Raw genomic sequence first — 144179 nt, forward strand, 5'->3', positions numbered from 1 at the left:
CCTTGAAGACATCTAGCCACAAATAATTAGACAGACAGATAGATAGGGCGGAATTCAATTGTTTTTTGCGGCCCGCATCTCCCGTCTAAAGTGACAGAAGATCACGGGCCGCTATGCAATTGTTCCAGATTTTCGTGCTGATCGCGCCCAAAGTGGTCGGGTTTAGCCGCATAAAGCAGCTAAACCCGACCAAAGTGCTGGGCGTGACCGCGAAAAGTGGTGTTTGGGCGCCCAAACATGTCACTTTTCGCACATTTCAGCTCTCATCCCCCAGGGGCTGCGAGCTGAAATGTAGCGCTGGCAGCTGATCGTGCCCGACAGGAGCAAGAATTGAATAGCTCCATCAGGTGCGATGGGGGCAGGAATCAATTGAATTCCGCCCATAGATAGATAGATAGATAGATAGATAGATAGATAGATAGATAGAGCTTACACAGGAGTTAGGATCACTACAGTAAAATCTACTACTCAGCCTATGATGGGGTACACACACACTGACTGACACAGACAGACACAGACAGACACACACATACCCCTATCACTAAAAAATAGGGATGTGCAGGCTCGGATAGGTTTGAATTTGCACGCCGAGTTCGAATTTTTCCCTCCAAAAAACAGGACTCAGAAAGAGGCAAAACGTCATCTTGGACGGACAAACATCATCATTCCTGGACAAAAGTCTCCCTAAAAATGTTGATAAGTTTGTTATTTAACTGGACAGTGTGGGGCACTTAATACTTTGCAAATGCCTTATAAGTATGCAAATAAAATACCTCACTAATGCAAACCTGTATTGTACACGGAATGGGAATGAAATGCCAGCGGTTGTTTAGCCGCCGGTTCAAATCCCGACAGCGGCTGCCCGACAGGATGAAGATCCCGACAGAGGCAGGTAAGTACCCTAACCTCCACTGCCCCCCCCCTAACCCTAACCCTCCCTCAGTGGTGCCTAGCCCTAACCTCACCCGTCATTCATCCCTGTATTGTGACCAACTCTGTCTCTCTCCTGATCCACGTGTTCAATAGCAAAATGTCCCTGAACTTTACATAGAGGGGGAGATTTATCAAGTCTTCTAAAGAGGACACTTAGAGATGTTACCCACATCCACTAATCATATTCTACTGTAGCTATAATTTATAGAATGTACCAAATAAATAATAACTACAATCTGATTAGTTGCTACCAGCAACACCTTCCCTTATCCTCTTTAGAAAGTTTGATAAATCTCCCTAAAAATGTTGATAAGTTTGTTATTTAACTGGACAGTGTGGGGCACTTAATATGTTGCAAAGTAAATTGAAAGGGCAATCATTTTTTAAATACATTTTGGGCCATAAAGGTTAGCCATGCAATAACATAAGGTTTAAAGTGTGAGGCACAATGCTGTTACACCTGTAATTACACAAGTATTTTACAGTCATCATGTGTAATGATCATAATATAACGATAGAGTAATGCAATACAGCACATCATTGTTATAACAATATTGTTTTTCCATATTAGTTATTTCTCATTCAGTATTTTTTTTCGTATAATACTTCATCTTTTCCAACTAATGCTGACTATTTGATAACATGCGATAATATTTATAGCCACTGGGGTCTTCCTCTTTTCGAGCCTCTGTCATTACATGTATTCAGCATGTGACACAATGTAGACACTAATTTGCCAGATGGTATCAGTCATCTGCACCTGTAGGTCTCTCTATACATACTTCTCCCATCTGATCATGAGTTTCACTTGTCACAATCAATCCTCAATTCAGTGCAAAAGTGTAATTGGTTGAATCATCTGTACAATATGTTCCAAGAGTTATATTTTATGTGTATGTGTCAGGTAGGGGGAGGTCTATTTATAACAACTTACAGGACCACTAGACCTAAAACATATAAAATATACATTCTAATAGCACTTACTAATAAATAAGCACATTTTTTAGAGCTGCAGATATTTGAGAAAAAGTAAGAGGTGCTACCACAAACTATTTAGTTTAGGGGTGTATAGACAATTTGTCTTTCACTTACTTTTTGTCACTTGCCAGGACCAATTAAAGGTGGAAAAAAGTCTGACTCTGGATTTCAGACTTTACATTACAAATAACTATTTATATAAGGTTGGTTAGACTTTTTATGTGCACTGTATAAATCTATATTATAAAATCGACTGCTGATAAATTGCATCATGTTGGAATTTGATTGGTGAAAACTCTGACCCTTCCCACCAGTGATGTTACTTCCAGAAAGATCCAGCATAGCACACAGACACATACAGAGTCACAGAGTCACACAGACACACACAGGAGGGTCTGACATACAAACAGTGTCACCCACATGTACATAGACACACATACACAGACATGCACAGAGTCGCACAGATATACAGTACACAGAGTCACACTATTACAGAGGCTCTGACAGACATATCAGTGGAGATTTATAACATTTTGGAGAGAGATACAGTGGAGAGAAATAAAGTACCAACCAATCAGCTTCTGTCATTTTACAGGCTGCACTAGAAAAATTAACTAGACGCTTATTGGTTGGTACTTTATCTCTCTGCAAGATTTGATAAATCTCCCCCCCAACTATCCTAATTTTGGCAGGAGAGAACCACTTTTCATGCACTTTCCTATTGGGGTGGCCTCAGGCCGCAGTGTCCCGTGGGGGTGCGGGGTGTGTTGGGAGGGACACTGTGTCACCGCTGCTCTGCATATCATGTGCATGACCTCCATTTAGTGCCAGGGAGAGGATTGGGGGCAGCTCAGTCGCTGCAAAAGTGCTGGACTCATCCCAAACGTGATAAGAAAAGCTGGGGGTGGTCACACCACCAAAATGCCATAACCCGGAGGTGTATCCTGGCATCAGGCCACGCCATCTTTCATGTACTGTCTGCCACTCTGAGTCTGAGGACAGAAGAAGCTCCACCACCTCATATTTGCCATGCTGTCTGCAAGGGGATGTAGTTATTATACAAACATGCTGCATCTGGGCTAAAGAAATCCTGGCACAGGAATTCCACTACCCGGCTAGAAGACCGGCTCAGGAACCCCGACAGTAGGTGAAATCCTGTTGCCGGAATACTGACAGCCAGGATGCTGAACGTAAGTATAACGGGGCTGGTTAGGACTTAGCCACGGGGGGGGGGAAGGGTTAGGTTTAGGTGTCACAGGGGGTTAGGGTTAGACTATGGGAGGAGGAGGTTAGGGTTAGGTACCCCTGGGAGTGGGTTAGGCACCACTGGGGGGTTAGGTTTAGGCAGTAAGAGGCGGGGTTAGGTTTAGGCACCAAGGGGAGAGGGTTAGGTTTAGGCACTAATGGGGAGGATTAGGATGGGGTGGGGGAAGGGTTAATGTTAGGATGTAAAAACAGAGGGTTAGGGGGAGAAGGGGGAAGGGTAAGTATACTTGCCTGACCCTTGTCGGAATCCTGAGCATTGGGATGCTGCTGTCGGTATTTTGACAGCAGGCATCTTGATTGCTGGGATTTCATACCCATTCCATTGTCACTACTCAGACTGCAACCCCTTCCTGTCTGACCTGCTTACAGCACCCCTAGCGGTAACTTAATTATCTTTAGGGGGAAAGCTGAAATAGAGTGGCCTAAGACATGTACTCTCTGTGCCCCCCACCTCTTAATCCGGCTCTTCAGTCTTCTACAGAGCATATGTTGGCCATTATTTGTCAGGGCATGTTGTGTTTGCAATAGCATTATCTCATAGATTCATGAGGACATTTAGAAATAATATATACATTTTCATTTTGTTTAATCATGGATCTCATTGCAGGGTATGCAGTCGGGAAGCCGGCGGACCTAATCCCGACAGCCGGCTTCCCGGCTGTCATATCCCTGCAAGGGCCCAAAGACAGGCGTCGATATGCCGACGCCTGTCGTTAGACATACGCCGGGAGACCGACGCCCGGCATCCCGATCGAAGGGACGCCGAGCGCGGATAGCCGCATGGGGGGAGGCTTAGGTTTAGGGTTCTTGGGGGGGGACTTAGGGTTAGGCACCCCCCCGGGAGGTTAGGTTTAGCCTAAGGGAATGGGGGGTTAGCGGTAGGCACCCCCGGGGGAGGTTAGGGTTAGTCACCCTCCCGGTGGACTTAGGTTTAGGCGGCGGGGAAGGGGGGGTTATCTTTAGGCACTTAGAGGGGGGATTAGGGTTAGACACTGGGGGGGACGGTTAGGGTTAGGCACTTGGGGGGGAGGTTTGGGTTAGGCACCCCTAAGGGAGGGTTAGGGTTAGGGGGCAGAAATAGGTTAGTCAATACTTACCTTAGGACGATTGGCATTTCCTCCTCATGATTCCAACCGTCGGGCATAGATCCGGCGGTAAATCATACCGATTCCCATTGCAGAAATAAGATGTAACAATTATATCACTGAGGATCACATCGATATGTTCCATAACATTATATGAAGAACAGCAAGATACAAATTACCATCCACAACATGTATTCTATGCCGGTGTCTTACAGTATGTTCAGCCCATCACTACACCTCATACTCAGATAGTGTACTGTACCCACCACTCACATACATCCGTGTACGCTAAAAATCTGTGTGACTGCATGTGGAAGACTATCCGACCCACTGTTCTTACATCCGTAGCAGGCGTCATAATTAATATCAGGACTAACATCTGCAACATGCTGGGCTTAACAGATCCGGGTGAAACAGAAGTCCCAGCTCCATCATCCGCACGCTTCGATCGAGCAAGAAAGCCGGCTTACACGTCATTGACACTCTCATGAGACAGAGGAGTTCATTGGTCATCGTCCAGTTACCATTTCACAGAACGTGTGGTTCATCACCAGAGTGGTCAATCCATACTCAGTAACGATCTCCTGATCTGACGCATGCGCAGAAACTGATTTCTTTCTTTGGCGTATGCGCAGTATGCTGAAATCTGCAAAGAAGTTACCTCAAATATATCTGCTGCATGTGTGAGATATGATGCAGGTTATATGATGCAGGTTATAGGCCTAAGCAAGATTGTTTTGTATTTTTCTATGGCATACTGTTTCCTTTGTCTTCATGTAATCTACATGGGAAATTTTAGCAAATGTTTTACAGCAGAAACAAAGAAATACGATATAGAACGTTAATCATTTCCAGCGTTATGTGTGTTGGCTGGGTGGTCGTACAGATGATTTTTACTCTTACTGCTATCATGTGGGTCAGTCTTAATCTTTTCCAAAGCCGTATTGAAAGCTGTGTCAGAAAAGGTTTTGCAATTAGTCGGAGAAGCACGCAATTCAGTTTCACTCTGCTGAACCCAATCTACGGGATTGACAGCGCTCCGCTAATAGATTCTTCCACTAGATAATTAGACCAGTGTAACGCAAGCCCAAAATGAATTAACATTTGCACTTGAGTATGAATATTCAATTCTGAAGTGTATTCTGTGGTGTCTGTGCTGTTTTCTGTGATTACTGGTGTCGCTTATTAAAGACTTGTAACGTTTATTGGTGCTGAATGACTCCAATTAAACATTTTATAAAGTTCCAGGGTCTCCAACAAAATGCTAAAGATAGTTAAATTGTATTTACCTGGTAGAGGCATAATCGAGCTCAGCAGAAGACAGGAAGTAATTACAGAACTGCTGGATGTATTTATAGCCAAATATATTACAGGAGAGATTGGGGTCTGGGTGTAACTAGCCTTCATATTCATGAAATATTTGTATTTAAAAGTTAGAAGATGCATCTCATATTCCAATTATAAAACAGAAACATTAGCTTATTGAAGCTTGAAGTATGAAGGGATAAGCTAATACAATTACAGGAGAATAACATGATGAGCAGTGCACAAAGATATTACTAATGTGATTTGTTTTTCAGCTAGCTTCTTAAAAACAATCAAATGCATGTCAGTGCAAGAGAGTACAGGGGAGAACAATGTGGCAGACTAGAGGGCCACCTTAAGCTAAATACCATAAATAATAATAATTATAATCATCATCACTACAAAATAATAAAATTATGATAATGATATTATTTTTAATAAGTATTAGATAATATTCAATAGATAATAATGATGATAATAATAATAGTAGTAATAGTAAATAGATAACAATATTTAATAGATAATTATAATAATAATAATAATCAACACAAAATTATATAAATAATGATACAAATATTATGAATAATAATTAGTAGATAATATTCAATAGATAGTAGTAATAATAATAATAATAGATAGATAATATTTAATAAATAATTGTTAATGATGATGATGATAATAATAACAATAATAATACTTTATTGACAATAAAATATAATTCAATTTTTTTCATTATAATTTTTATTTCAGAAAGGAACATCAAAAAGTGGCACAGAAACTATACACTTACTATTTAATCTCATTAAAATGTAATGGCTTGTCAATATAATGTTACAATTATCATAACTTGGTGATCCTATATTTGTACTGTGACTGGATGATATTTTATAATTATATTTTTATGTCTTTTTTATTCCTCTTACAATTAGATTACTTTTGAATTGTTATTTATTCTATTGTAATTCTTGTATGGCTCTGCATACACTTTATGGCGTACTATTAATAAATGATAATAACAATAATAAAATAATCATTTTTGTACATTGTATGACTGTTCCCACTTGTATAAATAACTATAAACAAATGGGTAATCACCATATTTATTTACTGGATATTTCAAAACATAATAGAAACCATGCAATAAAAGTATGTATACAGTCAGGTCCATAAATATTGGGACATTGACAGAATTTTCAAATTTTGGCCTCTATTCACCACCACAATGGCTTTGAAATGAAACAAACAAGATGTGCTTTAACTGCAGACTTTCAGATTTAATTTGAGGGTAATTACATCCAAGTCATGTGAACGTTGTAGGAATTACAATGGTTTCTATATGTGCCTCCCACTTTTTAAGGGGCCAAAAGTAATGGGACTATCAACTCAAAAGCTATTTCATGGACGGGTGTGGGCTATTCCCTCGTTATTTCATTATAAATTAAGCAGGTAAAAGGTCTGGACTTGATTCTAGGTGTGACATTTGCATTTGGAATCAGTTGCTGTCGACCCTCAATATGAGATCCCAAGAGCTGTCACTATCAGTGAAGCAAGCCATCATTAGGCTGAAAAATCAAAACAAACCCATCAGAGAGATAGTTAAAACATTAGGTGTGGCCAAATCAACTGTTTGGAACATTCTTAAAAAGAAAGAATGCACCGGAGAGCTCAGCAACACCAAAAGACCCGGAAGACCACGGAAAACAACTGTTGTGGTTGACAGAAGAATTATTTCCCTGGTGAAGAAAAACCCCTTCACAACAGTTGGCCAAATCAAGAACACTCTCCAGGAGGTAGGTGTATATGTGTCAAAGTCAACAATCAAGAGAAGACTTCACAAGAGTGAATATAGAGGGTTCACCACAAGATGTAAACCATTAGTGAGCCACAAAAACAGAAAGACCAGATTAGAGTTTGCCAAACAACATCTAAAAAAGCCATTACAATTCTGGAACAACATCCTATGGACAGATGAGACAAAGATCAACTTGTACCACAATGATGGGAAGAGAAGAGTATGGAGAAGGAAAGGAACTGCTCATGATCCAAAACATACCAACTCATCAGTGAAGCATGGTGGTGGTATTGTCATGGCGTGGGCATGTATGGCTGCCAATGGAACTGGTTCCCTTGTATTTATTGATGATGTGACTGCTGACAAAAGCAGCAGAATGAATTCTGAAGTGTTTTGGGCAATATTATATGCTCATATTCAGTCAAATGCTTCAGAACTCATTGGACGGCGCCTCACAGTGCAGATGGACAATGACCCGAAGCATACTGCAAAAGCAACTAAAGAGTTTTTTAAGGCTAAAAAGTGGAATGTTATGCAATGGCCAAGTCAATCCCCTGACCTGAATCTGACTGAGCATGCATTTCACTTGATGAAGACAAAACTGAAGGGAAAATGCCCCAAGAACAAGCAGGAACTGAAGACATTTGCAGTAGAGGCCTGGCAGAGCATCACCAGGGATGAAACCCAGCGTCTGGTGATGTCCATGCATTCCAGACTTCAGGCTGTAATTGCCTGCAAAGGATTTGCAACAAAGTATTAAAAAGTGAAAATTAGATTTAGGATTGTTTAGTTTGTCCCATTACTTTTGGCCCCTTAAAAAGTGGGAGGCACATATAGAAACTGTTGTAATTCCTACACCGTTCACCTGATTTGGATGTAATTACCCTCAAATGAAATCTGAAAGTCTGCAGTTAAAGCACATCTTCTTTGTTTCATTTCAAAGCCATTGTGGTGGTGAATAGAGGCCAAAATATGAAAATTCTATCAATGTCCCAATATTTATGGACCTGACTGTACATTTTCACTTTAAAAGTTAATTAACAAAATAAGGGTGATTTTATCTGGCTAAGTTCATGGAGATATTCTCTTTTTACGTGAATTAGAATGATAAAACTTAAAAATAAAAGTCACTCTGTAATTTGGATGGCACCATATACTGTTTCTATGCAGAAATGTAAGTATTACCTATTTGATAGCACCCAGTAATGGGAGAGGACTGTAATAACAAGCACTATTACAGGAGCAGAATTGTATTGTGGCCCAGATGCAGGCAGTCTTTCTCTGGACAACAGAAGGTTGGAATTTTGCCCATGGGACTGTGTTATACAGTATGCTGGAATTAGTGGTACCTTATATACTGAATGTGATACATTATATACTGGACAGTAGCATACATTATATTATGACATAAGGCTGCATTTTACACTCTACTAGACATTGGACTGCATAAGGGTAGCATTAAATACTGATCTTGGTGCATCACTATATATATGGAGATGTATTATATATTGTATTTGTCATGGTATTGTATTGTGTACTTGTTTTGCAGCTGTGTTATATGCTGTTTCTGGGGTTTCAATATATACTGGTTATCAGGTTGTATCATTGTAACACTTTAATTATGCATCCTGTGACACAAGTGAGGCCTACAGTATGTGTACATACAAATGATACTGTAGATGACTTTGGTGAATGTTGAGGGTCTCTAATTCTGGTTGATTTTTATAAAAATATTCAGAACTGCAGATATTTACTAAGCAAAGGATGTACATAAGGGATGTACATAAAGCCAAGGTTGGGGAAATTCTTTAGATTGTTATTGAATACTATGTCTCAACCAATAAGATGTACCTTAGAGGAGCAGGAAAGTGCTGGAACGCAATGAGACTGCGCTTGTACCGGGAGTGCTGATTTGTTGGTGGTTTATTTACTGGTTCTGCGAACTGTTAGTGTCCGTTTTTTCTCAGCATTGTGGCACCTTTATATCCTATTTATATGCGGGCCAGTTTGGTCAGACGGCTTGCTTTTATTTTAATAGGCCACGCCGTTTTGTACAGACACCGCAAGTAAGGTCACAACCGTCTGAGTCTAGAATGCACCCACAGATTTGGCGACCTTTCTGATTAATTGGTGGTGGTACATAAGGAGCATCAGGTAAGTGGTTGGACTCTGGTGACAGTTTGTTGGTGTGTATTATGGAAAGTATTGGTTGTCTTGACAAAGGTACTTGAGACCGAAATGTCATGTGACATAAGAGTTTTCAACATAAAACATAAAAACTTAATTTTTCTGTGGAACTAGTGAGTGCCCTCTATTTACTAATTCTACATATCTGGACCCAGGCTTAGGATTTCCCATTGTGGTGCACCCTTGCTACTGTCTATGTTTGAGATGAGAGTGCAGATACTTCTGTATATACAGTATACACACAGCAAAGAAGCCCCCCAAACCATTGACAGTACAAGTTTATAGTATACCATATACTACTGTACCTAATTCCCCGCCTACTTGCACCCCTGCAAAAAGTGTTCTATGGAAACATGCCCAAATTTAAAACATTCCCCAAAACTGCAACCCATTAATGGAAATAGGTGACTTCAACAGAATAACTCCTTCTCAAAATGATTGAATGAATAGAGAAGTTAGTTACCCTTTTGATTGCCAGCTGTTACTCAAATGAAAGATGAGAGAACATATGTTTGCCAATCAATGAAATGTTACTGAACCTTAATTGTTCCGGCTTTAATGCTGTTGTAAAATTTAATCAGTGTTAACGGTTATCTGTTCCTTTTAGACCATAATTTAGTAGTAGAAAAAAAAATGTCTTTTAATGTATTTTGTTTGAAATTACATTTTTTCTAGTTGTTTAATTTAGCCAATACAGCTATAAATATCTACAAAGCTCCACTACCTAAGAAAATGGTCTATTTATTTCAAGGTAAATTTATTTGCCTTGTTCCTAAGTTTATTTTTAAGATTTTTTTTTATTTTAATAAAGAAAGAGGAAATTGTCATTATGTAAACTGACCGATATTTGTATGCAAATTACATTTAGATTTACAGCCTGAACTCAATAACATTTGCTGTAGTATATTCAAGACTGTTCAATGTCTACTGTGTTTGTTAGTGATTAACAGCTTCACATTAATGTATACAAATTAATTAATTTGTACAGGGCTGACAGCATACATCAAAAAACAAAGAAACGCGTTTATGAATGTTTATTAATGTTTTAGCGCCTCCAATACATAAAATGTACAAACTCTTTCATCACTGTTAAGCTAAAAACAATTGAAGCTATTTCTAATAAACAAAACAGCATAAACCCACCATGATGTGTAATAATTAAGCAAATAAACATTAATACAAGTAAATTGAAGCCCTGCTGTTTCTTGTAACACTGCCTTCTACTACTTAAGGACAGCACATTTCAGGGGATGTAGTCGGCATCCCAGCAGTCGGGATGTCGGCGGTCAGAATCCTGGTGCCGGATTCCCGACAGTAGTCAGAATCCCGGCTCTAGAATCCTGATCACTGACATCCCGACGGTAAGTATTAGGATTAGGTTTAGGGTTAGGGCTAGGCGCTAGGGGGAGGGTTAGGGTTAGGATGTGGTGGGGGAAGGGTTAGTGTTAGGATGTAGAAACAGAGGTTTAGGGGGAGAAGGGGGGAGGGTAAGTATACTTACCTGACCCATGTCGGGATCCTGAGCATTGGGATACCGCTGTCAGTATAGTGACAGCTGGCATCCTGATTGCTGGGATTTCATACCCATTCCATCTGCGGAGGGATGGTTAGGTTTAGGCTGCTGGAGGGGAGGGTCAGGCTGCTGGATAGCAGGGTTCGGTTTAGGAGCCGGGTCAGGAGTAGGGTTAGATACTTACGTACAAGTGTCGGTATTTCCAAATATTTGGGATAGCGGCATTGGGATTCTGGCCCTCATTCAGAGGTGCTCGCAAGAAGCGAGCGCTCGTTCTGAATGAGGGCGACCGCTTCTATTTTTTAGTGCGGCCTCCTGTTCGCTAGTTAAGCTGTGGGTTACCACCCACAGCTTAGCGACCGACCAGGGTGATGGTCACAATGGTCAAGACCATCGCGATCATCGGGGCTTGCGACGAGACCCTAAGGTTGGGTCTCTGCAGCCGCAAGCCCCAGGGAGCTTCCTGCTCTGATCGAGCAGGAAGCACCCCACTGACATCACTGCTGATGTCAGTGCGGCCGACCACAAAACAGTAGGCGCCTCTGTTTGTGAAACCACCCCCCCGCCACGCCTACAAAACGGACCGAGCTGTCGATCGTCAACAGCCGGCCCTTTTGTAGTGAGCTCCGGAGCGAGAGAGTTCCTCAGACCAAAACATCGACCCGGTTGCGAGCGCGCAGCGCTTGCGACCGGTTCTGAATGAGGTCCTCTGAGCGCTGGTATTCTGTATGCCTGGATCCCGTATCCAACCCCATTTCAGAGCATACAGTCTTTAACACATTTAATTAAACATCACACATCCTGTTTTCTATTATAATAAGGGGACCATGGACCTGCTTTTAAGTCAAACACAAGTCCACATGCAGATGGATCCCGCGGATATCTGCAAACTCTGCATGCGGTGCAGAAAGCAATCGCAGGCTCCGCATCATGGGAACGCACATGGATGGTGATTAAAAAAGCAGAGGAGTCTAATTTGTCCGTTGACTGCTCACTTTTTCCATTAAATGGGCAGCACCTGGGCAGCGACCATGTGAATACGCAGAACCAATCCTACTGGTGGGAGCGTCAGGGGTGTGTATGCCAACGTCCGTACTAGTTTGTAGCGCATGGACGGAGACAGGACTGTTTCTGCCTGATTCTTTGCACACAGCATGGGGTGGGTGTAAGCCCTGATACTAATGATGACGTCTGTGGATGGAAAAATAGTGGGCAGCACAATAGGAGGCAATTGCTGCATAGGCGAATAAGCATGAGTATTGATGAGTTGAGAACTTAATTCAGTAATAATTAGGTCTATGTACTAAGCTATGGAGAGCGATAATATGGACGGAGATAAAGTGCCAACCAATCAGCTCCTAACTGTCATTTTCCAAACACAGCCTGTAAAGGGACAGGAGCTGATTGATTGGTACCTTAGCACTCTCCACTTTATCTCTCTCTAAGGCTTAGTACATAGACCCCTATATCTCATATAATTCATTTTGTTACAATACTGTGATGCTTATAGAATTTCACACAAAATAAAGTTTATGAGATGCAGTTAAATATTCTTTTCACCAACACTACTAATGTTCAGCATTCAAAATGTTATATCCTACCAGGAAAGTGGTTTATATATACTGACCTGATGTTTCACAGATTTCCCTGCAATGTTTGGTAGGTATAAACTATAAAGCTACCCATACATGGTGCGATTTGCACCTTGGGACGCGACGGCCGATACGATGGCCGACATTTTGAGGCGGTCCCAGTCCCCACACACGGAGCTATCTGCTGCCCAACCGCCCAATATGCCAATACCCCCCTCCCCCACCCGCATAGCGCTGCATGGGATTGTACATCGCATCCCCAGATCAAGTGAACATGCAGAAAGATCTGGAGGTGCAATGTACGACCCCACGGGAGCGCACACTGGCTGATAACATGCTCCGACATAGCAGCGATATCATACCGATCCTTCGGATCGGCTGCTATATCGCACTGTGCATGGGCACCTGAAGAGTTAAAATTATTAGAAGGTTAGCTTCAAGAAGGAAAAATAGATTTCTGTAATATATATAGCTTTCAGTACGATGCTGTTTGAAATTATAATAATTTCCTCAAATAATTGTAATTCTAATATCTACTATTTCCAAAGTCGTGTGTATTACACTTCGCAATTTCATCCACTTGCTGTGATTTGTTTTATTTTTTAAAAGTGGCAAGATTTTAGCTTGAATGTCTGTATTATTAAGCTACAACTGTTAGCAAATGCCCCCATCTCCCTTAGAGTAAATGCAATGCACATACTGTACAGTCAGTCAGTAAAAAAACAGGTGCCAGAAAGTCAGTCAGGTATTACTAGTTGCTAAGTAGCAGTCAGTTAGTCAGGCAGCCAATCAGAAGCTTTCAGAGTGCAGTCAACAATATTTTATTGTCTATAAGTAATTAGAGCATCTAATACCCGGGAATTTGGCCTGTCTCAGCCAAATTCCCAGGTAACCGTGTCTGTCTGAAAGGTACCTACTCGGGAACACGTTCCCGGGTAGCCGCCCCTTCAATCGACCAGGGTTTTTCCCAGGACTTAAGTCTCAGGAAATTACCCTGCTTCTGTCTGAATAGTGCTACCCGGGAATTTACTACTCCCGGGCAGCACCAAGCAGCTTTTACATGGAGTTGACAGCGCTGCTGCTCGCCAGCCGGCTGTGTACAGAGAACCCCAGCCGGACGGTGGGGACAACCGCCGGCGGTTCTCTGCCACAGCGGGCCGCCTGCCACGCCGGTCACTGTGTCAGCGACACAGGACCCCAGCCGGATGCCGGGGACACCCGCGCTGGAGACCGCCGACTGGTCCCAGCCATAGTGGGCCACCCGCACTCCCGCTGGACCACCAGGGAATTAAAAGAAATTTTTAAAAGATAATAATAAAAAAATCTGCATTATGACTGGCTGGCTTCCGGCAGCTGAATGATGACATCATCATCATCAGCCAGAGAGGGGATAGGCTAGGAGGAGCAGACGGCAGAGAAGAGTTAGGTAAGCAGAAAAACCCTGCTCTTGTCTGAAAGGGGTCTACCTGGGAATTTTCCGGGTAGACACTGTAGTGTGAAAGGGGGGTCTCGACCAAGTACCCGGGAATTTGCACAGGAGAAATTCCCGGGTCTGAGCAGGAAATTTCCCGGGTTGTATGTCTGAAAGGGGTATAACTTAGAAAAAGAATTAAACTAAAACTGATATTGAACTGAGGTATAGTGTGTTCCAGTTTTGGATCAGCTATGTGTGATACCCTTAAAGTGTTTACTGACCAATTCATAAATATATATGTATGTATTCAATTCAGTTTAATAATTTAATTCATTGCAAGGGAAATAAATATTTAAAAGACGTATAATTGATACATATTGTATACACAGTTAAAAAACTTATAATTAATATATGTAAATTAATTTTATAGTATAAGAACATGCTGTTTATTTCTATCCACAACCACAAAATTGGAGCAGACTGCCCACTCCAGACTTGTGGCCACACAGCAGGAACATCAGAAGTGTAGCCGCAGTGTAGGGGAGTATTAGCCCATAGAGGGCTAAGGGAATACAGGGGCTGGAGCGACGCGTGCGGCCGGTGGGAAGGAGCCCGGCGCGCCACCACTGATATATAAGGATGACTCGCGAGGGCTGTTGGGAGCGGTTGCCTGAGGTAAGCGAGCAGTGAGGGACCATGGCAGTGTTGCCAACTTTAAAATGACAAACACGCAACCGATGAGTGAAAAACAAGCCCAAAACAATCCAAAAAGTCCCCAAAGAAGCCCAACTTAATGTGGGGGTACATGGGTGGGGGTAATTTAATTAAAACCACAAACTTTATTGTTTTTTGTTCATTTTAGTAAAATACATATAACAATTATACAATCTGCTAAAAAGGCCAACCGAATGTAACAAAAACAAAAGTACTTTGACACTACAAAAAGGTTACCTACATAATAAAGACAATTCAATATATTAATAGCCCAAAATAAAGCAACCTAAAAAAGAACAAGCCCAAAAACAAGCGACAAGCAACTTGGGAAAAAAACAAGCAACTTAGGGAAAAAGAAAGCCCAATTCCGCTTGTTATTAGCGGACTTTCCAACTATGGACCAGGGTTGCCAGGAGAACGTCCAAAACCCAGAAGGAAGCAGCGTCAGCGGGGGCCGCCCCCAAGCCTTCCCCTTCAAAGTGACTGACAGCCGGGGGCTGGATAGGAGGAGAGAGCACTGTTCCTGGTACTGAATCTGAGGGACGGAGAGCAGGTTTGTTAGCTGTGTATCAGTTCCACTTCAGCACAACACATTACAGCTAAAGCAGGCTGTTATATTGCAAGGAACACTGGGCCTGATTCAGAGCCGGACACTCTGATAGAGCGCTCGCTCTGAATCAGGGTGTTTTTTTTTTTTTGTGCGGCCTCCTGGCAGCTCACTTAGCTGTGGGTCACCACCCACAGCTATTGCGAGCAGCCAGGTGATGGTCGCGATGGTCTCGACCATTGCGACCATCGGGGCTTGCGACGAGATCCTTGTGATAGGGCCACCCCTCCTGCCCGCCTCCAAATCGGGGCAAGCTGTGAATCAAAACCGACAGCTGCCCCGCTTTGGTGCGAGACCCGTAGCAACGGAGCGCCCGTCGCTAGCCGGGTCTCGCGCATGCGCATGTCGGAGCCGACTCCGGCGTGCGCATGCGCAGTGGCCAAACTTCGACCAGCTTGCGAGCGCATAGCGCTTGCGAGTGGGTCTGCATCAGGCCCACTATTCCAGTTAAAACTCACCCTCTCAATAAGGAAAGTAATTGACTCAGCTTATATTATACAGTGGCTGCTAGTTATTGCAATTTATTAATTCTCTGAGCCAGGGACGGCTCCAGGGGTCGGAGCACCCTGTGCACACCTAGTTAACAGCAGCTATAACTCACGTGCGGCTTCACAGCGCGTGACTGAAAATGGGGGCGTGGTCTAATTACATTGACCACGTCCCAAATGGCACTCCTGGAAATAACTTCAGGCTGGGGGTAAGTCCAGTACTCCGTCACTAGCTGGGCTTCTCCCAGCCCTCTCCAGGCACTGAATGAATGTCACGCACATGCGCGCAGCATACATTCAGCTACTCCGGGGTCCGGCACACCATTTTTTTGCTCATGGGCTGGCTGCTGGCACTGACAGGAAGGCTGTGGACCTCATTCAGAGTCGGTCGTTGCGGCCACACGGCCGTAGGGGAAAGGGGCCGAATATGCAAATGAAGCAATCACAAGTTGCGGTCCTAAGATGAGATCGTTAGCTGAACGACCGAGGGTAAGAAGCGGTCGTAAGACTAAATCACGCCCCCTTCTCGATCACAACACACGTCATCTCCTGGGATATAAGGATTAATCGCGGCCATCGGGAACCATCGGAGCTGGTCGTAGAGCTTAAGGTTGTCCATACCCTCTCTTAAACACTACGATCAAGTCAGTGTACAAACCTCCCATGTCACATCTGCCATGACACTACTTTGTTAATTATGCACTCCCATTAAACGCTGTTCGCATAATTAGGCACGCCTGCGTTCGGATCTCCACTCCCCCGTTTTCAAGCACCTTCCCCTGTTACCACCCACAAACGGTTCATTCTGTCACTCAAACTAATGACCTGACTGTGTTCAAGGAGAGAGAAATTTCTGATCGTAACAGCTAGTTTGCGCACGCGCATTGCGAACTTTACGCATGCACAGTTCAGCGAACATCGGCTGCGTATGACCTTGCGGCCGCAACGACCGACTCTGAATGAGGTCCTGTATGTGGTGGGGTGTGGCACGCCGGCACACACAGGCATGCCTGCCTGCCAGTGCCAGCAGCCAGCCCATGATGAGCGGTGACGTTGACCATCTCCGTCCATCTCCTCTGCACGGCCACCCTCGTCGGTCGACGACGTCTCCTCTCTGGGCCTCCGCGTCCACCCAATGCTCAGGTTGCAGACACGCTAGCGCTGAGCCCCATGCACTGGTCCGGTGGCCGCCCGTCTGCCCGCACTAGCACTGAAGCAGCAGCCAGTGCCCACTGCCCAGGCATCCACGTTGTCCACCACCGCTGCCATTGGAGACTGCGCGGGCAGGGATGGCATGTGACGTCACACCGGCCCACTCAGCTCAATCTTGGGAGGAGGGACTGGCAGCGGCTGATGGTGTTATAGGGCGGCCCGTGGGTGTGTCCAACGCAAAAGCACAGCAGCGAGGTGGATGGGCAGTCTGGTATGACAGCGCACAGCCAGACAGTGACAGGGCCCAGGTGGAACAAGCCTAGAGCCGGCCCTGCTCTCAGCCTTACTGTAGTTACACACAGGGCCGGCCAACCCGTTACGCTGACTATGCATGCGCATAGGGCGCCAGCGGGCAGAGGGCGCCGTGAATCTGCCGGGCCGCAGTTCCGTTTCCGGCATGGGTTCATCTCTCTACTGTCTGTAGCAAAACTAATGGGTGGTCCGGATGTGCACCGGACCACCCATTAGCCAGACTGCCGATCCGCAAACACCGCTAATTAATGTCCGCCCGGTCAGGAGTAGATTTACTGACTGGCGTGACCAGGAGGACTATAGCTTCTTTTTAACGCAGCTCCGCCTCCTCTGGCTGCGCAACGTGGTGTGGTGACATCACGCTGGTGCCGCTCGCCTGCTGCTGTGCCAGTGATGAGGAGCTGCACACTGATGCTCCTCCTATGATGCCTACATACAGTAGAAGTCAAGGTGAGTAGTGATCACTCACCTGTCAGGCTGCCCGTCACTGCCTTAGATCCTGGAGGACATTGCAGCCTTGCGGGAGGGGGTAAGGAGAAGGGGTGAGGGGGTGCACTATATAAAGTGTTTTGGTTTTATTACTCAGTTTAATGTTTTTTTCAACGTTTCCCGAAACGTTGCAGGACATAAGGGTCTGTCCGTTTTTGAATGAATGGTGATGAAAAGTCCAGTGAGTACCGCTGCTTCATTTTATATATATAAACTCCCAATAGCTTTTTTCCACTAAATATGTTAATGCCTTGTCTTTAAAAAGATATACTAACATGTGTGTGTATATATATATTGTGATAGGATCACTGGTAAAGTGGTCTGTGGCAGGTACATTTGTCCCAGATTCCTGTCTTTTGTGTTTTAACCCCCAGGAGAAAGTCTGCAGTGTAGCAGGCTTGAGTTTCGGCTTTTTGAAAAGCCGGTTTGGGACCTGGGGGTTGTGGGTGAGAGGAGAGGGAGGGCTCCACCCACGGCCACTCCAGGTTTTGGTTCTCGCAGCCTGGTAACAGGATTGTTAGTTTTCCACCTGAAAGTGGCCAATATAAGCCTAGTTTGTTTAGGGCTGATGGTCTCACCTGGGAGAGCAGGCAGGGAGTTTGCTCAGAGACACTTGGAAACCTAACCGTGAGTGTTGTGCTGTGCTTTTGTTGCTGGCGAGGGCATTAGGCCCTGCCAGGTTCTGGTAGTGAGGGAACTACCTGTGAAGTTAGTGCCCTGACAGGGCTAGGATTTATATTTATGTTTTCTTTATGTTTCTGACATTGTACAATAAAGACTGGCGCTGACCAGCTTGTACTTGCATCCACACTGGTGTGCTGCTTCCCTGCTGCTGTGTGTGTGTGTAAGGAAGGAGTCCTCTACCAGGAGAGGGACCCCCTAACTTAACTGTGTCACAATATGGTGGAGAATGCGGGCACCCACACACACTGAAGTTGCAGCAAGAGGAAAACTTTCCGTTTAAAAATTAAAGGGACAGACACCCAATTTGTGAGTGTGGAAATAACCCTGTGTCTTTGGAGTCCCATAGAGGAGGCGTCAGCCAATGCTCAGAGAGGCAAGGTTCAGCTTCCAACCTACACCCCAGGACAAAATGGAGGACATTATTAAGGCCTTGCTTCAAGCTACAGCAGCTCAGCAGGAGACAAACAAACTTCAGCAGGAATCTACCAGAGCTCAGCAGGAGACTAACAGACTTCAACAGGTCGCCATTGAGGAAACCCGCCAGGCCTTAGCGGAAAACAGCCAGGCCATAAGAGAGGTGGTACAGCACCTGGTCGCCCGGCCCAGAGATGTTAATACTGGTCCTCCCACCACCTCTCACTCCGTACGAGCCAGTCACTTCCTCCAAAAGATGACTTCAGGCGATGATGTGGAGGCCTATCTTGCCGCATTTGAAAGAACGGCCGAAAGGGAGAGTTGGCCCCAGGAGCAGTGGGCAAGTCTGGTGGCACCTTTTTTGTCTGGGGAGCCACAAAAAGCATATTTCGACTTATGCCTGGATGATGCCAAGGACTATAAAAAACTAAAACAGGAGATCCTAACTCGCTTGGGAGTCACCACCTTTGTTCGTGCCCAACGGGTCCACCGCTGGGAGTTCCATAAGGACAAGCCTCCACGTTCACAGATGCATGACCTCGTCCATCTGTCCTCAAAATGGCTACAGCCCGAGACGCTAACGGGACCACAGATCGTGGAAAGGGTCGTGATGGACCGGTACCTGCGATCATTACCTGTGACTCAGCGCAAGTGGGTGAGCCATGCAGACCCTAAGTCCGTGGACCAGTTGGTCGAGCTGGTGGAGAGGTACGTGGCGGCTGAGGAGCTGATGAGTATGCCCCACCGAGCCCCGATGGCGCACCGGCGAACTCCCAGAGACACTGGTAAGACTGTTCCAGGGGAGAAGGGTGCTGGGCGGTGGAATGTACCTAAGACTGAGGGTGTAGAACCTGGAGACAGGCCTGCCAGGCCATGAAGGTTCTTGCCCCGTAAACAACTAGACATTAATATGACTCGGTGTTTCTGATGTGGTGGCTTCAGCCATATTGCCGCTAATTGTGCACTTACAACTGAACCTATGCAATGTGATACTGCTCGTGTCTACCGCAGGGGGTCTTTCTTTGCACAGATAGCCTGTACGGCTGACCGGCAGGCTGAGACTGATAAGCACATGTGTGTACTCACTGTAGATGGCAACCGAGTAGAGGCACTGTTAGACTCTGGTAGCTTGGTGACACTTATAAAAGCTGAGCTGGTGAACCCCTTGAGGCATACAGGGAAAACTGTTGGTGTGACCTGCATACATGGGGATACTCGATATTATGTTATGGCCGAGGTGAACATCGAGACACCATTGGCTCTGCTATAGTTTCTGTGGGTTTGGTGCATGGTCTGGTGTACGATGCAATATTGGGGAGAGACTTTGCTCACTTCTGGAAGTTGTGGGAAAGCCGTTTTGTTCCAGAGGTGAACAACCCCGATCCATTTGAGAAGGTTGTCGATGTAGTGGAGGAGGGAGTTTCTTCTGAGTCAGAGTTATTCCCTTTTTCTACTATGGTTGGCGAACTAGAGAATGCGGAACGTGACTGTGGCCCGCCAACTGATGTGCCTCCCATTGAGGTGGGAAGTGTTGTTGGGCCAGGTGATCGTCTGCCTGATTTAGAGGTCAGAAGAGAGGTCTTTGCCGTCGAGCAGTTGAATGACCCTACTTTGGTAAAAGCCAGGGAGAATGTAAAAGTAGTTGATGGTAAACCCGTAGACCCTGATAGTCCTTTGTCCTATCCCCACATGGCAATGTGTCAGGATTTGTTATATCAGGTGACAAAGAAGGGGGAAGATATTGTGGAACAACTAATAGTTCCCAAAGCCTACAGAAGAACAGTGTTGGATCTGGCCCATGGTCATATAACGGCAGGCCATCTAGGGGTAGAGAAAACCACTGAGCGAATAATGCAGAGGTTTTTCTGGCCCGGGCTTCATAAAGAGGTATCTGACTTTTGCGCATCCTGCCCTGAGTGTCAGAATCATGCTCCCAGGACACATTTTAAGGGTCCACTAGTTCCATTGCCTATCATAGAGGTGCCGTTTGAAAGAATAGCGATAGATTTGGTTGGACCCTTAATGAAGTCTGCCAGGGGACACCAGTATATTCTGGTCATAATGGATTACGCTACCAGGTACCCGGAAGCGATCCCGTTGCGCAATACGTCAACCAAGACCATTGCCAGAGAGCTAGTTCATGTCTTTAGCAGGCTGGGTATACCTAAGGAGATACTAACTGACCAGGGTACACCGTTTATGTCCAAAGTCATGAAAGAGTTATGCCGCCTGTTCAAAATCGAACAGTTAAGAACTTCGGTTTATCACCCCCAAACCGATGGGCTGGTCGAGAGGTTTAACAAGACGTTAAAACATATGCTTAGGAAAGTGGTCGACAAGGATGGTAGGGATTGGGACTACTTATTGCCGTATTTATTGTTGGCCATAAGAGAAGTTCCCCAGTCCTCCACCGGGTTTTCACCCTTCGACTTGTTGTATGGGAGACACCCAAGGGGGTTACTAGATATTGCCAAAGAGACATGGGAGGGGCAGTCTAGTCCTTACAAAATGGCGATTGAGTATGTTTCTCAAATGCAGGAGAGAATTGCTGCCGTAGTGCCGATAGTGAGAGAGCACCTGGAACAGGCTCAACAGGCACAGCAGAGGGTATACAACCGCAATGCTCGGTTACGCAGCTTTGCTCCTGGGGACAGAGTGTTAGTATTGGTTCCCACTGTGGAAAATAAACTTTTGGCTAAATGGCAAGGGCCCTTTGAATCTTAGAAAGAGTGGGGCAGGTCAATTACAAAGTTTACCAGCCGGGGAAAAGAAAGCCGGAACAGATATACCATATAAATCTGTTAAAGCCCTGGAAAGATAGAACGGTACTGTCGGCCGTCCGAGACCCTCCAGTAAGTCCAGGGCCCTTAGTTCCCGAAGTGACAGTGGCAAAAACCCTGTCGGCAATTCAACAACAAGAGGTCAAGGAGTTTCTGATTAGAAATAGGGTGCTGTTCTCTGACGTACCTGGGAAAACCTCGGTCATTAAACATGACATCATCACTGACCCAGGGGTTAAACTTAATCTAAAGCCCTATAGGTTACCAGAAGCACAAAGAGAATCGGTGTCGAAAGAAATTAAAAATATGCTAGAGTTAGGGGTTATTGAAGAATCACATAGTGAATGGTCAAGTCCCATTGTGTTGATTCCAAAGCCCGACGGGAGTGTGCGTTTCTGCAATGACTTCCGAAAGTTGAACAGTGTTTCAAAATTCGATGCCTACCCTATGCCAAGAGTGGATGAACTGATTGAGAGACTAGGGACGGCAAGGTATTTAACCACTCTTGACCTAACCAAAGGGTATTGGCAAGTACCGTTAACCGAGAGCGCCAAACAAAAGACAGCTTTTTCAGCGCCAGAGGGCTTCTTTCAGTACAAGATGTTGCCCTTCGGGCTACATGGGGCACCTGCTACCTTCCAAGGAATGATGGACAGGATTCTAAGGCCCCATAGACGGTATGCGGCTGCTTATCTGGATGACGTGGTCGTTCATAGTCCTGATTGGCAGTCTCACTTACCCAGGGTGCAAGCAGTGTTGGACTCCATCTATAAGGCAGGTTTGACAGCCAACCCAAAAAAGTGTTGTCTAGGCATGGAGGAAGTAAAATATCTAGGATACACCAGAGGCCTGATAAAGCCTCAGCTCAATAATGTTGATGCCATACAAAACTGGTCACGGCCTCTGAATAAGAAGCAGGTGAGAGCCTTCTTGGGAATTACGGGGTACTACAGGAGGTTTATACCCAACTTTGCCACCATGGCAGTCCCACTGACTGACCTGACCAAAGGCAAACAAAAAGTCATGGTAGAATGGAGTCCTGAGGCAGAGAAAGCTTTTCAGGAGTTGAAAGTAGCGTTGTGTTCCCAACCAGTCCTGATGACTCCTAATTTTGAAAGGGAATTCATGGTACAAACCGATGCATCAGAAGTAGGTATAGGAGCGGTCCTGTCCCAGAACAAGGAGGGTGAGGAACACCCTATTTTATATCTTAGCAGAAAGTTGAATGTACATGAGAGAAACTATGCCACAGTGGAGAAGGAGGCATTGGCCATAAAGTGGGCGTTAGAGGCTCTCAGGTACTACTTGGTCGGAAGAAAGTTCAAATTGATCACTGACCATGCCCCTCTGAAGTGGATGTCTGAAAATAAGGACAGTAATGCGAGAATTACAAGATGGTTCTTGGCGTTACAAACTTTTAAATTTTCAGTGGAACACAGGCCAGGAAGCCAGCTGGCCAATGCTGACGCGTTGTCACGCGTTCATTGTTTGGGGGCTTCAGTTGTTCCGTCCCACAGGTCAAAACAAAGGGGGGGGATATGTGATAGGATCACTGGTAAAGTGGTCTGTGGCAGGTACATTTGTCCCAGATTCCTGTCTTTTGTGTTTTAAACCCCCAGGAGAAAGTCTGCAGTGTAGCAGGCTTGAGTTTCGGCTTTTTGAAAAGCCGGTTTGGGACCTGGGGGTTGTGGGTGAGAGGTGAGGGAGGGCTCCACCCACAGCCACTCCAGGTTTTGGTTCTCGCAGCCTGGTAACAGGATTGTTAGTTTTCCGCCTGAGAGTGGCCAATATAAGCCTAGTTTGTTTAGGGCTGATGGTCTCACCTGGGAGAGCAGGCAGGGAGTTTGCTCAGAGACACTTGGAAACCTAACCGTGAGTGTTGTGCTGTGCTTTTGTTGCTGGCGAGGGCATTAGGCCCTGCCAGGTTCTGGTAGTGAGGGAACTACCTGTGAAGTTAGTGCCCCGACAGAGCTAGGATTTATATTTATGTTTTCTTTATGTTTCTGACATTGTACAATAAAGACTGGCGCCGACCAGCTTGTACTTGCATCCACACTGGTGTGCTGCTTCCCTGCTGCTGTGTGTGTGTGTGTAAGGAAGGAGTCCTCTACCCAGGAGAGGGACCCCCTAACCTAACTGTGTCACGATATATATATATATATATATATATATATACATACATACACATGCATACACAGACACGCTCATTGCTATATCTTTTTAAAGACAGGGCATTAACATATTTAGTGGGGGAAAAAAGCTATTGGGAGTTTATAGAAATGTATGTGTATGCGAAATGTATGCGCTTAAATCTATTTTCGCTTACCAAAAAAATAAGGCTCTGGTTATACAATAAGGATCAGTATCTTCCCCTGAATCTCTCCCTCAAGAGAAATAGCGAGCAGGACTTAGAGGATACTTTAGCAGTTGCTGAATAGGGAACTGGACAGTAAGGAAGTCTCAGTTTTTCTTGTATATTGTGAGACTTTATACAGGACATAAGAGAAACCCCTATCTTGCCAGCTTGCCAGGAAGGAATCACATCCTATAATTTGCAGTAAAATAGAGTAGAGTTCAGCGAAACCCATCTCAGAAAAGGTTGATCTAGAGTCAGGAGATTGCACAGACTTTAGTCTAAATTAAAGGTGTTCAGGATCATCTTCAGGTGATTAAAGAACAATTCTCAGGCCCGGGCTTGCAGCGTTCAAGTGTCAACACGGGTGTCAGTGCAACATTTGCAGTTATCATCAGGTAGCAGGAAGACTATGGGCCGTATTCAATTAGTTTCGCACCCGCGGAAAAGTTTCACCTGCCCGACTTTTCGCCGACATCGCGTGTTTTGAATGTGGAAACTTATCGTGCTCGTCCCCGCTTTCCGCCGTATTCAATTCCAAAACGGGCAACAACGGCAAGCGGCGAATGCACAACAGGCGGAAAGTACTGTCAGACTTGGGAAAATCAGCTTTACCCCCCAAAAAAAGATGCACTAACATTGGGGATCAATGTAGAAGTGTTCCAATAGCCCTAATAAAACTATTTTGGGGTAATGAAGTTGTTTAAAATCCTTGTTATTAGCGTCCTTGCAAAAGTGGTGAAGAATGGCATTAAGCGGTATTTTTTGGTGAAAATAAGTAGTCTTGTCAAATTTGGGGTACTTGAAAATGGGTACTAGCATATTTTTATGTCTCTAAAGTTGTTTTAGAAAAGTGAAATTCCTCCATCATACAAGCACCTGCAAACCCAAAAACACTTGGCCCCTTCTTAGGGCACCCCCAGAAGCTTATTTCGATAGTTTTTGAAGTTGTACCCCCACTTTTGTAATTTTCACCCCAAATTTCAAAGGCATTTTTTGAGGTGTTCCTGGAATTTTATTTTTGTGGTGAATTGTCCATTGGGTGGGTGGGTGTGTACCAAGGGGTTTGAGTGGTTTCCCAACATCTGCACCCCAAAATATAGATTTTACATTTTTTTCAGCTACTATTCTGTGGAGAAAAAGTATCGCCTATATCAGTGCCTTGACTTATCGCATAGGTGAAAACAGAATAGAATTGAATACGGAGTAAATACAAAAGGCGAAAAATATTGCAAGAAAACATGCGAAAACGGCTTTTCACTTCTAGTTGAATACGGCCCATAGCATTAAACCTATCTTTAATTCAAACGTGCACCAACGACAGGGGTTACCTGGCTAGAGCTAAAGTGACCTAATAGGAATACAAGTTACTAATCACTAGTTTAGTAAAGTTTAAGGGAAATTCGCTATTGTTCATATATAATAAGTGGTGTATTGTTAACCCTTTTCCTTACAGCACAAGAACGAAGAGTTCCAGTTTAATAAACATTCTGCAGCGAATGTGTACGATGTTGTTATAACTGTTACTATTGCAATTGTTTGACACAAGGTCCCACACATACTGTACTTGTGCATTGTTTCTAGTTATTGCTTTTACCCGCAATTTATAGTAATTGAATAAACAAAAATCTGAAGAAGCCAGATTATTCCTTCTCTGAATCTGTGGGTACAACTAACCTTCGCCTCTCTGTCCGAAAAGACCCATGTGAACAACTCTGGGAAAACACTCAACACGGTGAGTGTGTTACATTTGGATGAGCTATGCTGATAGTAAGCTAAGGAGAAATTGACCATTTAAAGAGCAAAGTTGCATAGAATTTGGTCTTATATTTCTATTTTCAATACAGAAACATCTAATCAGAAGTGGCAACATAGTACTGCTGGTTTTATTATCATAATACTATTATTATCACCCCCACCCCTCAGGGCCTTCTCTTTCATTGGGCTTTCAGGGCAGTTGCCCAAGGGCCCGAAGCTTCAAGGGGCCATACAGCCCCCTGCAGCCATGGCCAGTGAGTAAATGTTTTTGTTTTTTAAAAAGCACTGTCCGCCAGCCCCCCCCATGATGAGAGACCCCCCCTTCCGTGACGAACGACCCCTTCTGGTACGCTGCCGAGTAGGGTGCCACATAGTGCAGGGCGCCATGGCTGCAACCATGCGGGCCACGGGCAGTCTGTGTCTCTGTGACACAGCTGCACCACGTGCGTGGTGCTGACTGGACAGGGTTCGGCCAGCTCTACACAGTGACAAACACACAGCTGCCGGTGCCGGCAGCTGTGTGTTTGTTTTGTATAGCGGCCAATGAGAGTCTGCCAGACTCTCATTGACTGCTGCGCCCACTGCCGGAGCCGAGCTGGAGCTCGCTCATGATGGGAGAGACGTCATGACGTCTCTCCCATAATGCAGAGTGGGCCGGCCCTGGAGGACGGACGGAGGAGTGGATGGCGACGGCAGGAGCAGGAGCGGGGATTCAGGTAAGTGTTTGTTTTTTATTATGTGTGTGTACCACTATTGGGAGCACTGCATAGGGAGGACTACTACTGGGGGCACTATATAAGGGGCTTACTACTGGGGGCACAAGGGGCACTGCATGGGGAAGACCACTACTGGGGGCACTGTATAAGAGGCACTGCATTTTTTTACCATAAATGGGTGGGTAGGGGCCCCAGTCCATTGCTTTGCCCAGGGCCCACACTGCTGTTAAGACAGCCCTGCCATCCCTACCACGTAACTTAAACCAGACTTCCAAGAGCTGCAAAAGATACATCTCCTAAGAAGGGTATCTGTGGATGAGTCCAAGGCTATATTTATTAAGCTGCCGCTTCTTGGTGGGTTAGAGGTGAAAAGTTAAAGAAGCATAAACAAACAGTGTAAGGAATGCCAGGCTTTAAATTGAATATTAGTGCCACTTTAAATTTTCATCTCTAACCCGCCGAGAAGTGGCGGCTTTTACTAATATTTCTCCAGGCCTCATCTGCAGGGAGTGTGTTATACTCACATTTAATCATCCTTACTGTACTCATCTGTAGTGTATTGTTTTGTAAGTCGCTTTTCTACAACTTGTTTATGTACTTTGTAAGGCGCTGCGGAACATTTGTGGCACCATATAAATAAATGATAATAATAATAATAATAATAATAATAATAATAATAATCTAATGCTGACCTGCCCTCATGCCACCTCTATAGGTGTTAGGGGCCACAAGTCTAAGATACACTCAAATGCAACAATTTTGTACACGTGTAGCATGGAAAAGTGTTTTTATACTCCCTTGGAATGGACTTCTGTCCATTTCCCCATATGTTTTGGTGTCTTAAAGTGTTTGCACATGTGCAGTGTAAGCCATGCTATGCGATTAGTTGGGCCCAACATTATGCAATGGAGAACACTAATTAAATTTTCTTGTCCATGGTTGGCCATCTGTAATGCTGGTATCTGTAGGGTTATGCTATATACCAAGTACACTGGGTAGTACAAGGAATCTATTGAATACATCTTGGTCTGATTGTGTAAGTAGCAAGAAGGACAGCTTATCAGGACTGTTCTATTCTACAGATATATTGGGCACAGCACACAGGCCTTTGTGGTAGGATTGATCTTTGTAGAATTGCTGCACAAACTATCTCTGCACACTCGTTTGCAAGATGTGTTACTGGTTTTGGGCAGGGCTGTTAGTAAGGTAAACTAAATTCTAGGCTATGGGCCTGATTCAGACCCACTCGCGAGCGGCTGTACGCTCGCAAGTGGGTCGATGGTCTGCACTGAGCATGCGCACGACGGAGGGAGCTCCGTCGTGCGCATGCGCCAGACACGACGAGCGAAGGACTTTCCTTCGCTCGTTGTGTCCGATCAAAGGGGGCGTGCTGTCAATGTTGATTGACAGCACGCCCCCTTTGGTGGGCGTGCCGGGGGCGTGCCTCCCTGACGGGGGCGTTCCCACGGGAACGCCTCCCGTCAGAAGCCGGCCCACTGACATCACTAGTGATGTCAGTGGGAGTGATTTTGGCTCTGATAGAGCCAAAATCACTCCGGAGCTTGCGGTTGAAAACCTCAACCGCAGGCTTCGGCTCGCATTTTCGATGGTCGCGATGGTCACGACCATCGCGGCCATCAAAATGCACGCTCGTATAGCCTGTGGGTGGTGACCCACAGCTATACGAGCGTCCAGGAGGACGCTCCATGAAAAAGGAGCCCGGCCCTCATGCAGAGCGTGCGCTCTGCTCAGAGCGTACGGCTCTGAATGAGGGCCTATGTTCACACTATCATCTGCATAGTGGGGGCCCATTCCCTTGTTTTTATTATTTGTCTTAAAGAGAGACCATGACTCTCATGGTCGATGTTACTGTTAGGCAAACCTAAGAGGCTGCCTAGGGTGCCAATAGTTAGTGAGCACCTAAACCACTCAGGGGGAGATGTATCAAACTTTCTAAAGATGACAGGTGGAGAAGCTGCTCATAGCAGCCAATCAGATTGTATTATTATTATTATTTTTCTTTTTTTATATGGCACCACAAGTGTTCCGCAGCACTTAATAAAGTACATAAACAAGTAAGTGAACAATACAAGGACATGGTTTATACACATTGCTGCATTAGCAATTAAAACACTCAAAATAAGCAGCAGGGTGTCAGCAGTTAAGTGTTAGGTGCCCTTGTGGGGAGAAAGTAGTAGAAAGTATAAGGAAAAGCACATGACAGAAGAGTGCCCTGCTCTTGAGAACTTACATTCTAAAGGGGAGGGGCAGATAAACAGGCGTGACACAGATATGTAGACTGGTAAACAGGGAGGAAAGAGCGTGAAGTGGATTAGGATGAGAGTTGGAAGACCTTGATGAAGTAGTGGGTCTTGAGAGCCCGTGTGAAGATTTGTAGAGAGGTGGAGAGTCTGATAGGGAGAGGGAGAGAGTTCCAGAGGTAAGGAGCAGCACGGGCAAAATCTTGGAGGCAGGAGTGGGAGGAAGTAATCAGTTGGCAGGAGAGATGGCATACATTTGTTGAGCAAAGTGGACGGGCGGGAGTGTGAAGGGAGATGAGGTCAGAGATGTAAATGGGAGAGGATTGGGTGAGGGCTTTGTAGGTGAGTGTAAAAACCTTGAATTGGCATCTGAAGGGGAGCCAGTGTAGTACTTGAAGGAGAGGGGAGGCAGAGGTAGATGAGCTGAGCAGCAGCATTGAGGACAGATTGTAATGGAGAGAGGTGGGAGTCTGGGAGGCCAGATAGGAGAAGGTTACAGCAGTCCAATCTGGAGATGACCAGTGAGTGGATGAGGGTTTTAGTAGCATCCAGGGTGAGAAAGGGTCTAATCTTGGAAATATTTTTAAGATGGAAATGGCAGGACTGCGAGGTGTTCTGACCGTGTGGTTTGAAGGAGAGGGAGGAGTCCAGAATATCTCCAAGACAGCGCACTTTGGGGCTAGAGGAGATACAGATGTGTCCACTCCACATATACCTTTCCTAATATCTAGCCGTATGGCCAAATTTGATATGCCTCTGAATATGCGATTTACCCACGCCATGTGATTTTTTTTTTAATTTGCTACTTTATATGAATACTTTTGCAGGAAAATAAAAATTGGGATCTATCCAATTGCTACTCGTCGTGGAGCGACTTAGCCATGCTGGCATCTCATGCCAAATGAAGCAAAAAAATTAAACATCTGTAATGATAATGAAATTATGGGAAGTGAGTTTATGCGAGAGGGTGGGAAGATGATCAGCTCAGTTTTAGACATGTTAAGCTTAAAAAAGCACTGGGACATCCAGAAAGAGATAGCAGAGAGACAGTTGGCGATATGGGTGAGGAGAGATGGGGGAGAGGTCAGGGGAGGAAAGGCAGATCTGAGTATCATCAGCATAGAGATGATACTGGAGGTCAAAAGAGTTGATGAGTTCACCTAAAGAGGACGTATAAAGGGAGAATAGGAGAGGTCCAAGAACAGAAACTTCGGGAATGCCTATTGTTAGTGAAAGTAGGGGGGGGGAGGGAGAGGTGTCATGAGAGGAGACAGAGAAGGAACGATCAGATAGATAGGACAGCAAGGAGAGAGCAGTGTCACGTAGACCAAGGGAGTGAAGGATTTGTAGCTAACATTTCATAGAATGCACTTCATAAATGATAGCTAGAAGCTGATTGGTTGCTATAGGTAACTTCTCTACTTGCTCTCATTTGAAGGTTTGATACATTTCCCCCTGAATGTGAGAAATACTGTTACTCATCCAGTGATTGTAATGCCCCCTCACTTCCTCCACATAGATCAGCTGCTGCAGAGATAAAGGATAAGCAGCCATTAGCTTCTTACATGTAGCTAGTGGGTACTGCTCCTTGATGTCTGCGAGGGGCTGGCAGTGTAGCACTTGGTTGTGATGTCACACTCCCATGGCGGGATGCAGGAATGTCAGAAATGCTGTCAAAGCCCCAGAAATGCAGTTTTGGGGTGTTTGACCACATTTTTAATATGCACCAAATCCCGGAATACGATTCATCCCGGGGCTTGGATGCGATGGGCAACGCTATCTTTAGATGGCGCTGCCCAATAGAAGCCTGTGGGGTTCTATTCGCAAAGCCCCCGTAGGAGGGATCCACTTGGAGCCCTCCCATCTCCCCTCATGGCACCACATCCTTCTGATCATGGGCAGAAGAATGCTAGAGTGACTTCTGGGTCATATACCCGAAAGTCTCTCACTCGCAAAGGACAGCTCTTACCGAGAGAGGTGTCCTTTGCATTTTTCTGCATGCATACCAGAGTAATTAACGCCGGCATGCACGTGATGAGTGGCGGGATACATCGCATGCAAATTGCGATGCATCATGCATCCTGACCCCAGTGTGAGGAACTCAGGATGCCACTTCTGCCTACTGCCTGCTAAGGTTAGGTGCAATGGGTATGAAGGTGCTGCTTCCAAGTTGGGGATTGGGTGCCAATTCCAAGTTGGGGTGACCTTGGGTGCCCACAAGGCTGGCACAGGCTTTGCTGATTTTTCCAGATATCACAGACTTCACTGCATCTCCATGCCTAATGCCATTACATTTTAAACTAAATAGTTTAGTATACTGGCTTTCAGAGACCACGCACCACCTGTTTCATGCAGCAGGGGGCACTCCCAACATAAAGTGTTTATTCAGAATACCAGGTACACTGAGCTATACTTTGCTCCATAAACGGTACCTAAAATCAAAATGTTTTCTAACCACATTGTTATGGACAGAATTTGACCATGTTAAATTATTATTTTTCTTTTAAATCTATGACATTATTTTTGGGCAGTATCCAGCAATTTATGCAGTTATGGTTCCAAAGTCAGTCATCATACAGGATAACTGTGCAGGAAAATAGAATTTTACTTATGGACTTCAGTTGGAACATTAGCAACAACAACCAGCTTTATTGGTTTGTCTCAGACTACTATACAGTAAAGATTCTCTTGCTGCTGAAATTATATTAAAACAAAACATCATCATCTTCAACTCACAATCAATATTTTACAAAGAATTGTTTATTTTTTTGCCCGAAATGTGGTTATTAATAATCGTCCTAACACAGATGTGGCGTATGAGAGGAAATTTGTCTCAGTGTGTTTGGGAGGGGGGGATATAACGTAGTCCTCCTGAATAGATCCAGTGTGAGAATGTATACGCAGAGTACATGGCGGTAACACACAGCATGCACTCCTTGATTTATAACTGAGCACCCCACTGAGAGGCTTTTTGGAACACTACACCGCCTTGTAATAATTGCACTTATATTTCCAGTAACATCTGCAGGATCTGGATGTTCATTCTGCAAATGGAATGATTAAAGGACACCTCTAGCAGCAGAATGGCAATCATGAGATTTAGCAGCTCACAGAAAAAAAATGTTTTCCCTTTTTTTTTTTTTATTTAATATCAAACGCTACTCTGGCAAATTGGGCATTGGATAATGTTCTGGACATCAATACTAAATTATTGAAGAGTTGAAAAATGACTTTATTATGGAACTGGCCTAATCAAAACCAACAGGAATTTATTTGTGGATGGAGCTGTTGCTTGGCTGATATTCATGAAACCCGTTGAGATCCCTTTAATTTTATGATTTTTTTTTTTTTTTAAACTTGTGCAATATATAGCATTAATCAATATGTTAGCTCTCAAGGTGTTACTGCTGGTGGGAAGCTATTACCCAGCTGTTGATGATTTTAAATAGTCTTTACGGTATAGTATCCCGAGTGGCAGATGGATGCGAAAAATACGGTTTTCTGTATATGGCTATAGATCACTCACAGATACTTGGCACAGATGCTATTAAAGACTGGCATTTCTAACACAGAAGCCGGTGTGATAAATGCAGAAAGGTTATCACCTGCCTATTAAATGCAGCCATAGGATTAAAGCTGGATGGTAAATGAGAAACAGTGAACCACAAATAAATTAGGTCTTTAATTGTTTTGGGAGGGAACCTTATAAACCACAAGGGTGTTGACCATTCAGCGAAACCTGTTCTGATTGTGTCAATTTTTTTAATGTCATTTCAGCATGATACCAACATTTCTCTGCTCTCTTTTGACAGGAAAGCAAGCTTTAAATGTATGCAGTGAGAATCGAGGAAGGGGGGGATGTGTCAAGCCCTGGAGAGAGATAAAGTAAGAAAGTGGCCTAAAGCAACCAATCAGCTTCTAACTGTCATTTATCTAGCATAGTTTATGAAATGACAGCTAGAAGCTGATTGGTTGCTTTGGGACACTTCTCTAATTTATCTCTCTCCAAGACTTGATTCATCTCTCCTTCAGAGTTGCACGCAAGTCCTCTCTACAGATGGATCTCGCAGTTTTTAGTTGTTACAAATGTGTGGACAGCCGTGCTGGGATCAAGTGTCTGATCCCAGCATCGGCACAGCTGCAGGAGCAGACAAAGGAGATGTGTCCCCTGCGGGACACATCCGTGGCCGGCGCTGGGACAGTGTATCTGCTCCCAGCACCGGTCAAGCGTCGTTCAGGACTTGGCTCTGGGTGCGGGCTTACTGCATTTCGCCACCCGGTAGCCATGAATCGGCGGCGGTTATTTGGCTCTGGCCATGAGCCAAACACGGCTCGCGGTCCAGCAGCCAATAGGAGGCTGACACGATGAGCCAATTGCATCTTGCCAAGTCATAGCCCCGCTGAGCGGGAAAAGGCAGTCCGGCGACGGAGGTGGAGGAAAGAAGACCTCCCAAAGAAGAAGCGTTGTGGCAACAGTTCTGGCAGCCACGGAAGAGGCCAGAAGACACCGTGATCAAGAGAGAAGATCGAAGGCGGCTGGAGGAAGAGGTGGCGCCGCTTTCCAGGACGGCAGAAGAAAGAAGCTTAGGACTGGGGAGGACTGTGGGGGTGGAAAGTAAAAGAGCTAACGAAGCTCCCCCCAGCAGCCATCATAAAAGGTAGGCCCTCTGTGAGGCCTACCATTAACCCCTACCCAGACCACCAGGTGTCGGGCACTAGGCCCGTGGGCATATAGGCGGGCACAAGGCCAGGGCTACATAGGGGGTATTAGGCCCAATAAAAGGTATTTGCCCACCCCAAATAGGTGTGAGTGACCTGGACATTAGGCCAGGTCACTAAAAGTGCCAATAATAGGCGGGTTACCTGAATATATAAAGTGGCCTGGGTATTAGGCCCAGGTCACTAAGTAAGCACCCCAGTTAGGCCTATAGGCCTGAGCTCTGTATAAAGTGGCCCTGGGCATTAGGTCCAGGCCACTACCTGAGACCACCATTAGGCAGGCGCATAGGCCTGAGCCATCATTTTGAAAAGGGACTAAGGGCATTAGGCCCAAGTCCCTTTGTGCCCTGTAGTAGGCAGTCTTAATAGCCTGAGCCACCGGTAAGACCCTGGGCATTAGGCCATTGAGAGTGGCTCTGGGTATTAGGCCCAGACCATTGGTATAGTAAGTAGGCAGCCCCACCATCAAAGTACCCAGTGGAGAGCTGTTAGGCTCCCACCAAAATGTAGTGTTTTCCCAGTCGACTAGAAGAGAAGCTGGCCATCTCTAGTTAGGCAGGTAGCAAACACTTAAGTTAAAACCCAAATCTATTTGTAGTGGTCCTCGGTCCGGTATGGCCTGTCGGTCGACGTGAGGAAGGACATGTTCTCACATCATCTCCTTCCTCCTAGGTAGTCGTATCCATGTACATTTTGTAATTCCAGGACCATCTGATCAACATATGGCCTGAAGTTGACAGGGTGTGACACAAGGTAAGATACGGAAGTACACCTGCACGGCAGCAGGCATCGCATCGCGCCCCTCTTACATTTGCGCCTGCATTTGTGACTTTGAGCAACTAGGGGACAGTTGCATGCATTTTGGCTGGATCTCCACTTACAGCTGTGACACTTGTGCTTAAATTTGTTTGTCATACAGGATTTGCTGCTAATAGACTGGGACAGGAATATGAAATGTGTGAGATGCACTTGTGTGTACTGGAAAGCAAGATGTGGCTGCTGGCGACTGAAGGCACTGGTGGAACAGCTGAAGTCTTTACAGAAACAGATGATAGGTACTTGAGACACATAGGTGCAGAGAGACTGGAACCAGTAGGAATCAGGTATCGGACTGGAATCGATTGTGCTGGTTATCGGATTGGAATCGATGATACAGGATATCGAACTGGAACCGATAGAATCAGGTTTCGAACTGGAGCCAATGATGCTGGTTATAGGATTGGAACCGATGATACAGGATATCGGACTGGAAAAGATGGAATCAAGTATCGACTGGAACCGATGGTGCTGGTTATCAGATTGTAATCGATGATACAGGATATCAGACTGGAACCGATGGTGTTGGTTATTGGATTGGAGCCGATGATGCAAAATATCAGACTGGAACCGATGGTGCTAGATATCAGATTGGAATTGGATTGCTGGAACACCGGAATGGAACCAGATTGCTGGAGCACCAGAATTGGACCGGATTGCTTGAACACAATTGAATGGGACCAGATTGCTGGAACACTGGAATGGGACCGGATTGCTGGAGCCAGTAGTGCAGTAAGATGGTAATAGTACTTGGAGTCAGGACTGCCGACAGCTCTGCCAGGCCCAGGTACAGGGAGGGGCGTGGCCCACCCGGGGAGGCCAGGCCCCCCTCTATAAAAACTTAACATGTTCGCGGCCACGCATGCCACACAGGGGGGAGCCTGTGTCTGGGTGTGGGGGCACAATCGCTCCCCCCTACATATAACGCAGGGAGAGAGAAAACTGACTGCTGCTGCAGCAGCTTCTCTACCTAGTCCAGGATGCAGCATGACAGCAGCGTGTGTGCTGGGCTGGGGAGAAAGCCAGCTGAGTTAGTCCTCTCTCTCCTAGACCGAACTAAAGTAGCAGCAGTGGCAGCGAGCTGCAGGACCTGGGCCCCTCCAACAGGCCTGGGTAACCCCCGCACCCGTGCTTGGAGTCTCTGGACAATGATAAGATCTGCAGGAGCTCACTGGAAAGCACACAGCTAGGCTGTGGCCAACATTGCACTGGCAGGTGCTGTGTGCAGGGAGAATCCCTATAAACCCCTGGGAAAGCAGGGATTTGCTGTAGGCATCAGGTGACAGCAAACTGGTCCCCTGTTGGACAGTCATCTGGCACAGACTGTCATGGCTGCGCCCAGCAGTCAGCTCTGGAGGGAATACTGCACATGGGAGTCAGTGAGTATGCCGGAAGCTGCAGGGAGGACAAGTGCCAAATTGAATCACAGGAGGTCTGCCACGGAACCGGAGCATGGAACGAGAAACCAGGTAAGTGACCCAGCGGCTGCAGCAAACAGTGAGGTTTGTGACAGCGGCTTAGTGGGTGTAACTGGGTGGCTTGGGAGCGTAGATGGCATTATGGGCAGGCAGAGATCCGCCTGGTGTCATAGGAATCTCTTGCAGCAAGGACAGGGCTGGTGCAAGTCTGCACTGATAGAGATGACGGCTACTTTCACAAAGGAAGGGGGTGGTGCAGTCACATAGATGCTGCCAACTCCTGAGTACAGGCAAATACTCATATTTATTTCCCAGCATGCAATGCTACCGAATTGTCTATAACTCTGAATCAGGCCCATTGTCTCACATAATAGATATGCTTCACAGCGCAATAATTATCTCCCAATCTATTCTGTTGTTATAATTTCAATGCCCAAATTGGCTACATGTTACCCTAGAGCCTCCAGTCTTGAGTTCAAATACACATGGGCACATCGGGGTTGGCTGCTGTCTGCATTCAAATGGTTTTAGTAGCCCTGACCACCTAATCACCTGCATGTCTGCATATAACCCATAGCTCTCAACTTTTGGGAAGTATGGACAGGGAAAAAGGGTTGTATCCTTGTTGCAAAGGCGTGGCCTGGTGACAAGGGGTGTGACCTTGCGGCCAATGCAGTACCTGTGAGCCATGCCCCCCCTTTTCATCATGCTAGGGCCATGCTCAGCATGGGATGCGATCAAAATGCAGACACCCAGGAAGCCGTCTGAGTAAATCCCGGCATCTAAATCCCGACGACCGTCCAGATCCCGACGCCGGAATTTAGACAGACGGCTTCCCAAACGAAGGTAAGCCAGGCACTGTTAGCGCTTAGCCGCAGGGGGGGAGGGGGGCCCTGCGGCTAAGCACTAACAGTGCCCGGCTTACCTTCATTTGGGAAGCCCAGCTTGCCTTTGTTTGGTTAAGTTTAGACACCCCCGGGAGGACTTAGGGTTAAGCACCACCCTGGGAGGGTTAGGTTTAGGGTGCGGGGAGGGGTGGTTAGGGTTAGGCACCCCCGGGGGAAGGTTAAGGTTAGGCACCACTAAGGGAAGGTTAGGGTTAGGGGGGGAGAGGGGAAGGTTAGGGTACTTACCAGTCCCAGTCGGGATCTTCAGCGTTCGGGCTTGCAGCGTTGATAATTAGTCAGACGGCTTCCCGGCCGTCAGCATTTCCTACCCAACCCGCTCAGCACCAGGTTTTACCAGCAAATATAACATGTACCCTGGATGTATCTGCAGGAGACAACAGCAGATATCTTTAATAGCTGCTGCTGTCCCCCATTTTTAATTGCAAAAGCAGCCTCCTTAGACACCTATAGTGTATATGAGTGTAATGCCCTGCAGTGGATATGGCTGAAATGTTCTGCAATCTACAGGTATATGGTTGTAATGTTCTGGCATTTATATGGGTGTAATGCTCTGCAATCTATAGGCATTCAGGACCTGATTCAGACCGCTCGCGAGCGCATAGCGCTCACAAGCGGGTCGATGGTGGCCCAGTGCGCACGCGCGGCGCGCCACGCACGTGTGCAAGCCCCGTAGCTAGTGAGAACTTCACTTGCTCCGGGGCTCACTACAAGACGGGGAGGCTGTCGATCGACAGCTCGCTCCGTTTTGTAGGCAGGGAGGGGGGGTGGTTGCACAACCCGAGGCGTTCCTGAAGGAACGCCTGCCATTTGTGGGCGGCCCTACTGACATCATTCGTGATGTCAGTCATGGACTTCCGGCTCTATTAGAGCCGGAAGTCCACTCGGCATTGCGAGTGCTGAGACCCTACCTTAGGGTCTCCTCGCAATGCCGATGGTCGCGATAATCGCGACCATCGCCAGGCCGCTTGCACAAGCTGTGGGTGGTCACCCACAGCTGTGCGAGAGGCCTGGAGGCCGAAACTTAAAAAAAAAAAAACGTCCTGATTCAGAGCAAGCGCACGCAAATAGCGTGCGCCTCTGAATCAGGGCCTCAGTCTCTTATATGTGGAAACATGTAAGCTGGTGAAGACTCTACCACCAGACTCTAGGGAGTACCAGCTGCTATGGAACTACAAGTCTGAGCATGCTTGGTCAGTCATTAAAGAATTACTGATGGTCTGTGACAGTCATAGAGCAATAAACATTTGTTTTATGCAGTAATATATTATAATGAGTAAATATTAAATTACATAAAAGGAGGGCACAATATTATATTTTGTAGGCGGGCCCCAGCACCAGCCTTGTCCCAGGCTATAAAAAATGGTCTTATCACCAGGATGATTGATAAATAGGTCCCTAAGTGCAGTGTCGGACTGGGGCGTGAAGGGCCCACCAGGGGAATGCAGTGATTGGGCCCATACTTAGGGGTGTGGCCAGCCTCCAAATTGGGTCTGGGCCCCTTAAAATATATAGATATGGTAAATATTGCTAGTGCATGCATAATAATGTACCAGACTAATAACAGCAATACATTGTAGAAAATACACCAAAGTCCTGTGCAATATAATACAAGTGCACAGTCTGGAACTTGATCCCTAGAGGAGGGGGTGGGCCCTCAGGCAGTGGGGCTCTCCGGGGGTTTCCCCTGTACCCCTGTGGGCCAGTCCGACCCTGCCTAAGTGTAAAATAGATGATTGTTGATTATTATGTTTGTTCTTCTAATATGTAAAACCCAGCTCTTTCTTTTTCATATGACTGTTGCTCACAGTATATGGGATATTGGGCCTGATACACTATCGCTATTGTGATCGCAGCTGCAATTACGCACGCAGACCCACTGCGAAAATATTCTAATGTTTGCAATCACAATGCTGTCGCAGGCCAACATAAGGACACCCACTTCCCCTTTCTCACTTCTGTAATACTTTGCAAGTCTGCGAAAACATCGGTACCAACAAGTAACATCGGGGCCTCACGCACAATTACACAAAGTCAGACCTTACTCAGAAAATGCTAACCTCGTCACACGCAGTGGGAGCTCAAGCTGCGTATATCATCGCACTGACATGCCTGTGTTTTGCTGAGTACCCCGTCAACACCCCCAAATGCTCACTTCCTGTCAATCACTCTGCGATGGGTCTGCGTGGTCTCTGCGATCGCAGTGATTTCTTCGAGCATGCGTTCTGCGATGCATACGCATGCGCAGTATGCAACAATCGGCGGTCTGCATGCGTAAATGCAGTTGCGATCAGTAATGAATCAGGCCCATAGATTGGACTGCAGAAATTTTGTACCTAATGAACTCTGGGCCTGATTCAGACCCGGCTCTGTTAGAGCTGAAAGCTGTCTGGGGCTTGCGTCCACGAGACCCTACCACAAGGGTCTCGTCGCAAGCCCGATGGTCGTGGTGGTCTTGACCATCGCGACCATCATCATGGCCGCTCGCTATAGCTGTGGGTGGTCACCCACAGCTATGCGAGCGGCCAGGAGGCCGTTCTAAAGAAAAAGAAAACGGCCCTGATTCAGAGCGTTCACACTGGAGCCGGGTCTGCAGTGACCCAGCTCTTCCGGCGTGGAAGTGGATGCTTGGAGATGACGTGATCTCCAAGCACCACTGAAACTGGCTAATTGGCCGGGATGCGGCGCGCTCTAGGTTATCGTGACCCAGATCGCTCCGTTTTGCACTGCAGGGTTTCATTGGTTATTCCTGTGTTAAACCCTGCAAGTTACCTGGATTGGATTGCCGGGTCACTCGACACGGAAATCTGACCCTGTCCCCTTTTATGCCAAGGAGCTACCCGGGTTAACCCTGCAATAACCCGGGTTTTAGCGCTGGTGTAAAAGGGTATTACTGAAAAACATTTTATAGTACATAAAGAAGTCCTATCTTAGGGAAGAGATCACATTGAATGAATACAGTGAATGAGTAATTTCCTTATTCCTTCCAGTGTAGCTGGTTTAGGACAGAAGATTAAAGGAGTTGATGTAATTAAATCGCTGTAGTTAATAAATCACGTAAGGCGTGCAGTATATTGTACAAGAGGAAGGAAGGTTAATTTTAAATCCCCTCCTTATTCCCATTGAAAGCAAGGTTAAACTGGGAACTGACAATAACAAATTAGTTAATTGTACTGCGTGAATCAATATCCAGCTGTGTGCTGCCCACTTGGCTACCAGATTCCATTTAAAGGAAATGTGATTTATTTTTGCAATAAGTTTTTGATGCAAAGTACTTTGAAATATTAACTATAAAATAATATTGATTTCAACAGGCATTAAATAATTTTGTTAGATCTAATAAAACTCACTTCTAAATTAAATGCATTTGGTTAATAACTTAAACTTACCGGAACAATGAAAGGGTTTGAAAACAATTTCTAAGATATTCCATAATGGTAATATGCAAATTAGAAAATGTAGAATAAGTAGTAAGAAAATAAAAAAGACCTCGCTGTAAATACTCTGAGGAGGCCATATCTGGTACAAGAAAAACAAAAATGAAAAAAAAAATTCAGTGATGGGCTACTAAAATGGTGCATTGACTATATAGTATAACAAACGATTACAAGAGATAATTTACTAAGGTGACAGGATAGAAACATCTAAAAATAATATTAGAGTTTAGGATTCTTTCAAACAAGATGATTTCTAGAACAAGAGGACATATTTGGAGGAAAGAAAACTGAAAGGCTACATAATGTTTTTTTTTTTTTTTACCAAAAAGGGCTAAATGTATTAGAGCTGTATCTAAATTTGGCTACACACTTATACAACCGTCAATCGTGCCAATGTTCAGGGCAATTTGCCTTCACCTTGGACATCACATGATCACAGGGCCTGATTCAGGTTGGTTCGCTAGCTGCGAAAATATGCTAATGAATGCAATCGCACGGCAACCGCAGCACTATACCAAGACGCCCATCACTTTATAAAGCCTGCCCGCTTCCAATGACAAGCATCAAGTCAGTGAAAACATCGGTACCATCGAGTAACAGCGGAACCATTCACACAGTTGTGGTTGACCTGACCCTACCTCAGAAACTGCTATACTTCCTGTGGCCATCTAGACTTCTGCCAGCGCATGCTATCGCAGAGGCTTAATTATGCACGCCCCTGTAGCGGCGTTTAAATGCCCAGGCATGCCTGCATTACTCTGACCACCCCCCCATCACCACCCTCAAACAGTTACTTCCTGTCAATCACTGTGTGAAGACTCTGCGTGCTCACTGCAAGCGCTTCCCGATCGCTGTGGCCGATTCGTGCACGTGTACTGCGTCATATACGCATGCTCAGAATGCAAACATCGGCTGGCTGCGTGCAAACGCAGCCTTGCGGACCAACCTTAATCAAGCCCACTGATCCATCCTTTATTAAATCCTTTATTAAAGTACACAGCCTTGCATGCAATATCATATGTTTGGCTGTGCAGCACAGCCAATCACATGATATTGCATGCGACCCTAGGAGCACGCAAATCGGGCATACACACTGCACGATATTTCCAATTTGTCATTCCAATTTGGCCAAATTTGGTTGATATCGTGCAGGTGTGTACCCAGCCTACAGGTGTGGGAGTGGTGCCACTGCCCATGGGGATGGCACCATCGCTGCTCCACCGCACCTGCATTTGGCTTGAATTGTGCCTGTAATGGCACCCTGCAGCTAGTAAAGCTGTAAAAGACGCTCTGGGCACTCACCTGGCAGCCTGTAGATCCAGCAGGACTGTTCTTAGGAGGCTCCAGGCAGTGCTCCTATTCCTGGTGTGAGTGGCTCTGTCCCCTCAGTGTGACATCCTGATGTCACATGTTCAGGAGGGGGCAGGGTCAGCACAGGGCGCAAAAAAATTCCCTTTACCACACTGGCAGAGCCGGCCCTAGCCCATTTGGTGCCCTAGGCAAAATTTTGACTGGTGCCCCCCAACAACTTCCCATACCGAGGTGAACAGCCCCTCAGGAAAAAAACAGGTGGCCCTTCTCAGTAGGAGCTGTCGACGTTTTAAAACCCATCTGTCTTTAATTCAGCACATGTCATGATGAAAAAACAAATGGGTCTTGAAACATTAACAGAACCTATGTGATTTGTGACAATATATCACTTTGTCACAACTACTGAGTGCTGCATGTTTTTTTCCTGAGGGGCTGGTCAGCTTGGTATAGGAATGTGTTTATTATCCTAGGGGACACCCTCGAGATTACCAGTAAATTTATCCAGAGTGCCGGGCTGAATGTATATATGTGTGTGTATATATATATATATATATATATATATATATATAAAATTAAATAAATAGGTACTACACAAAGTGCTACACCCACAGTTTTCTGAATGTCCAAAAAGTTTTAATTGAATGTCCTCCACAGGTACACTTTCCCAGAAAAACTGGTGGCAGCTAGATGTTCTCCAGAAGGACCATCATTGCGCTGTCCCGGGTATTTTTATGAAAAACAAAAAGTGAAAACATAGCGCCTCATAGTGTAATAATTTTGTTATTGTGGGTATTAAAAGAAAAAGTAATCAAATGCCCGTACCAGATGAGTTATATATTTGTGCATATAACCAAACACTCTCGGAACTCCGTATCAGGGTTCTTCCACTCTTCGAAGTCCAGCCTAGAGAGCGTAAGAGACGAAACGCGTTGAGGACGGGGTGACGTGTGACGCCAGCACTTTTTTCCAGCTGGGCAGTGGCCCTTAAGATAAGCAAATCTGAAAGATTTTTTAATGTAATTGTGATTTTATCCAGGGGTTTATTGTGAGGGGTATATGTAATAACATTTTGTTAATGCTACACTATGAGAGCATTTTTCTTTTTTCTATGTATTCCCTCTAAACTCTGAACATATGTGATATTGGTGCCAGTCAAAGAGTGGAAGAACCCTGATACGGAGTTCCGAGAGTGTTTGGTTATATGCACAAATATATAACTCATCTGATACGGGCATTTCATTACTTTTTCTTTTAATACCCACAATAACAAAATTATTACACTATGAGGCGCTATGTTTTCACTTTTTGTTTTTCATATATATATATATAATATATATATATATACTATATTTTTAGTAATTCCCACTGTAGTGCCCTTATAGTAATGCCCCCCTGTAGTGTCCTTATAGTAATGCCCCCTGTAGTGCCCTTATAGTAATGCCCCCTGTAGTGCCCTTATAGTAATGCCTCCTGTACTGCCCTTATAGTAATGCCACCTGTAGTGCCCTTATAGCTGCTGACATACACACACACACACAAAGGAAAAAACTTACCTTAAACCCACTCCTGTGTTCTCCGTCCTCTGGTCCGCCAGGCTGCTCCTCAGAACTATGGGAGAGACGTCATGACGTCTCTCCCATAATGCCCGTGGGGAGAGCTGGAAGCTGGAGTTCAGGGCCTGTCACAGGCTCCGATCACAGCACAGGCTGAGCACAGACTACTCAGCTCAGTGCACGATGCGGACTGTCTGTGCTAGGGGGGCGATCGCTCCAATCGCCCCCCCTTGATCCACCACTGCCTTCTGTAGACTGTCAGAATGAGCTTTTATGCAGAAGCTCATTCTGACTAAGGGTCGGGCGGATGCGGATCCCTGTCACATAACCGGCCTGGCCATCCGCTGCGCTGCCCGATCGGAGAGCTCCGATTGTGGCAGCGTGCTGGGGGAGGCAGCGGGTAGTTGCGCCGGCTCCAGGGTAGCAGCGGCAGGTGGCGGCGGCAGGGGGGGGGACAGGCAGAGCTCAGCCCTGGAATGCCCCCAGCATTCTGAGTCGCCCCTAGGCATTTGATTATAATACCTATGCCTAGGGCCGGCTCTGCACACTGGAATAAATGGACTTTCACTGGAATTACCTTTTTTTTGGGATTGGAGTAGCGGTAAGCGGTGTTAAGCAGTTGTAGCACACACATAAACAAACAAACACACACACACAAACACACCAATACAGTTGGTGAGGGTTCTGCACCAGTGTACTGTCTATGGCCGCATGGTGTCTTAGCCAAACACTAGTGTGCATGTACGTTGTTCGTTCTTTTCCCAATGGTACAGAATCTGTGGGATCCAGGCTTTTTAAATGTCATTGAGAAAATATTACTGATAAACTATATTCCCTGGCAGCTACAAGTATTAACATTGCTAACAGTTGCATGACTTGCAGAGCAGAGCAGGAACTGGATAATGGGCAGGTATATGTGATAGCTTTCGGCATCCCTGGCACATACAGATGACATTCTTATGAGACAGCATAGGTCACCAACACAACAAAGGGACCCACAATCCATATAATAAAGAGCACTGGTTGCTATCAAATCTCCATACATTTCTTAGCCTAAACCTTAGTAATTGTGAGGCTGTTAGCATCCATATTATTTGAAATCACTTTCATGGACTTGAAATTATTGACTTTAACTTTCTTCAGATTGTTGGAAACGATGTGTGTGCAAGTGTTGATATTGCAGAGTTATGTAGGCACACACCAGCGGATGACTCAAACTATGAACAGCCCAGTTACTTAACCAGTGGTGTTGGTCTAGTGACGTATAGTCACTGTTACATGTACACTAATGATGGAGTGGAATGGGGTCCTTTATAGCTCACCAGCCAGTGAGTGTATTCTGCAAATGGGTAGTAGGTGCAGGGGTGATGTAAAAGGTTTATGCAGGTTCACAATGGGGTCTCTCTGGACATCTGTCTTCCACTGTGACACTCTTACACAGTACTAAGATGGCTGCTAAGTACTAAGATGGCTGCAGTCACATGTGCAGGAGCACGTCAGGTTGGAGGACGGACCTCCTTGCAGATTCTGGGATTTAATTTCAGCTTTTCTATAAAGCCCTGCAAAATAAATTGGGTTAAACACATGAAAAGGCATCAACACATCACGTGACTTGATCCTTTTTACACTTGAGGTTTTTAAATCTTGCAAAGTCCATTCACAGAAATCAGACTTGGCTTCTGGATACCTTGAGGCTCACTGAATGTCAGGTGTTCAGATTCCTCATCATATCGCCTAGGTGGCTTGACAATACAGATGTATCCTTCTACATATTTGCCAATCGTGCTACAAACATGCACATGCATCGCACCATGTGATTACCCGCAGCAGCGTATGCTACGGTACGCTATGGTGTGCACTGCAATCACACCATGCAATCCTATGGAGTTGCGGGTGCGAACACAGTGCACATATCCACTCATGGGTGCACTCATGGGTGCACGCCTTGCACCATGCGTGGCGTGATTTGTCACGTGCGCAGCAAAGATGCAAGAGGACATATCTGTATTAGAGCTATATGCAGTATTTTCTCTTGTTAAACTTTCACTCTATCCAGTGACACATAATTGCTCTGTACATTAGCTTCCAACTTTTCTTCAATTTGTGTTGTTTCTTTAAAGATAACATCTCTGGATTTAACAATATTTCTGGTATTTGGATTCCACAACCTGTAACCTTTGCTCTCATGGCAATAGCCAAGCAGGATGCACTTTACTATCCAGCTTTCATCCCTTTCTCCTTTGGTATATGTGGAATATGCACCTAGGACATACTTCCAAAAGTTATGAGATGTCTTACACTTGGTTTTCTCTTGACCAGGCTTCAATATGTGTTATGTCCTTTAGTAGAAAAATAGCAGTGATTGGGGCTGAGTCACATATATTTATTTGTAAATAAATCCAATAGAAGTATATCTATATTACATACAATTGTGTAATAAATCACAGCGGAATTACATAGAGGTTTAATGCCAATATTCATACTTATAGTGAATATCAACATTTATACCATCGCGGCTTTTACAACTTCTATCAACAGTATATATATCAATGATAGTAGAACATCCGGGGTGTAATAGCCTTTTTAAATAATCTATATATTCCTTACAAAATGTGCTCTCATATACTAATACACGGCTCTTTTAATTCTTGGCCACTAATGTCTTTATTGTAGCACTATGATAAAAAAGTCAATATGCAGAGTGGAGATTAATTAGGACAGAGGTTTGCACTAAAATGATATACAGCCTGATGCTTTGTCTGCACTTCTAGAGTGTATACAATACAATGGTGACTGTGAGTGGAGTCCTGCTCACTTTGTGCGCTTACTGGTAAGCTGATCGTAGCTCTGTCACTGCTGTTTAGGGTTAATTGTCCCTGCCTCCAGTGCTTTCTCCTCTCCTGGCAATGTATTACCAGTGTGTTCTGGTCTGGAGTTTACCGAGAAGTATTCCTATGCTGGTTTTAGGCTTCCTTGTGCAGCAGGGTCGTGTCATGTAAAAGAAAATCCTTTGTAGTGGGGGAATCCTTGTTAGTAATCACTGTAGTATCTTCTTTCTAACGTGTTTCACCTGAGGGTAACTGTAGGAGAAAGGTTCTTGAGGTAAACTGCTTGGACATGGCCTCTGTCCAAAACTGCTTGTTAGGCCTGTCTCCTTTAGCATGCATCTTGATTTCTCTACTAGTCTACGTTTTGTTTGTTCACTGACACTATTTTGCTCAGGAGTATAGGCAATGGTCAATTGATGCTCTATTCCATATTTTTCTAAGAACTGTTCCACTTCTCTTTTGGAATATTCTCTACCATTATCACATCTCAGTACCTTGAGTCTGTATCCAGTTTGAACTTCTACAAGTCTCTTGTAATCTGCAAACTTTTAGCCACTTCAGATTTCTCTCTGATGAAGTACACGTGTCATCCTTGTGAAGTCATCTATAAATGTCACAAAGTATCTGTATCCACTCACAGACTTTGCTTCCACTGGACCACACACATCTGAATGTACTATTTTTAGTGTTATTGTAGCTCTGCTTGTTGATTTTGGAAACTGCTGACAACTTTGTTTCCCCACAATACAGCTTTCACATATAGTTTCTCTGTGCTAGTCGCCAACATTCCTATGACCATCCTGTTCTGTAGCTTCTGAACTCTGTCATATCCAAGATTACCAAACCTTCTATTTCAGAGTTCCAATGACTGCGACTCAGTTGTCATTATTGCATAACAGTTCTGTGTGCCAAGGATGTACAATTGCTGACATCTTGTGCTTGTAGTTGTTACTGTCCCTCTTCTGTTTCTTACAATGCACTTTGCTTTAGCAAACTCTGAGCCTCTGTGGCCTTTCTGTTCTAAGACACTGATGGCAATAGGATATCCCTAATCAAATTACTGGAAAAAGAGCTGAAGGAGGATATAAAAATTAGCAATTCTACCAACTATATTATAAATAAAGTTCTATATTTAGGGAATTAAGGGGATTATCAAGCGAAATTATCCCATATTGAAACAAAATATCATATTTAGTGATCTTTTACCCACCAATCCACAGATCATCTATAGAAAAAATAGATCGATAAAAAAAAGATTTTGGCACCAAGCCATTTGAAAGCTGAAAAAATAGATAAAACACAAGGAGGAGGTACAGATTGGTTAGTTCAGAGACTATCTGGTTTCTATAAATGTGGAAAATCCAGATGTAATATGTGTTCCCATGTAAACAGAAGGACTACTACAATTATGATACCCACACATAAAGAACATTACACCTTAAAAAACTTTATGAATTGTGAGACTTGCTATATTATATACGTACTTTCATGTGGCTGTGGACTGTACTGCGTGGGTCGTACCACTAGACCACTACATGTGCGATTCATGGAGCACAGATGCAATATTTTGAACCGTTATCAATATCACAGTGTGTCACGACATTATGGCCAGGATCACAATGGTAATCCAAGTTGCCTTTCAATTGTGGGGATCGAAACAATCCCATATACAGCGAGGGGAGGAGACAGATTTAACAAACTATGTAATCAAGAAGTATACTGGACCCTGCAGTTCAATTCACTACATCCTGTTGGACTTAATGAGACTATTGAATTAAACTCAGTATTATAATATGGAGATTCTGATATATACTCTCATGTAGTAATCTATAGAATCTGATATATATCATTATCCCCCAATAGAAAGGTTCTTATATAGTAATGGTACAACTATATGTTATGGATTATAGTTCATTAGTTATTCTAACTATAAATGTTACAAGAAATAGTTATGTTTGATAAAATGAACCAAAATAATTCTGATAATATGTTGCAACATGTGAATATTTTAAAGCCTGCACACACAGGCTTGGCCTGCCACTTTAGCCTGCATTTTAAGCATGCCATCTGAAGCATGGAGTCAGAACCGGAGTTCGAACTGGGTTTGGACTATTGACTACTTTCTAACCAAAATTTAAACAATCTCACGAACACACAGGAATGCTGCCACTCCACCTTCATTTACACTCCCCTGAGACTGGGTCATCTGCTGTCTCATGCTGCAGGCAAATCGAACTCCACAAACTGCTGGATGCAACAAACCCGCACACTCGAGCGAAGGAGACGCTGTGGCTTTTTGCAGATCACTCTATCATTTTTTAATTTCTGATTAAGTTTAGCATGGTTTTAACTTAAAATGCGGTCACCATTTATTCTTTTTATTTTTTCTCCACCTGGATGTTAGACTTCCGCTACTTGCACACCCTGCCAGATGTAACCTAGGCAGTGCGCCCCAGATGGCTGCCTCGGATGGTTCATTCTTGACAGAATGAACAAATACGTGGATGTATTCATTCAGTGCATTTCATATTTCAAATGTTTCAGTCACCCGTAGATCTCATCCCCGAACTGCAGCACTGTTTGCTGTATTTACTATTCCCTGTTTTGTAAAATGTACTTCCACCCTACTGTATGATATACTGGTGTGCTATACATCCACTGTATGATATACTGGTGTGCTATACCTCCACTGTATGATATACTGGTGTGCTATACCTCCACTGTATGCTATACTGGTGTGCTATACCTCCACTGTATGATATACTGGTGTGCTATACCTCCACTGTATGCTATACTGGTGTTCTTTACCTCCACTGTATGATATACTGGTGTGCTATACCTCCACTGTATGCTATACTGGTGTGCTATACATCCACTGTATGCTATACTGGTGTGCTATACCTCCACTGTATGCTATACTGGGGTGCTATACATCAACTGTATGCTATACTGGTGTGCTATACATCCACTGTATGCTATGCTGGTGTGCTATACATCCACTGTATGATATACTGGTGTGCTATACATCCACTGAAGTGCATCCTCCATGGGCAGGATGTACTTCATGTGGATCTATTCACACAGGGTATATCATGCTGCCACATATGTGTCAGTTTTCCCATATATGCCTTGGCTCCTTGTATGGCTTATCACCCACAGTGCAACCTTCGTAGTGCGCCCACCATGGCTGCCTCACCTGGTACACTCGTGGATGGGATGAAAAATACATGAACCTGACTATTATGCTGGGACCCTACTCCTAGCATCGGGACACTGCAACCACCCATTTTGTGTCATCTCTTCTAGGAGTAACCTATTCCATCCAGGGTAATCCTACGTTGTTCGACCAAGACGGCTGCTTCATGTGGTACCTTTGTGGGTGGAATATATAACCCATGGAAGTTATTTCCCAAAATGCCTGCACCAACCCTGCAATATGCTTATTGTGCTCTCTATGTTTCAGTTGATTTTAATTATCTCTGTGTGGTTTTCTATTTTTTGGCAACACCAAATCCTTGTAAAATGTACCATGTTTTCTGATGTCTGTAAAGCGACTTTGAATCTTATGGGAGAAAAGTGCTATATAAATAAAATTATTATTATTATTATTATTAATATGTATACGATGGATTACTATGAAAATAATTAACCAATTAAGGTGTATTTGGACACTGAAATGGATTGTTGTTCTAAAGCAGCTACTAAAAACTGGAGTAGTCAGCTCCAATAAAAGCTGAAACAACACTCATATAAAAGGTAGCAGCGCTGAAATTCTATTCATTAACAAACAATTGCACTTATAAATTGGTCACAATACACACAATTCATATTCAAATTATTTAATAATTAAGAATCATAAAATCTACATGAAAAATAACCAGATTAAGGAAAAGTATAGATATCAGCTGAAAAACAGAACTAAAAAGGTGGAGAATATGCACATGTAAAAAAGAAAAAATATAAAAAAATATGTTGGAATATTGCAGAAACGGTAAATTCAGTCCTGCTTATTTCCTAATTGTATCACTGGGTCATATTGAGACAATGTAGCTTGATAGACTAAAGCTCCTCTTGGAGTGGGGGCACAATCCACAGAGATGGTATTTCTCACAAATGTATCGCTGGAGGGTAATGTCCCATGGAGGTAGATTAAGTACAGAACGTCCTCACCAGTCTTGTGGTGCGTCTTTGAATGGAGCCTCATCCACCAGGAGGAGTATTTTTCCAGAAAGCATATGAATGGTCCCAATTGTAAATGCTGCAACATATGATCCAGTGTTAATTCAAGCAATTACACCATAGATCAGTCCTTGAAGTAATAGTGGGTGAACCAACTGACGTTTTTCACTGCTATCCTGTGCAGCTTTATCAAAGGTGACTGTCCATGTCCCTTGTCGTAATCATTACTCGTAGCCTCCAGGCAGGAAGTGATGTAACGCCATACGGTTCAACCACCGGAAGTCACTGGTGACCCGTAAACCAGGAAGCCGCGATGTCAATATGAAACTTAGCGGCGATCAGGTATTCTGAGAGATCATCACAAAAAAGTAAATAGACACTGATTCTAGTAAGAACACTCCTCCGTTCATTAATAAACATAATCATTAAATTAGGGCTATTACGTGCTGTAATCCCGTAATGTGAATGTCATGTGACTATCTCTGTGTCTGACTTACTGGAAACTCTGTTCCAATCTGACAGCAAGTAATACTCAAACTTACAGCTTTCTTTGAGAACACAATTATCTTTTATGGTAAGTCTGTCTCCGAGTCTATATAGAGAAATATATTACATGTTTTATGAATTGTTTTTAATGTTTGTATACACGAAAATGCACTTTAGTAATTACCTGAATCAGGTGCAATCAGCTGCCTATTAAGGAGGGTATTTAAACCCCAACAAGAGACATGGACAGTCACCTTTGATAAAGCTGCACAGGATAGCAGTGAAACGCGTCAGGAGGTTCACCCACTATTACCTCAAGGACTGATCTATGGTGTAATTGCTTGAATTAACACTGGATCGTATGTTGCAGCATTTACAATTGGGACCATTCATATGCTTTCGGGAAAAATACTTCTCCTGGTGGATGAGGCTCCACTCAAAGAAGCACCACAAGACTGGTGAGGACATTCTATACTTATTCTACCTCCATGGGACATTACCCTCCAGCGATACATTTGTGAGAAATACCATCTCTGTGGATTGTGCCCCCACTCCAAGAGGAGCTTTAGTTTATCAAGCTACATTGTCTCAATATGACCCAGTGATACAATTAGGAAACAAGCAGGACTGAATTTACCATTTCCGCAATATTCCAACATATTTTTATATATTTTTTTTTATATGTGCATATTCTCCACCTTTTTAGTTCTGAGGTTTTTCAGCTGATATCTATATTTTTCCTTAATCTGGTTAGTTTTCATTTAGATTTTATGATTCTTTATTATTAAATAATTTGAATTGTGTGTATTGTGACGATAGATTACTATGCATGATTGTAATTGTTTCAAATACTCATACCCTATAAAAACCCTGAAAGATTATGGATTTTTGAGTAGATATGGAGATATATATGTTGGCTCATTAACTTGTGATAGGCGAATATATGTAGAGATTAAGAAGCGTTTTTTCCCAAAAAATATAGAGTATCAAATATAATAACTTGTAGTAATACGCATTATTTTAATTTTTAATCATCATATGTCGTTTAACAACAATTATTACAAACAAATTACATAAAACTATAAATCACTATAATAATATTCTATGTACTCATTACAGATATTTATTAATATATACAGTAGATGGAGACTATACATGAGGACCGAGGTTTTCAACTATATTACTCTATTCCTCTGTAATAACGGATTGTATGAATAACTAATCATCCGTATCTTTATGGTTTCCATGCAACACTAGATATTATTATTAGGTCGTTTGATTGACTCCATAATACTGTGTGAATAACAGTTAGTCATGTGACCAGACTTTAATTATATATGGAAATACGAAACACTCAATTGACATGGATATATGTCAAACGATATCAGAAACATTGAGACTGATTAATACTCATGTTCCACAATATTACACTAACAATCACGATTCACGCTATCGGCTATTATACACAGAAATAAGATTCACACGGACTATTGTGTCGGTTGCTGAGCAACATTGGAAACAACGAAACAGTAATATGATTAGTCCCTTCTCGTCACATGTACGGAAACATGACACGCGATCGGACCAAAACCTACGTAGATACACCATGTAGGGAAAGTAAGGTATTTGATATTTTTTTTGTTAAAATTGCATTGATGTTTATATTCATGTATTTAGAGGGTTTTGAAATAGGATTGCCTTCAAACCAATAATGATTTTTCTGTAATTTTATGAGAAGCGAGTGTTAAATCAAAAATAAGTGATTAACACACCGGTGTTCCCTATTACCTTGAATAAGGAAGCATATAAGGAGCCTTTTAGAGACAGTACAGACATGCTTCTGATGAAGCTGGAGTCTTAATATCCAGCAAAACGCGTTAAGCCATTCTGATTGATGCTGCACTGACTTTGGGGTGTCCCTTATATTGGTGGATCTGGTGGACTGTGACTTCAATACACACACTGTTTGGAATTACTTCCTCCCTGATTGGACTCAGTATACAGCTACAAGTGGACCTATATATATTTTAACTTGCCGTTGCAGTGATCTGCTAATTGGACTGCTACCCTAAGGGACCTCCACTTGGTAAATATGTGCTGTGCTTGAATCCATAATACTCTCTATTGAAGTCCTATCAGGATATATCACTATTATTCCATCAGGAATCCCCCTAGCAGATGAAAGAATTGAAAGACTTATGTTTATGCTCCTGTGAAAGATTTTTCTTATCATATCAATATGTATGCAAATAAATATATAATATTTTATACATCCACTTCTCTATTTTTAGTATTGCACAAATGGTTTTTTAAAAGCGCTAGTTTATTTTATATTTATTTGTTCATATACATAGAGGCTGACTACCTCTGACCAGCTGCTAACTGAAAGTGCACTTAGGACCTGATTCAGACCCGCTCGCTAAGGCACGATCGCTTGCTCTGAGCGATTTTCGCCCATCTGCGCATGCGTACAATATGCATTGCGCATGCGCAAGCCATTCGTTGCGATCTGATTTTGGTTTCTCATAAGCCACTATCAGGTCGCTGCTTTGAGTGACAGACAGTGCCTTTTGTGGGTGGTAACAGGGGAAGGTGCCTGTGAACGGGGAAGTGGATGTGCAAATGCAGGCGTGGCAGGCCAACAAAATGCCATTTAAAGGGCTGCATAATTAGCAAAGTAGCGTCATTGTACACGACGGTATACGTTCAGGAAGCCAGCTGTCGCAATGCCGACAGCCGGCTTCACAACTACTTAATCCCGGTGAGGGTTAAATGACAGGCGTCTAAATTGAGATGCCTGTCATTTTACAGACGCCGGGAGACGGGCATCCCAATCGAAGTGATGCCGGGCACCGGGTGGGGGAAGCCGCGTGAGGAGGGTTTAGGTTAGGGGCTCCCGGGGGGGACTTAGAGTTAGGCAATCCCCGGGAGGTTAGGGTTAGGTTAGGGGGAGGGAGGGTTAGGGTTAGGCACCCACCCGGGGGACTTAGGTTTAGGCGACGGGGAAGGGGGGGTTTGGTTTAGGCACTTAGAGGGGGGATTAGGGTTGGGCACAGGGGGGGAGGTTAGGGTTAGGCACCCTAAAGGAGGGTTAGGGTTAGGGGGTAGAATTAGATTAGTTACTTTATACTTACCTTTAGGACGATTGGGATTTCCTCCTCTGTCGGGCTGACGTTGCCGGGATTTGAACCGAATCATACCGAATGTGTACACGTCACCTGCATGTATTTCAGCCAGCACTGATTTCTGTGCTTGCGGCAGGGTTAGGCAACCCCAAGGGTTGCGAGCAGCTCTGATGGCTCTCAATGGTCCCGATTAATCCTTCCTTTAGACACTTGCAAGTACATTTTGCCGTAGCATAGTGGGCATCCTTACGCGACGCAGTGTGAGCACTTCATTTAAATATCCGGCCCCTTTTTGCCAGCGAGCGACTGCAACTTGTGAGCGGGTCTGAATCAGGCCCTTAGTACCTTTTTTATATATACATGTTTTATCCTAGGTTTAAGTTATATGTAATGACTTTCTATCCAAATGAACCAGATCTTTATGCAAACTGCTCCTGGTGAGCAAGTTGTCAGCTCAAGTTGCAGAGTACACATTTACTCCTTCAGCTTCTCCTACACATGCTACAGATGTTGCCTGCTACATCATTTTGTGTTACGCATGGTGCAAGGTGTGTGCCCGCAAGCAGATATGCGCATTGCGTTTGCACCCGCGCCTCCATAGGATTGCATGGTGTGATTGCAGTGCACGCCATAGCATACCGTAGTGTATGCTGCTGCGGGTAATCACATGGCGCGATGCGTGTGCACGTTTGTAGCGCGATCGGCAAAGATGTAGCTGGACATATTTGTATTGCCCCAAAAAATCTTATGTTTTATAAGAGGTACGCTATTGATGAGTTAACAGTGCACATGTGAAAGCTGATTCTGACATCTGGTCAAGTTTAAAAGAAATGGCCAAATATATTGATATCTCTAAAAGTTACACTTTGTATTCATTTTAGTGGAGGATTAGTTTAAAGCAAATGTAGAAATTACATCTAAATTCAATGTCTGGGACTGATGACTGGCAGGCCTGGAGGCAACTAGAAGCGTGGCAGCTGGGAGCACCATGACCTCCAGAGTGAGCGACCTAACCAGGGGCGGATTGGGAAATTAAAGTGGCCCTGGAAAAAACTCTGTAAGAGGCCCTATGTGCGCGCACTGCAGGTGCGCCCAAAAAAGTGGATGGGGCTTAGTTGCAAGGGGTGTGCCCTAATGTAAAATGCCATGCTCGCAAGCCACTCTCCCCATTTTCTCGTGCTGGAGGCATGCCCAACGCTCCAGGAGCTGATAGCCATGCCCCCAGTCCTAAGCACAGCGAGCATGTGAATGAGCATTTTGTTACTTATATGATTTCTCTGCAGGGGAACCTCTGGACAAATTGATCCTTCCTGGACAGGCAGTGTATTCACTATTCATGCAGGAGATCACATGGTCCGGAAGTCACCTGTTTGCGTAGGAAAAAGGCCAATGTTATTAACAGAAGTTCTACCAGAATTAGGGGTGTGCACCGGCCACTTTTCGTTTTGTGTTTTGGATCTGTATTTTTTTTTAAAAAAGCATAAAAACAGCTAAAATCACAGAATTTGTGGGTTTTTCTGCTCCTATGCTATTATTAACCTCAATAACCTTAATTTCCACTCATTTCCAGTCTATTCCGAACACCTCACATCTCACAATAGTGTTTTTATGTCCAAAAGGTTGCACCGAGGCAGCTGGATTACTATGCTAAGCGACACGAGTGGGCGGCACAAACACGTGGACCATCTAGGAGTGACACTGCAGTGGCACACAGGATAGCAGTTTGAAAAACTAGGCCCCAAACAGAACATAATGCAAGGAAAAAAAAGAGGTGCAAGATGGAATTGTCCTTGGGCCCTCCCACCCACCCTTATGTTGCATAAACAGGACATGCACACTTTAACAAACCAATCATTTCAGCGCCAGGGTCTGCCACACGACTGTGGCTGAAATGATTGGTTCATTTGGGCCCCCACAAAACAAGCTGGCAATTAATCTGTCCCTGCACAAACTGGCTCTATGGAGGCAAGATGTCGTCTTCGTCCACCGATTCCTCACCCTCTTCAGTCTTGTGTACATCCTCATCCTCACAGAGTATTAATTCGTCCCCGCTGGAATCCACCACCACAGGTCCCTCTGTACGTTCTGGAGGCTGGTCTCCCTGGAAGAGTTGATAATTCATTTTTATGAACATCATCTCCACATTGTGTGGAAGCAACCTCCTACGCTTTTCGCGGACAAGGTTCCCGGCTGCACTAAACACTCTTTCAGAGTACACACTGGAGGGGGGACAACTCAGGTAAAATAGAGCCAGTTTGTACAGGGGCCTCCAAATTGCCTCTTTTTCCTGCCAGTACAGGTACGGACTGTCTGACATGCCTACTTGGATGCTGTCACCGATGTAATCCTCCACCATTTTGTCAATGGTGACAGTATCATAGGCAGTGACAGCAGACATGTCAGAAATTGTTGCTAGGTCCTTCAGTCCGGACTAGATGTCCAAACTTGGTCCTGCCTGCCCTGCATCACCGCCAGCGGGTTGCTTAGGATACCTAAGTTGTTTCCTGGCAGCCCCAGTTGCGGGAGAAAATGAAGAAGGAGCTGTTGACATGTCACGTTCCGCTTCAGCTGACAGTGTTTTCATCAGCAGGTCTTTGCACCTCTGCAGGCTTGTGTCGGCCGGAAAGAGAGACACCACATAGGCTTTAAACCTAGGATCGAGCACGGTGGCCAAAATGTAGTGGTCTGATTTCAACAGACTGACCACCCTGGAATCCTGCCAAAGCGAATAAAGGGCTTCATCCACAAGTCCCACATGCCGACCGGAATCGCTCCGTCTTAACTCCTCCTTCACTTTCTCCAGCTGCTTCTGCAAAAGCCTGATGAGGGGAATGACCTGACTCAAGCTGGCAGTGTCTGAACTGACTTCCTGTGTGGCAAGTTCGAAGGGCTGGAGAACCTTGCACAACACGGAAATCATTCTCCACTGTGCTTGAGTCAGGTGCATACCCCCTCCTTTGCCTATATCATAGGTGGATGTATAGGCTTGAATGGCCTTTTGCTGCTCCTCCATCCTCTGAAGCATATAGAGGGTTGAGTTCCACCGCGTCACAACCTCTTGCTTCAGAAGATAGCGGGACAAGTTCAAGAGTGTTTGCTGGCGCTCCAGTCTTCGGCAAGCAGTCGCTGAATGGCAAAAGTGGCCAGAAATTTTTCTGGCCACCCAAAGCGTCTCCTGCACGCCCCTGTCGCTTTTCAGAAAATTCTGCACCACCAAATTTATTGTGTGAGCAAAACGTGGGACGTGCTGGAATTTGCGCAGATGTAATGCCCGCACAATATTGGTGGCGTTGTCAGATATCACAAATCCCCAGGAGAGTCTAAGTGGGGTAAGCGATGATTTCCCTCAGTTTCCCTAAGAGGTTGTCGGCGGTGTGCCTCTTACTGAAACCGGTGATACACAACGTAGCCTGCCTTGGAACGAGCTGGCCTTTCTGAGATGCTGCTACTAGTGACGCTGCTGCTGTTGCTGCGTAAGGTGATACATCTACCCAGTGGATTGTCACAGTCATATAGTCCTTAGTCTGCCCTGTTCCACTTGTCCACATGTCCGTGGTTAAGTGGACATTGGGTACAACTGCATTTTTCAGGACACTGAGGACACTTTTTCTGGTGTTTCTGTACAGTCTCGGTATCGCCTGCCTGGTGAAGTGGAATCTAGACGGGATTTGGAACCGGGGACACACTACCTCCATCAATTGTCTAAATCCCACTGCACTAATGGCAGATACCGGACGCACGTCTAACACCAACATAGCAGTCAAGGCCTCAGTTATACGTTTTGCTTCAGGATGACTGCTGTCGTACTTCATCCTCCTCGCTAAGGACTGTTGGAGGGTCAATTGTTTAGTAAAAGTTGTGGTGTTCCTACTTCCTCCCTGGGATGATGAACGACTCCTAGCAGCAACAGCAGCAGCAGCAGCAGCAGTAGGCGTAGCAATGCAGGATCCTCCGGAGGAATCCCGGATAGGAGAGTCAGTCATGCCAGTGACATGGCCTGCAGGACTACTTCCGATCCTGACTAAGGAGGAAAATGACGAGGAGGGAGTTGACGGTGTGGTTTTGCAGGCGCTTGGATACAACAGGACAAATGTATTTAGGTGTCCCTGGACTGCTTACGGTCTTAGCCAAAGTTTCTGAACTTGACAGTAACTTTTTATGAACGCGCTGCAGGTGCCGTATAAGGGAGGATGTTCCTAGGTGGTTAATGTCCCTACCCCTACTTATTTCACCTTTACATATGGTACATATGGCAAGACAGTTGTTGTCCGGATTTGGATAGAAATATTGCCAGACCAAAGAGGTGGAATGTTTGGTCTTCTGCCCAGGCATTACTGTGATGGGCTTTTTCATCCCACGGACAACAACTGTCTCCCCCGCAGCCTGATTTAAACAAACCACATCACAGGGACACAGGCGCACGCTTGTCGCTGCTCCTTTGTTGATGCACGTGCAGCTACAGTGCACACAGTTCACAAAGACAGAAAAAAAATAAGAATTTTTTATTTTTTGTGGAGCGCACTTTGGGGGATACACCACCCTTTAACAGACAGATGCACGCTTGATGCTGTTGCTTTGAGGATGCACGTACAGTGTACACAATTCACAAACACAGAAGAAAATGTTTTATTTTTGTTGGAGTGCACTTTGGGGTTTACACCACCCTTTAACGGACAGACGCACGCTTGGCGCTGCTGCTTTAAGGATACACGTACAGTGCACACAATTCACAAACACAGAAGAAAATGCTTTATTTTTGTTGGAGTGTTCTTTGAGGGTTACACCACCCTTGAACGGACAGACGCACGCTTGGCGCTGCTGCTTTGAGGATGCACGTAAAGTGCACACAATTCACAAACACAGAAGAAAATGTTTTATTTTTGTTGGAGTGCACTTTGGGTATTACACCACCTTTTAACAGACAGACGCACGCTTGGCGCTGCTGCTTTGAGGATGCACGTACAGAGCACACAATTGACAAACACAGGAAAAAAAATTTTTTTTTGGAGTGCACTTTGGGGGTTACAGCACCCTTTAACGGATGAGCCAGCTGGCCCTTTACTTATGACACAGGCGCACGCTTGGCACTACTTTGTTGATGCACGTGCGGCTACAGCGCACACAATTCACAAACAGAAAAAAAAATATTTTTTTTTGCACTTGGGGGGAGTACTCCTGATGGATAGAGCACCCCCTGGAAAACACTACTGCACCTCTTTAGGACTGGGACACTGCAGAACACAGCTCAGCCAGCCCCTATAGACTTTGGTATGGACACAGCCCTTATGGACAACTGACTGCACAACGCAGCCCAGCCAGCCCCTATGGACAACAAACTGCACAACACAGCCCAGCCAGCCCCTTTGGAGGAGTGGACACAGGGCCTGATTCATACTTGGTCGCAAGCGCTGATCAACCGGGTCGATGGTGGCCCAGAGCGCATGCGCACGACGGAGCCGGCTCCAAAGTGCGCTTGAGCGAGACTCGGATAGCGACGGGCAAGCCGTCGCTCCGGGTCTCGCACCAAAGGGGGCGTGCTGTCAATGTTGAGTGACAGCACGCCCTCTTGAGTGGGCGGGCTGGGGGGGGGGCTGCCCAGACGGAGGCGTTCCCATGGGAACGCCTACCTTCTGGGGGCGGCCCCACTGACATCATAAGTAATATCAGTGGGAGAGCTTTCGGCTCTGTTTGAGCCGAAAGCTCTCTGGGGCTTGCGGCAATGAGACCCTACCACAAGTGTCTCGTCGCAAGCCCGATGGTCGCGATGGTCTTGACCATCACGACTATCTTCCTGGCCGCTCGCTATAGCTGTGGACCGGCCCTGATTCAGAGCGAGCGCTCTGTCAGAGCGACCGGCTCTGAATCAGGGCCACAGCCCCTATGGACAACAGCAGCACAGCACAACACAGCCAGCCCCTATGGACTTGGGAGGAGTGGACACAGCCCCTATGGACAACAGCAGCACAGCGCAGCACAGCACTACACTACACTACACTACACAGCCCAGCCAGCCCTAACTCCCACCCTCCCTCTTCACTGTCCACAGCCGAGTGAGAAAATGGCGCAGATGCGGGGACCTTTTATAGAATCCAAAACCCGCGAGACCCGGAAGGCGGGATGATGATGTTTTACCTCGATTTCAGATCCGAGTCAGGCGGGAAAAGTCGAGCCTGACTCGGATACGACTCGGATCGGGGGGGCTCGCGGGGGTTCGGATTTCGGAAATCCAAACCGCCCTCACCCCTTACCAGAATACATAGTAACAGAAGTTTTGGGGCAGGACAAAATGGGAGTCTTTCATATCAGACATATCGGGCCAAATGTAATAGGGTGAGAGTTTAGAAAATGTGAGAGTTTAGCAGTAAACTCTGACATTGGTTGAGTTTTATCTTCAAAATGGGAAAACATCTGAATGAGATTTTAAATTGTGAGAGTTTTTTAAGTCTAAAAAAACATGCAAGTTCGCTCTGTTACTTTGTTTTTGGACTCTATTACATTGGCAAAGTTTAAAAAGTGTCAGAAACTCTCACTTTTCTAAACTCTCACCCTATTACATTTGGCCCATCATATCTTAATAAAATATATAAACTTCTCTATTGTCAGATGACAGATGAACCATGCTAAATAATCTTAAACTCTAAACTTAACTAAAATAAAGACATGAGACCAAAAGTGCCGTTCAAAATTAATGGTCAGCTTTATTTTATTACAACAGAAGAATGGTGGCATAAGAAAAACGGCAGCATATTGCGAACCAGTTGACTTAGGCAAATGATGTTACAAATTGCGAGGGCCAATTATTCCAATGTCAAAGGCAAATGTGAAATTAGCTTGCAAGGGCCAACTATCCCTTTCTAGCAAGCGGGGAGGTATCCGACATCTATACCAATGCACTATTAAGGCCCCCTCGGGTGAGAGGCACCGCTGACCCCATTAGGGTGAAATCAGCCTAACCAATGCATTTAACGGGAGTACACCCCCCATACTGCAGCAAGCTGGCCGCCAAGTTGCCGTTCTTCCCCTGCACAGGGCCGCAACAGGGGGGGGCTAGAGGTGCACATGCACCGGGTGCCGGATTGCAGGGGGTGAAAAAATCTGACTTGAGGTGGCTTGGGGGCTGCAGATTCAGAAAACGGCCATTTTTTTTTCCTTACTGGCCCTCTAGTGTCTGTCTCCTCCTTGGCGGCGGCCATTTTGGGATGGCCGTTTTCAACAGTTTCTATGCGGACTAGTCATCCGCATGGACTGCTGAAAATGGCCATCCAAAAATGGCCGCCGCCTAGGAGGAGACAGATACTAGAGGTCCTACTGGACCTCTAGTGTCTGTTAGGCCAGCGCTGCCAGGAGAAGATGCTGAAAGCTGCATCTTCTCCCGTGAAATCCCCTGGCAACGAGCATAAACCCCCCTGGCAATGAGCATGAAACCCCATGGCAACGAGCATAAACCCCATGGCAACGAGCATGTAACCCCAGGCAATGAGCATGTAACCCCTGACAACGAACAGGTAATTTTAAAGTTATTAGAAGCCTTACTGTAGGGCATAAAATGGTGTCGGGCAAATATGTGACACTTTGGTAATAGGCATCACAGTGTGTGGCATAATGTGTAATGGGCTTTATGGTGAGTGGAATAATGTAAGTCACTATATCAGTGATGTCTGAGTAGTGCACTGCCTTATGGAGGAGCAAGGATAAACTCCAGGTACAGAAAGGGAGGGGGCGCAAAATTGCTGCCTTGCACCGGGTGACAGATATCCTAGTTTCGACCCTGCCCTACACGTCAATAAAGCTGACACAGATAAGACACAATAAGGGAAGGGAGGGTGGGAGATCAAATCAAAGAGGCAGGAATAATATACATCACTGACCTGAATCTCTATAGACTCCTCCCTAAAGATGATGCACACCAATCAAACTGCTACCCGTGCTGTCCCTCAAACTGCAAACACAAACCCCTAACTATTAACTCATTCCGTCCCTGACTTGAGGTTTATGAGCCTTCAGTTTTAAGGCAAAACTTCAGTTATCTTTTGCTCATTTGGTACAATTTGCTTCTCCCCAGCACCATCATCCTGCGCCTAACCTAGCGCCATTATTATGCGTCTCCCCAGCGCCATTATCCTGTGCCTCCCCAGCTATATTATCATCCCCCAGTGGCGTCCTCCTGCCCAAGCGCAGAATAGCCCCCCTTTCTCTCACGTCATGTTCCCTTAGCACAGAATATCCCCACTCCCCACAGACAGATCATCCCTTAGCAAACAATATCACTTTCCCCCACAGACAGATCATTTCCCCCTAGTGCAGCAGCCCCCCACCGACAGATCATCTCCCCCTAGTACAGCAGATCACTCCCCCACAGACAGATCATCTCCCCCTAGTACAGCAGATGATCCCCCCACAGACAGCTCATCTCCCCTTAGCACAAAATAGGGAATCGGTATGAAATTCCGATGGATGGGGTGCCGGCTGTCAGTACACTGACAGCGGCATCCCGATGGTTCAAATCCCGACAGGGGAATAGGGAGTACTCCCTAACCATTTTTTTTGTACCCTAATACAAACTCTCCCTACCCCGCACCATAACCCTCCCGGTAAGTGCCTAAACATAACCCTCCCCCTTAGTGCCTAACCCTCCCCCCTTAGAGCCTAACCATAAGCTCCCCCCGATGATGCCTGAACCTAACCCCCCTGCCTGGAGCCTAACCCTAACCTCCCCCCTCCCGCAGACTAACCATAAGTTCCCCCGTGGCACCAAAACCTAACTCTCCCCCGTGTAGTTGATACTTACCTTGTCCTGGTGTCCTTCTGATTGTCCAGTCATGTCGGGATTCTGACGCCAGTCTTCTGCTGGTGATCGGGATTCCGGTTCCGGATCTTCGGCAGCCGGCATCTCGATCGTTGGGACATTAACTACATCTCCAAAATTGCCCCCTCCCCCTCAGAAAGAACATGTCCCCTTAGTACAGAATAACACCCTCTCAGACAGACAGATCATCATTCTCCCCCCCCCCACACTAGTACAGAATATCCCCCTCCCCCCCATCCAGAGGCGGATTTAGACCTCATCGGGCCCTAAGCAACACATCACTTTGGGGCCCCACTCCCTCAACTGCATGCAATTTTAAACACAGACACTGTCATTATAACCTCCCACACACACTGCCATTATAGACACTCACACACAGTACCCCCATAGCCGCACACACACAGGACACCCATAGCTGCACACACAGGACACCAATAGCCGCACACACACAGGATACCCATTGCCGCACACACACAGCACACCCATAGCCACACACACACAGGGCCCACATAGCCTCACACACACAGGCCACCCATAGCCGCACACACAGGACCCACATAGCCGCACACACACAGAGCTCACATAGCCGCACACACACAGGGCTCACATAGCTGCACACACAGGGCCCCTATAGCCGCACACACACAGGGCCCACATAGCCGTACACACACAGGGCCCCCATAGCTGCACACACAGGGCCCCCATAGCTGCACACACACAGGGCTCACATAGCCTCACACACACAGAGCCCCCATCGCCACACACACAGGGCCCCCATAGCCGTACACACACAGGGCCCCCATAGCTGCACACACAGGGCCCCCATAGCCACACACACAGGGCCCCCATAGCAGGACACACACAGGGCCCACATAGCCATACACACACAGAGCCCACATAGCCGCACACACACAGGCAGGCCTGCTGAGAGCCGTGGCGGGCCCGGGTAATAGGGGGCATGGCCTATTCGCGGGAGGCATGGCCACGTCCCCTTCCCAGAAAAAAAAAGATATGCAGCGCCGCCTTGCGGCGCTGCGCGCTGGGGAGGGGGGCGCTCTATGCCCCCTCAGCCTTGCTCAAAGCCAGGGGGGGTGCGATCAGTGTGATGGTTCCACCCCACAGGCATAGGAGACTGCTGTGGCTGCTGCTCAGCAGCCACGAGCAGTCTCCACTGCAGCTCAGCACACGCTGTGTGCTGGGCTGCTGTGAGGGAGGGGGAGTGGTGCCGGACCCGGGCCCCCGCCGGGCCCCTCAGGAAGCCCGGGCCCGGGTAATCTGTACCCGCTCCCCCCCCCTCTCGGTGCCCCTGCACACAGGGCCCCCATAGCCGCACAAACACAGGGCCCCCATAGCCGTACACACACAGGACCCCCATAGCCGCACACACACAGGGCCCCCATAGCCGTACACACACAGGGCCCCCATAGCCGTACACACACAGGGCCCCATAGCCGCACACACACAGGGCCCCCATAGCCGCACACACACAGGGCCCCCATAGCCGTACACACACAGGGCCCCCATAGCCGTACACACACAGGGCCCCATAGCCGCACACACACAGGGCCCCCATAGCCGTACACACACAGGGCCCCCATAGCCGTACACACACAGGGCCCCATAGCCGCGCACACACAGGGCCCCCATAGCTGCACACACACAGGACCTCAATAGCCACACACACACAGGGCCCCCATAGCCACACACACACAGGGCCCCCATAGCCACACACACACTGTCCCCATAGCCGCATACACATACACACACACACAGTGCCCTTACTGACAGATACCACTTTCTGACAGAGATAAAGACAATTACTGACAGCCACTCCTTACTGACCACAGATGCAACTCACTGACACATACACACACACACCTTATGACACAGACAGTACTTACACCACTTACTCACACAGACACCACTTACTGAGACAGATTGACACAGACTTATTTATTATGCATTCACAAAGCATACATGCCTTCATAATATACAACAACCCCCCTGCGGCCCCCTCATTCCCCCCCTTGGCCTCCCCTTCACAAAGCACACACAGCCTTCGTGATATGATATACCCCCCCCTTCCCAACCAATGTGCTGACAGTCTGCCGGGGCTGGAACTATGTAAAATACCCCCCCAGCCCAGATTGTCTCTCTCCTGGCTTCCCCTCTAGTTGACAGTTGTACTAACCAGGTCCCTGAGTCTCCCAGGCAGCCAGCCTGGGACACAGGCACCACAGAGGAGGAGCAGGTCTGTGGCCGGCGGCGGCAAGTAAGTCATGGAGGAGGAGGGGAGGGCCACCCTGCCTGCCTGCCTGCCTCCTCTTCACTCTGTCTCCTCCCCAGACTGTGAAGTTACAGTTTAATATCACAGCCTGGGGAGGGGACAGAGTGGAGAGGAGGCAGGCAGGCAAGGTGGCCCTCCCCTCCTCCTCCGTGACTTACTTGCCGCCGCTGGCCATGGAACTGCTCCTCCTCTGTGGTGACTGTCTGGCGTATGATGATGCAGCACCTTCCATGCATGACAGGCAGCCGACGGGTTGCCTGTCATGCAAACATTGGGACAGGCTGTGACGTGATTCAGGGGGCGGGTTCACAGATCACATGCAACCCCACAGATCAATCGGCCCACCGGGATTTATCCCGAAGAAGATAATGACCAATCCGCCCCTGGACCTAACGTTTGGCTGCCCAAGGCAGCACTGGGCTCATCTTTCAAGTGGCCAGGGATGTGACCTGCAAACAGTGATGTGGTGGCCACATGATTTCCCATGTCATGCACGCTGTCCCGCTCAGTACACTGCAGTGCCAGTGAATGACTCACTCACTGAGTCACTGAGTTTGCTGTGTAATGTGTAGGGGTGTGCACCGGCCACTTTTCGTGTTTTGTGTTTTGGTTTTGGATCTGGATCTTTCTTCGTGTTTTGGATCTGGATTGGTTTTGCCAAAACCACCCTTCCGTGTTTTGGGTTCTGGGTTTTGTGTTTTGGATCTGTATTTTTTTGAAAAAAAGCATATAAAACAGCTAAAATCACAGAATTTGTAGGTTTTTCTGCTCCTATGCTATTATTAACCTCAATAACCTTAATTTACACTCATTTCCAGTCTATTCTGAACACCTCACACCTCACAATAGTGTTTTTATGTCCAAAAGGTTGCACCGAGGTAGCTGGATGACTATGCTAAGTGACACGAGTGGGCGGCACAAACACGTGACCCATCTAGGAGTGACACTGCAGTGGCAGACAGGATGGCAGTTAGAAAAACTAGGCCCCAAACTGTACATAATGCAAAGAAAAAAAAGAGGTGCAAGATGGAATTGTCCTTGGGCCCTCCCACCCACCCTTATGTTGTATAAACAGGACATGCACACTTTAACAAATCAATCATTTCAGCGCCAGGGTCTGCCACACAACTGTGGCTGAAATGATTGGTTCGTTTAGGCCCCCACAAAACAAGCTGGCAATTAATGTGTCCCTGCACAAACTGGCAAGATGTCATCCTCATCCTCCTCATCCACCGATTCCTCACCCTCTTCAGTGTGTACATCCTCATCCTCACAAAGTATTAACTCGTCCCCACTTGAATCCACCACCACAGGTCCCTCTGTACGTTCTGGAGGCTGGTCTCCCTGGAAGAGCTGATAATTCATTTTGATGAACATCATCTTCTCCACATTCTGTGGAAGCAACCTCCTACGCCTTTCGCTGACAAGGTTCCTGGCAGCACTAAACACTCTTTCGGAGTACACACTGGAGGGGGGGCAACTCAGGTAAAATAGAGCCAGTTTGTACAGGGGCCTCCAAATTGCCTCTTTTTCCTGCCAGTACAGGTATGGACTGTCTGACATGCCTACTTGGATGCTGTCACCGATGTAATCCTCCACCATTCTGTCAATGGTGACAGTATCATATGCAGTGACAGTAGACATGTCAGAAATTGTTGCCAGGTCCTTCAGTCCGGACCAGATGTCCAAACTTGGTCCTGCCTGCCCTGCATCACCGCCAGTGGGTTGCTTAGGGTACCTAAGTTTTTTCCTGGCAGCCCCAGTTGCGGGAGAAAATAAAGAAGGAGCCGTTGACGTGTCACGTTCCGCTTCAGCTGACAGTGTGTTCACCAGCAGGTCTTTGCACCTCTGCAGGCTTGTGTCGGCCGGAAAGAGAGACACCACATAGGCTTTAAACCTAGGATCGAGCACGGTGGCCAAAATGTAGTGGTCTGATTTCAACAGATTGACCACCCTGGAATCCTGACTCAAGCTGGCAGTGTCTGAACTGACTTCACGTGTGGCAAGTTCGAAGGGCTGGAGAACCTTGCACAACACGGAAATCATTCTCCACTGTGCTTGAGTCAGGTGCATACCCCCTCCTTTGCCTATGTCATAGGTGGATGTATAGGCTTGTATGGCCTTTTGCTGCTTCTCCATCCTCTGAAGCATATAGAGGGTTGAGTTCCACCGCGTCACAACCTCTTGCTTCAGGTGATGGCGGGGCAGGTTCAAGAGTGTTTGCTGGCGCTCCAGTCTTCGGCACGCAGTCGCTGAATGGCGAAAGTGGCCAGAAATTTTTCTGGCCACCCAAAGCGTCTCCTGCACGCCCCTGTCGCTTTTCAGAAAATTCTGCACCACCAAGTTTATTGTGTGAGCAAAACATGGGACGTGCTGGAATTTGCCCAGATGTAATGCCCGCACAATATTGGTGGCGTTGTCAGATATCACAAATCCCCAGGAGAGTCTAAGTGGGGTAAGCCACTGGGCGATGATTTCCCTCAGTTTCTCTAAGAGGTTGTCGGCGGTGTGCCTCTTACTGAAACCGGTGATACACAGCATAGCCTGCCTTGTAACGAGCTGGCGTTTCTGAGATGCTGCTACTGGTGACGCTGCTGCTGTTGCTGCGTAAGGTGATACATCTACCCAGTGGGCTGTCACAGTCATATAGTCCTTAGTCTGCCCTGTTCCACTTGTCCACATGTCCGTGGTTAAGTGGACATTGTGTACAACGGCATTTTTCAGGACACTGAGGACACTTTTTCTGACGTTTCTGTACAGTCTCGGTATCGCCTGCCTAGTGAAGTGGAATCTAGACGGGATTTGGAACCGGGAACACACTACCTCCATCAATAGTCTAAATCCCACTGCACTAATGGCGGATACCGGACGCACGTCTAACACCAACATAGCAGTCAAGGCCTCAGTTATACGTTTTGCTTCAGGATGACTGCTGTCGTACTTCATCCTCCTCGCTAAGGACTGTTGGAGGGTCAATTGTTTAGTAAAAGTAGTGGTGTTCTCACTTCCTCTCTGGGATGATGAACGACTCCCAGCAGCAGCAACAGCAGCAGCGGCAGCAGTAGGCGTAGCAATGCAGGATCCTCCGGAGGAATCCCGGATAGGAGAGTCAGTCATGCCAGTGACATGGCCTGCAGGACTACTTCCGATCCTGACTAAGGAGGAAATTGACGAGGAGGGAGTTGACGGTGTAGTTTTGCAGGCGCTTGGATACAACAGGACAACGGGATTTAGGTGTCCCTGGACTGCTTACGATCTTAGCCAAAGTTTCTGAACTTGACAGTAACTTTTTATGAACGCGCTGCAGGTGCCGTATAAGGGAGGATGTTCCTAGGTGGTTGACGTCCCTACCCCTACTTATTTCACCTTTACATATGGTACATATGGCAAGACAGTTGTTGTCCGTATTTGGATAGAAATATTGCCAGACCAAAGAGGTGGAATGTTTGGTCTTCTGCCCAGGCATGACCGTGATGGGCTTTTTCATCCCACGGACAACAGCTGTCTCCCCCGGAGCCTGATTTAAACAAACCACATCACCATCAGAATCCTCCTCGCCAACTTCCTCCTCAGTGCCAGCTACACCAGTATCCTCATCCTGTTGTACTTCAACAGTGACATCTTCAATTTGCATATCAGCAAGTGGACTGTGGGTGCTCCTTTCAGCACTTGCAGGGGGCGTGCAAATGGTGGAAAGAGCCACCTCTTCCCGTCCAGTGCTGGGAAGGTCAGGCATCGCAACCACCACCACACTTGGACTCTCCTTGGGGATTTGTGATATCTTCTTAGAAAGCACAGTTCTTCGCTGTGCTTTTGCCAGCTTAACTCTTTTGATTTTTTTAGTGGGAGGAGGGCTTCCATCGTCATGTGAAGCTGAACCACTAGTGATGAACATACTAGGGATTGACCTTAGCCGTTCCTTGCCACTCCGTGTCATAAATGGCATATTGGCAAGTTTACGTTTCTCTTCAGCTGATTTAAATGTCTTTTTCAAGGTCATTTTCCTGAACTTTGCCATTTGGGATTGTATGTGCCCTCTACTATGACATTGGGCATCGGCCTTGGCAGACGACGTTGATGGCATGTTATTGTCTATGTCATGACTAGTGGCAGCAGCTTCAGCACTAGGAGGAAGTGGTTCTTGATCTTTCACTATTTTATTTTTATCGGAGAAAGTTTGGTCCTCCATTTATGTTATATCAATTTGATATATATGTGCGGCTAAACACAGAAAATAATTTTTTTTTGGGTTTGGACTGGAGTGTACTTTCGGGGGTTCAGCACCCTTAACGGTCAAGCCAGCCGGCGCTTTACTTATGACACAGGCGCACGCTTGGCACTACTTTGTTGATGCACGTGCGGCTACAGCGCACACAATTCACAAACACAGAAAATAATTTTTTTTTTGGTTTGGACTGGAGTGTACTTTCGGGGGTTACAGCACCCTTTAACGGTCAAGCCAGCCGGCCCTTTACTTATGACACAGGTGCACGCTTGGCACTACTTTGTTGATGCACGTGCGGCTACTGCGCACACAATTCACAAACACAGAAAATAATTTTTTTTTGGTTTGGACTGGAGTGTACTTTGGGGGTTACAGCACCCTTTAACGGTCAAGCCAGCCGGCCCTTTACTTATGACACAGGCGCACGCTTGGCACTACTTTGTTGATGCACGTGCGGCTACTGCGCACACAATTCACAAACACAGAAAATAATTTTTTTTTGGTTTGGACTGGAGTGTACTTTCGGGGGTTACAGCACCCTTAACGGTCAAGCCAGCCGGCCCTTTACTTATGACACAGGCGCACGCTTGGCACTACTTTGTTGATGCACGTGCGGCTACTGCGCACACAATTCACAAACACAGAAAATAATTTTTTTTTTGGTTTGGACTAGAGTGTACTTTCGGGGGCTACAGCACCCTTTAACAGTCAAGCCAGCCGGCCCTTTACTTATGACACAGGCGCACGCTTGGCACTACTTTGTTGATGCACGTGCGGCTACTGCGCACACAATTCACAAACACAGAAAATAATTTTTTTTTTGGTTTGGACTGGAGTGTACTTTGGGGGTTACAGCACCCTTTAACGGTCAAGCCAGCCGGCCCTTTACTTATGACACAGGCGCACGCTTGGCACTTCTTTGTTGATGCACGTGCAGCTACTGCGCACACAATTCACAAACACAGAAAATAATTTTTTTTTTGGTTTGGACTGGAGTGTACTTTGGGGGTTACAGCACCCTTTAACGGTCCAGCCAGCCGGACCTTTACTTATGACACAGGCGCACGCTTGGCACTACTTTGTTGATGCACGTGCGGCTACAGCGCACACAATTCACAAACACAGAAAATAAATTTTTTTTTGGTTTGGACTGGAGTGTACTTTCGGGGGTTACAGCACCCTTTAACGGTCAAGCCAGCCGGCCCTTTACTTATGACACAGGCGCACGCTTGGCACTACTTTGTTGATGCACGTGCGGCTACTGCGCACACAATTCACAAACACAGAAAATAATTTTTTTTTTGGTTTGGACTGGAGTGTACTTTGGGGGTTACAGCACCCTTTAACGGTCAAGCCAGCCGGCCCTTTACTTATGACACAGGCGCACGCTTGGCACTACTTTGTTGATGCACGTGCGGCTACTGCGCACACAGGCCCTCATTCAGAGCCACTCGCTGTTTGCGGTCATTCGTTCTAAAACAAGGGGTGGCTATTCAAATGAACCGTTCGCTGTTTGCGGTCTGTTCACGCCTCTAGGTCTGAACGAGCGAACAAAACTTGCGTTCGTTTTTTTGAAAAATACGCCCCTTGGCCGCTCGCATCCTACGTCATGTCCGCTATTTATTAGATTAATCGAGTACATCGACCAGGGTATGAACTGCTCGCTATTCTTGTGGTTGGTTTTTGCTACCACAATTTTGCGAGCAGTTCAGGCTATAAAAGAACCCAGTGACGTGGTCAATGACGCTGCTGTTTTAAATATGCACACCCATAAAACGCCCGTTTTGACCTTTAAGCACGCCTGCGATCGGATCTCCACTCCCCGTTTTCAAGCACCTTCCCCTGTTACCACCCACATACGCCTCTTTCTGTCACTCAAATTATCAGGCATTCGCTATTTTGCGAGCACATGAATTTCGTCCGCACTGAGTGGTTCGCGCATGCGTATTACGATCCGTACGCATGCGCAGTTGGGCAAACATCACTCGGAGCGAACGAGCAGCCACTTGCGTCCGGCTCTGAATCAGGGCCACAATTCACAAACACAGAAAATAATTTTTTTTGGGGTTTGGACTGGAGTGTACTTTGGGGGTTACAGCACCCTTTAACGGTCAAGCCAGCCGGCCCTTTACTTATGACACAGGTGCACGCTTGGCACTACTTTGTTGATGCACGTGCGGCTACTGCGCACACAATTCACAAACACAGAAAATAATTTTTTTTTTGGTTTGGAGTGTACTTTGGGGGTTACAGCACCCTTTAACGGTCAAGCCAGCCGGCCCTTTACTTATGACACAGGCGCACGCTTGGCACTACTTTGTTGATGCACGTGCGGCTACTGCGCACACAATTCACAAACACAGAAAATAATTTTTTTTTTGGTTTGGACTGGAGTGTACTTTGGGGGTTTCAGCACCCTTTAACGGTCAAGCCAGCTGGCCCTTTACTTATGACACAGGCGCACGCTTGGCACTACTTTGTTGATGCACGTGCGGCTACTGCGCACACAATTCACAAACACAGAAAAAATATATATTTTTTTGTTTGGACTGGAGTGTACTTTGGGGGTTACAGCACCCTTTAATAAGCCAGCTGGCCCTTTACTTATGACACAGGCGCACGCTTGTCACTACTTTCTTGATGCACGTGCGGCTACTGCGCACACAATTCACAAACACAGAAAATATATATTTTTTTGGTTTGGACTGGAGTGTACTTTGGGGGTTACAGCACCCTTTAGCGGTCAAGCCAGCCGGCCCTTTACTTATGACACAGGCGCACGCTTGGCACTACTTTGTTGATGCACGTGCGGCTACTGCGCACACAGGCCCTCATTCAGAGCCACTCGCTGTTTGCGGTCATTCGTTCTAAAACAAGGGGTGGCTATTCAAATGAACCGTTCGCTGTTTGCGGTCTGTTCACGCCTCTAGGTCTGAACGAGCGAACAAAACTTGCGTTCGTTTTTTTGAAAAATACGCCCCTTGGCCGCTCGCATCCTACGTCATGTCCGCTATTTATTAGATTAATCGAGTACATCGACCAGGGTATGAACTGCTCGCTATTCTTGTGGTTGGTTTTTGCTACCACAATTTTGCGAGCAGTTCAGGCTATAAAAGAACCCAGTGACGTGGTCAATGACGCTGCTGTTTTAAATATGCACACCCATAAAATGCCCGTTTTGACCTTTAAGCACGCCTGCGATCGGATCTCCACTCCCCATTTTCAAGCACCTTCCCCTGTTACCACCCACATACGCCTCTTTCTGTCACTCAAATTATCAGGCATTCGCTATTTTGCGAGCACATGAATTTCGTCCGCACTGAGTGGTTCGCGCATGCGTATTACGATCCGTACGCATGCGCAGTTGGGCAAACATCACTCGGAGCGAACGAGCAGCCACTTGCGTCCGGCTCTGAATCAGGGCCACAATTCACAAACACAGAAAATAATTTTTTTGGGGGTTTGGACTAGAGATGAGCGGTTCGGATTCTGTGGAATCCGAACCGCTCCGAACATTGGGGATCCGAGTCCACCCGAACCCTGTTCGGGTGTTCACCGCCTGACTCGGATCCCCGTTCGGGGCCGAACGGCGGCCGCCTGATGTCGGATTCTCACTAGAGAATCCGACATCAGGTCTCCTCGCGTGTAGGGCAGAGCGCAGTGATAGCGCTCTGCCCTACACAGACACAGACACACAGCCGCCAGCGGCAGCTGTGTGTTTGTTACAGCAGCCAATGAGAGTCACACAGACTCTCATTGGCTGCTGCACGGAGGGAGCCGGCTGGAGCTCACACATGAGCTCCATCTTCCGGCTCCCTCCTCAGCGTGTGACAGAGCGGACGGCGCGGGAGCGGGCATACAGGTAAGTTTTATTTTTTTTATTTTTTTACTTGTCAAAGGTCCGGGGGCGCTACTGGGGGGGGGGGGTCTGCACTACTGGGGGGGTCTGCTACTGGGGGGGGGGCTATACTACTGGGGGGGCCATACTACAGAGGGGCCTGCTACTGGGGGGGCTATACTACTGGGGGGGGGTCTGCACTACTGGGGGGGGTCTGCTACTGGGGGAGGCAATACTACTGGGGGGGCCATACTACAGAGGGGCCTGCTACTGGGGGGGGCTATACTACTGGGGGGGGGTCTGCTACTGGGGGGGCCATACTACTGGGGGGGATCTGCACTATTGGGGGGCCATACTACAGAGGGGCCTGCTACTGGGGGGGGGCTATACTACTGGGGGGGTCTGCACTACTGGGGGGGGTCTGCTACTGGGCAGGGCTATACTACTGGGGGGGCCATACTACAGAGGGGCCTGCTACTGGGGGGGGCTATACTACTGGGGGGGGTCTGCTACTGGGGGGGCCATACTACTGAGGGGCCTGCTACTGGGGGGGCCATACTACTGGGGGGGCCTACTACAGGGGGGGCCATACTACAGGGGGGGGGGCCATACTACAGGGGGGCTACTACTGGAGCAGCCTACTACTGGGGGGGCCTGCTACTGGGGCAGCCTACTACTGGGGGAGCCATACTACTGGGGGGGCATACTACTGGGTGGCATGCTAATGGGGGGCATACTACTGGGGGGACCTGTTAATGGGGGACATACTACTGGGGGGGCCTGCTAATGGGGGGCATACTACTGGGGAGCATTCAACTGGGGGCACTGCATAGTGGACCGTACTACTAAGGGGACTGCATAGGGGGCACCACTGCTGGGGGACATTGTGTAAGGGACACAGCTACTGTGGGCATTGTGTAAAAGGGTCACTACTGTGGGCATTGTGTAAAAGGGGCACTACTGTGTGTCGTAACATAAATAAGAGACACTACTTTATGGTGTAATGTGAATCAGGCCCTATGTGCGGTGTAATGCTAATAAGATTGTGCACTGTGACTCCTAGGGCCGTAGCCCACTTTGTAAACAAGTACTGTGACTCTGCTGGCCGTACCCCACTGGGTGGGTGCACTACTTTTCATTTCTGCCACTGCTGTGTGGCAATGTGTCATAGATGTGCTTTATACTGTGGTGTCTGTGTCGTTGTGCCGCTGCTTTGTCGCTTAGTAACCAGTCAGCTCACTGCAACCTTTGGCCAATAATGTTGAAAACAATATTATAAGCTGTGATATGGTCTAAATTGACTGGAAATTAATGTTATTGAGGTTAATAATACTCTAGGAAGAAAAAAAAGACCAATTTATGTGATTTTAGCTTTTTTTGTCAATTTTTGTAAAAAAATCCAAATCCAAATCCAAATCCAAATCCAAAGCCAGTCACCGCAGTTTGGCAAATCCAAATCCAAATCCAAAGCCGGACGACGAATTAGAACCAAATCCAAATCCAAATCCGGCAAAAATGGTCCGGCGCACATCCCTAGTTTGGACTGGAGTGTACTTTGGGGGTTACAGCACCCTTTAACGGTCAAGCCAGCCGGCCCTTTACTTATGACACAGGCGCACGCTTGGCACTACTTTGTTGATGCACGTGCGGCTACTGCGCACACAATTCACAAACACAGAAAATAATTTTTTTTTTGGTTTGGAGTGTACTTTGGGGGTTACAGCACCCTTTAACGGTCAAGCCAGCCGGCCCTTTACTTATGACACAGGCGCACGCTTGGCACTACTTTGTTGATGCACGTGCGGCTACTGCGCACACAATTCACAAACACAGAAAATAATTTTTTTTTTGGTTTGGACTGGAGTGTACTTTGGGGGTTTCAGCACCCTTTAACGGTCAAGCCAGCTGGCCCTTTACTTATGACACAGGCGCACGCTTGGCACTACTTTGTTGATGCACGTGCGGCTACTGCGCACACAATTCACAAACACAGAAAATATATATATTTTTTTGTTTGGACTGGAGTGTACTTTGGGGGTTACAGCGCCCTTTAATAAGCCAGCTGGCCCTTTACTTATGACACAGGCGCACGCTTGTCACTACTTTGTTCATGCACGTGCGGCTACTGCGCACACAATTCACAAACACAGAAAATATATTTTTTTTTGGTTTGGACTGGAGTGTACTTTGGGGGTTACAGCACCCTTTAACGGTCAAGCCAGCCGGCCCTTTACTTATGACACAGGCGCACGCTTGGCACTACTTTGTTGATGCACGTGCGGCTACTGCGCACACAGGCCCTCATTCAGAGCCACTCGCTGTTTGCGGTCATTCGTTCTAAAACAAGGGGTGGCTATTCAAATGAACCGTTCGCTGTTTGCGGTCTGTTCACGCCTCTAGGTCTGAACGAGCGAACAAAACTTGCGTTCGTTTTTTTGAAAAATACGCCCCTTGGCCGCTCGCATCCTACGTCATGTCCGCTATTTATTAGATTAATCGAGTACATCGACCAGGGTATGAACTGCTCGCTATTCTTGTGGTTGGTTTTTGCTACCACAATTTTGCGAGCAGTTCAGGCTATAAAAGAACCCAGTGACGTGGTTAATGACGCTGCTGTTTTAAATATGCACACCCATAAAACGCCCGTTTTGACCTTTAAGCACGCCTGCGATCGGATCTCCACTCCCCGTTTTCAAGCACCTTCCCCTGTTACCACCCACATACGCCTCTTTCTGTCACTCAAATTATCAGGCATTCGCTATTTTGCGAGCACATGAATTTCGTCCGCACTGAGTGGTTCGCGCATGCATATTACGATCCGTACGCATGCGCAGTTGGGCAAACATCACTCGGAGCGAACGAGCAGCCACTTGCGTCCGGCTCTGAATCAGGGCCACAATTCACAAACACAGAAAATAATTTTTTTTGGGGTTTGGACTGGAGTGTACTTTGGGGGTTACAGCACCCTTTAACGGTCAAGCCAGCCGGCCCTTTACTTATGACACAGGCGCACGCTTGGCACTACTTTGTTGATGCACGTGCGGCTACTGCGCACACAATTCACAAACACAGAAAATAATTTTTTTTTTGGTTTGGACTGGAGTGTACTTTGGGGGTTACAACACCCTTTAACGGTCAAGCCAGCCGGCCCTTTACTTATGACACAGGCGCACGCTTGGCACTACTTTGTTGATGCACGTGCGGCTACTGCGCACACAATTCACAAACACAGAAAATAATTTTTTTTTTGGTTTGGACTGGAGTGTACTTTGGTTGTTACAGCACCCTTTAACGGTCAAGCCAGCCAGCCCTTTACTTATGACACAGGCGCACGCTTGGCACTACTTTGTTGATGCACGTGCGGCTACTGCGCACACAATTCACAAACACAGAAAATATTTTTTTTTGCTTGGACTGGAGTGTACTTTGGGGGTTACAGCACCCTTTAACGGTCAAGCCAGCCGGCTCTTTACTTATGACACAGGCGCACGCTTGGCACTACTTTGTTGATGCACGTGCGGCTACTGCGCACACAATTCACAAACACACAAAAAATATTATTTTTTTAGCACTTGGGGGGAGCACCCCTGATGGACAGAGCACCCCCTGGACAACACTACAGCACCCCTTTAGGACTGGGACACTGCACAGGACTTTGGAGTGGACACAGCCCCTATGGAGAACTGACTGCACAACACAGTCCAGCCAGCCCCTATGGACTTTGAAGTAGTGGACACAGCCCCTATTAACAACAGCAGCACAGCACAACACAGCCAGCCCCTATGGACTTTGAAGTAGTGGACAACAGCAGCACAGCGCAGCACAGCACAGCACATCACTACTCTGCACTACACTACACTACACTACACAGCCCAGCCAGCCCTAACTCCCACCCTCCCTCTTCACTGTCCACAGCCGAGTGAGAAAATGGCGCCGACGCGGGTACCTTATATAGGTTCCAAAACCCGCGAGACTCGGAAGACGGGATGATGACGTTTTGCCTCGATTTCAGATCCGAGTCAGGCGGGAAAAGTCGAGCCTGACTCGGATCTGCCTCGGATCGGGGGGGCTCGGGGGGGTTCGGATTTCAGAAATCCGAACCCGCTCACCCCTAGTATAATCTAATCTAATTCTACTCCCTAACCCTAACCCTCCCTTAGGGGTGCCTAACCCTAACCTTCCCCCCAGTGCCTAACCCTAATCCCCCCTCTAAGTGCCTAAACCTAACCCCCCCTTCCCCTGCCGCCTAAACCTAAGTCCCCCAGGGGGGTGCCTAACCCTAACCTCCCCCTGGGGGTGCCTAACCCTACCCCCCCTTCCCCTAGCCTAAACCTAACCTCCCATGGGGGTGCCTAACCCTAAATCTCCCTCAGGAACCCTAAACCTAACACGATGCCCCCCCGTGACTATCCGCGCTCAGCACCCGGCGTCCCTTCGGTCGGGATGCCGGGTGCCGGTCTCCCAGCATCAGTAAAATGACAGGCGTCTAGATTTAGACTCCTGTCATTTAATCCTCGCTGGGATTAAGCAGTCGGGAAGCCGACTGTCGGGATTAGGTCCGCCGGCTTCCCGACTGCATACCGTTTTTTACACTGAAGTCCTCGCAGAGCTTGCGGTAAGGTTAGGCAACCTCAAGCGCTGCCAGCCCTTCCGATGGTCCTCGATGTACCAATGTTTTAATACACTTCCAGGAGATGATGTGCGCTAGTGTGCATCTCTACAGGCGCTAATGGGCATCTATAGACACAAAGTGATCGCTCACCAACACAAAGTGGGCGTGCTTATGCCTTTCCGAGCGATCGCTTGCCATGCCGTCACTTTGCCGAATTTGCATACGCCAGGTGCGAGCGATCGCATCTAGTGAGCGGCTCTGAATGAGCTCCCAAGCCCATAGTGTTTGGGACATTGCTAATAAAAAACTTGTTAAAACTTGAGATGTCATATTTCATGAGTCAAACTGTGAAGTGCCTGAGGAATGTGTAATGCTCGAACTGCCTGTGAATACCAATACTTCTATCCAAGTGACTTTAAACCTTGAAAGCCAACAGCAAACAAAGATTTCAACAAGACATCACAAAGTGAAACTCCCAAAGAAGTATAATGAGGAATTTGCCAATATTGCATTCTCAGAGCCAAAAAGTTTAGAAGAAGAAAAAATAAGAGATGAGTGGGCCGAATGCTAGTCTGCTGTAGATTAGGAAATGGCATCTTTAGATGAAAATAGGACTTGGACTTTTGTGAAAAGACCGATCCACTGGAAAACAATTAAAAAGATATAGATTTTCTGTAGTAAGCTAAATACAGAGGGATCAATTGCCCGGTACAAGGCTCGCCTTGTTGCAAAGGGCATTACTCAAAGATCTGGAATTGACTATGGTGTTCTCCCCTGTTGCAAGGTACAGTACCCTGTACTATATCTGCACAATATCACTTGCTATTATATCAACTAGATTTTTATTTGGCATTTCTTAATGGTGAACTAGATGAAGAAACCTTTATGGAGCCACCAGAGCACTATGTTAAAATTTTGTTTCTAGAAGGAAATTATGCCTACTTAAGAAATCATTTTTACAGTTTAACCACTTGCCTGGCATGGTCGCAGCAGATGTGACCACACCAGACTGGGCTTTCCCTGACATGGTCGCATCTGATGCGACCAGTAAGAAATGCCCACTAGGCGGCTGTGGGAGGCTAATCTTCCAGCAGCCAGCTATGTCAGAGGGACCTACTGGTCCCTCTACACCCTTGGATTCCCCTCCAGTGTGTCCCAATCACTGCTGGCCAGAGGCGGGCTGGGCCGGGGGGCAGGGTGCCATGTGCCCCCCCCGGCCGCAGCGCCATGTGGGCCGTCTGTGTCTCTGTGACACAGCTGCCTGCACCGCGCATGTAGCGCTGACCGGACGGTGTTCGGTCAGTGCTACACAGTGACTGAAAAACACACAGCTGCTAGCTGTTTTAAGTAGCAGCCAATGAGAGTCTGTCAGACTCTCACTGACTGCTGCTGCGCCCACTGCCGGAGCCGCTCCATCTTCTGGCTCCTGCAGTGGGTAATGGGAGAGACGTCATGACGTCTCTCCCATAATGCAGAGCGGGACGTCCTGGGAGGACAGACGGAGGAACGGATGGCGGCGGCGGGAGCGGGGATTCAGGTAAGTGTTTATTTATTTATTTTTTTATTACGTGTGTCTACTGGGGTGGGGGGGCACTACAAGGGGGGAGACCACTACTGGGGGCACTACAAGAGGGAGACCACTACTGGGGGCACTATAAGGGGAGGACTACTACTGGGGGCACTACAAGGGGGGGGACTACTACTACTGGGGGTACTACAAGGGGGGACTACTACTAGGGGGACTACTACTAGGGGCACTACAAGGGGAGGGGACTACCACTGGGGGCACTGCATTGGGGGACCACTGCTGGGGGCTCTAAATAAAAGGGCAATACTGGGGGTACTGCATAGGGGGGAGACTACAACTGGGCCACTATTTAAGGGGCACTGCATAAGGGTTACCACTATTGGGGGCACTGCATGGGGGGTGGATTGCTACTGGGGGCACTATATAAAGGGCACTGCATAGGGGGTACCACTACTGGGGGCACTATATAAAGGGCGTCCTACTGGAGGCACAAGGGGCACTGCACAGGGGGGACCACTACTGGGGGCACTGTATAAGGGGTACTGCATAGGGGGGATCACTACCTTTGACATGACAACCACAGAAGCAGCAGCCACACTGGCAACTGCTCTGTCCCCTACCAACATTTTTTTTATTTACCGTATATACTCGAGTATAAGTCGACCCGAATATAAGCCGAGGTACCTAATTTTACCACAAAAAACTGGGAAAACTTATTGACTCGAGTATAAGCCTAGGGTGGGAAATGCAGCAGCTACTGGTAGTAATCCCCCCCTGGTACTGCCCCCTGTAGCAATCCCCCCCTGGTAGTGCCCCCAGTAGTAATATCCCCCCCTGGTACTGCACCCAGCAGTAATATCCCCCCCTGGTAGTGCCCCCAGTAGTAATATCCCCCCCTGGTAGTGCCCCCAGTAGTAATCCCCCCTGGTAGTGCCCCCAGTAGTAACCCCTCCTGGTAGTGCCCCCACTAGTAATATCCCCCCTGGTAATGCCCCAGTAGGAATCCGCCCTGGTACTGCCCCCAGTAGTAGCCCCCCCAGTAGAGAGAGACGTAATAAAAAAAAAACCACTTACCTGAAACCCCGCTCCTGGTCCCAACGCTGCTACCGGCTCCTGCGGCCGCTTTGCATTATGTCTGAGACGGCATGACATCATGACGTCTCTCCCATTACCCACTGCGGGAGCCGGAAGATGGCTCCCGCAGTGGGAGCTGCAGCAGCCGATGAGAGTCTGACAGACTCTCATCGGCTGCTAATTACAACAAACACACAGCTGCCATTGCCGGCGGCTGTGTGTTTGGCACTGTGTAGTGCTGACCGAACTCTGTCCGGTCAGCGCTACACATGCGGTGCCGCTGTGTCACAGAGACACAGTCTGCACCGTGGCCCGCATGGTACGCAGCTGAGTGAGGCGCCCTCCAATATGTGGCGCCTTACTCAGCTGCGTAACGGTAGAACCGGCCCTTGTCCTGGAGCATCACTCGAGTATAAGCCGAGGGGGGCTTTTTCAGCACAAAAAATGTGCTGAAAAACTCGGCTTATACTCGAGTATATAAAAACATGTTGGATAGGTTTTAAAAAGATGTTCTTGACTTACAGTAATTCAATCACAAAAAAACCCCAACAATTTTGGAGTGATTTTTGGAAACAAATTTTTGTCAGTGAAGTGGTTAAAACAAAGTAACAGATGTTGGTACATCAAACTAGACACTGTGTTGCTAGGACTTTGAAATATCAGAAACAGATCATTGTCTATATCACAAATCCATAGAAAGAAAGCTATTCCTTACTGTTGCGTATTTGATGATTTGCTACAAGCTGGTCAAGAAAATCACATTGAAAATGTAAAGAGAATATTAGCAGAAAAATTTTAATGTAAAGATCTACAGTAGGTCCCGCAAATCACCTGCTGGGAATAAGGATTTAGCAACATCTAAAAGTTGGAACTATCAGTATAGTTAGATCAGCAAAAACAACTGAAACTGTACTAATGACATATGGTATATCAGAGGCAAAACCAGTATATACTCCTGTCAACAAAAGTACAAAACTAACTCGAAGCATGTCGCCAACTACTTTTGACTTAAGCCACCCATACACGGTGCATAATGCACGGTGCGAAGCAACGGGGGTCCTGACGTCAGACATATCGGGCGTTCCCCAAACACGGTGCGATCGGGTTGCCGGCAGTCCGATATGCCGGCTCCCCCACCCACATAGCGCTGCATAATGGCATCCCCAGATCGACTGAACCTGCAGTAAGATGCACGACCCCACGGTTGCGCGCACTGGCCGATATCATGCCCATACACGGTACGATGTAGCAGCCAAATCGTTCCAATCTGTCGGATTGGCTGCTTTATCGCACCATGTATGGGCACCTTTAGAGGAGATAAGAGCTATCCCATACCAAAATGCAATTGGGAATCTGATGTATGCAAGTGTTGGAAGTTACCCAATCATCACACATACAGTGACCCGCGTTAGCCAGTTTTCAATGAATCCTGGAAAACAGCATTGGTTAGCGTTCAAGAGGCTCTTGAGCTACCTAGAGGGTACTAGCTTGTTAAAACATATGTTTTCCAGGACACGAGGGGTATTCATGAAAGCTTGGAGAGAGATAAAGTACCAACCAATCTGCTTCTAACTGTCACTTTACAGGTTATGTTTGAAAAATTACAGCATGGAGCTGATTGGTTGATACTTTATCTCTCTTTTATGAATACCCCCCTAAAACTTTAACTGACTGGTTAGCAGATGCACTTGCATTAATATATTGGTGCAGGCTGGTGAATGATTCTAAAGTGTCACCACCACTCAGCTCTGCAAGCTGCCCCCTCCCCCCCAGACTTGTAGCTTCATCCACTCCATAGGTGGGCGATCCAAGCCCGTGGGCACCATCCGGAACCTGGCCAGCAGGGAATATACATTCTGTTGCTGTGCTCTATCTCTGCATGTGATTTCTCAGCAGAGGCAGAACTCAACCACATTCCTCAGAAGATACCCAGCCGCAGCCACTACTGATATGGACTGGTCTCAGAGCTCGCCTCAGACACTGCAAGATGCCCGGGAGGAGCCACCCGCAATGTGACCACACAGTAGGAACAACAAGCTGCAAGGAAGAGGGACGGACCCAGCCCTGCTGCAGCATCGCCAGCAGCACACACATGACATTGTAAACGCCTGAAGATGGTAACAACAGTTAAGTTTTTTTATATCAGAAAATAAACCATTCCAGCAGTGGGTAGAGGTCCAATCCAATTACCCAGATTAACCCTGAGGCACCTGTATCATGACGGTTCTCCCAGTTATCTCTCTCTATTGTTTGTTAATCCCCCGCTCATTAAGGCTGATGAGGGGCGGTTATTTTCCTTTTTCCCTTGCTCGTTCTGCCCGTTTGTACCTACAGGCATTTGCCAGTTTAACCTCATATCTTGGAAGCAAATATTCTATTTTTATCATTAAATAACATAACCAGAATTATATACCTTTTAAATCATTAGAATTTAATTTGAATAAGAACATTGCACACAAGATGTGGTAAGTAAAGTGTATTTACATAATCAAACAAATTCTTATAAAACAGTATTAATCAAATGTAATCAGTGATGAGAGAGGGAGAGAGAGAGATGATTGCTAAGAAAGCATGATGGAAGGTCAGTAAAGCTCTGTCTCCTGTGCTCATTCCACACTTAACTAAAATCTGTAATCTCTCTTTCTCTACTGGTATCTTTCCATCACTGTTCAAGAATGCAGTGATCACTCCCATTTTGAAAAAACTAAGGCCCTCATTCAGAGCCACTCGTAAGCACCAGCTCGTTCGCTCCGAGCGATGTTTGCCAAACTGCGCATGCGTACGGATCGTTATATGCATGCGCGAACCAGTCAGTGCGGCCGAAATTCATGTACTCGCAAAATAGCGAATGCCTGCTAATTTGAGTGACAGGATGAGGCGTATGTGGGTGGTAACAGGGGAAGGTGCTTGAAAACGGGGAGTGGAAATCAGAACGCAGGCGTGCTTAAAGGTCAAAACGGGCGTTTTATGGGTGTGCATATTTAAAACAGCAGCGTCATTGACCACGTCACTGGGTTGTTTTTAGCCAGAACTGCTCGCAAAATTGTGGTAGCAAAAACCAACCACAAGAGTAGCGAGCAGTTCATACCCTGTTCGATGTACTCGATTAATCTAATAAATAGCGGACATGACGTCGGATGTGAGCGCCCAGGGGGCGTAGTTTCCCAAAAAACAACCGCAAGTTTTGTTCGCTCGTTCAGACCTAGAGGCGTGAACAGACCGCAAACAGCGAATGGTTCATTTGAATAGCCACCCCTATTTTCTGGATGAGCGAGCGCAAATAGCGACCGGCTCTGAATCAGGGCCTAAATTCTGACCCTAACTCTCTCTCAAATTACCGTCCTATCTCCCAGCTACCTTGCCCCTCCAAGCTACTGGAGAGACTTGCCTACACTCGCCTCACACACTTTCTTAACACCCACAACTTATTGGACCCACTTCAGTCAGGCTTTCGTTCCCAACACTCCACTGAGACAGCACTGACTAAGGTAGTAAGTGATCTGGTCACTGCCAAGGCTAAAGGCCATTATTCACTTCTAATTCTTCTAGATCTACTGCCTTTGACACTGTTGATCACTCTCTTCTCATACAAACACTACAATCCCTAGGTCTTCAAGACACAGCCCTTTCTTGGTTCTCTTCCTACCTATCTAATCGCTCTTTCACTGTTCGCTTTTCTGATTCTACCTCCACTTCGCTACCTCTATCAGTTGGAGTACCACAAGGCTCAGTATTAGGCCTCATTCTATACCACCTCTCTTGGCAAACTAATCAGCTCTTTTGGTTTTCAGTATCATCTGTACACGGACGATACTCAATTTACTTATCCTCCCCAGATTTGTCACCATCTGTGCTAGTCCGTGTCACTGAATGTCTCTCTACCATTTCATCGTGGATGTCATCTCGCCACCTCAAACTTAATATATCCAAAACAGAATTAATTATATTTCCACCAGCCAATAGTAGTCACCAACCTGATATCTCTATTACTGTTGACAACTCAACAATCAACCCCACCCCACAAGCTCGCTGCCTAGGTGTCATCCTTGACTCTGAACTGTCTTTTGTTCCCCACATTCAATCTGTCTCTAAATCCTGTTACATACATCTAAAAAACATAGCCAAAATTCGACCATATCTTACGCACGACACTGCAAAAACTCTAATACATGCACTCATTATTTCCCGCATTGACTATTGCAATAGTCTCCTTATTGGTCTTCCCCAAAACAGGCTCTCCCCACTACAATTCATTTTGAATGCAGCTGCGAGGTTGATCTTTCTCACTAAACGTTCAGTGTCTGCTGATCCACTCTCAGTCCCTCCATTGGCTGCCGGTCTTCTACCGTATTAGATTTAAAATACTTACACTCACACATAAAGCTATTAACCAACCACACCAACATACAAATCTTCACTTATCTCAAAATATCTTCCAACCCGACATCTCCGTTCTGCACAAGATCTGCGTCTCTCATCCCCGCACATTACTTGTTCCCATGCATGGTTACAGGAATTTTTACAGGCTGCATCCACCCTGTGGAATACCCTCCCATGCACAATAAGTCTTTCCACTAGTTTCCAAACATTCAAGCATTCTCTGAAAACTCACCTCTTTAGACAAGCTTATCAGATTCCAGGACCGCCCACCTAACCTTTTTTAGCTCCCTATCTAACTCTCTTCTTATAGTAAATACCTATCACATCTTCTCTTTCTTTAATTTAACATCCTCCTAACCCTATGCCAACTTTCCAGTGTGATTGGATTATACAGCCCACCAAGAACATCTGCAATTGGGCTGGACCAGTTTGCAATATGTAGCACCTATCCTTGTGTATCAACACCTATTTCCCCATAGATTGTAAGCTTGCGAGCAGGGCCCTCTTACCCTTATGTATGTCTTTTATGTATGTATGTATGTATGTATGTATGTACGTATGTCTTTTGCAACCCAGTATAATGTTAATGTTGATTCAAATTGTAAAGTGCAATGGAATTTGCTGCGCTATATAAGAAACTGTTAATAAATAAATAATAAATAAATAGGTTTGTATGTTCTGTGTGGGGGGGTGGGATACCACATGTTCTGCCTTTGTTCAAGGCCTCATGGTACCAAGATAAACTCCATTTTGAATGTAAGAAAACTCACATAGGGCTCTATTTACTACAATCCGCATTTGTAATGCAGATTATAGTGTGATATTACTGTCTGAATTCGCATTGCGAATTCAGGCAATATCACAGGGATTTACTACAAATCCCATGCAGGGATAGAGCTTGCGATAAAGCTCTGTCCCTGTGAATCCCCTCCGCAAACTTATCACAGTATTTTTGCAAAGTATACTGTGACAAGTGCCGACACATGCGCCGACCGACTGTCGATAAGCCCTGCCCCCAGCACTAAGCCCCACCCCCCGCAATGACTGACCCTCCCGCGAGACCCTCTCACCATTAAGTACACTTACCTGCAGTCATCGGTGCTCCGCTGATGTCCTCCGTGGTTCCGGTCAGCTGACATCCCATACTACACTGGGACTCGGTCAGGTGACGACCGAGCACCAGTGCAGGCTGGGAGACCAGCTGACCGGAGGGAGGACATCACGGGAGCCCCGATCTCCGGTCCCTGGACTCAGGTAAGTTCTTTTTTTTAGCGGAGATCAGCATATGGTCTGTTTAGACCACACAGCTGATCACTGGGGCCAGCTTCGGGCTCTGCTCTCCCCGTTAGAGCAGGGCAGGAGTCCGGTAACCGGGGGTAGACCCTGGATAACGCCACCTCCAGGTGGCGTTATCATAAGAGGGCTTTCCCTGGTATTTTTTCACAATTTATTTTTAGTAACTTTGGCCAGATCACATTTCCCATTACAATTATGGGAAATGCGATCTGCTTACTAAAAATAAGTGATAATTAGGACTAGCCCTGTAGTAACTTTAGGTGATACTAAAATAATGTGAAAACTGTGCGAAAACACCCTTTTTCACTTTATTTTAGTAAAAATAATGCTAATAAATAGAGCCCAAAGAGAACAGCACATGGAACCTTCACTGAAAACTATTTTTGATACTTTCTTACACATCATAGCTGTATGATATCATCAGGCATACATTGCATTATATAGTATTCCAATATCTAATACAGCCAGCATTCACTAGGCTGGGCTATTGTTCAGCACATGGTTCAATGGGGGGAGGGGGAGCACATGGTTCAAGGCCCAATGCCTTTGTCTATCCAACATGGTGGCAGCTATATTTAATAAAACTGCCGACTCCATCTTGGTGTGTGGGGGTCACCCTTATCCCATTGAAAGCTGTTATTAATTCAACTTCCATGATATAACACTGATACCATCCTATGATTACATCCATGACCCCATACAAACTTATTCAGATACTATAACATTGTATAATACATATGAGCTGATTCCTCTGTCCTCTATTATGTCCAACCATGCCATCTCCATCAAATCTCTCCAGTAAGCACCATATTACAGCTAAACTATCAGTATACAACACATAGTACACAATCCTATCATAATACTGCCAGCATCCACCTAAGCATCTCAGGCCATGCTACTGTTTAAACCACATGGTGAATAAACTGCAACCTCCATTAAGCACATGGAATAGACAAAGACTACCTTAGAAATCACTTTACCAAATCACTGCAAACTGGTTACATATAATCTACTGCAGATGAACACAAACTTGTTAGAGACTTGTACAGACATTACATTAACTATCCATATAACTAAGTACAGTACAGACATTACATTAAATACCTACAATCCAACATGACCTGTTCCACCCGGTACAAAATGCTCTGCTCCTGGACTTCCCACCTAATTAATGATTGCAGACACCTGTGTTGAACTAGTTACTAGATGAGACAGGTGTTTCACCACAGGTGTCTGCAATCATCAATTAAGAAGGAAGCCCAGGAGCAGAGCTATTTGTACCGGATGGAAGGGGTCATGTTGGAGGGTCTGTAAATACTTAACCATCACCATGTTCGTAACTATAGTACAGACATTATTACACAATATACTTATGCTTATGCCATTAATCCATTACATATATTTCTATCTAGTCAGATACTTAGCATTGATTGAGAGGATAAATCTTCATGCCTCCTGGTGATTGAAGTTGCGTCTTTGCAGCCTTCTGGTGGGAAGTCTGCTGCCCTTCGTTTCTCTCTGCAAGTGTGTATGTCTTTGTCTGTGTTCCCAGTATCTGCTAATTTTCCCATCCTATCACCTGTGAGGAGACTTCGGGCTCTATTTACTACAATCCGTATTGGTAATGAAGATTGTAGTGTGATATTACCGACTGAATTCTCATTGCAAATTCAGGCAATATCACAGGGATTTACTACAAATCCCTTGCAGGGACAGAACCTGCGAGAAAGTGTGCCGACCAGCCGCCGCTGCTACCCCCCTGCGCTAAGCCCCGCCCCATCATTAAGCCCCACCCCTCACGATCGATGGAGACTTGGGGGGACTGGTGACACCTGGTGTGCAATCCTATCACCCTTGCGCAGCTCTGCCAGGTGTGTCCAAAAAGGGGCGTGTCCTCATGGGGAATCCCTCCCCCGATATGCTGGGCTGCCCACAGAGGCTAGTGCCTGCACTGTCAGCTTCTCCTCTGTGACATGAGCCGAGTTCTGCAGGAGAACGTCACACAGCAGCACATGGGTCCTGACACTGAGGAGGAGCCGGCATTTTGGTGTCACCCCCTCCAAGGGTGACATTCAGTGCAGCACATACACCCCGCACTCCCATAGCGGTGCCACTGCTGGGAGGTGACCTAAAGTGATCACAAAAACAGGATGTTTCATGGGCGTATTATGGGAGAGTCACGGCCATGACTGGAAACGCTGCTGCTTTCCCAATAGCAAATGCACAGCTTCAGAGGCCATGTCTAGATGGATATGAGGAGAGCATCTAGAGTAGACCCTATGTTACTGCAAATGTTGATGGTGCGACCAATGTTGAGTCGATGTTGGTGTGTTTACAATCTACATCGCAAATGCACAAACCATGCAAAATGCTGCAATAGGGCCCTGCGATTTCGGGTTACAGAAATGAATCTAATCTTTATTCTTTGTCTACAAATGTTAAAGCAAATGTTGGTTGCACATATGAGGCCTCCAGGTGTCATACTGAATGCAGAATAATTTCCAAAAGAAATGTCCATGAAATAAATCAGTAAGAGGAATAAAACACCATGCAGGAGTGGCTTCTGTTTATTTGGCAATGCTACATACAGCTGAAGCAAAGTAGAACAATCTTATATAGTAAGATAATGATATTTCTAGTGAGTGCTTGTTCTGCTATATGATATTATGTTTCAGGTGAAATGATAATTATACCATTCAGACAGCAATGACAGTGTACAATTGGTGCTCATCTGTTGTGTTCATGTCCAGGTGCATCTACAATGGCTGCAGATGCAAATGATAATCTTAAATGATGCATATATGCTATGAAGTTGTTCCATTTCAACAGACAGAGAAAATAATAAACTATAACAGAGATAAAAAAATAAAATAAAATAAAAAAATATTTCACAGTTCCATTTTGGATGCCCATGTCCAAATCGAACTTAAAATCAACAAGTCCTGCTTAATGCTGGAATTTTTAGCATGAGCAGGTGTGAATTACACAGATGCATGCACAGATCAGTGAGATCCGTGCATGCTTCTGTGTGTAAAAAAGGTTAGGTTATCTAGAGGTTCTCGCCTCTAAATGGGAACCGTTCATTGTCTGAGAGAGGAGGAGACTTGCCTCTCTCAGCCAATGAATGCTCAACCCATGCATTTCTAAGTGAACTGCCATAACTGAGCTGTCATTCAGGAAATACCATCCTTAGAGGACGGTACTTATGTCCGTTGGTCGGGGCTTTGCATTTTTTTGTTTTAGGAAGGTGTGGATACCTACATGGAGAAGAGGACATGTACAGGGATTGTAGTTGAGTATGTGTGAGTGGGAATGTAATAATGTTCTACTTTCATGGTGTGTGTGTCTGGTGTTTATTTTAATATTTCTTTTGCTGGTGAACTAGAGGTACCAGTGGCCCCTTAATGCCCAGTATGCTGGTACTTGTGGTTCTACAAGCACCAGCATGCAGGGGAGGCTTGCTGGGACCTCTAGTTCTCCTGTAAAAGATAATGTTATGTTGTCTAATTTTATACACAATAAACCCAGCATCCACCGGTTAGGGGTGCCGGGGATAGCCCTGGGCAATCAGACCAGGCCTGGGGTGCCCTGGAGAGGGGGAATCCCTTTTTTGGGGGGTCCCCACCTCACCAGGGATCCCCGGCCTGGGCTGAATAGTATAATGCTTTGGCCGGGGATCCGGTGAAATGGTACCCCGGCTGTGGCATTACATCCCAGCTAGAAAGAGTCTGGTGCTGGTTTTCTAAAATAAGGCGGACCCCTATGTCTTTTGTTTCACGTATTTCCAAAACCAGGACCGGCTCGCTGGCTTTTAATTTCAATACTTTACAACCTTTTTACACACAGAAGCATGCACTGATCTCACTGATCTATGCATGCATCTGTGTAATTCATACCTGCTCATGCTAAAATTACAAGTATGAAGCAAGTTTATTATTTTGGGGATTTGAGTTCGATTTGGTGTTCCTTTTCAAATGTTAGTAAATCAGGGATTTATATGCTGGTCTATGTAAAAGTGCAGATGTTTTGCCAATATTCAATTGTAAGTGAGATTCGAGTTTATGTTTGATTTGACATTCGATTTTGCCTTTAATAAATCTTCAAAGGCAAAATCGAATGAAAACCAAATGCAGATCAAATGGCAAATCACTCAATACTCAAAATCGAACATTAGTAAATATACCCCCTAGACACAATAAGACCTACTTCTGAAACCCAAAACTACCAATACACAGAACAAAATCATCTTCGGAGGTGGCACGCTCCTCTATTTATAAAACATGTTGGCATTTGCGGTGTGGCACTAGCCAATCAGAGACGCTGAGCAGAGTGAGGTTACGATTTGAATTTGTGGAACAAGAATAGAGAGATGGGTTTTGCTGAGTGAATAAACCCACCCTGTGTACAATGCTGTGATTAATGTAATACAAATCACATCCTCATGCCCCCGTACAATCCACTTCACTAAGGAAGTGGCTGTAATTCTCTCCAGGGAGTCTGGGAGAACTCATCGTGAATTCGGGAGTCTCCATTTTGGAATTGTAGTGTACCTATTTAAAATGTTCAATCTATTTTCACATCTACTGTAGGTACACTTCTAGTTTGCAGACCCGCCTCTTGAGAGCAGGGAGTAGACGTGTAACTTGCCGTTACAAGGCAGGCCATCTAGACACACAGGATCCAAACAAAACTGATTTGCACTGCACACTGAGTGCAGATAGTACTTAGGGGTCTATTTATCAAGCAGTGAAAAGTGTGGAGAAGTGGAGCAGTGGAGAAGTTTCCCAGAGCAACCAATCAGCCCCTACCTATTATTTTATAGGCTGTACTTGATAAATGCTACTTCAGAGCTGATTGGTTGCTATGGGCAATTTCTCCACTGGTTCACTTCTCCACACTTTTCACTGCTTGATAAATAGACCCCTAAATAAGGCCCACTAGAGGCAGCCATTTTGTGATCTGAGACAATTTTCTTGAATTTTAACGGCACACAGGGAACTGGCAGGTTACATTGTCATGGTCTCTGATTCAGATATGGACACAGTGCCACTGTTTATGCAGTTGAGCGATGTTTAGCTACTGCGCATGCGCGAAAAGTACAGAGATCCCTTGCTGTACATGTGTGAAACTAAGTGTCCTATGCTGTTCGCAACTGCCTACGGTATCGCTAAGACTTGGGAAGGGGTTAGCAATCCCTGGGCATATCAGTGTGGTGACTGGTAGGTAGCAATGTGCAGTTTGGTTTTGATGTGAATCTTCCCGCCAGTTCGGATCTCAGAATGAGGTTGAGGCAAAACATCATCTTATACGTACAAAAAGTAATCTTTCTCGGACATCTGTGCCGAAATGTGCGTGAAAGATTCAATTTTGCCTTGTTCAGAGATCCGAATTTGGCTGGAAGATCTGAGCCAAAACGGAACCGCACATCTCTACTGGGAGGTGACCTAAAGTGATCGCAAAAAGAAGCCGTTTCATGGGCGGGGTATTGGAGTGTCACGGGCGTGTCTGGAAATGTTACCGAGTTTATACTCGCAAATCCAGTGCTTCAGAGACCATGTTTAGTATATTAGAGGAGAGTAGCTATACTCTAGGCTACTGCAAATTACAATGGTGCGACCGATATGAACAGATCATGCAGCCTGAAAGTGGGCGTCTCAACGCTCGTACACTTCATCACACAGTTGAGCACACAGGGAAGGCTTTGCAGATTTCCGCAACCACTATTGTGAGAGTGGCTGAGAACGCGGCTGCGTTACCGACCGTTTCTGAATCAGGCCCTCAGACCACAAAATGGCTGCCTCTGCTGTGTGTAGTCAAAGCCAGCTATTTTAGTTGTTTGTCTATCTTTAATACCTTTTTACTTTGTTCTAGATAAACAACTTTAGTAGGTGTTAGAAAATGCTAAAAATAAAACATGACTTTTACGATCATTTTCCTGACAAGGAAATACAATTTGATATGTCTACTATATAAACTTGTGTGTTAATTATGTTGCATGTATTACTGTATTTTCTGCATCCTAGGCAGATATATAGGCTTAATAAAGTTCGTTTTATTTAGATGTTATCTCATTAAGACAGAAATTTTAACACAAGTTGATGGTTTAAGCTAAACAAAAATCCTCTTTTCACCCCAACAACTTCTCATATCATTGAAATGAAGCAATGAGTCATGAAACTGTATGTTTAAATGAGTCCATTTAAATGCCCCAAGTGCATTGTTTGTGCGTCTCTATTAAGCCATCCAAGAAGTGCTTAAATGAACTATTTACACAAGCCCCAGAGTTTGTTAGTGTTATTGCAATGTCTAAAACAGTATCCCATATAACGAGGGCACAGCTGCACGGTTTGATGGGTTGCACGGGGAATAGTCATCTCGACCTGTTCATGTTCTCAGCCGAGATGTTTTGCTTATGTAAAAAAAGGATGAGAATATACTGTAATTTAAATATACTCAATGATGTGAATCAAATATGTGGACAATAAAGACTAACTAGCTGTAATATGTCAGTCACATTCATCTTGTGCCCACTCTAAGTACTGCACTCGGTCTATGTTTCAATATTGTCTTCTATCGTTGTACTGTTAGCTTGGGTGAAATACTTTTGATATTTAATGACCCTAGAATTAGATGGGACTAATGACTCCAGATAGAAATACACGCCTTATCAACTGTATGTTTGTATCTGGTATCAAGGGCTGTATAAACAGTTGTATACTTGTCTTATGTGCACTGGGCTGGTTCTGCATCAGACAGATCTCTATGTCTGTAAAAAGTGAGTCATAGCATATAGCACACATGCAGAAGCAAATTTATGCATTTGTGCTTATCTCTGTTTATCTCTAAGTTGGGCGGATCTTGGCCGGATTGGTCTCTGCGTGAAATTGGCATTTCAGGGTGGGAACTAGGTGGCAACAATGTAATCACATGGAATTTTTCTGTCTTGTGGATATGCCATAGGAGTATGGTGGGCATGTAGCTTGAGTTCTGTGCTATGAAGCCGCATGAATCCTCGCATTAGCCCTACAAAATTTTACATTAGCATAAGGTAGTTATTCAGGCTTCCGCGGCATCACGGAAACGCAGCCACTTTGCTTCCAACTCAGACACATCCCCACTATTGTCTCATTACAATTTATGTTGTCTCATATTTGAGAGATAGGCAGTGCATGGCTCTGTCTATAAGATTTGTTCCCATTTCTGGTACATAAAGCATGCCTTGGATTTCTGTAACTTTTGTTCTTATTTAAATTTTTAAGTGAGTTTTAATTGTCTCAACCTTTATCAGCTGTTAGAACTTGATTTCCAATTCCTTTAATAGTGATAGTGTCACATTTTGTTAACTTGTTGAGCTATTCCTCATTGCTGCTGAAGTGCCTTGTTGCCCCTGAGTCAATATACTGTAACAATAATCTTTTCTGTGACTATTTGTAACACTCAGGACTGGCTAATATTTGCCTTTACATTTCTTGTTTTGCATAGGATTCACATGTTTTTGTCTGCACTCAATTGCTTTGTGACCTATATTGTGACAATTGTAACACTTGAATTTACATGAATGTTTCAGTTTTGTATGTAATGCAGTAGTGTCAGCACTTAAATCACAGGTCACATGTTCTTAAAACAGTAATAACTTTGCTCTGATTGTGTCTGTTGTTAATTTTACTGTGTTTGCCTCCAAAGCCACAACTAGGACATCAAATTCAGGATTCAAGTTCTGCAGCATTGCTGTAGCAATCTCTTCATCATCCACTTGCACTCCAACAGACACTAGTTGCTGAGAGACTAACATAATTTTGTCTATGTAATCACTCACACTGTTGCAATTATTCAATTTGGTGTTATACAATACAGATCTTAAAGTTATCCTCCTCAAGAGATCTCCATCCTGATATACTGCTTGCAGTGCTGTCCACATGTCTTTCGCTGACTCTTTCCCATTTATTATAGAGTACACATGTTGCTCTACACTTAAGCCTATGGTCCCATGGTTCTCTATTTTATCTGAGCTTTAATCTGCATCTAGTTTCACAGTGACCTTCCGCAACCTTTCATGCTTTCTTTGCATTTTCCTAGCAAATTTCCAGGTTGTATAATTTTCGGCACCTTTTAGCTTGATAAATCCCATTATGGGTGCATCTGCTGTATTTATGCTTCTAACAGACATAACTGTGCAGCTGATGGGGGGTATTTAATAAAAGCTGGGAGAGAGATGAAATTGTAAAACATAAATTAGCAACCAATCAGCTCCTTACTCTCATTTTATAAACACAACCTGCAAAATGTAAATTGGAAGCTGATTGGTTAGTACTTTATCTCTCACAATTTTATGTTTCTCCCAGCTTTGATAAACACTCCCCTACATGATGTACTTTAATCAGCTTCACTGTTGCTATACTGTTTTGGAAATACTCTGTGCTGTCTTCACTCTGTGTTCTGTGCAGCTTCTGTGTAATGATGACTAGCTTCTGTGCTGGCATACTGAGCTAGAAACACTCTGTGCTGTCATCAATCTGTGTCCTTATGCAGTCTGCACTATACATGCGTCTAAGACGGTGTCTGTATGCTGCTCTGGGTGCCTCTAATACTTGTATGTCTGGGTAACTGTGGGTGCCTGGGCCCCCGGGTTATCCAATTATCCTCGAAGTGCCGCCCAACGCCAGCACTTATTGTGGTTTTCTTTTCGAGATCTGATGTGTCCCGAAATTTTTTTTACAAAAAGTGCAGGTTTTTTGCAACAGGAAAGACGAAAACCCGTAAGTGTTTTTGCCCAAAATATCCTATTATTTTGGAGGATAGGGGGAAAAAAATCATAGGCGAACAAGGGGGATAATTGCCGAAAAATCCCTGTTTTTTGCCGTTTGCTCCTAATTGGATACCCCTCTAACTCTGCAAGCAGTTGGAGATATGCATTTATTTCTGTAAAAGCAATGAGGCAGCATCTGTTTGCCAATTTGAGTTAAATACAACATCAGCCCTCTTACAGTATGTATTAGTATACTAGCAAAAATTACCCAGTTGGCTGAGCAAAGGACTATTATTTCTTATTGGATAGAATATTGCAAGTATAATTTGTTTTTTTTACATGTGAAAAATGTCTCCCAACAATTTTTTTTCCCTACAAAACAAGTAATGTGAATTTTTTTTTAATTATTCTGGCTACTAAGAAATATTTTCAGGTGATACGCTTACTCATCTTCCGGCCTATGCCGTCTGCGAAGTCTGGTTGGTGAAAAGGTGCCAATAACGTTTATATAACTGTATCTATCGTTTTACTATTGCAAAACATTATATTATTTTATTCTTTACTGGGAATTCTCTGATGATTTATAGTAAAATCTGATTTATAACACAAAAGTTTACAACACTCAAAATAATTCAACATCTTTCATGTGTGAGTGGTCTGATGTTTAACAAGATTTCACTTACCAGTAAAACATTTCTGACAACTACAGTAGTTTTATATTCTGTCTGTTGTGCGTGTTCCTTTGTGAGACATTAACACTTTTACCACACACGCTGCAAACTTCATTATTATAAGTTCAGATTTTTCTTTTACGTGTCATGTAGTTTCTTTGTATGGTACCATCAATATGATGTTTTCTATTTGATATTCTCTAGCCCACAGGTTCTCAAACTCAGTCCTCAGGACCCCAAACAGTGCATGTTTTCTATAAAAAGACACAGGGCCTGATTCAGAGCCGCTCGTAAGCGGCCGCTCGTTCGTTCCGAGCGATGTTCGCACATCTGCGCATGCGTATGGGTTGTAATGCGCATGCGCCAACCAGTCAGTGCGGTCAGAAATCGTGTGCTCGCAAAATAGCGAATGCCTGCTAATATGAGTGACAGAATGAGGCGTTTGTGGGTGGTAACAGGGAAGGTGTTTGAAAACGGGGAGTGGAGATCCGAACGCAGGCATGCCAAATGGTCAAAACGGCCATTTTAAGGGTGTGCATAATTAACAAAGCAGCGTCATCGACTACGTCACTTGGTTGTCTTTTAGCCTGAACTGCTCGCATGATTGCGGTAGGAAAATGCTACCACAAGAATAGCGAGCAGTTCATACACCGTTCGATGTACTCGATTAATCGACTAAATAGTGGAGATGACGTATGATGCGAGCGGCCAGGGGGCGTTTTTACAAAATAGCGAGCGCATGTTTCGTCCGCTCGTTCAGACTTAGAGGCGTCAACAGACCGCAAAGAGCGAGCGCCTAATTTAAATATCCAGCCCCTTTTTCAGAACGAGCATCCGCAAATAGCGTCCGGGTCTGAATCAGGCCCACAGTTCATTAACCCGTATTCTTACATGACTACCAGTACCTGAATGCCTTGTTTCATGTATTTGACTGGAAATGAGACGCAAGTCCAGAACAGGGCTTAAATGCACCGTGTGCCACCCCTTTAGCATGACATCTTTACATTGTGCGTAGGTAGCGAGGCTAGCAGCACCGGTAAGTGCAACGCTGACTTGGAGCGTCCTGAGGATGTTCCACATCAGCTGCACACACTGCAGGGTGCCTGTCTGGATCATCTAAAGGACGCTCCGGAGGCACCGCAGCAGTGATCCTAAGCTAAGTGAACAATAAAAATATTCGTTTAAACTTTAAACACCATAAATTATTTTAAGGTGCAAATTAATGTAAAATACTCAGGTTACAAACTTGGTATTAAACCCCTTCTAGATAATTAATATTAACCTTTCTTCACACCAAGCTAAAATAATAATTAAAAAAACAAATATATATATAATAAAAATCATGAAATATTAGGCTTGAAGATAAGGTCACTGTTTTAACTTAAGGTGCCCATACACATAGCATAATTTTTATCCGATCTGGCCGATTCCGACGCATTGGAACGACAGATCGTGTAAAATATGGCCAAATCGTGAGGAAATCGTGAGTCCCCACTCACGATCACGATGCGATGCGCGTCCCCGCTGGTTGCACATCGCATCTTGACAATCTAGGACATGATGCACTGTGAAAGTCTCGATGCAGGAGACATCGTTTGAAGATTGGACACCAAGGGCTCTATTTACTACAATCCGCATATTGAATGCAGATTGTAGTGTGATATTACCGAGTGAATTCGCATTGCGAATTCAGGCAATATCACAGGGATTTACTACAAATCCCTTACAGGGACAGAGCTTGCCATAAAGCTCTGTCCCTGCGAATCCCCTTCGGAGCCTTATCACTGTATTTTCGCAAAAAATACAGTGATTAAGTGCCCGCTCATGCACCGACCGGTCGTCGCTGCTAGCCCCCCCCCATGCTAAGCCCCGCCCTCCGGTGCTAAGCCCCGCCCCCGCAATCACGGCCCCCCCCGCGACCCCCCTCTCCCTTAATAGCACTTACTTGCATGCTCCGGGCCTCCGGTGATGTTCTCCATTCCTCCGGTCAGGTGATCTCCCATACTGCACTGGGGCCTGATCAGCTGATGACCGGGCAGCAGTGCACTGTGGGAGACCAGCTGACCGGAGGGGAGTCATCACCGGAGGCCCGATCACTGGTCCCAGGATTCAGGTAAGTAAATTTTTTTTTTTACTATTTTTTTTTTTATTTTTTTTACAGTAATCAGCTTGCGTTCTGTTTAGACCACACAGCTGATTACTGGGACCGACTCCCGGCTCTGCTCTCCCAGTTAGAGCAGGGCAGGAGGTCGGTAACCGGGGGGAGACCCTGGATAACGCCACCTCCAGGTAGCGTTATTATCACAGGGCTTTCCCCGGTATTTTTTCACATTTTATTTTTAGTTACTCTGGTCGAATCACATTTCCCATTACAATTATGGGAAATGCGATCTGCTTTACTAAAAATAAGTGATACTTAGGAGTTGGAGTAGAATTTTACGAATTCTACTCCAATTGCCCTGTAATAACTATAGGTGATACTAAAATAATGTGAAAAGGGTGTGAAAACACCATTTTTCACATTATTTTAGTAAAAATAATGTTGATAAATAGAGCCCTAAATCATGTACCAAATTGTGTGGAGATTGTGTGCAGAGCTGCCGGGGAAAGTTTCAAGGGAAATTGTACACATCGGCTGATCGTGGGCAGATCGGTATGTGTGTGGGCATCTTTAGACCCTTTTCACCACAGAAAACAACACACAAATTAGGTTCCTGTAATAAAGTTTTCCTATAACTCTATTGACAATAACATAATAAATAACATAATAAGATATAAATAACATAAAACAAACACAGAGGGCCTGATTCAGAGCTGGACGCAGTTGCAGCTGCTGGTGATTATGGAGTCTATTTACTAAGCAGTGTTAGGAGACAGAGTGAAAAGTGATAAGAAAGTGATAAGGTGCCAGCCAATCAGCTCCCAACTATCATCTCACAGGCTGTGTTTGAAAAATGACAGTTGGGAGCTGATTGGCTGGTACCTTATCACTTTCTTATCACTTTTCACTCTGTCTCCTAACTGCTTAGTAAATAGACCCCTATGTTTGCAGAGTGGCTGCAGCAATAATATGCAAATGCTAGTTTCAGGCTTCCCCCTGTGTACTAGTGTGCGCCGGAATGTGCAAGGCCTGAGACGCCCACTTTGACCGCCTGTGCATGTTGTAGCTCTGCCGCTGGTTCTGGACACTCCACCATTGCATGCACTATCGATACTTGCATCATCAGGATGTAGTGTCTCCAAATGAACATGGCCTCCGTGGCTGCGGCTGTGCGTCTGAGAAAAAAGCCGCTTTCACTGACACGTCCGCGGCACTCCCATAACACGCCCAGGAGACTGACTTTTTTTTTGCGTTTACTTCAGACCACCTCCCGGTCATTGCCCAGGAACGCACATCGGCTCCCCATTTCTGATACCAGCGGCTCCATACGCAGCAGCACATTAGTGCGTACACTAAGGGAAATGCATGTGCCATTGAGGATCTCAGAATATTTTGCGCATGTGCAGTACCAAATAATCTCTCAACTAACAGCCATGCTGGTACTTCCATGTTGGTGAAGCAGCAGCGGTTGGGTTAGTGAAGACACATTCGGTGTCTGGAATATGCTCGGCTCGATAGAGAAGAGCTGCCAAAAAGAGACTGTTATAGATCACTGTCATGACAGAAAAAATGTTCAAACCAGGGCTTTGCAGATCAGAGTTAGGCCACCGAGGAGTGGTACATTAATAACATTCCATTTTTGGATTTGCCAGTATTTACAGCGTATTTATGTTTGTCATTTATACCACTTACCTGTTTATACAGTGTGTTCTGGGAACTTGTGGTTCTAAATAAACTCATTTTGTTCTTCACCTGCTTGGACTGAGTTTTGGCTCCCCGTGCCATCCAGAATCCACTTGAAGTAAATCTCCTCATCCACCACTGCCCACAGCAATAACACCCAATCTTGTCTTCGCTGTACCCTTTTCCCACCTGATTGTAAGCTCTCTCATAAACAGAGCCCTCCCTACCCTTTTTTCACACCTGCATTTATTTTGTGTACCTTATATGGTGCTGTTGTTTCATGCGTGCAGATCACTATGGATCCTTTCGAATGAATTACAATAATATTGATTTCACACCATGAAAATGTTTAGCAATCACTAATATCAGTGCTGGAGCAGGGCCACCAGCACCGGGAAGGACCATACTGCCTGGAGTGCAAGGATGCTGTGGTCAGCTGTACAGTCTCTGGGCAGCTCTGCAACAGTTATGCTGGCTGCAAGCTGCCGTTCCAGGCACCATGCAAGCCAATGCAGGGGTCTTAGAACAGCTATGGTGCCACCCCCTGCACCCCGGGGCGACGGCACCGCTTGCACACCCCTAGTTAAGGTCCTGTCTAATATAAAAGCAATAATAACTTGTAGAACTGGGATGGGGAACCTCAGGCCCGGGGGCCGTATAAGGCCCATGGAATCATTTGGTCTGGCCCTCTGAGCTTTTTTCTGCTAGCCTCATCTGGCCTAGAATGGCACCCTGCATCCAGAATCTATGCAGCAGTGCCACCTGGAGTGACCTTAGGACACTTCAGACAGTCACACCGCTGCCCTTACAGCCCCCCGGAGCATCCTCAGGATGCTCTCGGCATTGCTGTAATCACCGGCGATTGTGGCCCCGTCCCGTGTGACATCACGTGAGGGGGGCATGGCATGCACCGGCCTGCGAATAATGTTATATATCAAAATGGCGCTCGGTAGAAAAAAGGTTCCCCGCCCCTGTTGTAGAATAACAAAAATATTATTTTAAGAGTAAGTGATCTGATTATATCATTTTCCTCTTTTAAACATTTCTTCCATATAATATAGCTTTTGATTTACTTTGGCAACAAATGTTCCTTCATAACCTAACTCTACCGTGCAAACAGTTAATGCTACTTTGTACATGATGATATCCTAACTTTCCCACTCCCTGCCATCAAAACTTTGCATTAACTGGGCTGCAGAGATTTATAAGTTTGCATAGAGAAACAAATCACTATGAAGTAAGGTAAAATACAGGTACATTAATAATAATCTTGCAGCTGCTATACCCATTAATCTTAGGGGGAAGTTTCAAACTTTTGCTAGGTGAGATAATAATGTGTCATTTACTAAGTATCAAATAGACTGCTAGGTAATTGAGTAGCTGCTGGCATGCGTTCTAGCTGCAAATGAAAAATGCTTACAGTATGTCACTTCTTCAGCGAGTCCCTGGAGAATCGTCTGAGACACACTTTATAATGTTGTATGTCTGCCAGATCCGTGTGTTTCGTAAGGAAAACAGATACATGAGAACCGTATGTGCAAAATAAAATTCATATTCTTAATTAGATTTTTTTAAATTTAATTATATATTCAAATTGGAGAAATGTTAACAGTAACAAATAAATGTCTGTCAAAAATCCTGAAAATACTATATTCAAAATGGTTAAATAGGACATTAGAGACTATACAAAGAAGTTCAACTAAAATGGTGCAAAGTCTACACCACAAAACGTACCAGGAAAGACTAAAAGATCTTAATATGTAAAGTTTGGAGCAGAGAAGGGAAAGGGGGGACATGATAGAAATGTTCAAATATATAAAGGGTTTTAACAAGGTAAAGGAAGGAGACATTCTTCAAAGAAAGAGAAGTATTAGAACAAGAGGACATGTTCTGAAACTAGAGGGTGGTAGGTTCAGGGGAAATTTGAGGAAACATTACTTCACAGAAAGGGTAGTGGACAAGTGGAATAGCCTCCCATCAGAGGTGGCAGAGATTAAGACAGTAGAGCAATTTAAACATGCATGGGATAGACATAAGGATATCCTTCAGAAGAAGTAAAGCTGGCCACACATCTAAAGATTATCTGTCCAACCAGCCAACTAGTTGGCTGGTTGGAATGAAAATCTGGTAACGTATAGGAGTAAATGATGATCAACAATTTGCTCCTAAATGCCAGAAAACAGATGAAGATAATTGTACAGACAAGTTTGTTAAATGTTTGATCTAAACAATTTGTTCAAACAACAGTTTTTGTTAATTTTCCAGAGTTTGGGAGCAAATTGCTGATTGTCATTTGCTTTCATACCTTACCAGATTTTCATTCAAACCAGTCAACTAGTTGGCTGGTTGGACAGATAATCTTTAGATGTGTGGCCAGTTTAAGGATCAATAAGGATTGAGGTAACAATATGTTTAAAAATGGGGCAGACTAGATGGGCCAAGTGGTTCTTATCTGCTGTCAAATTCTATGTGTCACATTATAAACTCAATAGCTGCGATTAGTACATAGAAAAATCACAGCACATAAACACTAGATCTATAGTGAAGAAGTGTCTCCCTATGTTGTAAAATGGCTTATATACTTAAGATAAATAAAAAAAGCCAAACAAAAAAAATATATTAATATATATGTATAATTATATAAAATCTGCGTAAAAATATATAAAAAGTATACTGTATAATCAATTTAATAAACCTAAGAAATATATTCACATATAAATACACAACATGAAAAATGAAAAAGAAGTAAAAATAATTAAAAAAAACTTTTATGGGTGTGTTTAGGGCAAGGGAGCGACTTATCTGAAAGGTCCTGGTACTGCTTGTAAACGATCCCGAAAAAGAAATGGTATGATGTTATACATTATAATAGAAAACTCCAGAAATAGCAATCAATCCCACATATAATTTCCCTCTATACGAAGTTAACAACATAATCCCAATACAAGATATTACATAAAAAAATGCAATCCCCTATATCTGGAGTTTTGTATATAATGTATAAGTATAACATCATAAAATTTCTTCTGCTGTTAGTAATTAATCTGTATTTATGGCATATGTTTTCTTGCTGTTAGATCCGTTTTGTATATTTTCACTATTTGTTGATTGTTTCTATGGCAACGGGCAAATTACGTCATTTGTGGGCACCTAGTTCCAGGTCCGGGATGCCGTGGATGCACGCGGTGATGGTGGTGGATTTAAGGTGAGCTGTTTTTATCATTTGTATCCGTTACCATTGGCATACTCTTGCGTCTTGTGCTGTTTTATTACCTGAGTGCCACCGACATTGGTCTATATTTTGGACTCCTGATCACGGGGTACCTATGTAAGGCACCTGATCTGCTGAAATGATTTTTATATCGTGAGTGCCTCCCGATGACAGTATATATATATATATATATAATATATAATATATATACAATGAAAAGGCGGCACTCCGGTCAATAAATTTCTCTACACACGGTAATAATGATCAACGTTTCGAGGGTACTTTATTCCCTCGTCATCAGGATGATATATATATATTATTATTATTATTATTATTATTATTATTATTATTATCATTATCCTTTATTTATATGGCGCCACAAGAGTTCCGCAGCGCCTTACAATGTACATAAACAAATGAGCACACAAGAAAACAGATATTAACAGTACAAACAATGCAGGACAGATACATGATTAATATATTGCTGAATAACACTTAGGTAAGCAGCATGGTGTCGGCAACCAAGGGTGGGGTACTGTTGTATATTAAAGTATAATCAAGTGAAGGAGAAACACATGAAGGAAAAGGGCCCTGCTCGTGAGAGCTTACATTCTAAGGAGAGGGGGCAGACAGACAGGGGTGACACAGATAGGCTGGATACAAGGGTGACAGTAATATAACATTTATGGAAAGGTTAGTTTAAACTTAAGAGGAAAGGACAATGAGTTGATCCAAATTTCACCAAGCCACAAGATTTGGGGGCCACAACCAAGGTCCATTAGAGGGGTCAACTTGCTACGTCATTTGTTATGGCATAGTTGGAGTGGATAAGCAGATTGCATGAGGGGGTCAGGAGGGATGTGAGCAGCATTGGGGATCCACGTAAGGCACAATCCATAGGCATGTTGGTTTTTAAAAAAAAGTCCTTAATAGCAGGAATAGATGATTTGATAGATTCTCCTTCTGTTCTCCTCCTGTTTAACTCCAGAATAACTCCGGCTTCAATTTAAAAATTCTAGTTACACTTTAAATTAAGCACTACCCCAGTGCCCCCGTTAAGCATTGCTTTACTTTTGAATCTGGGACCGTAGGAAGGGGTACCCAGGAAACTCTATCATTAGGTCTAGGTATGATCTGTTGGCAGACTGTGCAAGCTTGGCAGTATCTCCTAACCGTCATGCGGATGTCTGTCTATTAAAACCATCTTTAGTATCCAATTGAGAGTTTTCTCCACTCCCAAATGCTCTTCCTTGGGGTGTACATGGGCAGCTGTCAATATCAATGGAACATGTACCCGTGGTACCAGGAGCAGTTTAACTAATTTCCCTTGAACCACCGTTACCCTTCATAGCAGGTTCCCTTCTATTCTAAAGTATGGCTCTCTTTCAGTCAGTCCCTCAGCCTTCCACACTCCATTAATTTCCACAACATTTTTATAGGCATTCACCAAAGCAGAGTCCTCTGATTGGTCTCTAGTAAAGTCTTGGAGTGTTACAGTCCTGGACACAGGAGACCAGCCCACCAGCTGGCAAGTTTTCAGCTTCCTACCAGCCTTTTCTGAGCAGGCCATCTTCTTCACACCTTCTGATAGGTGATGCTGGTCTGATTGCAGCCAAAGCCTGGCACCCAGGCTCCAGATCTTACTGCTTTCTGATTTCCGGCCTCCGGTTTTTGAATGTGAGCAACAGATTTATATAAGGTTGGACGTCTGGCTGGTAATTCTGTTGCTGGCATATCCAGACCAATCCGGTTGAGTATAATCTCCCTGAACAGGGGAAAGTCTCACCCCAGAATAAGGGGATACGTCAACCTTGGTGCTATTGCCGCTATCACTTGCACCACTTGTCCCCTCACGGTTATGTGAAAACAGATACGTTCATATTCCTCAGTGTCCCTGTGGACACACAGGACCTTTACTGGTGGCAGCTGGTCTATCAGTCCTTCTGTAACCAAAGTGCTGGACACCAGGGTGACCTCACTGCCCAAATCCATCAAAGCCAACACTGCCTGTTGTTCTATCAGGACTGGCACTCGGAGCAGCAGTGGACTATCCAGGGATGAGGACATGTCACACAGACAAGCAATGTGGGGCCCCATCGCCTCACTGAACAATCCATCGGTTCCTGCCAACTTGGACAATTCTTCTGAAAGTGCCCCGGTTCACCACACTTAAAGCACCCTTCTGGGGTCACCCTCTGCTCTGTGCCAACATCTTGTGCTGACTCTTTTCTGAATATCGGCCTGACAACATTCTCTGCTGTCTGAGCCAATTTCCTAGGGCGTAATATCGGTCAATGGCTACTGCAAGATCCTCAGATTACTGCGGACTGCTCTATTTTTGCAGTCCCTGCTTTAGGTTCTGCACACAATGGTCATTTGCCAGAATTTCCAGGATCGTCCAGCGGCTTTTGTTCATTCTCTAACCAACTCTGGGTTATCTTCGCCAGATCAGCTAGCTGAGCACGGACCCCGGCCTATATTGGCAGTCATAGAAATGCTATGCTTTCCCAGGCCCTGTCACTCCTACCTGCGCCAGAATTGCAGCTTTTAGCTGCTGATAATTCACTGCCTGGGCTTTGGGCATATCCACATAGGCCCGCTGTGCTTCGCCCAACAAATAAGGAGCCAATTGTGCCACCCAATCCTTTATTGGGCATTTAAGCAGAAGACAACAGAAATGCCTCAACATCGTCTGATGGGGTCATCTTCTGCATTACGGCAGGCCTGCATTCATCCAGTCACAGCTGACTGAGCCCTGCCCGCAGCAGTTTGTTGCTCTCCACCTCGGCCTCAGCGACTGCCAGCATCTGGGCTTGCTGAGCCTGTTGTGCTGTAGCTAGATTAGTTAAAGCTCAGAGGATTTCCCCCATCGTCCTGTGTGAACTGATTGAGTAGCTAAATTGGGCTTCTCTTATCATATGCCGGCCAGCAAGTGTTTTGATGCCAATATAAACTAACTGCCAGCGGCTACTGCGTATTACCTTCTAAGAGGCACAGCCCACCAAAAAACTGAGTTTAAAATGTCTTGCAAATGAATTATTTGTTCACAATACACACAGGAATAAAACTTATACCACATTGTGTTTCAATACAGTCAAAACATTTCTTTGTGTGAAACTACAGTAACCAGCAATTCTCAAAGCACTGTCTCTTTAATTGGGCTTATACAGACCTAAGGCCCCCATACATCAGGTGTCCGATCTGGCGATCCTGCGATCGGATCGGAAATGCCGTTCCACCCGTCGGAAATGCAGACCGGCAGCCATCGATGTTCTGCGATCCGTCGCAGGATCGGTGAGATTTTGCATGTTAAATTTCACCGATGTGCCAATCGCGATCATATCTGTGAAATCCAACATGTTGGATTTCACCGATCCTGTGATGCCGGGTTGCAGGATCGTGGGAACGGAGCAATCCGTTGCTGATGTATGGGGGCCTTAATACAGACACCTTCCCTTAGCAGTCTGTGCTTAGTTATACAGTATGTACCACACCCAAAATTAACAAGTGCAAGTAAAATCACAGAGAAACACATTTGGTGCTTTTCAGCCAGATAAAGACCTTAGTCATTGCACCTCTATTTGTGGTATATCTTGAGCACTATTTGGTTATGATGCCGTGATTATGGTATATTTTGAGTAAGAATTGGTTACTACACCATGATTGTCGAATCACCCTGTTATATTTCTCCAGCTTCCCTTTGCGTGAAATGATTCTTTTAAAACTTTGGTTTTTCTAATGATCTGCTTCTGATGTGTGAATTTTGTCAGCTATCATTTTTAATAGATATCTAATAAATGTTATGTTTTATATTTCAATTGCGTGCCCCCAAACAATGAGAGTTTCTTTTTTCTTCTAAGATGTTCTACCCATGTTTATACACTGTTATTGTGATACCCTGATTAGGACTCAAATAATAATTACTGTAGATAATCTATAACTTGTCCTACATTATTTGTACCACCTCTATGATCTTGTGCTCAAGTTCTGTTCCCCATTTCCCCTTTCCTGGCATTGATAATACCTGTTCGCCCTCTCTCACCAACCCCCCTTCTCATGTGGGTATCTATATTGCTTGCAGTTTTGCAAGAAGAAGAAAGTGGAGAGCTGCCGCTAAACATCGAGTTGTTGTCGGCACCTGCTGTAGGGAGCATCCCACCACCGCTTACATTTTGCTGCCTCGGAATGGGTCACCTTCCTTTTCCTCTCCTCCTCGTGCTCCCATTTCTTGTGCTCCCCTCTCCCCTCACTGCTGGGTGGGTATGGTGGGTCCCACTGCATTGGAGCCACTCCTCCTGAGATCAGATACTGGATAGCATAGTGCTTACAGACTGAGACCGGTGGTGATTAAAAGAGGAGGAGCTTCCGTTGCCAGTTAAGACCAGTATTGTCCATCTCCATGAGTGCTGGGAGAATCTGTGAGAGTCTGACACTGTACTTGGCCGCAGTGGCTGCTCACTACCTTGCACAGAACTGCCTGCAGCATCATTACAAAATGATCTGCCACTGGGGTATACAGTCGGGAAGCCTAATCCCGACAGCCGGCTTCTCGACTGTCATATCCCGGCAAGGGTCTAAAGACAGTCATCGATATGCTGATGCCTGTCATTAGACATATGCCGGGAGCCCGACACCTGGCATCTCGATCAAAGGGATGCTGGGCGCCGAGCGTGGATAGCCACGGGAGGGGAGGGTTAGGTTTAGGGTTCCCGGGGGGGACTGGTTCCCGATGGGGACTTAGGGTTAGGCACCCCCCTGGGAGGTTAGGTTTAGGCTAGGGGAAAGGGGGTTAGGGTTAGGCACCCCCCCAGGGGAACTTAAGTTTAGGCAGCGTGGAAGGGGGGTTAGGTTTAGGCACTTAGAGGGGGATTAGGGTTAAGTACTGGGGGGGAGGTTATTGTTAGGCACCCCTAAGAGTGGGTTAGGGTTAGGGTGTAGAATTAGGTTAGCTAATACATACCTGAGGACGATCAAAATATCCACTGCTGCCGGGATGCTGGTGTCGGGATTCCAACCGCCGGCCATGAGTCCAGCTGTAAATCATACCGATTCCTCTACTTGCCAGTGCCCCTGGCCAGAGCAGTTGTCCGGAGCTCAAGATCCACTGGCTCTGCCTTTGCTACGCCACTCCCACTGTCACCAATAATGTTCAACAGTGTGTAACCCTAGTTAAGGGTTAAAATAAGAACTGTACTTTTAAATCTATGTAATATTTAGAAATGTACAATTTATGAGGTAATATTTATATATATATGTATAGTCACAATTCATGATATATGTATTTAATGTATTAGCATATCAATTTATGTGGTACTTTTTTATCCCTGTGGTGAGGATGTGCTACAGTGTGTTGGATGCACTGGAGGAAAAGGGGCGGAGTAATATAGTTGGGAGTGAATTGGTTCCTGTCAGGAAAAGGGGATCCGGTGAGAGGGAGGATATATAACAGCTGTTAGCAGCAGCTGACAGGCAGTCTGCTGATCCCTCCCTCCAGTGCCTGCCCTCCTGTGACCCAGGCAGCCAGTGAGCGGCGATGAGCTGCCAGGCACAGGGGGGCAGAGCCGGAGAGGGAGCCCAGCCGGAGCTGGGGAAGAAGTTGAGACAGCGGTACTCACCCTATCTGCAGGAGGAGGTGGTAGTGTTGTTGCCCAGTGGCGCTTGTTGCGAGGTAAGCCGGCGCACAGCTATGAGCTCAGCGGCTGCAGGGCCATCAATCACCGCTGCTATATGCCGCTGATTGTGAGCCGGTCTGGCGTGCAGCCAATGAGAGCAGGAGACTGAGAGGTGAGGCAGCTCAAGTGTCAGATGGACGGCATCAGCAGTGCTGGTCGGGCTGTGAGTAATTAATACCTGGCTCTCACACAGACACAGATATCCCTAGTGGCAGCAAAGAGGCTCTATAGGGACAGAGGCTTATATCACAGGATCATAAGGAGCACTAGAGGATTTATTTACTAGTGGTGTTCTTTACATTGCTTCTTCCACAGCTGTATAATTAAATAGACATTTGTCTAAGAGGAGCAATTAACAAACTTCATACCAGAGAAACTATAGATATTTACCTTTTAGACTATATCAGAGGAAACCTCTAATTATATTCTGTAGAGTTAATCCAGGGTGTGAAACAGTACCTGAATACAGTGTAACTTGAGCCAGAGGAACCTCAGAGACAGTTGCACTATAACTACGTATTGAGTATTACTATATTGGGAACAGCAAAAGCTACAGTGTAACAAGTGGATATTTAGGAGAGTAATTGCTCATTACTTTAGCAGACTATAACAAAGTTTCCAAGTAAATTCTACAGCCACAAGAGGAGTTCAAATCTTATACAGGCGCACAGCCTTGTTCTCTGGCTTTTACATGAATAATATCACAGGATATTATATACTGATATTGTAAGACTTTATTTTTATTCCAGGCACCAGCATAGATACTTGCATGAACTTTACTCTAATTTAACCTGGAATATACAGATACTAATTTGTGGTGCAACCATAACTTCACTTGCATCAAGAGGAAGTCCCATAACTAGGTTAAAGGACCATTGGACTAATACCAGGGATAGTATCTGTGATTTATGAACTAGAAATATTTATATCCTTAGTCCTTAGGATTGTAATACTTTATTGCTTAGAAGTTTAGGATATTTTGTGCCATAATCAAAGTAGTAGTATAAACATTGTAAATTGTAATAATATTGTTACTGCGTTGTCAATTAATGTTATGTCAAATGTAAAGTGAATGCCTATGTATGGAAACAACTTTCATTAAAGTTCTTCATAAAAGTAATATATGACAAGCCAACTATCTGTATGTTTACTTACCTGGAGTGATAAAGTGGGAGATCCATTACTGCGGAATCTATGGAAGGAAAATACATTGGTGGTAAATGTGAAGTGAAATGATACAGTATTGTATTGTGATTACACATTATCTATACACCACACTATATATTTTAACCATTGGGTTTTCCCAAGTAGACCCACATAAACCATAAGTACTTGGGTGGAGGCACTGACATTGGGGATGTACACCACTTAGAGGAATGCTAAGGGTGGGTACATTAGGAGTAACAAAGGTGTTAGTAAACCAGTATCCCTTTTAGTGAGTAAAGGGGGGTTACAAGTGTGCAACGGCACTGGCCCTGTAGTAGCTAAGCTGCAATGTATTTCAGAGAAATTATGAAACAATAGATTAAAAAATCATTCAAATAAGTAACATGGCTGGAGTGCTAGAGTGCAGGTACTACAAGGCAAACATAAATAAAAAAACTGTAAAAAAATGCAGTGTGTCTCCCATTCCACATGTAATAACCAGCTACAATACTAATCAGACTGGGCTGATTAAACATTCAAGAAACAAGCATCATGGGATGAAACATTATAGTGATAGCCGTCTCCTAGGCTGGATGCTGCATTTGAAGAGGGGGAGCACAAAATGGCGTGCTACTTTATTATTACCACTTATTTATATAGTGCACACATATTCCACAGCGCATTACAGAGAATATTTGGCCATTCACATCAGTCCCTGCTCCAGTGGAGCTTGCAATCTATTTCCATCCACATGCATTCACACTAGGACAGTGGTTCTCAAACTTGGTCCTCAGGACCCCAAACAGTTCACGTTTTGCAGGTCACCTAACTGGTGCACAGATTTATTCATTATTCACTGACACATTTTAAAAGATCCACAGGTTCTGCTAATTATTTCACTTGTGATTCTGTGAGGAGACCTGGAAAACATGCACTGTATGGCATCCTGAGGACCAAGTTTGAGAACTTGTGCACTAGGGTTATGTTTTGTCAGGGGCCAATTGACCTACCAGTATATTTTTGGGAGTGTAGGAGGAAATCCATGTAAGCACAGGGAAAATATACAAATTCCACACAGTTAGGGCCATGGTGGGAATTCAACCCATGACCTACCATTACAACATCCGTGCTGCCCAACTCTAACTCTAACTCTGCCCAACATTACCAACTCTATATTCAAAAATGTGAGTCTCTCTTTTCCCTCTGGTCAATGAGGGCCTGGGTAATGAGGCATTAGGACCAAAGGTCCCCAAGACCTTTATCTACCATAACTGAAAATATAAATAACTAAAAACACATCTTTTACATAAAAAAAGATTGAACAATGTATACACACTATTCACCATCTTGCTCCAATACAAGCTTTATTCAAAAAATACATAAGACAATAAATAATCTTCTTTTCGTTTAGATGATGTCCCCGTCCTGCAGTTAAACTCTCATTGCCCAGCACCCCACCGACCATTGGCATCAGGAAAAGCTTTAGCACGTTCAGTTTGATAGTGATATTTGACTCTAACAAATGATCATGTATTAAAATAGACATAGTGCATGAATTAATTAGTAGTTAAAAGCTTATAATTAATCATCGTACATCAAGTACCCCTGTATAGCTAAATGTATATTTCAGCATGTTTATTTCAGCAAATGTTACGTGTCTTGGCAAAGCTGTAAATCTTCAACAGAAGGGATCTGAGAGTAGGTAAGGGAATTATGGGTAGCGACAAAAAGAATGGCACTCTACAAGCAGACTACTTAGGGGGTCATTCAGACCCGCTCGCGAGCAGCAGTACGCTCGCAAGCGGGTCGATGTTCCCCACTGCGCATGCGCACGACGGAGGGAGCTCCGTCGTGCGCATGCGCGGGACCCGGGGAGCAACGGGCTTTCCATCGCTCTGGTCTTGCACCAAAGGGGGCGTGCTGTCGATGTTGATTGACAGCACGCCCCCTTTGGTGGGCGTGCCGGGGGCGTGTCTGCCAGACGGAGGCGTTCCCATGGGAACGCCTACCGTCTGAAGCCGGCCCCACTGACATCACTAGTGTGTCAAGTCAAAATCACTCCAGGGCTTGTGGCAGGGAGACCCTACCGCAGAGTCTCCGTCGCAAGTCCGATGGTCGCGATGGTCAAGACCATCGCGACCATCTTCTAGGCCGCTCGCATATGCTGTGGGTGGTCACCCACAGCTATACGAGCGGCCAGGAGGCCGCTCCATTTTCATTTTTCTGGTCAGAGCGTCCGGCTCTGAATCAGGCCCTTAGTCAATACATTAGAAAAAAATAGGTAATATCCTATTGAAACATTTATATACATTCATCCTTAAATAGTTACAGTACAAATAAAATGAATGAAAAAAATAAATAAAAATATAGGTTATAGTAAGTTTAACACTTTGGGGTTTTTATGTCACTGCTGCTGCAAAACTATGATATTCTAAATCATACAGTGGACAGTAATATCAGAGTTTTGTGACATTTTATACTGTATATTTACAGTGGATGGGCAATTTTATTTTATACTTACAATTAAGTCAGTTTTATTGAATGCCCTTATTGTTACTTTTTTACTTTCTTTCATTTAAACATCTGTAAAAGTAGCAGATAATGGGCACTGCTCACATCATTAGGTAAAGTGTCTCTGACACATTGTTATTATAAAACAATAAACTATGCATGGTTTACGAAACAGAGTTCATATGTATTAATTGTAACACTGTTGATTTGAGTCACAGCTCAGCGTTTTAAATTTGCATAATTAGGTTTAAATATTTTACTGCTGACTTGATCTTAACCTCACAACAGTGCAAAACAGATCTTAATGCTAATGAGTATTTTGTTATAATTTCCAATCATGGCTAATGAAGTGTTTATATTTTTACCATGAAATAAAGTTTTATCTGTTACGTAATAAAAATCAAGCGTTACTTTCCAGACTACGCACTGCCAAAACTTATTTTTAATGTTTCCGCTCTATTTACTATGTGCACTGCTTCAAATTCACAGAAGAGGAGAACGCGAATTGGAATGAGGAATGTTTTAAAGGCAATCAAAAGGTCTTGGCACTCATTTATCTTAATGAAAAAAGGTTATGAAAAGTGACCGTAGTTTAGAAAGAAACTAATGTCAATAGAACAAGATTCCTTATAATTCTTTTTTTTGTGTTAAATATAGATATGTACGCGGACCCCCGTGTTTTAGTTTTGGTTCTAATTCATCATCGTATTTCGGTTTTGCCAAAATCACCCTCAAGGGTTTTGGTTACGGATTTGGTTTTGGTTCAGTTTTGGATCCCTTAAAAATCGAAATGAAAATTGCAAAAAATAAAATAATCTATGAGAATCGATGAAATAATTGATAAATCATGTAATTTGGACCTGTTTACATGCAATCCAATACCTGAGTTTGATTTTTAATTCTGAGTACCCAAACTGACTACAGAACCGAACCAGGACTTGATTCGACTCGTAACCCTTAATTTCGGGAGTGCGGCTTCAGACGCAGAACTGGCACAGGAGAATGGTATGGTGAGATGGTACTTGAATAGCATACTAAGTACACGCACTGTGGCTTCAGATGCAGAACTGGCACAGGAGAAGACTCTAGGAGATTGTACTCAGTAGACATACTGAGTACACACACCGCGGATAAACACTAGAAACAGGTCACTAGAAGCAAAGGAGCTTGGGACCAGGAATGCTGCAAGAGCAAGTCTTCACTGGAAGTAACGACATTGTACAGGCAACTTCCAGAGCCCGGTTAAATACCCTAAGATAGCAGTCCATTGGAGGACAGTGTCAGCTGACAGCAATGCTACCTTTGGGTAAAGGGCTAATCAGGATGGAGACTGTCATGGCTGCGTCCATGACAGTAACTGCAGAAACCATATCACGGAGCGACCACATGGATGTCCTAGCAAACCCCATGAATAATCCTCAGCGTGTCACCTGCGTCTGACCACTCGGCAGGTCAGGGGAGGCTGGTGCTGAGGTGAGTAATGGTCAATCCTAGGCTGCAACTTGACAGTAACTTAGCACTGCTGAGTCTGACTCACAAGTGCTAGTGCATCTGTGTGGCCTAGAGTTCACGAAGGCGTGCAAAAGCCGCGGTGTCTGGTGGAAGGAACCGAACAGGGGCGAAGGGATCCTAAAGGATCCCACTTCGCAACCTGGGACTCCTTCCCATAGGAAAGGAGCGGGTCGCGGGAGTAAATGCCATCTGAAGATGGCGAATGCTCTAACAGCCAAGCTCCGAAAATATAATATTTTCGGAGCTTGATGAATTTAGGTCCCCATACATGTGTATGGGGACAGCGGGCCACATTGTGAGAGAAAGGTATGCAGGAGATATCTGCGATATCTCCTGCTTTACCTTTTAGAAATTAAGTGATAATGAATAGAGGGCCTGATTCAGAGCCGGACGCTGTTTGCGGACGGTCGTTCTGAAAAAGGGGCCGGATATTTAAATTAATCGCTAGCTCTTTGCAGTCTGTTGACGCCTCTATGTCTGAACGAACTAACGAAACATGCACTCGCTATTTTGAAAAAACGCCCCCTGGCCACTCGCATCATACGTCATCTCCACTATTTATTAGATTAATCGAGTACATCGAACGGCGAATGAACTGCTCGCTATTATGTGGTAGCATTTTCCTACCACAATCATGCGAACAGTTCAGGCTAATAGACAACCAAGTGACGTGGTCAATGACGCTACTTTGTTAATTATGCACACCCTTAAAACGGCCGTTTTGACCGTTTGGCACGCCTGCGTTCGGATCTCCACTCCCCGTTTTCAAGCACCTTCCCCTGTTACCACCCACAAACGCCTCATCCTGTCACTCAAATTAGCAGGCATTCGCTATTTTGCGAGTACACGATTTCCAACGGCACTGACTGGTTGGCGCATGCGCATCACAACCCATATGCATGCGCAGATGTGTGAACATCGCTCGGAACGAACGAGCGGCCGCTTACGAGCGGCTCTGAATCAGGCCCAGAGTCCAAACTCTCAGCAGATAAAGTAAAAAGTTATTAAACACTTTGATTTCCCCCCTGGACACCTCTACTATTTGCTGTACTTAGACACCTTTGCTCTCAGTAACATAACAATAACATTTTAAAGGGCATTCTGCACAGGAAAGAGTGGCTACTCACTATCTATAGGCAATTTAATCCCCATGATCTGGATAGTTGTGTGGCTGGATATTTTTTTTTCTTGATGTGCTTATTACAAGCTGTCTTTTGCTTGGTACAATTCCTTTTTGTTCTGTAGTCTATTCCCTCAGGGACGTAATGAGGGGTGGGCTACCATTGCTGCCAGCTAAGGCTGAGGTGGCAGGTATTGATCACTGCCCTGGCAACACCTGCCTACAGCTTGTGGAGTGCCTTTGGAGGCATTCCGGTTACATAGAAAGCAGAAGACTGCGCCCTTAGGATGCACTCGTTGCCCATCTTCCTGCTCCCCCGGCTTTTGCTGGGTGACGTCACATGCCAGGGGCTGGGTGTGTACAGAGTGACTCTGGGCCCTGCTATGGTGCTGCATTGACTCCCCTTTGATGAGTATTGATCTATCACATAATGCCAAGGAGGACCTATTATATTGTGTTAGTACTTGGGCATTTACTTTAATACTGTGTACAGGATAGCGATATATCTACTTTAGGTAAAAAAATATACTTCTGTTTTTACTTTCTAAAAACAACACATGTCCTGCCCTTGTGATGTATGGGAATTAGTATTTCACTGACTTAGAATCTTTTATCTTCGTACGATAAATGAAACACACAGCAGTAGCTGTTAGCAACATATGTTTCACTCATTGGGTTCCAATGAGTATATTATCAAAGCAGTTGTTACGGTTGTTCTGCTTTATAGTCCATTGCAAACAACACTTTTTGATCAGCTTTAATTTCATCAAATAGACCAGGGGGCTGTGTCTGCTATGCAAAACATTTATTGGGCTATTACATTGTAGTTTGGCAATGATATATTGTGTAGGCACTGTATGCAGCTACATGATAAATGTCTGTGGATACCTGCCCTGTAGCAATCCTGAGCCTGCTCCATTTAGCTGCCATGCCATTGTTTTGAATTAAAATTAATTTTTTTATACGTTTTCTTTGGCACCCCAATTTTGGGGAACTATAACAGCTTGTGTCTTCAAACTTCTTGTTGATTTTCAAATAATCTTCTTTATTCCGATCTAATAACTTGATAATGGGAAAATAAAACTGTGCCTATTTAACCTTATGCTACTTTGCTATATTTTCCTTATCTTATTTTAAGTCATCAAATTTGACTTAATTGTCCATCTTTAACTTGTAGAGAGATAAGCTAAATATTTCAGGTTTCTAAATATATCACTTCTCAAAGTCTAATAAATCACTTTGTGAAGGGTGCTGCAAGCAGTTGTCATTTCTAGGACTACTCTGCTCCTTAAATAGCCCCAAACATAAATGGGGAGGAGGGGCAGTGTGGGTGCAGGACCAATCACAAGCTGCACAAATCCAATGATTGCAGCTTGTAATTGGTCCTCTCACTCAAACACACCCACTCTGCAACCAGAGAATGATAGGCAGGTGGTAACACAGTTTTAGTTTTGACACAAAAATATATTGAAAATGTCATTGTTTCACAACAAATTGTTTGAAAACATGTAATTGAATAGCAAAATTTACAAACCAGATTTTCTTGATCAAACGAATATACTTGTTACATTGATTTGTAAGAAACCAAAGCCATGGGAGATTTCCTAATTTCTATTCCAGGCCAGTCCGCCATCTGGGGAGTACAGGAAAGGGGTACACCTGTAAGCGTCCCTGATAACGCGAGGTGCTTTGGATATTGATTTTAAACCTTACTTATTATTAGAAGAAATGGAATAATTCACACCAATACCAACTTTAAAATAAATGACAATGTTTTACTTAAAAAGCAAATGAATTATACATGTATTATGGCATTAATGACAAAGCAGACTTACAACATAAAAACAACAAGTTCAGCAACAGTAACAAAATGACTATGTGCAATGCCTGGCATAGACTCCCAAGGTGACAGTCAGCCAATGTCTATACTTACAGCCCAGCGCCCCGCCACTCTCACGAGCTACGATCTCTCCTGGTCAACCCGACTGACAGACCCCTCCCCTTTTTGATCAATCTTTTATACTTTTTCCTCTCTGCTACTGACATATTCTAAAATGACGAATATTAATTAAGTAATTCAATATTCATGCGCACTAAACATTTCACTGATAATATGTTTTAATCATAACAAAACTCACAATCTCCTTTCTATGGTCTCAAAATACTGGTGACTGCTTATAGGCCAAGGCTGTTCTGATTAGCTCCCTCCTTGTTTATACGGATCTGGGACCTACTGTCTCCTAGTCTATTCATACTCAACTAACCCATTATTCTATCTTGCTAGAGAAGAAAATGGTTTTCATCAGTTGTAATTTATACATATTCCTGTAATAACACTTATACCTTTTAGATGATACAATATTAAACAATAATAACTGTTGCTTCAGACACACACCGCCTACTTTAGATAGAGGGAAGGCCTCATCTCTAGGCCTGAAGCCATTCGACACATGTTGTCCTCTGCAATTTACAACCAATATATATCCTGAATCATTTCTATGTACTCTTAATTGCAATGAAAATAATGAAAGACATAAGCATGCATATATTTGTGACTTGCTGAAGGAATAAGTACGGTCACATATTCCGGCGTTATCAGTTCCATCCTCATGAAATTTGAGGGGTCATAACAAAAAAAAGTTCTTATCTCTGAAGAAAGTTCCTATCTCTCATAGATTGCATCATCCGATTTCTCCTTAATCCATTGGAAAATCTTCTTGAAGCATTTCATTAATATATAGAAAATCAAAAACATCATCATGACAAAAAATATTAATCTTCCCATTGCGTGCATAATGCCGCTAAACCCATTTTCAACCCATGCAAACTAGGGGTGTGCACCGGACACTTTTCGTGTTTTGTGTTTTGGTTTTGGATCTGGATCTTTCTTCGTGTTTTGGATCTGGATTGGTTTTGCCAAAACCACCCTTCCGTGTTTTGGGTTCTGGGTTTTGTGTTTTGGATCTGTATTTTTTTGAAAAAAGGCATAAAAACAGCTAAAATCACAGAATTTGTAGGTTTTTCTGCTCCTATGCTATTATTAACCTCAATAACCTTAATTTCCACTCATTTCCAGTCTATTCTGAACACCTCACACCTCACAATAGTGTTTTTATGTCCAAAAGGTTGCACCGAGGTAGCTGGATGACTATGCTAAGCGACACGAGTGGGCGGCACAAACACGTGACCCATCTAGGCATGATACTGCAGTGGCAGACAGGATGGCAGTTTGAAAAACTAGGCCCCAAACTGTACATAATGCAAAGAAAAAAAAGAGGTGCAAGATGGAATTGTCCTTGGGCCCTCCCACCCACCCTTATGTTGTATAAACAGGACATGCACACTTTAACAAACCAATCATTTCAGCGCCAGGGTCTGCCACACAACTGTGGCTGAAATTATTGGTTCGTTTTGGCCCCCACAAAACAAGCTGGCAATTAATCTGTCCCTGCACAAACTGGCTCCACGGAGGCAAGATGTCATCCTCATCCTCCTCATCCACCGATTCCTCACCCTCTTCAGTGTTGTGTACATCCTCATCCTTACAGAGTATTAACTCGTCCCCACTGGAATCCACCACCACAGGTCCCTCTGTACGTTCTGGAGGCTGGTCTCCCTGGAAGAGCTGATAATTCATTTTGATGAACATCATCTTCTCCACATTCTGTGGAAGCAACCTCCTATGCCTTTTGCTGACAAGGTTCCCGACTGCACTAAACACTCTTTCGGAGTACACACTGGAGCGGGGGCAACTCAGGTAAAATAGAGCCAGTATGTACAGGGGCCTCCAAATTGCCTCTTTTTCCTGCCAGTAAAGGTATGGACTGTCTGACATGCCTACTTGGATGCTGTCACCGATGTAATCCTCCACCATTCTGTCAATGGTGACAGTATCATATGCAGTGACAGTAGACATGTCAGAAATTGTTGCCAGGTCCTTCAGTCCGGACCAGATGTCCAAACTTGGTCCTGCCTGCCCTGCATCACCGCCAGTGGGTTGCTTAGGAAAGCTAAGTTTTTTCCTGGCAGCCCCAGTTGCGGGAGAAAATGAAGAAGGAGCTGTTGACGTGTCACGTTCCGCTTCAGCTGACAGTGTGTTCACCAGCAGGTCTTTGCACTTCTGCAGGCTTGTGTCGGCCAGAAAGAGAGACACCACATAGGCTTTAAACCTAGGATCGAGCACGGTGGCCAAAATGTAGTGGTCTGATTTCAACAGATTGACCACCCTGGAATCCTGGCAAAGCGAATGAAGGGCTTCATCCTTAGCTCCTCCTTCACTTTCTCCAGCAGCTTCTGCAAAAGCCTGATGAGGGGAATGACCTGACTCAAGCTGGCAGTGTCTGAACTGACTTCACGTGTGGCAAGTTCGAAGGGCTGGAGAACTTTGCACAACACGGAAATCATTCTCCACTGCGCTGGAGTCAGGTGCATACCCCCTCCTTTGCCTATGTCATAGGTTGATGTATAGGCTTGTATGGCCTTTTGCTGCTCCTCCATCCTCTGAAGCATATAGAGGGTTGAGTTCCACCGCGTCACAACCTCTTGCTTCAGGTGATGGCGGGGCAAGTTCAAGAGTGTTTGCTGGTGCTCCAGTCTTTGGCACGCAGTCGCTGAATGGCGAAAGTGGCCAGAAATTTTTCGGGCCACCCAAAGTGTCTCCTGCACGCCCCTGTCGCTTTTCAGAAAATTCTGCACCACCAAGTTTATTGTGTGAGCAAAACATGGGACGTGCTGGAATTTGCCCAGATGTAATGCCCGCACAATATTGGTGGCGTTGTCAGATATCACAAATCCCCAGGAGAGTCTAAGTGGGGTAAGCCACTGGGCGATGATTTCCCTCAGTTTCTCTAAGAGGTTGTCGGCGGTGTGCCTCTTACTGAAACCGGTGATACACAGCGTAGCCTGCCTTTGAACGATCTGGTGTTTCTGAGATGCTGCTACTGGTGACGCTGCTGCTGTTGCTGCGTAAGGTGATACATCTACCCAGTGGGCTGTCACAGTCATATAGTCCTTAGTCTGCCCTGTTCCACTTGTCCACATGTCCGTGGTTAAGTGGACATTGGGTACAACGGCATTTTTCAGGACACTGAGGACACTTTTTCAGACGTTTCTGTACAGTCTCTGTATCGCCTGCCTAGTAAAGTGGAATCTAGACGGCATTTGGAACCGGGGACACACTACCTCCATCAATTGTCTAAATCCCACTGCACTAATGGCGGATACTGGACGCACGTCTAACACCAACATAGCAGTCAAGGCCTCAGTTATACGTTTTGCTTCAGGATGACTGCTGTCGTACTTCATCCTCCTCGCTAAGGACTGTTGGAGGGTCAATTGTTTAGTAAAAGTAGTGGTGTTCCTACTTCCTCTCTGGGATAATGAATGACTCCCAGCAGCAGCAACAGCAGCAGCGGCAGCAGGAGGCGTAGCAATGCAGGATCCTCCGGAGGAATCCTGGATAGGAGAGTCAGTCATGCCAGTGACATGGCCTGCAGGACTACTTCCGATCCTGACTAAGGAGGAAATTGACGAGGAGGGAGTTGACGGTGTGGTTTGCAGGCGCTTGGATACAACAGGACAACAGGATTTAGGTGTCCCTGGACTGCTTATGGTCTTAGCCAAAGTTTCTGAACTTGACAGTAACTTATTATGAACACGCTGCAGGTGCCGTATAAGGGAGGATGTTCCTAGGTGGTTAACGTCCCTACCCCTACTTATTCCACCTTTACATATGGTACATATGGCAAGACAGTTGTTGTCCGGATTTGGATAGAAATATTGCCAGACCAAAGAGGTGGAATGTTTGGTCTTCTGCCCAGGCATGACCATGATGGGCTTTTTCATCCCACGGACAACAACTATCTCCCCCAGAGCCTGATTTAAACAAACCACATCACCATCAGAATCCTCCTCGCCAACTTCCTCCTCAGCACCAGCTACACCAGTATCCTCATCCTGTTGTACTTCAACAGTGACATCTTCAATTTGCATATCAGCAAGTGGACTGTGGGTGCTCCTTTCAGCACTTGCAGGGGGTGTGCAAATGGTGGAAAGAGCCACCTCTTCCCGTCCAGTGCTGGGAAGGTCAGGCATCGCAACCACCACCACACTTGGACTCTCCTTGGGGATTTGTGATATCTTCTTAGAAAGCACAGTTCTTCGCTGTGCTTTTGCCAGCTTGACTCTTTTGATTTTTTAGTGGGAGGAGGGCTTCCATCGTCATGTGAAGCTGAACCACTAGTCATGAACATAGGGATCGACCTTAGCCGTTCCTTGCCACTCCGTGTCGTAAATGGCATATTGGCAAGTTTACGTTTCTCTTCAGATGATTTAAATGTTTTTTTCAAGGTCATTTTCCTGAACTTTGTCATTTGGGATTGTATGTGCCCTCTACTATGACATTGGGCATCGGCCTTGGCAGACGACGTTGATGGCATGTTATCGTCTATGTCATGACTAGTGGCAGCAGCTTCAGCACTAGGAGGAAGTGGTTCTTGATCTTTCTCTATTTTATTTTTATCGGAGAAAGTTTGGTCCTCCATTTATGTTATATCGATTTGATATATACGTGCGGCTAAACACAGAAAATATTTTTTTATTTTTGCTGGAGAGTAGTGCACTTTGTGGGTTACACCACCCTTTAAGAAATGAGCCAGCCGGCTCTTTACTTATGGGACACAGGCGCACGCTTGTCGCTGCTCCTTGGTTGATGCACGTGCGGCTACTGCGCACACAATTCACAAACACAGAAAATATTTTGTTATTTGGTTTGGAGTGTACTTTGGGGGTTACAGCACCCTTTAACGGTCAAGCCAGCTGGCCCTTTACTTATGGCACAGGCGAACGCTTGGCACTACTTTGTTGATGCACGTGCGGCTACTTCCCACACAATTCACAAACACAGAAAATATTTTGTTATTTGGTTTGGAGTGTACTTTGGGGGTTACAGCACCCTTTAACGGTCAAGCCAGCCAGCCCTTTACTTATGACACAGGCGCACGCTTGGCACTACTTTGTTGATGCACGTGCGGCTACTGCGCACACAATTCACAAACACAGAAAATATTTTGTTATTTGGACTGGAGTGTAGTTTGGGGGTTACAGCACCCTTTAACGGTTAAGCCAGCCGGCCCTTTACTTATGACACAGGCGCACGCTTGGCACTACTTTGTTGATGCACGTGCGGCTACTGCGCACACAATTCACAAACACAGAAAAAATATTTTGTTATTTGGTTTGGAGTATACTTCGGGGGTTACAGCACCCTTTAACGGTCAAGCCAGCCGGCCCTTTACTTATGACACAGGCGCACGCTTGGCACTACTTTGTTGATGCACGTGCGGCTACTGCGCACACAATTCACAAACACAGAAAAAATATTTTGTTATTTGGTTTGGAGTGTCCTTTGGGGGTTACAGCACCCTTTAACGGTCAAGCCAGCCGGCCCTTTACTTATGACACAGGCGCACGCTTGGCACTACTTTGTTGATGCACGTGCGGCTACTGCCCACACAATTCACAAACACAGAAAATATTTTGTTATTTGGTTTGGACTGGAGTGTACTTTGGGGGTTACAGCACCCTTTAACGGTCAAGCCAGCCGGCCCTTTTCTTATGACACAGGCGCACGCTTGGCACTACTTTGTTGATGCACGTGCGGCTACTGCGCACACAATTCACAAACACTGAAAAAATATTATTTTTTTAGCACTTGGGGGGAGCACCCCTGATGGACAGAGCACCCCCTGGACAACACTACAGCTCCCCTTTAGGACTGGGACACTGCACAGGACTTTGGAGTGGACATAGCCCCTATGGAGAACTGACTGCACAACACAGTCCAGCCAGCCCCTATGGACTTTGAAGTAGTGGACACAGCCCCTATTAACAACAGCAGCACAGCACAACACAGCCAGCCCCTATGGACTTTGAAGTAGTGGACACAGCCCCTATGGACAACAGCAGCACAGCGCAGCACAGCACAGCACAACACTACTCTGCACTACACTACACTACACAGCCCAGCCAGCCCTAACTCCCACCCTCCCTCTTCACTGTCCACAGCCGAGTGAGAAAATGTCGCCGACGCGGGAACCTTATATAGGATCCAAAACCCGCGAGACCCGGAAGGCGGGATGATGACGTTTTGCCTTGAATTCAGATCTGAGTCAGGCGGGAAAAGTCGAGCCTGACTCGGATCTGCCTCGGATCGGGGGGGGGCTCGGGGGGGGTTCGGATTTCAGAAATCCGAACCCGCTCACCCCTAATGCAAACCACGTGCTGGGGTTCAATCAGGTGAACCAACTGTCAGGAATCACACCCTCATGTTTATTCAGCAAATTCATTTTTAACCTGAGTAATTTCATTTAACCTTTATTTTATTTATTCTGCATCAGGAGAATTTGTGAAGTATGTACAACACTTTAACTCATATACTGTTTGTAATGTGACACAATATACAAAGTTACAGCTGTAAGGCAGTGTGTGCTGCATTTTAATTCAATGTTTTATTGCTTGAAACTCTCTTACCACAATATCTGCAATATTGTTTATAAATTCCCTATGTACCAAATGTTATTATGTTACCAAATCCTAAACCAACCTTATAACTTTGGGACAGTGTAAAGAGGTGCTTGTACTTTTCCATATACCATTTGTATTTCTATTTACCATTCTTACACAGTAATTATTTCATATGTTTCTTTTAGATTTTTCTGTTGTGTTACCTTTGCATCAAGTAGCAATGTTCTTATAAGACCCTTTTCAAAAGAATTCACCGGTAACCATCTATAAGCCTTATGCCCACACATATAATATAACCCCTGTGGTAGTGTCATGGTTTATTAGACAATGTGTTAGAAAAGCATTATAAGGAACATTACAACGGGCACCCTTTTCATCCACGCTTTCTTCTTGCTTGTTCCATTCTGCGATATGATGACTGTATGTGTTATTGTACCCCAACATTCCTTCTGTTATTACACAGTTTATTAATGCACTCACATATAATAATTTTTTATTAGATTTTGTGTATTTAATAATTTATAAAAGATCCCCAAACAAGTTTAATTCTGTAAGATCCTCCTTGTAAGATTGTGTTACAAACACTGGTTCCCAAATAAATACCTTCAACTCCTGTACCATTTTGTTAATAGACATGATGTTGTCCTGATCATACCTTGGATACCTTGTTCATTTTAAACGTAGGGAACCTGTGACATTATAAGGTTCAAGTATGTGAGTTCCACATAGTGAGTGAAGTGTTGTTTGATTTGAGTGCAATGAAATAGACATTAACCCAACATTCCCTGAATGACATTGTGACTACATACCCAACAATCAGCTTTATTGTTCTTTCTATCAGCTCATAAGTGTTAAGGGAAGAAGTGTCAGTTTGTATAGAGGTGCTGTCTTTGCACCATTGCATACCCCTTTTCTGAATTTAAACCACAGTATTTACATATACACCTTGGAATTGTGGGACAACCCTTCACACCTTTGCCTTACAGTAATGGCTCTTTTTTTCCCGATACTTCATCAGATGTTTCTTGTACCTAGTACCAGTATGAGACCTTATTTACCTGTATTTTGTTACTTTAATGTATTTCTTTTTCAAACATTTTCATTATTTTTTCCCTTGGTCTTCTGACCATCCTCTGATGCGTACCTATACCTGGGAGTATCAGTAGTAAAATGAGTGTGTGCGTCTTTTATGACTCTTAATGTGATTAAAACCATATCACTTATGACCATGAGTTTTAAAATAGGAGTGGAGTCTACCAATATGACCCCGGCAGTACCCCTAGGATAACTCTCCACACCGTCCTCATCAGTCAACAGTCCTTGTCAGGTCCTATTCACTATAAAAAATAAAAAATGTAAAAATGCAAAAAAAATAACTTTCCCAATCAATGGATACACAGAGACTTGATCACCAATAGCCATCTTTCTTTTTCTTTGTTCACAACCCGCAGAACACTACTAATAATGTCCCCGATTCTGTGAACCTTATCTTGGCCTGAACTGTGACTTTGATCAGGCCCATCATCAAATAAGTTTATTAGATTTAAATCACAGTCAATGTCTTTATCTGCGTCTTCTCTGGCTTTAACTGACCTCACCGCCGGGTCGGCAACCTTCTTGCAGTGAGATTTTGTGAATCCAATTGTCCTTTTCAGCCACATCGAGGTTGTTAGCAGAACCTGGAACGACCCTTGCCAGCGATCTATGAGACAACCAGAACATAAGAAATTTCTCACCATTACATAGTCTCCAGACTGGACTCCATGACAAGGTTCTTCTGGGAGTCTCTTCATAAGCTTTCCTTGCTTTTCTTGCTTTTCTTCAGATGCTGTGAGAATTGTATAACATAGTCCGTAGTTAAATCATATAACAGTGACAAGTCCGTTACAGGGCTTACAATAAGGATAGGCAGTTTTCCAAAAAAAAGAAAAAAATAGCTCATAAGGCACAGGTTAAGTGATCGCTTTGGAGTGGTGTGGATGCTATACAAAACTAGAGGTAAAAGTCCACAGTCATCTCATGGTAGTCTCCATACCCACCTTATCTAACTTGTACTCAATGTTAGTGTTTACACATTCAATTTTGCTTTTTTTTATAAACCCATATATTGACATATTGCTTATAATACCTTCCCTGTAAAATGTGTACCTCTGTCACCTTCAACAACACATGGGATACGATATTATATCTGGAAACATAAATAACTGCACAATTTCTTAGCTGTGAATGATGCCACACATGATGTAGGATTTTCTGTGACAACATCCGGAAACTGTGAAGTCCTCACAAACAATAAATGGTTAGATAAATGCAAGGTATCCAGGACACATTGAACCTGCTAATGATAGTGAGATTAGTTGCAGGAAGGACACGGACATCAGTAATAATCATCAACTGTATCAGCTGAATCAGATCTTACAGTTCACTTCTGGGGAACAGTCATAAACAAATAGTTGATCAAAATAAACAGGCATAAATATAATAGTAAGCTTAGACATTTAAGTTAGCTTCAGAGACAATAGTCAGTGAGATACAAATCTTGGTAGTATTGATTAAAATAAGCAAGCATAGAGAAAGCAATAAGCTTAAGCGTTACATCAACATTGTCATCACTAAAGACAGGAGTCTCTGGGCTTCAAATCTTGAAAAAAACAAAAACAAAAAAACAAAAGGGGGTCAGTTGGGTCAGCTGTGAGAGCCGGGGGCGCTGCCGGTGCTGTTGGCTGACTGCCACCTTGTTCCACCTCTTAGCCTCCTGTTGCCATATTGCCAGACATTGCAAATACCTAACCCTATTCTTCACCAACTTAGACAAAATAATTGTTGCTTCAAAGCCTACAAAACAGATTGGTTAAATGTGCCAGCCATGGGGAAATGACCAGAGGTCCATCCGGTCATCTCACTTCACCCTGCAACAAACCTCACACACTCATCTCCGTACCGGTCTTTCATAACTGCATACATACTTGTCATTCCTAATCACATATGCTTTTGTTTTATTATTATTCCTAGATCCCGCATTACGCTACCCTCATTCCCCATCCTCTGTTGCATTTCTTTAATATATATATTTTTTAAATTACTACCCTGGTAACTCTTGGCAACTCACTCGATGCCATATTAAAAAAATGTCTTTCTATCGCTCTGCTGCAAAAATAAAACTGCATTTTTTTTCTCTCAAATAGCTAATCTCTATGACCTTCAAACGGGAACATTCTTCCAGCTCCTCAAATAAGCTTTTACACTTGCAATGAGAAACTTAATTCTTTCTTAAGTACAAGTTTTGTTAGTGGGATACCTTTACGATTTCATGGTAAACTACCCTGGTTTCAGATTTCTGTTTCACCAAACCAATTCCTTCTCACCTTTATTCAAACAACCATTACCATCCAGGTGCATCACGCGCCATTCTCCCCATACTCTGTAGCTTATCAAGCTACAATCAACCTCTTCACCCTCAAATCACTTGCGCTTACCTTCTATATATCACTTACATTAACGACCTTCAATCCCATACAAGTACTGAGATAATGTTGCATTTTAAAAATCAAATGAGATTAACTGTTTCTTTCACTTTAAAATTGTGACACGTCTGTCAAAATGAAAACCCAAAAAAACCTACCCTAATCGTGTTTCCTGTCCTTCGTTATCAGGCCAAACACATCTCAGGTACGATCTGACCTTGTTAACAGATTCAGTACTTCAATTACCTTGTGCTCCCCTTTATTAGGGTTCAGGACACCTTTTGCATCACTTGTAACTACACAAGTCTATTTATATACCTGTCTTCGTTATCAGGTATCTGTAAATTTATATCTAACCACGTGGATTTCTCTCTTTATTTACAATATTACCCCACAATTCACATAACCAGATTCATGCCTCTCTATTCCACTTCTTATACAAGGCATACTACAGGGGAAAATGGGAAAAGCTAGCTCACCAAATGCCTCCCGTCCTAACCCCTTGCTGACATTTAATTTTTATAACCACAAAACCAACCACCAAAAAAACACAACAATACTGCCCCTAATATCTGGGAAAAAATGACTAAAATACAATTTAAAATTTCTGGAAACGAATGAAATGAAACAACAATTCTAATGAACTGCTTCCATCGGAACCCAAGTCCAAAAACCGAATCAAATGACAAATCACTCTCTAACAACACTATTGGATCAAAATCCTCAAACCTCAATTCCTCAATTTCCAAAAAAAAAAAAAAACAACATTGCATATGTCAGAAAATATTAGGAAAAACTCATCTATGGTAATCAAATCCTTTACTAACTCTAACACAGCAACATATGCACAATTAAGACACATCAGGGGTCCCTATCATTGAAAGAGAAAGACAGAAGAATGAGGAAAGATAAAAGACAGTATGCACAACTTTTTTTTTTTTTAAGAAAATGAGTTATAGATCACACACACAAGTTGTATACACTGCTGTCTACGGTTTTATAGTGTCTCTTTTTTTTTTTGACTCAAGACCCTAATCTAACCCCAACTCCAAGCGGAAGCCATAAGCGATACTCGGGTGGGCTTCTTTCCAGAACCTGCTGCCGTGAAGGTCAGCCAATTACCCAAACATATGTCATTCAACCAATCATACGTCACTCTTTCGTACAGAGCAGGGAAGGAAGAAAAATGAAGAAGGAGAAAAACAAAAAACTGGTTTGCGCAAAAAAATAAAAATTTCTCAGAGTGAGCAGAAAAAGAAAATAGAAGGTATCAATAAAACTTCTTAAAAAAACATCAATCTACCAATAATTTCAGAAATAGATATCTCAACTAACAAAAATGCCAAGAAAATCACTCAACTTGCAAATTTAAAAATCCTCTCTATTCTACACTCAACATATTTCAGTGCACGGGGAAGGAGAAAAAACCCCTCAGCAAATACCATTTACTTTCTCTATCTATTGGGCACACTGCCCGAACAAGAAAAGGAGGGGAGAATCCCTCCTCCTAACACCATTTCTCCAAAATACCAAACATTCTTATACAAACTACACAATGGAGAAAAACCTTATTTTAAGAAACAAATCCTACCAAAACAAAACAAATCCAAAACAGTCAATACAGCACAATTTAACTTAACCACCATATCAAAGACTGAAGGAGAGAGAAAAACAAAACTGCACGCTTAAAAATAAAAATTATCTAATGAGCAAAATATCTCACTGCCATGCACTCTCTCTCAATCTCCGATACAGGGGGCGTCAACAGGTGTATCTCGCTGGGGCCTCCAAGATTGATAACGCGAGGTGTTTTGGATATTGTTTATAAACCTTACTTTTTATAAGAAGAAATGGAATAATTCACACCAATACCAACTCTAAAATAAATGACAATGTTTTACTTAAAAAGCAAATCAATTATACATGTATTACTGACAAAGCAGACTTACAACATAAAAAAACATTAGTTCAGCAACAGTAACAAAATGATTATGTGCAATGCCTGGCATAGACTCCCAAGGTGACAGTCAGCCCATGTTTATACTTACAGCCCAGCGCCCCGCGACTCTCACGAGCTACGATCTCTCCTGCTCAACCCGACTGACAGACCCTTCCCCTTTTTGATCAATCTTTTATACTTTTTCCTCTCTGCTACTGACATATTCTAAAATGGCGAATATTAATTAATTAATTCAATATTCATGCGCACTAAACATTTCACTAATTATATATTTTAATCATAACAAAACTCACAATCTCCTTTCTATGGTCTCAAAATACTGGTGACTGCTTATAGGCCAAGGCTATCCTGATTAACTCCCTTCTTGTTTATACGGATCTGGGACCTACTGTCTCCTAGTCTGTTCATACTCAACTAACCCATTATTCTGTCTTGCTAGAGAAGAAAATGGTTTTCATCAGTTGTAATTTATACATATTCCTGTAATAACATTTATACCTTTTAGATGATACAATATTAAACAATAATAACTGTTGCTTCAGACACACACCTGCCTACTTTAGATAGAGGGAAGGCCTCATCTCTAGGCGTGAAGCCATTTGACACATGTTGTCCTCTGCAACTTACAACTAATATATATCCTGAATCATTTCTATGTACTCTTAATTGCAATGAAAATAATGAAAGACATAAGCATGCATATATTTGTGAATTGCTGAAGGAATATGTACGGTCACATATTCCGGCGTTAAGGGGGCACAGTAAGGATGGCCATCGATCATTGATGATTAGAAACCAGTAATGTTCATCACTCGATGGCCGATAGTTTTACCATCAATAGCGGATAATCAGCTAGTTTCCTACCATTGATGGTAGCCATGGGTCTGCCAGCCGATGGTTTTCATTTTACACTGGAGGTAGGAACTTTGGTGGAAGGAACGATTGATGGTATGACATTACATAGTTTCATGCCATCAATGGTTCCTCTCTTGTTTTCCATCGATGATCACACTTCTCTAAGAGTATTCTCCTTCACTCACCACTTGGTGATCAATTATGCCATAATGTCATTATCAATCTTGCAACCAATGAGGCTGAGTTACTTTCATAGGTGCATTTTTGGTCTAGAGAAAAATGGCTGCTGCTTGTACAACTCAGTCAGTAATAAAGAGACACTGTAAGGTGGAAGTTAATTCACTTGACAGTGTTCTGCTGAAGACTTTGGAAACTGCCCTCAGCAGAATAAACAAGCCTGGAGATCTACTTAAATGCCCCAAGCAAATACTTTATTGATAGAGCAATATTCCTGCTTACTAGAAGCTATACTTTCTACGTCTGGCTGTCTGTGTCAGTGTGTATGTATGTTTCCCATGTTTGTTTATGGCATGGTGGAGGTTTGGGATGTATCTTTCATTTGTACAAGGTTTTGCAATTTCCAATGGAATCCCTGTTCCAGGGAAATAATTGGGACCAAAGGCATAGTGTGAAGCATTGGAATCCAGTGCAAATGCATGCTACGGTGCCTCCTCCACCTTCTCCCAGAGGGGAGAAATAGCATATGCAGAGCCGGCCCTAGGCATAGGCATTCTAAGCAAATGTCTAGGGCAACTAGAATGCCTAAGGGAATTCCAGGGCTCTGAAGATGCCCCTCCCCTCTCCGCTGCCCCCCCTTCACGACGCTACTTTCCCCCTCTTTAGTTACTGCCGTGATCGGAGCTCAGCTCCGATCGGGCAGTGCAGCAGTCAGGTGGTCACTGACTAACTGTGAGCTATGTCAGAATGAGCTACTGCACGGAAGCTCATTCTGACTACAGTAGGAGTCAAGATGGCCGTGGGAGGGCATGCTGTGCATGCCCAGCCGTGGCCACTCCTCCAGTGGACCTTTGCGGAGCCGAGCCGTGAGGTCAGTCGCGGCTCTGCTTCCAGATTAGCCGCCGGCCTGTCGCCCGCCACTGCCACCCGCCACTGCCCAATGCTCAGCCCCCAGCCGTCAACAGCAGCATCAGCTGCTTAGGCAGGTAGGCACTGTGGGCAGAAAGGGAGGCTGCACTTGCATTTAACTTATATGAGCTGTGTCATGTATATATATATATATGTGTGTGTATATATATATATATATATATATATATATGTATATATATAATATATATATATAGAAATAACATATCTATAATCTATATATATAATATACACATACACATATTACATATATATATATGTCTATATATAATATACACATATATACATATATATATATATACATATATATATACACACATATATACATTTATTGAGATATATATATATAAATATATATCTAAATAAATGTATATATGTATATATATATATATATATATATATACAAATGCGTATATATATATATATATATATATCTATCAAGATATATATATATATATATTTCCAATGAGCCTGGCACTCCCAATGACACACTCCGTGTAGCCGCCGCCGGTGCCCTCATGTGGATAAATGATACAATATAGCACGGTGCGGCACTCTGGGCATAGTAGAAAACACACAACTCTCGGCTGGTTCGATCAACATTTCAGTTCTAGTAGAACTTTTATCAAGATAAAACTGAAACGTTGATATATATATATATTCTCAAGATAGATTATATATTATTATTATATATATATACGCACATACACATTACTTGAAATCTAAGGAGTGCCGCCCATGCCGTATATATATATATGTTATATAAGTGTGTATATATATATATATATATATATATATATATACAAACACACATGATGCTTTTTATCGCACCTTTCACCGTTGGTATCCACGTATAAACACTTAGGTCCCCATTTATCAATGATGGTAAGCACAAGCACAATTTTTTGCTTAGTGGGAATGTGATACAAACGAAATATTTACTGGTATTTACCAATACTTACCCCTCCAGCGAGGTCCCGTGAAGTCCTCCTCCTCGGCGAGGTCCTCCGCCGGACTGCTGGCAGCCTAACGCTGCCATTGACTGGGCTCCGGTGTGTGTCCGTCTTTGCATGTGCATAATACGGGGACCTGGTATTGCCTGGAAGGTTTCGCTGAAGCCAGAAAAGATAGCGAGAGCGATACTTGACAAACAGCGGTAATCTTTGAGCACCATTATCATATGCAAGATTTTATCACTCGTTCAATGATAAAACACGTTGATAAATGAGGACCTATGTATGTTGGCAAATGTTTACATAACTAGATGCTGGATGGCTTCTGTCATGCCCTTGTTCTCAGAATGGGTGGCCCTAGTTAACTGAACTCTCGGTCATGAGAGATTTTTCTATGAAAGCTGAAATTGTCTCTCGAAATTTGAAAAAATATTTTGAAGATGACAGATGTCGCCATGTGCTTTGCAATCTGGTCACTCTACATGACTTTAGAGTCTTTTTTTGTCTGTGAGCATACAAGCATTATTAACTAAGCCATGATGTATTGCACAATTACTGTCTGGGTTTACATAAAGATATGTAATATATCTGTGTCAGCATTATATTCTCCTCAACCGTGAATTATCCTTGCTCTATCAGGTACGTGCGGTCAGGGTAGAGCCTGCCCTGTCATACTCCCTCCCCTATCATACTCCCTGTCAAACTCCTGAGTTTTGATATAAAAACTGTGTTTTTATACATGTGTGCCTCCCCAGCCATTGACCTCACTGCACATCACTGAGCTCTACAGACTGTATCATAGCATGGGAATCGGTATGAAATACCGCCGGCTGCATGGCCGGCGGTTCGATTCCCGGCAGCGGTAGCCCAACATCAGCAGAGTTCCGAGCAGCGGAAGCCCGACAGCACTGGAAATCCCGATCGTGGATAGGTAAGTATTGTCTAACCTAACCTAACCCCCTAACCCTCCTTAGGGTTGCCTAACCCTAACCTCCCCCCCAAGTGCCTAACCCTAATCCCCCCTCTATGTGCCTAACCCTAACCACCCCCTTCCCCGCTGCCTAAACCTAAGTCCCCCGGGGGGGTGCCTAACCCTAAGTCCCCCCCAGGGTGCCTAACCCTAACCCTACCTCCCCCTAGCCTAACCCTAACCCTCCGGGGGGGTGCCTAACCCTAAGTCCCCCCCGGGAGCCCTAAACCTAACCCTCCCCCCCGCAGCTGTCCGCTCGTGGCGCCCGGCATCATCTACATCTAGATGCCCGGCATTTCACCCTTGCCGAGATATGACAGTCGGGAAGCCGGCTGCCGGTATTTAGGCAGTTGGCTTCCCGATTGCATACCATAGCATGTCCTTCTTTGTGTTCTTATTACATCATGTGCAATCATACTTCAAAAATAATGTTTCTGTATGTTTATTGAGTTTATATAAAAATAATCAATAAAAAAAAAATAAAACAATGGTGAACACCTAGAAGGGAAGAAATATAGAACATGATAGAAAACATACACAATGGACAGGGGGGTGGGTTAATGCACACAGTTAATGAATAATGAGTGAAGTAGACGGGAGCAGAGGGACTCAAACTGAAGATCGAGTAGAGGAGGAACAGCAGGATGTTATCACCCAATGGCGGGGGAGTTAGAGGAGGAGGAGGAGCTCCAAGCAGAGGTCATTGGTCACAGAATGTGAGCAGGGACTATACCTGCAGCAGGGACTATACCTGGAAACAGAGAAGCTGCATACTGCCCTGATATGGCATTAGATATAAGCTCTGAATTCGGGCGCCAGCTAGTGGCTCAGTCACTACTGCTCTGTTCCATCAGGAAAATGGCCCCCAGTGGTCTTATTAGTAGCTGCTAGGAGAAATAAAATTACTAATGCACGCCCTGCTCCACCCACACTGCACCACTGACTGGGACATTATAATGCCAGTTACTTATACTGAGCACTATCTCATGTTTGTGTGAATCCTGTCCTCATTAGTAAAATTACTACATTTCCCTTAGGGTTAATTAATCTAATGCTCTGTTCTAGCCATGGCAGTTTCGGAATGTCTGTGAATTGATAGAATTTATCCTAAGTATGTGCCATGCAGCCAAAACATAGTTTCACATTTTAAAGGTGTGTTTTACCCATTCATTATCATTCATTAATCTCTTATCTGTCCACATGTCCTAGTGTATGGAAAAATATGATCATTGGAATGCAGTGATAAGAACATTGGAATGGTGACCTTTTGACGTGTCCAATCTTGTGATTATGGGGTCTATTTACTGAGCAGTGTTAGGAGACAGAGTGAAAAGTGATAAGGTGCCAGCCAATCAGCTCCCAATTGTCATTTTTCAAACACAGCCTGTGAGATGGCAGTTAGGAGCTGATTGGCTGGCACCTTATCACTTTTCACTCTTCACTTTTCACTTCTCCTAACACTGCTTAGTAAATAGACCCCTATGTTAGTTAAAGCATGTCTGCATGTGTCTGTAGCATGGTCATTAGCGGTGGGATGCATCAATTTTCACATGAAAATTGCGAGACATCCCATCCTCTTTCACCTGCATACCGGCATGTGTGATCGCCAGTATGCCGGTACACTTTCCTTTAGGTTCTTCCGATTAGAACTGTCCCTTGCAAAGAGAGGACTTCGGGTGTCCTATTCTGTATGCGTTGCCATCGGCAGGGGACAAAGATGGATCCTTTGGAACCCTCTTGTGGGCTTCTTACGAAAAGTTCATAGACTTCTATAGGCAACGCAATCAATAGACAGCGCTGCCTATTGTGCAGAAGCTCCAGAATGTTTTGCTTCTATAGCACACAAACACAAATATAGAAGTAATTTAACCTACAGTACCTGTATTTTTGTGGACTGTAGAAAGCAAATGGAGTAATTGTTGGAAACTCACACAAACATTAAGCAGCGGTTCTGAATATGTATATAATGCCATGGTCGGATTTTAACCATACTTGCCTACTTTTGAAAATGCATTTCAGGGAGGTTGTGAAAGCAACACCTATGAGTGTGGCGATACAGTGGGCATGTACTACTACATCTGAGAGGCGTGTCATAAACCTGACTTACATTCAAATGTAAACGAGCCGCAAAGCAGTTAGTAAGATCTATTTGTTGATGAAAACACACTGATATTTTGAAGGACTTGCTCATATATTGTGTTTTACAAGGGGTTCCATCAGTGGCGTAACTAGGGTATTTGGAGCCCAGGGCAAGTAAAAAAATGGAACCTCCCTTAAGTAGGTGCGTGTGCCGAAAAAGTGGTTGTGGTCATATGCCAGAAGGGGCGTGGTCACTGGAAAATGGGGCGTGACAACATGATGCACCACCATTTCTCGTCACTCTGGGAACATTCCTTTACCATTCCATATGCACCTTAATGCCCCAAGTAGTAGTGCCCCTCTTGCAATGCCCACTGTAGTAGTGCCCCTTATGCAATGTCCCCAGTAGCAGTGCCCTTTATGCAGTTACCCCTGTAGTAGTGCCCCTATACAGTGCCCCCAGTAGTGCACCCTCATACAGTGCCCCCAGTAATGCACCCTTATACAGTGCCCCCAGTAGTGCCATTTATACAGTGCCCCCAGTAGTGCCCCTTATACAGTGCCCCCAGTAGTACCACTTATACAGTGCCCCCAGTAATGCCCCTTATACAGTGCCGCTAATAGTGGTCCACCTATGCAGTGCTCCCAGTAGTTCCCCTTATACAGTGCCCCCAGTTGTGGTCCCCCCTTTTACAATGCTCCTAGTAGTGCCCCTTATACAGTGCCCCCAGTAGTAGTCCCCCCTATGCAGTGCCCCCAGTAGTGGTCCTCCTTATGCAGTGCCCCTTAAATAGTGCCCCCAGTAGTAATCTCCCCTATGCAGTGCCCCCCCCAGCAGTGCCAGACAGAGACACAAATAAAAAATAAAATAAAACACTTACCTGAATCCCCGCTCGTGCGCCCGCAGCCGTTCGCTCCTCAGTTTTCCCAGGCCGGGCATCCTGCACTATGGGAGAGATGTCATGACGTATCTCTCATCACCCACTGTGGGAGCCGGAAGATGGAGCACATGAGTGAGCTCCGGCTCCGGCAGTGGGCGCAGTGCAGCAATCAGAGTCTTTCTTACTCTCATTGGCTGCCAAAACAAACACACTGCCGCTGGGTAGTACGAGTGTACTAGTCAGTGGCAGTGTTTGGTACACTGAGCAGTGTCCTGGACCACGGCCGGTGGCGCCCCCCCCCGCGCTGCTGGTCCGATGGTGCTCGACCCGCCCTAGATGCGCCACTGGGTTCCATATAAGTGGCCAAGAGAAACCTTATATGAAAATGCATGTAGCCATAGGGATCACTGTGCCTTATAACCAATGCAGGGAAATGGCACTGATTATACATTTGAATGTAAATATCTCTAATTTATTTTTTCCCCCCAAGTATATAACAGCTACATAATGGGGTTAAGGTGCAATCAGGGAGATTGCTAGACTCTTCAGGGAATCAGGGAGATTGCTGCTATTTCAAGGAGTCTCCCTGACAATCAGGGAGAGTTGACAAGTATGATTTTAACTTAAGGCTCCATCGATGCTACGCTTCAATGCTAACCACTGAGTCACCGTAGTTCCTAAAATTGTGCAGTTTTCAACATGTTAACACATTCAAATTTTCAGAACATTTATAAGAAAACCATAGCAAAGTCTTCATGTAATACAGGGTATAGCTTGTCTCTGCAAGAGTAGCTTATTAAATACACTCAGCGGTACATAGCTATGTGTATATCCAAGCTGTTTGTTACCTAAGATGTTACAGCATACTTTTCCTTTGTCCCCTCCAACAGTAATATAGAGGACATACAATAGGCACTTTCATGTCAATGTAAGCGGCTTTAATCACTGGCAGTGTGTATGTCAAGGGCTGAAAGTGGAAAACGCTGCTTGGCAAGGTTGAGAGGCCATGAGAATGTGGTGAGTTACATTCATGAAAATGACTGGCTTTGCTATTTTAGTGTGTCTTAACATTTTTTAAATTGTAATTTTCCTGTTCTGTTATGTGTAAAGGTGACCGCTGGGCGGTGGGTCCTCAGCAGTTTCCACTCGACAGCTAATCAGCTTGATTCATATGTGGGCATATTGCTTTGTCTGCTCTTCCGCAGTTCCGGAACTACAGGCTTCCTATCCTATGTATAATAAAGAACCAATTGACTTTAATTTTTTTTTCCCTTTTAAAATAAAGCAGCCATTTCATCAATTTACAAAAGGTGGAAATTGTATCAGCTTCTCAGATCTATTTTGAGCACTACAAGTCTTTTAGACCGTTATCCGCACAGAGAGCAAGTCAAGTATTGGTGCCCAACCTGATATTTTTTAAGTGGATCCTTTCGGGTTATAGTTCCATTGTTAGGGGACACCAAATAAGTAGTTCACAATAGAAAACAGAGCCGTAACTAGACTTTTTTGTGCCCTGTGCCAGAAAGAGCATTGGCGCCCCCCTCATTTTTCAAAGAGACATAATGCACCCAAAAAAGGGCCATGGCTTCATGGGGAAGGGCCAGGGAATAGATAGGAGAGGCCAGGAGATGCTGGGGATGAAATAAGAGGAAGCTACAAGCAAGAATGATAATAAACAGAAATTTGACAGACCCAAACAGCACCCCCTGCCCTGTGGTGCCCTGTGCGATGGCACCGGCCGCACTACCCTAGCTACTGCCCTGATAGAAAATAATACATTGTTGACACCTAGAGGACTGGATGGCAAATTTTAGTACCCTGGGTATTGACACCTGACTGACACCTGAATGTGGGTGGATGAGGTTCCAAAATTTAGTATATAATGTGGAGTACACACTTGGAACGACTTACCGATTTTGGTAAGCATACACACTTACCAATTGGTTGACATTATGTCTGGCCATAGGCACCAGCTGTGATGTCCCTGTCACTGGTTCCTGTGGCCAGCTAATGGGTCGGACGGACGTGTGTACACATGAGCAGACGCGAACAATGTATATTCCAGATATATCGCATCTTCCATCCTGCATTAACCAAAGCAACCAATTAGAAACAAGCTTAGATGGCTGCGGTGTCATTTAGTAAATCACAGAAAATGTCTGTTTATAGCAGGATCCTTTGGTAATTGGCCATATCAGTAATCTTATGGTCACACAGAATAACAGCGCAAACCGAGACATTAGCGCCATATTTTCTGCGTACTGGATCGCAGATGTAGGCGGATACACGCCCAAAAATGGTCACGTTTTTTCCCGCCGCTCCTTGTTACTTCCCACAAAAAAGGGCCTTTCTGTCAATCACTTGCAAATAAACCCTAACTACAAAAGTAGTCACATGTGATCGCAAGTCAATCGCCACGTGTGTGCATTATAGCTATAATCGCCCAACCGCGTAAATATTGCGTACATACATTATTTGAATCAGGCCGTGTGTTTTTAGATGAATGTCTCTTCTCTACTTGTACTATTTAAAGTGACCACTTGGTGGCGACCATCAATTAAGTTTGAGAGAAAAAAAATGTTTTGAAATCTTTTGGATAAATTAAACAAAGCAACTTTTACCGTCAAAGATCACATAGCGCTCCTTCACCTGCTCCCCTCCGTAATATTAATGTCCTACACAATATGCGAACATGAAAAAAAATAGGTATCATCTGTTAGAGGTTTTAAGAAATTTTTATTTGTTTCATTTTTGCAGAAAAGCATTTAATTATCATAAGAACATTTACACATATATTTGTACGTGGATTATATAGTGCACTTGAAGACCTTCTCATATCTGATAGAATTCTATGTTGGCATCTATCAAGATAATAAAGCCTTATATTAACTAAACCTGGGGGCTACACTTTTGCTAAGCCCGGCAGCTTTCTCCAGTATAAGCTAAATTGAGAGGAATTAATATGATCTCTATCTATGGTATTAATAGAAAAAAACCCCAGTCATATGCAAGGTAATTTCATAATTGAGTTTAACCCTTTAAGCAAGAATGAAATCTTGTATATATATAAAAAAAATAAACTGACATTTTCTTGCTGACATTTTTATCTCTATTTTATTTTCAAGTCATGACACAAACAAGAAGTCCCCGTCTGTGTTGTTTTAGCTTTGACAAGTGAACTGCAAAACCACTGACAACTACCATCTTTTTCTTTTTTCTTTTTTTTAATCTGAAACGCATTCATTATGTGTCGGAGAGAGATCCTCTATTGCCCTTGGGTGCGTAGCCACACGATGTGAAAGAATAAAATAGATTTTAAGCTGTTTTGTGTCTTACCAATGACCTTTCACTAAAAGAGTCAACTAATGAAAAATGTCAACACTTTTTGGCACATGCATGTCAAGATGAAACAATGTGCTTCCTGCAAGCTGAATATAATCATTTGGCTGTATTTAAAAAAAAATATAATATATATATATATATATATATATATATATATTAAAATTTTTAGCAGTACATTGACTGTAACGCATATTTAACTTTTTGGTTTAACTCTCTGGTTCCATTTAAAAAAAAAATCTAGAAAAATGTTTTATTAACCTTACTTAACCACGTTTACCCAGAGGTTGGGGAGCAGGGTGGGGACATGTCTGAGGGCCCCCAGCAGGTCAGGGGGCCCCACACAGTCCAAAGACATCTCCCCATTACAGTCCAAAGGCAGCTTAGTGTGATGATGTCACACAGTCGCAGAGGGAGGTGGTGGATCAGTGGTGCAGGGGTGGCTTTGTGTGTGAGCTGCAGGCTGGGACCGTAAAAGTGATTGGAGCTTATCAATGTCTATGGTAAGGATATCACTACTGCGGTATTAGACTGTACTGTGTGCGGACCCTCTGCCTTACTTGGCTGCGAGTACTATGGAGCATATGTAGGGTTCACTAATTTGATTAATTAGATACTGTTTAGAGAAATTACATTTTGCAAACTCTCCTCCCAAGAAGACGTGATAAGAAAATTGTCATTCCTGGCCTTTCTCTAACAAGTGGTGGTGCTAAAATCAAACTGCATAGTAAGCTTATATATAATGAGAATCACGTTTCGGGCCCTGTATTCTGCATGAATGCTCTGATGAAATTTACAGCTGTTAACGGCCTTCTGTGACCTCCCGACTGCAAAAGCTGAAACCTATGGGGGGTTGCTTTCTTGCCAATTTACTAAGCTCCGGTAGCTAACGTCATCTGCTAAAGCGATCACTTAACGTTTACACATCACAGGGAAGGGCCCCTATCAGAGCCCCTGTCCCTGGATGTGATGAATGATACATCCGGGCAGTAGGTAATTTCTTATTGCCACAAAACATGGCGTTATGAAATAATAATTATCAGGTTAATAACCAGATAATTAATGCATGGACACCTAAACCTCATGATCAGTCATTCTCTCATTACTTGCCCTCGTTACCATTTTCTGGACTACTGACTTTACATCACAATTTATAAGTCTATGGGCCTGATTCAGCAAGGGTCGCAACTGCGATTACACATGCAATCGGCCAACTGTTGCGTTCTGTGCATGTATCACAGTGCAAGTGCGCGAACAATCCACTGCGATCGGGACAGCGATTGCAGTGGCTACACAGACCCATCGCAAAGTGATTGACAGGAAGTACTGTTTGGGGGTGATGACGGAGGGATGGTTGGTGAAACACAGGTGTGCCAGTGCGTTTGAACGCCGTTGCGGGGGCGTGCATAAATTATCCACTGCAATGCCATACGCAGCTTGTATACTCACTGTGTGCGATGAGGTTAGCAATTCCTGAGTAAGGTCAGAGCTTGTGCAAGTGTGCGTGAGGCTGCGATGGTACTCCATGTTACCGATGGTTTTGCAGTCTTGCTAAGAGTTATGGATGTGTGTAAGGTAAGGTGGGTGTCCTTATGTAGTGCTGCGACGGCATAGCGATCGCAGAGGATTAGCATATCTTCGCAATGAGACCGTGTGCGTAATTGCTATTGCAATCGCAGGTGCGATCCTTGCTGAATCAGGCCCTTTGTCCTTTTCTGTTTGGAGGTTTAGCTCCCAATGATACTGTTACAGATCTGATTTCATTACTTTTTGCTCCCAGTGTTTTTTCTCTCTCGCCCCCCTCCACCTGTGGCAGAGTTTCCCTTATGGGCACTCACTATATCCATCCCAGAGCCATATAATCCATTAGACAACCTAGGTCCAGTGCACACTGAAGAGCTAAATTAAGGGGGAGCTGCAGCCTAGGAAGCCAGGACTTGGGAAGCACCAGTGTCTCACCCAACTTATATACACTGTTGTGGTGCCACAGTTGAACTACATAGTTACACCGTCATGGGCCTGGCGCCCTGCAGCTTATGGGTCTTGGACATCTTGTAGTGCTGTCTGTGATGCTGTCACCGTGTGTAGAGGGGCTGGAAGTAATGGCTGGTACTACATAACTTGCTTTATCCTAGGACAGTGGTTCTCAAACTCGGTCCTCAGGACCCCACACAGGTCACGTTTTCCAGGTCACCCAGCATGTGCACAGGTGTAGTCATTACTCACTGACACATTTTAAAAGATCCACCCGTGGAGCTAATTATTTCAATTGTGATTCTGTGAGGAGATATGGAAAACATGCACTGTTTGGGGTCCTGAGGACTGAGTTTGAGAACCTGTGTCCTAGAACATACAGGAGTGGATGGAGGGTCCTATAAGTACTGAATTTGTTTTGAGAATGGGAGTTTGTAACAAAGATGGATTCATACAATTTGTTCTGATTAATAAAGTGGTGATGGTGTGTGTGTGTGGGGTGGCTACAAGTAAACCTAATTATTAATAATTTAATTACAACATTTGTAAATTAATATCAATGTATAATTACTGTAGGTTGTGAGCTGTAACATTTTTAATTCATCTCTCATTTTTCAGGGGGGGGGGAGGGGGGGCATTAATCTTAACTTCGGCCCTGCCCATAAATAGTGGATAAAAGTAAGCAAAACAATAGCCTCGGAGGCATGTACTAACAAGTTTACTGAACTTCAGCTGACTTTTATTTATTGCCATACATGCACCTTCCTGTTGCCTGTTGCTTTATCTTTTTATTTTTTTTCTCCATATGTTTATATGTAATTGGTCAGAATTGTTTATTTTTGCGGGCAGGTGGCAGCGACTCCAGGAAACTCGCCTACTCTTCCGAGCGATTGAGAGCGCCACCCGATTTTCGGGAGCCTCCCGTCCATTCTGGGAGAGCAAGTACTGTATGTGATGGTGTAAGGTGAGAATATTTAGATGCATATACAGGTGGAAACACCAATCTATAGTCACACAATAGGATGCAATAAGGCAGTATTAGTTGGGGGGGTCAGAGGGAATACATAAAGAGAACACATTCAAGTTTTGCGTGAACTATGCAGTTATTCTATAGAATAGCCCTGGGTGGTTATGAGGGTGGTTTGGGAAGCTCGTCTGGAGAAGTGAATCTTCAGGGTACATAATAGTGTTGTCACCAATTCAGTATTGGTAGAAATATAAGTGAGTCTATTCACGTAGCAGTGATAAAGAGTTTTTCACTGCTTCACCCCATTCAGAAAAGGGGTTACCGGGGAGGATCTCAGATTTCTCCAGCGGTGCCTCTGATTAGTGTAGCTATCGCTTTCCCATATACTAGTATGGTGAGATCAATTCATAGAACCACAGCGAATGGATTTTCGCTTCACAAAATCCATTCGCCATCTCAGGGTGGCATATAGAGGCTTGTTATGGGAGAAGAGAAATGAAGTCTGCTGTCTTCCGGCCTTCATCCTGTTCTCTCCGTCCTCTTCACAGACAGCAGCCAATCAGTGGAGCCGATGGCATACGTATATACCGGGTCACTTCCTCCTTACTGTCCGCTGCCCCAGGGCCCCCTTGCTCTGCCCCTACCCATGCCACTGCAATGACCCTTGCATGCGCAGAAGAGCCTTCCTAAGCAGATCCTGTTCAAAAATTAGGCTGATCATGCTTGGGGTGTGCCTGCTGGCAGGTGCCGTGTGCACTATTGCTTTAATGCAGCTGCTGAGCACTTAGAACATGCGTGTACCGAGGACCATCTGTACTTTCAGGTTGTGGATGTCTTCTAATGATGCCACGACCCTCCCCGCCACAGACTCAGGAAAGTGTCTTTTTATTGAAAGGGCTGGTCATAAAGTGGTAGGAGGTTGGGGCTTGGAGTTTAAACATTTGCACAGGGCACCACTATAGGTATTTCCACCTCTGTTCACATTAAGGTTGAGTGCGTACAGAAGACATATACCTTGATACTATATGTCCTGGGCAGCCCATCTAGTGTACAATGCAAAGCCGATTTCTTCATACAAATGACATCTCTTCCGGCATAAGATTTCAGAATTCCCCTGTTAATAAACATATGCACAGGACAATGAGGCTACTTTAAGTCTATTAACTTTTTGTAATCTTTACTTGTGATGTAGCCTATCAGTAATGGAGCGATCATACACAGTTACATAGTAGGGCTGGCAATAAATAAGTTCTACCGCAAATCCTTTTTACGATGCACAGATGTACATAAAAACCGTGCATTTTGGCTTATAACAACGTGATCACTAACAGAGAATGTATAACTACATTGTCACATCAGCGCAACATTTATTCAACTTTTTTTTATTTCATTTTTTTGTTTTAAGAAACTGTCATAAATTGTTAGTTGGGAAAAGTGACAATGCCTTATATTTGCACTATAGTTGGAGGATAACTTTTTGTTACTCTTTGACACTGTATGCTGCTCTGTGCTGACCTAGGGCCTGATTCAGAGCCGGACGCTCTGAACGAGCGCCCGCTCTGAATCAGGCGTGTTTTTTTTTTCCGTCTAGCCTTTTGGACGCTCGCATAGCTGTGGGTTACCACCCACAGCTTATGCGAGCGTCCATGACGATGGTTGCGATGGTCAAGACCATCACGACCATCGGGCTTGCGACGAGACCCTGCAGTAGGGTCTCGGTGACCGCAAGCCCTGGAGTGATTTTGGCTCTGTCAGAGCCAAAATCACTACCACTGACATCACTAGTGATGTATGTGGGGCCGGACCCAGACGGTAGGCGTTCCCATGGGAACGCCTCCGTCTGGCAGCCACGCCCCTGGCACGCCCAACAAAGGGGGCGTGCTGTCACTAACCATCAACAGCACGCCCCCTTTGGTGCGAGACCCATAACGACAGCTACCCCGTCGTTATTCGGGTCTCACGCATGCGCACGACGGAGCTCCCTTCATCGTGCGCATGTGCACTAGGGCACCATCGACCCACTTGCGAGCGCTCAGCGCTCACGAGCGGGTCTGAATCAGGCCCTTACTTCATTATATACCAAAATATTTTACTGAGATCCAGAAAATTAAAAATGTTCCAGACTTGCAACATTTTTCGTAAGTAGAACAGTGCTGTATGTTTGGTTATTTAAAACAAAATACTTGCTGTACATCAGCTGTCTCCTAGCTGGGATAAAAAGGATCCACTGGCTTCACAAGAACTCAGGAATAGAATCTGGTGTATGAGAAAATGGAATATATAGCTAATGTTCAACATGATAGAGTAGACAAATGTCATACCATCTGTAACCAGTGGTACACCTATCACAGTGCTACCCTTCCTGGATCAACTGTATCCTCTGCCTCTTTATTTTTGTTACCCATTCTTTCACTTGCCACCTCGACTCACTTCTCCTCCCCCGTTTATCCCCATTTATTTTTTTTCCTTTCTAACTTACTATTTTCCTTTCCACAGGCCCTTTCGTACACTTTCACCCCCTTGACTTTATTATGCTCTAGCCGTGTACCCCACTTTGCATCTTGCCCTGCCCACTACTTGCTAGTCTCACCTTCCCCCCACCATTGGTTCCCTAAAACTGTTCAATAACTTGGGGGTCTATGTACTAAGCTTTGGAGAGAGATAAAGTGAGTGGAGATAACGTACAACCAATCAGCTTCTAACTGTCACTTTACAGGCTGTGTTTGAAAGATGACAGGAGCTGATTGGTTGGTACTTTATCTTCACTCACTTTATCTCTCTCAAAGGCTTACGGTACGATAAAAATGCACAATATGAACGATAATGATATCGATCATATCGTTACGGTTCATATCATGCATTTTTAGGTGCCTTCCAACCCACCAACGACCTGCGATGCGCGGGCTCATATGGACGATAACCATATCGTCCATCGACCGTGCATGCAGGCCAACCTGCTTGATATCGACCAGGTTAAATAGGGATGGTGTGCTCGATGATCGATATTTGTCATCCAGCACTCCAGGAAGGTGCAGGGAGATCGTTCAGCGATATTGTTATCTATGACAGTCGTCCTGTGTGTATGCACCATAAGTACATAGACCCTCAAACTGTTCGTCTA

This window comes from Taudactylus pleione, unplaced genomic scaffold (assembly GCF_031769625.1).
Source record: "Taudactylus pleione unplaced genomic scaffold, aTauple2 ptg000303l, whole genome shotgun sequence".
Taxonomy (NCBI): Eukaryota; Metazoa; Chordata; class Amphibia; order Anura; family Myobatrachidae; genus Taudactylus; species Taudactylus pleione.